Source organism: Pseudonaja textilis, chromosome 3 (genome assembly GCF_049901715.1).
Source record: "Pseudonaja textilis isolate UNSWEBS1 chromosome 3, rPseTex1.2, whole genome shotgun sequence".
Lineage (NCBI taxonomy): Eukaryota > Metazoa > Chordata > Lepidosauria > Squamata > Elapidae > Pseudonaja > Pseudonaja textilis.
Genome location: NC_141992.1, coordinates 155,848,239 through 155,949,858, shown reverse-complemented (window position 1 = coordinate 155,949,858; position 101,620 = coordinate 155,848,239). Strand labels below are relative to the sequence as shown.

General features: G+C 37.8%; 1 protein-coding gene across 1 annotated transcript; it reads right to left on the bottom strand.

Moving 5' to 3' along the window:
- Positions 1 to 13,348: 13,348 nt before the first annotated feature.
- TAF4B (TATA-box binding protein associated factor 4b) lies at positions 13,349 to 70,257 on the bottom strand. Its single transcript, XM_087931187.1, has 16 exons — positions 69,442 to 70,257; positions 61,163 to 61,311; positions 59,995 to 60,099; positions 57,852 to 58,010; positions 57,645 to 57,767; positions 55,545 to 55,634; positions 53,614 to 54,288; positions 51,019 to 51,136; positions 49,928 to 50,033; positions 42,399 to 42,568; positions 39,243 to 39,373; positions 37,519 to 37,644; positions 35,411 to 35,467; positions 27,550 to 27,669; positions 14,245 to 15,091; positions 13,349 to 13,996 (listed from the first exon to the last, which is right to left on the bottom strand). Exons 1-15 carry the CDS (start codon positions 70,094 to 70,096, stop codon positions 14,948 to 14,950), a joined length of 2,928 nt encoding a protein of 975 aa, XP_087787313.1. The 5' UTR covers positions 70,097 to 70,257; the 3' UTR covers positions 13,349 to 13,996; positions 14,245 to 14,947.
- Positions 70,258 to 101,620: the final 31,363 nt, after the last annotated feature.

Below are 101,620 nucleotides of genomic sequence, written 5' to 3'. Positions count from 1 at the left end.
GAATAATGACATTGTAGTCATTGTCTTGGTTAAATTGTGAGAGTGTGAAAAAAGGACATTACTGGTGCTTTTGTGATATTAGAGAGAAGGGAGGAAGGAGATTTGTTTGCGCATTGGGAATGTGTTTGGAATGGTTATGTATCCATAAAGCTGTCCTATTTTCCTGATATGTGATCAAAAGAGAAAATAATTTGAGCTCTGGAGCTGGGATAGTTGTATTTGGATCAATCAAGTGAAAATTGTTTATTTTTTTAAAAAATCCCGCAAAATAAAATGTGATGGGAGAGAGGGAGAAATGATCCATTTTCCACTTGAACTTCTTCCATTGACACAATCTTGATAGGGCACAGGAACAGGAAACTCTTAGACTAGGCTTGCTCTGCTTCCAGTTTTCTTCTTAAGTAGGTTTTGATTGGAGAATAGAGCAATCAGGTCTTAAATAAGTTGAAATATTGGGGATAAATGAAGAGTGGTGGTAGAAAAAAGGAGCATTATTACTTTGCTCGCAGGAGCAATAAAAAGCAATCATTATTTTACTTTCCTGAATGCTGTTCTTTGTACTTACACTTTTTAGTGTATTTTCAGCTAAGGAATATAGGAAGTACAGCATCCATTTCCGTTCGTTGAAGGAAAGAGATTTCATTTCCATTTCCCCCTTTCCATTAACACCTGTCATTTACAATTTCAGTATTAATCCATTTTTCTAAAAATAATGGCCACCTCAACACAGCATTAATGAGTTTCCATTAGTTAGTTCATCATTCTTGAAGCCTTCCCCAGGCAAACAGCGACAGTGCTTTCTCTCATCTATGGATTTCCATTTTGGGTTTTTTTTCTTTTTCTTTTTAAGGAGAGAACACAGGTTTAGGACAGTAAACGCATAGATGCTAAACTAAAGATGAGAGATCAAGCCAAAAGGGGCTGCTAATTTTTGGTCAGTCTTTACCAAAGGACCTAATTCTAATCCGTACCCTTTGCTGTGTTTTAATTCATGGAAGGAAAGGATATTGTGTGTCTTCTTATGTCTCTTGCTCTAATAGAAGTATTAACCAAATGGAAACTGTCTAATGTTAGCATCAACTAAAAGTTTCAATAATTTTTTAAATTTGTGAAACTTGGAGAAGAAAGCAAGAGTGGAATGCTAACTAAAATGCCTATTAGGAGTTACTGTATGGTTTACTGTATGGAGTTACTACTGGTTTCAGCAGAACTCGGCAGAACTCTTTAAGTTTTTTCAAGACAAATACTGACAGGAAAAGATACTTTATACGAGAATCAGGCTTTCTCTAAATAATTTAAGAACAAAACTCTGACTGGTTTTCTGGAATCTTAGGCAAAAATTGTTTATATTAACTGCCGGGTATCAAATCTTCAACCTTTGGGATCAAGGTTTGTATCTGTGCTCTCAGTGAATTGTGTTATTTCCACCATCCAAGTATCCCAAGTTATAAAAAAGGTGGGGGGAAACAAATTTTGCCAGTTAGCTTCATCTTCCAAAAGAAGAACATGGTTGTCATTTGCAAATACATCATAAGATGTGTGTTTGTATGTGCCTATGTATCTTCTTAAAAGAAAGTTCCATATAGAGTCTTTGAGAATAGTAAAGTTTAAAATGGTTCATTCCACCAAGTGTTTCCTTCCTTCAGAGTTTCTGGATTTCCACAGAAAAGTCAATATGCTTCTGGATACATTTTCATCTTAGCCTTATGTGCATCTCCAAGACACTCCATAAGTCTCTGCTCCACCCGCTCCTTCATTGCTGCAATGCTTTCTTCCCACTCTTGCCTTGAGCTCTTTTTCCCACACCGCTCCCTTTGCGTGGAAGGACCTGCTGTTCTGCTCTACAAAGCTTCCTTTCCTAAATCTCTCTGAAAGCGTCTCTCCCAGCCTTTTTTTCCCTTCCTAGGTTTGCGTCTGTAGAGAAGCATAGATTTTACAACAACCTCCTTGTTTAAATAATTTTTGTTTACTATATAAAATAGAATCCAGAATACTTGAATTCACTTTTCATCTTCAAAAGAGTTTGCAGATATAGTCCAGGCGTCATAGGTAGGGAATGAAGCAAAGAAAGATAATAGATTCACTAGTTTCTTTAAGCAATTCTTTCGCACTCTATACACAAATTAAGCACGGGTATAGGCAAGACTTCCCTTACCTTGAATATACGGACAGCTGTTCTGCCATTGTCTCCTCGCTCAAATAAGTGAAGTTGAGGTACATTCTGACTTTCCTACTCTAAGAAGTTACACACTTAAAAAGCTGAAAAAAGATAAAAGTGCTTCTCTTCATTGCATCTTGCCTTGGCTTTTTTCCCTTCTGTGAACAATAATTAACAGTAAAGCTCAAGGCCATTTATCTTTAGCATCTTGGGCTGAGATAAAATGGCCATCCTTTTTTTCTTCACATTTTTCATAGGAAATGAGAAAGGAGCAGCAGCAGCAGCAGCAGCAGCAAATGCTCAGTGCTTCTCCCTATTCAGTTGTGCCATTCAGTTTTTCCAATGGCTTGATTATTGTTATTAATGGAGAGTACATTTTTTAAAAAAAAAGTTGGGTCATTTGGGTAGAGGGAGAAGTACATTACATTTACAAAACGGTCAGGTACCCAGACCAAATTTTCAGTGTTTTAAGACCAAAATTGTCAGGTTTCCAGACCAGAAATCAGGCTCCACAAGAATACTGCAACTAAGATTGATTGAGAATGGCTATATTAAAAGAATCTTGCAGATCCGGTTGTAGTTTTCCTCCTCCCAACCCCGTTCCTTGTTCTTATACCTCAGTGAATGAGAGAAGTGCAGTTCAAGTCAGTCCCTAATCCTACCTCAAGGAGTGCTTCTGGGCTTTTTTCTTTTCTTTTCTAATGTTTTCTGAATATTTCCCTCAAAACCATCTCTATGGTTCTCCACAAAAAACAAAAAAACATACTATTTATAACAGAACATCGTAGCAATTAGGTAGAAACAGATCAGTATTAAAATTACTTACAAAACTATCTCTACAGCCCACTGAAGGAAGTTAAGAGAGGGTGTAAATTTTCTTCAACAAGTCTTGCATATTTAGAATATCGACATCCAATATTGTATTTTGTAGGATTGTATTTATGAGATTTATTACAAGAAGGTTGATATGGAAAGAGACAGGCTTTAGATATTCTGCTAAAATTATCTGGGTTGGATAGGTACTCTTTTTGGGAGAAATATGGATGAAAAAAGATAAGAAAGATCTGTAGGGTTGCCTAAATGTTTCTGTACAATGAAGATATACTGTATACTGAAAAAATATTTTAACGTTTCACTTTAGGTTTTCTTGCTTCTAGATTATTATAGATTATTCCATGCAAGCAGATCTAGTCCAAAATACTCAAATTCTGATTGACTCTATATCTGTGTTTTCTTGTTGAGCAGAAGAATATACCTGCCTTTTTGCATTCTTTTTTTGTGTACTATGAATCTTTCGAGTATACTTGATCATTTGCTACCTCACTAAAAATTGTTTACTTTCAATTTTTTCTTTTAAAGAAAATACCTAATAAAAATGTCTTACAGAACCTGAAATAGAAGAAACAATTGATCAAAGCAGCACAGAAACTTAAAGGAAGGTGGATGAAAGTTTTATATGTGTGTGTGAGTGTGTGTGTATGTGTGTGTGTGCATCCCTTTAATTTCATATTTTTACCTTACCCATTAAAAAGAGGATAAAAATATGGAACCACACAGGAGCACATAGATGAACCATTCAGGAATAGACGTGTGTACCAGTACAATAGCACAACCATATAAGATAAATTAGCAGCTTCTGATTTTTTTTAAGAAGGCAGGCTAAAAAAAAAATTCTGGGTGCTATTTGATGTGCCATTGGTCAGGATTTGGTTTCCACACCAATTATTGCAGCAGCTGCTTCAGGCTAGGCTGTTTAACAAGCTTTAGCTATTTTAAATGCTATCTGTTCTTCTTGAGGGTGCAGGAGATGGAAGCCCTTTCCGTTTCAGCTTTTAAAATTCTTCACAGTACATTTGAAATAATTCAGAACCCCAATTTTGTTACAAAGGTCCAACATGTCACTTTGTCTTCCTCTAATAGGACAGTCACAATTAAAGCAAACCAGCAGCTTGAAAATAAGGATCTGGGAGAAGAAAAAGAAAGAAACTATCAGCCAGACATAAGGAATCTGGGGCAGAAAAGCTGAATTTCAGCTGCTTGCACACACATCTGCCGGCTGAAACCGGTTTCCCTGGCAGTTGCCCAAGGACAAACGCCACAGGACTGCTGACTCTCGGATGCCCTTTGGTGGTATGCTTGAGTAAGCCAGATATTTTTTAAAAGGTGCTTGCCATGAAGAGAGATAATGCTGAGCACTTTATGCCAACTTCAGATCTTTGTGTTCTGCAAGCCTCAATTAAAAATGCCCAAGTCTTGTTTTCCTGGCTTGCCAGAGGATAGGGTGGAATTTGCTTTCTTTCTATCACTCCTTAGATTGCTTTTTATGAGACAAAAAGTTGGCATTTGCCTGCAGCATGGCAGCGCAAGAGAGAAAAGCACTCGGCTTTCAGGCTGTTTACCCCCTTGTGCCTCTCTTTGTACAATATTACAAAGAAATGAAGGTATTTGATGTCTTGGCTCAGAAGAGGCACTGAAAGAAGCTGTAGTTAATTTGCAGCATTTTTCAGTACCACTGCCTACTTCAGCAGGTTGCAGCACCTCACTCAGCTTGGCTGGTCTCTGACAGAGCAGAGTCGGCCCTTCGTAATATCTGGGAAGGAGAGGGCTGTTGGCAAAACCAGGGAGGGAAAACCGCCAGAGTAGCAAAACATTTCCATAAACCTGCCAGGAAAGCCACATTGATGGCACCAATGAGTGTAGCAAGGCTTCCCCTGAAACGGGCAGCTCTGGTCTTGCTGACCCTTTCAACTGTTGGCCCTTTAACCTGGCCTCAAAGTCACGTCTCATTAACCAGACAAAGCAGGTTGTATACTACTGTTACTCTACCCGTTTTGGCTGAGGTAAAAATGTTAGCCTATTCCATAAAGAAGTCAGAGTAACACACTCACTTTTGTTTGTATGAGGAATACCAAAATAATCCCCCGTGCACTTGTTCTTTATTAAAAGGGCGGCAAAGAATGCTTTAAAAAAGCTACATTTATCTTATGAGAAAAATGTTTTCTGGCCATATGTTGGCCCTATGCATTATATCATGTTATTAGGAGTTTAATTGAGCTGTCCAGGCCTCAGAACTGCTTCCTGTGAGAAAAATAAAACCATAGACTTTATAAAAAACAAACCTTATGTTACACTGGCAGAAAAGTCTATCCACATGCTTTTATCAAAAGTCCTTTAGACAGAACCACATACAAAAATCTACATTTACAGTCTTAAATCTCCTTTACTGCAGATAATGAGAACTGTACACATAAACCTGTTTCTGCGGGGCCATTATATCTTTCACATCTGAAAATATTTGCTAGGCAATATATAAATAATTGAATAAATAAAATTTAAAGCAGACTGAAGTGGAAGATACTCTCTTGTTGCTAGTATTAGTATGATTCAATTATCCATCAAGACCCTTTCTGTACAGTAGAGGAAAAGAAAGAACATGTCCTTTTGCTTAGATCCGTGATGGCGAACCTATGGCACATGTGCCACAGGTGACATGCAGAGCCATTTGTGTCGGCACGCAAGCTGCAGGCAAACTTACCTCACTGCGCATGTGCATACTTCACAGCTGATTTTGGCTGGTTTGAGGCCTTTTTGGCCTCCCAGATGCTTGAAAAAGCCTCTGCAGGCCGAAACGAGCCTATTCAGCCTGCAGAAGTTTTTTTTTTCAAGTCTCTGGGAGGCCAAAAAAAGGCCTTAAACCAGCCGAAAATCAGCTGTGAAGCACAGTGCAGATAAAGAGGGGGGCAGGGGGTATTGTGCGCGCATGCGCAGGAGCCGTGGGGGACGTGCATTGCCTTCTGGGTGCTGGCACGTGAGCGCGCCAGGACGCACACAGTTTTTGGCACAGGAGCCCAAAAAGGTTAGCCACCACTGGCTTAGATAGTAAAATATTTCTGGGAAGATGTGGATGGCTTCTACAGAACTAGACTGAATTCTGTTCTGACCAAGGCTTCCTGAGATCGTAATTAAGCACATGCTTAGTCCAAACAACTCTGGTTTTATTTCAGTGCTGGGAATTGTGTTCATTCCCAGCCCATAATGAGTCCCAAACAGTCCCTCGAGATAAGCACCCACCTTAGCTCCTTTGAATTGCTGCCAACAACTAAAGTGCCAAATTAACTAAAAAAACCAACAGAAGTAGAGTCCACACAGAGGACATGTCACACATTTCCATATGTACATCATATTCTGTGCAACATGTATATTACTCTAGTGTATGATCTTATAACATGGTATATACAGTATCTCACAGAAGTGAGTACACCTCCTCACATTTTGTAAATATCTAAGTATATGACACTTGGCTACAATGTAAAGTAGTGGGTATACAACTTGTATAACAGTGTAAATGTGCTGTTCCCTCAAAATAATGCAACACACAGCCGTTAATGTCTAAACCCCTCGCAACAAAAGTGAGTACACTCGCTAAGTGATAATGTCCAAATGGGGCCCAAGTAGCCAATTCCCCTCCCTGATGTCATGTGACTCCATAGTGTTACAAGGTTTCAGGTGTGAAGGGGGAGCAAATATGTTAAATTTGGTGTTATCGCTCTCACTCATACTGGTCACTGGAAGTTCAGCATGGCACCTCATGGCAATGAACTCTCTGAGGATCTGAAAAAATGAATTGTTGCTCTACATAAAGATGGCCTAGGCTATAAGATTGCCAAGACCCTGAAACTGAGCTGCAGCCAAGACCATACAGCGGTTTAACAGGAGCAGTTCCACTCGGAACAGGCCTTGCCATGGTTGACCAAAGAAGTTGAGTGTCCGTGCTGAATGTCATATGCAGAGGTTAGCTTTGAGAAATAGACATATGAGTGCTGCCAGCATTGCTGCAGAGGTCGAAGGGATGCGGGGGCGGGAGTCAGCCTGTCAGTGCTCAGACCATATGCCGCACGCTGCATCAAAGTGGCCTGCAGAGCTGTCGTCTCAGAAGGAAGCGTCTTCTAAAGATGATGCACAAATAGCCCACAAATGGTTTGCTGCAGGCAGGCAGACTAAGGACATGGATTTCTGGAACCATGTCCTGTGGTCCGCTGAGACCAAGACAAACTTATTTGGTTCAGATGGTATCAAGTGTGTGTGGTGGCAACCAGGTGAGGAGTACAAAAACAAGTGTATCTTGCCTACAGTCAAGCATGGTGGTGGGAATGTCATGATCTGGGGCTGCATGAGTGCTCCCAGCACTGGGGAGCTACAGCTCATTGAGGGAACCATGAATGCCAACATGTACTGTGACATACTGAAGCAGAGCATCATCTCCTCCCTTCGGAGGCTGGGCTGCAGGGCAGTATTCCAACGTGGTAATAACCCCAAACACACCTCCAAAATGACCATTGCCTTGCTAAAGAAGCTGAGGGTAAAGGTGATGGACTAGCCAAGCATGTCTCCAGATCTAAACCCTACTGAGCATCTGTGGGGCATCCTGAAGCAGAAGATCTAAAACCCTACTGAGCATCTGTGGGGCATCCTGAAACAGAAGATGGAGGTGTGCAAGGTCTCTTAACATCCACCAGCTCTGTGACATCGTCATGGAGGAGTGAAAGAGGACTCCAGTGGCAACCTGTGAAGCTCTGGTGAACTCTATGCCCAAGGCGGTTAAGGCAATGCTGGAAAATAAGGGCGGCCACAAAAAATACTGACACCTTGGGACCAATCTGGACATTATCACTTAGGGGTGTACTCACTTTTGTTGCCAGGGGTTTAGACATTAATGATTGTGCATTGCATATTTTGAGGGGACAACACATTTACAGTGTTATACAAGCTGTATACTCACTACTTTACATTGTAGCCAAGTGTCATTTCTTCAGTGTTGTCACATGAAAAGATATACTTAAAATATTTACAAAATGTGAGGGGGTGTACTCACTTCTGTAAGATACTGTATATATTACACTACACTGACACCAGTGAAATTCATTGTATTAATCTGTTTGTGGTGTTATTTTGTGTTTAGGAGTCTGACAGCCCATGGGTAAAAACTGTTTTTAAACCTGTTTGTTCGGCTGGCTATACTTCTGTGTCTTCTGCCCGATAATAAAAGTGAAAAGAGACACTCGCCAGGGTTACGGCTACATATTATGTTGAGGGAAAGAGAGGAAGACCACTTCATGTAACATCCTTTAGTTTGACTACAATGGCTTGGACTACTGAGTGTTGGTGTGGTTTTATATTCATGCTGACTTATAGTCTCAATTTAGCAATTTTCATTCCATCACAAATGGGACACAAAGCTGTATTCTAGAAGGTAAGATGGTGGTACTCTTCTAATCATCAACAGTTGGCAGCATCTAACCAACCTTGGTTGATCTCAGAACCCAGCAGAACTAGTCCTGGTTAACAGTTGAATGGGGAGCTGCTTGAAAATTCCAAAGCTAGAAGACTAGACCTGAAAGGTTGAAAAAAAAAATTCAGAAGTTAACAATAACAGCTTTTTAGCCTACACTGGAGCTTCTACACAAGCTGAGCTCAACTTGAGGTCAAATCATCCTATTAGGATGACATCAGGGGTGGGATTCTACCGGTTCTGTCCGGCTCTGAACAACCGGTAGCTCTGAAGAGCAGCAGACATAGAACTGGTTATGTCTGCTGCTGTTTTGGCCGGTCCCACCCACCTGACCTTTATTTCCTGGTTTTTCAACCTCAGCTGTTTTGCGCGGCACAGCTGCAGTTGAAAAAGCAGGAAAAAAGTGCTTTTACAACCACTGCACACCCACGTGCAGTGCTGCTCAGCTGTACAAGTAGCAAGCTGATGATGATTCACACGTGTGCGCAGTGCAAATCGTAAATCATCAAACTGGTAGTTACACCAGTTGGATCCCATCCCTGGATGACATCCCATCCTTAGTCCATTATCAAGACACCATTTTATAATATGAATAGCATTGTCTTATAGCAAATTCCTCAGCATGAACTCACCATACACAAAACATATATAACATTTAATGTCACTCCTTATAAGAAATACTAATTTTAAAAAATAACTGATAAGTAGACTAGCAATCATGTTGACTTTTACAGGTTGAGGAAAGTACTTACAGAATTTGGTGACTTTTATTACAAAAATAATTTGACTTAGTCAATTGTTATATAATGATGTTATGGGCACCACATTATGTCTCTGAATTAATGAATGTTTCTGAAGTTGAATTTAATATAGTATATTAAGTTGGTAACTCATACCAACTCATAGTCCATATCCAACACAAATCACAAATTCTTCCCTGACTATAGCTGGGATACAGAAGTTACAAGTATAATACTTGAATATCGACAAAACTGCAATTCTTCCCTACATAGATCTGCAGAATCAGAGACTTTGTCAAAATAAAAAAAAAGTGTGTGTGGCATTGTGAATCAAGTTGTAGTACTTTGGTATATTTGTACAACATCACAAATGATGTACAACATCACAACATAGACAAGAATGCATTGTAATGATGCAACACCACTTTAGTCATTTGACCTTTCTTGATCTCCCTTTGCAGAAACCTCTGCCTTTCTGGGTTTTAGGAAGTACCCACAACCAGATACATCTACTTCTCTGAAACAGGGCAAATGCCATTTCCACTAAATTAGAAAAAAATATCTATTGTACTTGAAAATTTCATGCCACTGTGTTGAAAAACTATAAAGAAATAATGAAATATTTTAAAATTAATTTAAATTAATTAAATTTTAAATTAAATAATTAAATAATGTTAAATAAATTTAATTTAAAGCTAAAATTAAAGTTGTTTTTATATTAAGTTAATGAATTATCAGTAATTAAAATTCATTAATTTTAAATCAAAAATTGAATTTAAACAATTAAATAAATAAGTGCATGGACTACCCAACTCCAGATGACTCTGGCAGGTGTTTACAATTTTGAGAAGCCTGAATCCTATTTCATTCACACATTCATTCAGATTCATTGAGTAAAATGTGGCCTCTAATATATTCCAAAATATTCTAAACAAAATATACTGGGTCTCTATCACATACCTCTTTCTAGCACATTAGGACATCTAGATGTGAATACTAGATTGTACACTGAAAATATAGAAGAAATTATTACAATGAGTAAAATATTACTCAGTTTTTTCAACTTGCTTACCAGCAACTGGATATTTGTTTGTACATGTATTTATTTCAGTATGCCTTTTACATCTCCAAATAAGCAGGTAGCATTTTCTTGATTGCTTACTATCATAGGCCAGAGTATGGCTCATTTTACAGAAGGTTAGTTCTGTAAAATGACAGCACTGGCTTTCAAAACCATTGATGAGTGTCAGTTATCTATCCAGATACAACAGCTGAGCAATTTAATTCCAGTTAAATTTGATTGGGGAGGTAGAACCCCTCAAAGCTTTCTTCGCTTCTAAAGAACACACAATGCACCAATTAGAAAATGTTTTCACAGAATAATCATTAACTTAGCGTTGTTGGTGACCTGAGGGAGAAAGGAAAAGAATTTAGCCAGTGGCGAAGTTTCCAGCAGTAGTTAATGAATGTATAAAAAGTGCTTTGCATATATAGTACCTTTTATCAGAAGATCTCCACTTACATTTATCTTGAAGGTCCCAGGCCAGCTTTGTGTACAAGTGATAAGTCAAGGTAGCAGTAGTTTTAAATTTTGATTATACTTTATATTATATGTAAAATACATTTGATCTTTTATCTGGATCTATATTTAATTAGATAAAAAATGTTTACTGGAGAAGTGGAAGGAAAAACACTAATGTTCAGGGCAGAAGGAATAATAGCAGCCAGAATGGTACTGAAATTTTGGTTGCGACAGCACTTATACTTGTATACCACTTCAGGGTGCTTTGCAGCCCTCTCTACGTGGTTTATAGAGTAAGCATATTGCCCCCCACAATCTGGGTCCTTATTTTACTGATCTCAGAAGGATAGAAGGCTGATTCAACCTTGAGCTGGTGAGAATCGAACTCTGGCAGTCAGCAGAATTAGCCTGCAATACCGTATTCTAACCACTGCACCACCACAGCTATTTGAGCATGCACCCTACACAACCCACATGGCACTTCGTCACATCCACATGCGTCCTCCCTGGCCCACATTTCTTCGCCAACCTACACAGCATCTCTTATACACCCATTGCTGACCTGCATCTCTATATATCCCCTATCTCCCTCCCTCCCACAGTAGCAGCCACTTAGCCTGCAGGCTTTGGACTTGCAATTTCCTGCTGGCATCCTCACTTTCTCTCTGCAAACTTTCCACAAGCAAAGCAAATGGGAAAACTGGCAGGAATTCAAGGGAGGGACGGAGGGAAGAAAGGAAGAAAAAGGAAATATGATTTTCTACAAGGAAACTCAATGAGGAAGCCAGCAGGAAGATGGAAGTCGCTTTGGCTCTTACTGCTGTTTTGACTACCTATGGTCATTCCGTTTCTATTTAGATAAATATTCTCAAATGATGACCCCCACGGGGCACAGGTTGTCTAGATCAGGGGTCGCCAACCTTTTGGACCTCAGGGACTACCAAACTCATAATTTTAAATCCTGCGGATCACTAATATGAATTTTGACTGATAGTGGCTTGCTGACGTTGGTGGGAAAGTTGGTCCCATATTCCAGAGCTGCAGTAGTCATCCCGGAGCTTTTGGGGGGATTTTCCCAGGGTCTGTGCAGAAAAAGCAGAAGCAGCAGAGAACTGGGGAAATCCCCAAAAAAGTCTTCAGGAAAATTCCCCACCCCATTTTCCTACCGATCGATCATTCTTTATTTGGGATCGCAGGATATCGTCTCCAGCTCTGTTCTCGGGGGAGAGAGAGAGAGACTTTTGGCTTCATGCAAGGAAGCAGCAAAAGTGTCTTTCTCCCCCAAAGTCCGCTAGAATGGCACAGCCTCTTGGAGCAGGATGCCTTGCAGGATTCCAAAGACTCGTTTCTGGCCGAGTTTGGGGGAGAGAAAGAAAGACTTCTGCTGCTTTCCTTGTGTGCAGCCAAAAGCAAAGAAAGAAGCAGAAAGAAGCAGCCCGGTGGCCAGGGTAGGTGTGTGGGGTAAGTGGGGCAAGTTCCCCCCTCCATCCTTTCCTCACTCCCCTCACATGTTGTTCACAATGCAAGTGACGCAAGCCTTGTGTTCCTGCGGGCCATGTGGGCGACGCAGCCTTGTGTTCCCATGCAGCCTGGATTAATTGCTTTGGGGGGGGGGTGACATTTCTCTGTAAACCACCAAAATTTTCTCACAGACCACCAGTGGTCTGCAGCCCACCGGTTGGTGACCACTGGTCTAGAGAGCCATTAAGTTAGGGCAAAAACTTTTGGCTCTTGACCTAAGCTGCTGTAATAGACTAAAACTATATTGGCCTATAAGGCCCAAAAAGTGATTTTGTGATCTGGAGAGCTGAACTCATCTAAGTTAATTTCTCTGTTAGCCTATCCTTGTCTACCCTAAGCTCTTATTCCCCCAGCGACATAGTGATCACTAGCTAGGGTTCCATTTCCTGTTTGTGAGAAGACAGGCACAAAACAATAGTTCTGCTTGCTCAGCATCACTCATTACCACTTCACCATTTTCTCTTTACAACAGATCTCCAATCTCTTTGGCCTTTTTTGTTCTGACATACCCAAAGACTTTTCTTGGTTGTTTTCCGTTTTCCTTGCAAACCTCAGCTCATTTTGAGCTCCAGCCTTTCTGACAAAATCCTTTAGTTTCTGAAGTCTACCATACTGTACATTCTTCTTTGCTTATGTTTCCCTTCTTCCGTTTCCTGCATAAAAAACGTGCATCTTCCAGGGCTAATTTTAAAGGTCAGAAGAGAAGCCACAGGCATCTCCAGAGTCCTGGGGGGACAACTGCATGAAATTGTCTTTTTCTTCTTCCTAGAATAAGGTTTGGGGAATTTTCTTATTTTTATGGTAAGATAATACAATCAGGTCAGCTTCCACCTAAGTGCAAGTCAGCTGAGAATGTGGTAGTATTGAAGTGGCAGGTATAAATTATAGAGAACTGAGTTTGTCCAGGACTGGAAAAGGGAGAGTTTGAGAACTAAATGTGTGGCACCGATGTATATTCAGTTAGGGAAATTTAACACTCTGACTTCAGCCTTTGTTCATCCTGTCTTGATTTGTGAGAATATTAGCTGTAATATCCCAACTGTTAGGATTTCATGACTACTGAAATTTCAATGAAGCAATGCCATATTTATAGTTTGATGTACAAATTAGTCTTCGAATTAATAAAATATTTACTTTAATAAGAGTATTTAAAATAAATTTGAAACGTTTGTCACTTAAGCTAAATACACAAAACAGGAAAAATATGTTGCATTTTAAATAAAGTTAAACATTTACTATACAAAACATATTTGCCTTGAACCATCAAAGCGCTATTTTTTCTTATCCAAGAGTGCCCACTTTATAAATATGCGTAAAGACACAAATAATTTACCATATTGGTTCAACTACTTCAGTTCACCATTTTTCTAACAAGGAAACCATGACTTGAATAGAAACTCAATAACTTCAGTAGTGCTTCTTATCAAGGGTTTCCCCCATCCATATATTCTCCATTTCATAATATTTAGAGAAACTATAAAGATTATTCTTATTTATAATAAAGACTTCAGTTTCAAAGGCTTTCAGTCGCTGTCTTCCCAGTTTTCATTATGTACATCCATGTCATACGTGGTATTGTTTCATGGCCACAATAAAGTAATGTTCATAAGCAAGTGCAAAAAACGATAGCAGGTAGATCTATCATCACAATCATTTTCCTCATCTATTCAAAAAGGATTAATAGTTAGATTCAACATTATGGCACCCTGGAGAGTTTTGTGCTGTTCTGCAAATGCCCTGGCAAAATTTACATGTATGGTATTCAGCTTTGTTCGGGTATTTTCCCACATCATTATAGTTGTGCTTTTAAAGTTGTAGCAACGTTTCGGCAGAATCTCATCTGCCATCATCAGGCTTCTGTATTGTGTTTGTCAGATAAACACAATACAGAAGCCTGATGAGGGCAAATGACATTCTGCCGAAACATTGCTACAACTTTAAAAGCACAACTATAATGATGTGGGAAAATACCCAAACAAAGCTGAATACCATACATGTAAGTACCCGTGAAAACTTAAGAAGACAAATATATATATATATATATATATGAGATGAAATCACTTCATATTCTAAAGAAAGCAATGGGACATCTTGAACTGTGTAGAATACTTTAAAAACACACAAATACATTTGCAAATGAAGTCATCTTATGGTGAAAATGGATCGGCCGTTGTCCTATGAAGTGTCCCACAAAATTACTTTGACTTTTCAAGTGTTGCTTTCTTCAACTCTTACAACTGTAGTTTGCTTACAGATCTGTCTGGTAGGACTGGTAACACAAAAAAATGCCAGTAGGGATTCTTTCTTCTCCATCTTTTTTTTTGAGACAGGAAATTATAGCCTGCATTTTGACACTTTTTAGTTGGCTCCCAGGTGGTTTCTCTAGGACACACAGAAAGGCGGAATCCTGCAGGCTATGCACTAGCAAACTGCTCGTTTGTCATTAAATACATTCATCACGTCATTCTTCACTAACTGCAATGTTAGAAGGCACACGCTTCGTGGAATAATATTGCAGATTTATATACCAATACAGTACCTCACATGGAATTTAGCAGGCAACCAAAGCCTTTTCTCTTCCACATGTCCAGGCAGCATTGCCTACATTCAACAATGACTTTACAAACAATTTCTTGTAATATATGACTTCAGGATAGTGCAAACAAATTATTCTTTGGCAATGTATGATAAGGTGAAATGCAGAATTCCATTAGCCACTATTTCAGAAGAGCTTGATATAAGATTAGAGAATGCTTTGTTTCTTTCTCTTGTTCCAGACAAAAGATCAAGTCCCTGAGACAAATTCGGGTTATTCTTGGCCAAAGGTATGGTTTCACAAGACCAGATGATCTGTTGAAGCCCTGGATGGGAGGAAAAAAAGAAAGGCATTGATTGCTGAGCCAAAATAGACTTTTGTTTAACACCCAAGAATCACTACATTTATTTACATTGCTTTTTAAATTAATAACAAAAAAGAAGAGCAACAGAAAAGTGATAGTGACACATAATCAAAGAGAAAAAAGGATAAAAAGTGCTATAACAAAAAAGTGGAAAAATGTGACAACCCCCCAAGTAATAATAATAAAAGTTACAATACTCAAGACATATACAGTACATTTCGGATAGTCATACACTACGTTTTTACTGAGAATATTCATTGTAAAAAAACCTCATATTTCATTATACTTATCCATACATCTGTAGGCAATCTGCCCATGGATGGCAAGTGCAATCAGATCTTGAATCAATGGGTTGAAAGAGGCCAGCTAAGTATCACTACCCAATATTTGTTCTGTACAATCTCTTGATGTCTGCTCCCACTATGACCCTCTTCCTTATTCACACAACCTATTGAGTTTTTCTAATAAATCAGCTTGTTGCCTGTATTAATACCCATATCATACTAGTGCACAGTACACAGTGATTAAAAAGGGAGAACCTGCTTGCCATCAGAAGAATGTTTTACCATATTTATCACTTGTATTTGCAAAGGACTTCAAGTTAAACCACTATAAGGATTTGGCTTGCTCAGATTTATAGCAAATAAAACAGGCAACAGTTTGAGGAAAGTGTCTGCCTTTGAATCCTTGCAGTTTCTTTTTCCTCCAAAGCTGGTCAATACTTGCCTTGCTGCTTCAGTTACAATTGAGTCACAAACTTCAATGAATTTGGAATCCACTGAATTTAACAATTATACTTAAAGCTAATGACAGTCTGAAATATATTCATTATAAGACCATCATACTCACACATTGTGATTTCATAAAGTTTATCAATTTTACATTGATTTAAAAAACCCAGTAAGATAAAAAGTACAAAACAAATAATACTTACAATAAACACACAGCCAAAGCTGGGTATAACATTCTCATAATATAGTCAACTCATTTAACAACCTGGTTAAAGTGCCCACTTCTCAAATCATTGCTTATTTTTACTTTCACCATTTCCCTCTCCCTCCATCAGCAGATGCATATTGTCTTTTCCTAGAAATATAAAACTCATTTAGTAAGTTGTTGGCCTTTCAGAGGCCACCAGAATATTTGTTAGAAGGCCTGCAAAGGATTTACACTTTACAGTCACTACAGTGAAAAAATGTAGTCATTCAGTTGACGACAAATGAATGTGGTAAACACAGTGAACCTTGACTTTAACATGTTCTACGAAATAGAATACATTCTTCTATGATATTCTATGAAGTGTCTCATGAGATTCTGATGGAGAATAGTAGAAAGTGAGGTGAATTATGATACTTTTGGTATGAGCTAAATGCTAAAATGGACTGAGCAATCATACACCACTAATATCCATTAACTATTCCACATTAAGATGGAAGGAAGTGTTATCCAGAAGGATCATGAACAGGTGGAACATTTGCAGAAATCAGCAAAATGTATTTCAGAAAATACAAACTACAAGTCCTACCTTTGAGTAGGAAAAATCAAAGATATGAGTACTAGATGTGAGGTATCATCACAGACAACAATAACATACAAAAAGGAACTTGGTGTTTTGGCCAATTGTGAATTAAAATATATGCCCACAGTATAATGTGGTTGCAAAAAAAGCAATTTTTAGGTTGTATCGACATAGGTAGAACACCATGCACAAGAAATCATAATCCCTTTTACTTTTTTTTGCATTGGTCAGACGGCATCTAGATAATTGTGTTAAATTCTGGGCACCACATTTTACAAAGAATACAGTAATAACCAAGTGTAAGAAAGAGTTCAGAGGAAAACAATCAAAAATACAAGAATTCTGAAGTGAAAACATTGTAAGGAATATACAGAAGCTGAATCTGAAGAAGCTACTTGGATAAGCAGTGAAACATTTTGAACAAGAAGAAAAAAAAGCCCAGTTGCCTTGATTCAATTCCAGGCAACTTTACTTGGATCACTGAGAATCTTGACATATTTATAAGGAATAATTGGTGGAGTTCATTATCTTTAGGCTGGATGAAACTCTGGAGACACACAACAGCAGTAAATAGAGCCTACATGGTTACAGATCTCAACCAATGTATAGCAGTTATACCTATTTTAAAATTTCACTATTTTTTAAAAAATTACTCAGTTCTTAACAGCTATATGCATATGTAAAATTAATTAAATATTAGGAACAAATTCCTAACAATAGAACCTGTTTGACAGGGTCAACTAGCAGAGTTAATAGCTCTCTTTCACTGAACGTGTTCCTGTAAAATATGGACAGCTGAGATATTTGTTTGGATTCTGGCAGTGATTAAAGGAGTTAAACTCAGGGCCTAAGTGACCTCTTCCAACTCTTGGATTTGGATTATTTTCACAGTATTATACTGATTGTCTGGACATGTTCTACAAATGCCTATGTTTCAATAACGGTAGTAGTTGCTAGTTCTCCATTTCTGTTCTGGGAAGGTCACTTGACCATGGTCCTTATCCCTGTTAGTCAGCTCATTTTAAGTATGTAATGAACACAATACTAGTCTTCATATAGCCTGTACCCAATGTCAAAAGTAAACATAGCACTTTTAACATTATATTGCAAATTGCTTCAAGGGAAAATGTTTTGGATAGGAAGTGGAGTAAGAAAACATTTTTATCTGAGACATTTTAATTATATTGCACTTAAATTAACTTCAACCTCTGCTTATAAGCATGGCTGAAACAATTTAAGTCCAAGCACTTTGAAGTTTGATAAGTGATGTAAAAAGCAATTTAAGTAAAATATAAACATGGTATAAAAAAGTCTACTATCAGCAATTTAATTAAGCCACTCTGAACAGTTGATATAATCTACTTTTTGGGATAGTATATTTTCCCTGCTAATATCAGGAAACATAACTGACTGATTTAATCCAAAATAATAAAAATACTATTGGTTGAAACTTCCTATTTCTTCAGAAATTTGGAATAGGCATGGAAGGGAGATTGGTGCCATTGGATAAGGGACATTCCTTCTTGTATGATACAATAAGAGTCAGACCTCAACATAAGATAACATTTCAAGGAAAAATAGGGTGAGAAAAAGAAAATCAAACCCCTGGGGATTCTCAACCCTCCAAGTGATGTCCTTCAGAAGTCAAAGACCTATAAGGAAGTAGAAAGATTTACTTTGCTCTGAGATGTCTTCTTGAGCATTCATACTGAAATTCACCCATTTCGTTGTGATTAATAGTATATAAGGACTACAATTCCAGGAAGAAATCTCTTTCTTGAGAAAGAATTTTTCAAATAACTGCAGTCCTTGAAATATTTTGTCAGCTCTTCCCAATATGGGGGCTGCCAGATGATATACAATCCTATTCCTGTAATCCCAGCAAACTAACTAGGGGTTATAGGAGCTGTAATCAAACACATCCTGATGGTAAATGTTGAAGACAACTTATTTGATTAACATTGGTATACTGTATCTTTATTATCACAAGATTTTATTACCATTACTATAATAAATATTTGTTCCTATCTTTTCAGAGTAATATTTTTTGGATTAAAATTTTTATTGCTCACATTAAAAACATTGTCAAGTTCGGTGGGTCTTCAACACATGCATAGATCAAAATTTGAATATAAAGCACTACAATTTCTTGAGTTAAAAACTACATGAATTCAAACATACACAATCATAGATTAATTGAATTGAAGACCATGACATATAGATTCTTCTTTGGCAACATCAGAGAGATACCAAGTAAGGGGGGAGGGGAGGGATGTGATCTAGATATTTTCATCATTCATTCCAATATTGAATTGATCATTTGGCAACTATGCATAACATCATTCAATTATTGCTTTACTTAAGACTGAGTTCAGGATGGTTTTCTGAATCTTCCCCCTGGAGGCTTTCAGGTTTTTCAAGTAGTGCAAGGATTCTTCACAAACTCAAAAGAAGCCAATTAGAGGGAGAAAATAATATATATGCTTTAAAATGTTTGCCACTTAAGGGTGAGGCAGAGAATAGATGGGGTAGGCCCAGTCAGAGGTGGTATTTGCTGGTTCTCTGAACTACTCAAAATTTCTGCTACCGGTTCTCCAGAACTGGTCAGAACCTGCTGAAAACCACCCCTGTTTTGCATGCAATTGAGCATTCCAGTGGCTTGCTGGACATGCTTGGTTCTTGATGGGCTATTTTGGTGTAGCCACTGTACAGTTACTTCAGAGTGCTTGTTCTTTTGAAAACTATGATACTCCTGCCTGATGCTGTCAGTATATAATATGGGTTTTGGCAACAACTTAAAGGTTTCAATGTAAAATTTTAGGAAAAGAGTAAATGGTGTACATATTGTTTTATTATATGATGTCCAGAGCCATTGTAGAGTTGGGCAGCCTTATACATTCTTAAATTAAACTAATGTACATGGATTTATTCTAGAAAACACCCCAACCTTCTGGACCAAATGATGGACATGTGTAGCCCCTGAAGGCATATTGTGCTGCTTTACTTGTAAGTTAGAGATAAGAAAGCCTGCAATGTTAACAGACCTTTGGCTCCAAAGTTCACTTACCCATTCAAAGTGATTATGTTGTATTATGTTTCAATCAATAGTTTGATTAGGACTCAGAAGTGGCCCTTAATCCAGAATCGTAGAGTAGAATGAAACTTTTTCTTTTAGGGAGATATTTTGATGTTGAAGACACTTACAAGGGAATTTCTTTTCTGCTTTCTTTTCCTTTTTCTATTTCTGTTCACTTTTCTTCTTTAATATTTTTCTTTTTCTTAGTTTTTTTATAAGTTATTTATCTTTGTACTTATAAACTCTAATACAATTATCACAAAAAAGGAAATGGCTTCCTATGGTTTCAGTTTGAGTGCATACAGTATTACAACAATAATCTATAGCTACTACATATAGCTGTATCATTAAACTTCATAAGAAGCTATTTTGTTTACAGCGTTGCTTGCATATCTAGTAAAGGATGGTGAATTTTAAAAATAAAAGAATAACGTTTATGGAAACAAATCATGCTACAATCTGAAAAGTATTTGAATACTGAAATACATTAAACAATTTAGGAATAAATGTGTACATTAAGGATCTTTTTTCTTCAGTTCAGTTGGAAATGAGTTAAAACTGTCAAGATTTAGAAAAAAAACTGGTATTAATATTCAGCTGTACAACATTCTGCCCCATTTCCTCTGTGACATTTCTACAAATTGGTTCAAGTGTAACCAGCAGAATGTTTTACATATTGAGACAAATTACTGCAAATATGGAGACAGCTTATTCTCCACCATGCTAAGATTCATATATGCATGTCACTTTCTGTGGCTACATCAGATCTTTAATCTGTACCTGGGGGTAACAAATACAGTACAAAATATGTCATGTTACCTTAATAGACAATTATTAAACTGAAGTATTTTGACTTTTTGCCAGATCATTTAAGCACTATAATCAAAATTATCAGTCTCTTGACCTTGCAGATGCCATCAACATTTATGTTATCAATATGTTTAGCCCTAAGCTACAATACAATTAGTCATTTAAATTGCAGAGATCTTTCACACAAAATAATTAAGCTCCATTTCTGAATAGCAGGAATATTCTGCCTGTGAGTTACATTGCTCAAACCTTTGAATTGCAGCCTGGAATAGCTCTATTTACTATACAGGCATAGCTTTTATGTCAACAAATGTAGCCTAAACCCAAAGCTGCTACAAAGCTTAACACCATCTGAATTCCACTTGCCTCCAATAAAAAGTACATTAGTTCTTCCAATTACATTCAACTATGATATTTGTTGTTTTCTAGCAATTTTAATGAAATGCATCTCAATTAGACATGAATGATGAGTATGAGAAGCTCAAGATGCATCTAACACAAAGGGGAATTTCATAGCTAATTTAAATGATTCACATGTTAATATGCTTCTTGCTCCCCAGAGAAACAGATTTTCTGCAACAGTTAATCTCTGTATTCTTTCAGAATAACTAGATTATAACTGAGTAGATTTCAGGCTTTATGGATCTATTTTTGTTTTTAGGTTTTTTTTATAAGACCAAGTTTCCCACAAGGGTCATGCAAAATAGTTTTTAAAATTAGTTAATTAATTAGTTATTATACCAACTTTATTATTTTTTTTATAAATAATTCAAAGTGGCAAACATACCTAATGTTCCCCATCCTATTTTCCCTACAATAACAACCCTGTGAAGTGAGTTAGGCTACCATCTGAGTTATTACAAACCAGGGATTTTTTTCAAAAAAGAAAGAAAATTCAATAGTAAAGTGGCACAAAGGCATGTAGGCTTATTTTACAGATAAAAAATAAAAACAAAGAATGGGAAAGCACTTAATATAAGGTCAACTGAAACTTTTAAACCTGAAATTTGCTAAACTACAATCAAACATCTTATGCAAGATCAACAAATGCATCTGTCAGTAGATGTTAATTTATCCCTTCCTCCTCTACTTTATATTAAAAAAAATCAGGGCCACAAAAAAGAAAAACTTTATTTTAGTTTGTCATGCTGACATATTTTCATCCAGACTAACCAAAATAATTTGTCAATATGCATGTCAGAATGTTGTAGTATTATCATCCTTCAATAAAGCACTCCTGATCAAGGCTGCACTTATAGATTTTGACAGCTATTGGAGGCTGAAATGAGATCATTGAATATGAAATGCCAATAACCACCATGGTATTTATTATTTTCCATGAACTGCACTATTAACAGAAACCAATGCTAAAGTCCAAATTTCATCACTTTTGAAAAATAAAAATAAGTGACAGGATAAACTACTCTTAAAGGATCATGTATTATAATTTTCAGAAATATAGGAAGTAGGATCATTGTTCTAGTCTACAAATATGCATTCTCCAGCATAACAAGGAGAAAAAGGAAAGATTAAAGGATGCAAGATTCAAGTTGCCTCTTGAAATGAAAACTCCTGAAGTCTCAAAAAACTGAGGGAGGATTGCACTGGTTTTGGCAGTTCAAAATGTATATCCACATTATGAAGCAATTACCAACTTACCTATATATAACAGGGATTTGGCTAATTAAATTTATTGATTAAATTTATTTGCCACCTACCTTGCCATGATACTGAAGGCAGTTTACAATAATGAAAAATAAGAAAAATGGAAAAAAAAGTATAAAGAGAAGTGATAGAACAATAAATAAACAACAACAAAGGAAAATAATGAGAATAATAGATCAATATGATAAGCAAAACGATGGATGGGAGGGACAGCAGAGAGCACGAGGGGGCGGACGGGGGGAGATGGAGTCTACAATCAATCTAGCAGTTATCTCTAGAATGGAACTTCCCCATCTGATTCCCAGGCCAACTGAAAATAAATAAGGAAATGCATGCATACATAAACACATACATACGTATCCATGAAGTATGTAGATGAATTTTTAACATATGCTATGCTACGTGATAAATAACATCTGTCAGATGTAATTCAATAGCAATATTTACAGTAAAATTTGTTTAGACTAGCAGCATTTTCAACTTCTAAGACACCAGAGATACTGAAACAATTGGTTAAATCCTTTACAATTAAAAACCTACTATTTGTTTTTATAGACATTTGTTATCAATAAATCATTTTGATAACCACTGAGAAATAAGTAGAATATAAAATTAGAGGTTCCTATATTTCCCAGACAATGGAAGAGTGACTTAACTTCCATAGCAAGAATGACAACAGACCTTAAACTATGATTATGTAACAAAAAAAAATACTTAAAATGTATTGGACACATTTCTATAGGAAAGGACATTTGTTGGTGATGTAATAAGGATAATGCTTCTTTAAAACACAAGTTTTTACAATGTCCTAATCATGAATCCCCAAATTTGCATTAATTCAGTTGCGCTAATTTTCATGGGTGGGTTTGGGGAGGGGGATGAAGTCCTATAAGCTGCTATATTTAAACTAGTCAAAGTAAGCTAGTGACATATATAAAGCTTCAGAGTTTCATTCTTAGCATATAACTTAAATGTTTCCTTGAAGCTAATGAACTCTTAAACCAGTTCTGCTAGAGAAAGAGACAATTTTATCTTTTGATTATTATTATTATTATTATTTTTTGCTCATGTCCAAACCTTTTTATAGGTCTCTGAGAGGTATACTGGCTAAAGAAGAAATGACATCTTCCACTCAAGCCCAGAGAGCTATCTGCTGCATGTACCCACTGCACAGGAACAAAAGATGCTTCATTACACTCTGAACTATATATTATAAAATTCAAAACACAATTTGGGGAAATTAGCACTGCCTTATTCCCTACTGATAAGATCAGTAACTAGAGTTGAGACACATGTGTGCGAAACTAATTTATTCCTGACATTTATCTGCTTTAGAAAATGCATCCTTGCATTCAAATTATTCAGTTCTACATATTTAAGTTAGCCAACTTTTCTGAAAATATGCAATTAGTGCATATAGATCCTCAAGCCATATTTTACTTCAAGGCCCTCCTTTCTTTGCCGAACAGAACAAAATATTGTTTACATATCAGGATGTTTTGTCTTCCTTGTTATTATGCCTGCAATGCAAGTATCCTGCTTCAAGATTTCCAAATTACCTGGTAATTATGAAATATTCTTAGTTACACTTGTCTGTACATAACCTTATATTCATTTGCAACATACCAGCATCATTTTAAAATATGTCCGAAGATGAATACTTTCATGAAACAGTTCTAATATATTCCTGGCAAGCAATGAATACTTAAGCTGCAGTATCTCATGGCGAGAAAGAATGGTAGACAATACATGAAACAAGTTTCCAGTATTTCAAGATGTTTTTATGAATATTGATGGCAAGTGGATGGGATAAATGCCATTGGCTCTTTAAGACCTCTAGATCTGACAAGCTAAGGTGGATTCCATAGAAAATCATAGCACCGATCCAACCACTCATCTACTTTTGTTTCTAAATAGACTCTTCAGAGAAATGCTTACAACTAATGAAATCACTAACTTGCAATTGCTGTATTTCCTAGGCATCTTATAAATATGCAAAGTACACGTACAGTATGCCTAAATGTACTCCTGCTCATGTAGCACAAAATTTTGAATTCTATTGTTCTGATGCGTGACTCCATTGCCATGGGCATTTTCATCAATAGTGTTATATAGGATTACACCAGGAGCGTTTAATAAGAAAGAAGTCAAAGCAGCGACAGCAAGAATATGTCCAAGGGGCACCCATTGCAAACCCTCTAGCATTATACAAAAGGAAAAACTAGAAATAATTACTACTTTGCTCTTATGCAGCTTCTTCCTGCTTAATAGTAAACATAATGATTTACCTAATGAAAAGTTTAATTGTGATGGGAGGGACCTGGGAAAGCTGTTACACCAAGCTCATGATTTCAAATCTTTCAGCAGTAATTAAGAGAGATAAAAGCTCATTCTATACACATAAAGATAGCTGCTAATTTATTAAAATTATACACCCAAGCTCAAAGGCAAGTTAATATTTCCCACTGGTGTGTTAATTTGCTTTTGTGGGCTAGCTGGGTTGGTCTTCTGCTCCTATGTCTCCTCTGTATGCTTTAACCTTCTGGACATCCTATTTCACAATTTTTCAATATTCCACCTTTTATCTGCATAGGTATTCTTAAAGCAACCACAATCCAGAAATCTACTGCATAGTTCACAGGAGTAGCGAGAGAAAGGACAATTAGCCTACCAATGATTTTTTTTTTATCATTGTCATTGATTACTACTGCCATTGTCAATTCATTTTTAAAGCTCTGCTTCTTCCAATAGAAGACTCTTTAGTCTATCTGGCACATTGAAGCCAAGCAGGATTAATATATGAAGTATATTTCGTATTGCTGTTGAGAACTGTAGAAACTTACACATTGATAGAGTCATGCAATAATGCTAGAGGACAGCTGGTTTCTATTAGGATTGCAGCTGTCTATTTACCTACAGTATATACTTTTTTCTCCTTTTCTAGCAAGCACAACCAACAATTCATGTTAAATTTTCCTCATCTAGAAGTACCATAAATGTCCAATTTTGAGAGTGGGATGTACGTCATTCTTTAAAGTCTGGGATTCTGTTCTGATTTCCATAGACTACTCTCATTCTAGTCAGAAAGAATATTTTATGAAGTTTCTATATGAACTTATTCACTTATCAAGACTGTTATTGCATATCCATTTATTTATTATCTTTTTCCCTATTTTGTCTCAGGTTTTCAATCACAGACGGTCACTATCCTTCCAACCCTCTTTCAGTTCGACCCTCTCAGTCATCATTCTGCACAATATCATATGCAAGATAATATAATGTAATGATATAAGATAATATAATATGAATATAATGAAATGAATTGTATGTTCTCAGATTTACTAAAACTCAGTTTTTCTTGATAAGAATTATGTGAATTTGTAGTTGAATCTAATAATGTTATAATAATAATTCAATTTAATATGTATTGTTGATTTATGTAACATGAATGTATGTTTCTTTAAAACACAAGTTGAAGACTGTTTTATGTTGATGTTCTATGTTTGTGTTTGTCTTTAAAAAATAAAAATCTTTTTAAAAAACCATTCTGCACAATATCCACTGGCTGTTCTGAAGATTCTCTTTCCTCTCAAACCAGGTTTTCTTTCTCCCTCTAATTTTGGGGGGAGTTTCTGCAAATCATGCGGTTCCTCCCTCTGTTGTTTCATGGCCACTCTTGCTACATAATCACAATTGCGGTATTGAAATATTGAATGAGAGAAAGTGGTGATTGCAATTCCTTAACCTTAAACGACTCTTAGCAAAAAAACAAAACTATTCAGAAAAAGACTGTTAAGTCCTGAGATTCAGTGATGGCAGATTGCCCAATTGGTTTCTGCAAAGGAAATAACCTAATCTAGAGATCTACCAAGTCTGATTATTCAGAAGCTAGGATAACCACCAAGTGGCAGTGGGATTCCAGACAATCAAAAGCGCCCGGAGGAAAGGAGGATGGTGGGCTTAAAACCAGTGCTGGGAATCAAAAATAATTTTTGTAAAAATTGATCGGGAACCTGCCTCAGAACACAGCAAACTCTTAAGAGTGATTCTCCAATACAACATGGGAAGTTTTTGGTGGCCATGAATCAGGAAAAATCAGGGGAAAGAATTTAGAGCAAAATAAATAAATATAAACATAAAATAAATTATATTAAATAAAGAATACAATTATTCAGTGTAGTTTCCTCTGTCAACTTAAACATTATCTTTAGTGACAGAAGTCCCCATGCAAGGCTGTGGGACATGTTTTGAGCATCTGAAGCTGTGGGAATATAAAGACACAGATTCCCTACCCAGAAATAGAGCATATGTGATTAGAAGAATGTAATTTTCTAAAGCTAAGCTCAGAATGTAAGTGCTATGTTTGTTAAGCAATGGACAGAAAACAATACATTTGAAGGCACATCCACACTAAACACATGACAGATGCACCTACAATCATGTGAACCTGCCATTTCTAGTCTTCCTTTCCCTTGCTTATCTGAGTCCACCTCAATCAAAAGTATTAAAAAATAGTGACAACAATTAAAGAGGCACTGTGAGAAAACATTTTAATTTGCTTTGACTGGGATGTGTTTTTAACAGGCGGAAGCAAAAAGATTTCTAGAATTTTTTTTGTTATTTTTAAATCTATTTAAACCGGTTGATACCAAAATGTATTTGGAACACAGCCAAAATTATTAGGAAGATTTACTACTGAAAAATTTCTAAGACCATTCCTAGGGAGGGTAGATGGGCTTTCAATGGGAATAATGGGTGTTCTTCTATATTATTGGACCATTCCAACTTTTTTTCACACTGGGAAACCAATAGTACAACATCCCATAAGAATTTTATAGGAAGATTCTAGATAAACATTTTTATAAGCTTTGTTTATGTGCATGTTCCTTAACAGTATGTTTTGCTGCAGTATTACCGGTATTAGAATAGTTCCTTCACAGAACACCACACAATCAAGTCCAGCTCACTGGATGCCAAATAAAGGTCTGATTCTTATTTTAAACACCACCTCCCTTTTTACAACCCTATAATCCCTTAATTCAGGGTAGAGTCGGGGTGACTGGATGAAGTTGACCATTTATTGGCTGGATGCTCTTCCTGACACCATGTGGAATTCGCAGCAGATGTCAGAGAAACATCTGACACTATCTAAGATTGAGCTCTCCACCTTCCAATGGAAGGCGAGTGTCTTCGCCACCAGGCCAGCACATCCCTCAGAGGGCCGATTCCTAGGAAAATGATGAACTATTCCACTATAAAACAATTCCGTGAGCAGACCTTACAAAAAACAGACAAGGTTCAGCTGGTGAAGATAATGCAGCAGAGGGGGGAAAGCATAATGTTACAAACCTCAAGTCCAGAAAAAGAAATAGACGAATCCAGTGGTCTCTTTTTTCTTGGCCCAAGAGCTTCCAGGGCTGCACGATTAGCCTCCCTTTGCTGCATTTGTGCAAATTCTAGTTGTTGCATCTAAGAGTAAGAGAAAGTTATGGAAAATTAACTCTGAGTATAGTGAAAACTATGCTTTATTAGCTTTTTCCCCACGTTGACCTGCTCTTTAAATAGCAGAGAAGTGTTATTGGTCCTAAACATACATATAAACAAACAATGGTTGGAATTCACACTTGGACAGCACTGTTCACAAGGTCCCTCTTTATTATACGTTAAATTATTCCAGTAGGATTTTTATCATATAGATAAATGTGGTCAAAAGATAGAAATAAATACAGAAATGTGGTCCAAAGCTCTTAAGTGCATTCAGATCAATCATGGTAGTGTTTTAAAATAGATATTTTATGCACTAGGTTTTACACTAATTTTTGGTTTTGCTACAGGTATTTTAGCTTCCTTCTTGCAGAGGGCAGCTTTGAAATATAAATAATTACTTAGATTCCATTCTGGGGACTGCTTATAAAAAGCTCAAATAGCTATACTAGCATATATACTAGCATATATGCTATATATGCTTTTGTAGGCTATGACAACGTTGTACATGTGAGCCAGACATATGTCCCTTTATCTACTGACAGAATTAACAATGATAAGCATCAGTTACTGAGGAATACGGGGGAAGATGTGCATTCTTAAACTAAATAAAGCAAGTCTGCACAAAGCCAGCTGATTCTTCTAGCTTCATCCTTATATATATTCACTCAAAAAAGGCAATCAGAAGCCATAGAGAAAGCGTTTCAAAACCATTTCCCCTCTTCGATTTTTCCATCAGCTCCAAGTACAAAGATTTTTTTTTAACCTGTGTAAAGATCAAATTGCCATGAAAACATTGCAGAAATGGTAAAACGGTCTTTGTTGCTCCTGGCCTTTTTAATAATAATATATAGGGTTTTTAAAGTCTAGTCTTGAAGCAATCAAGTAGTTTCTAGGTGACACAATAACCATTTTGGTTAATCTGACCTGAAGCACAAATAAAGTAGAGGTATATTTTTAAAGCCCTTCTCAATAGTTAGATGGCATATGCAGCCAAGCTACAGCCACACAAAGGAATTTAAAAAGGAAACTCCTGTCTGCTCTGTTCAGCATTAAGGGGAAAAAATCTACCTTGCACAAATTAAAATTTTCACATTTATAAAAGTTCACTGCATCACCTTCACTTCCCTCCACTTTTTCCACAAATAAGGTATCTACCTGTTATTTAAAGACCTGTACTAGTTTAAAATGTCCATATAAACCAAGGTTTGTTACCAGGTCAACTGAAACATGATTTTATTTACCTTCAAGATAACTTTCCCCCAAACCAGTGCATTGCAGATGTATTTGGATTACAACTGACAAAACACTAGGCTGGAAACTGGAAGTTGAAATCCTGAACTATCTGCAGAAGACCAACTTAAAGAAAGATGCATTAGAATTTAACTGAATATTAAAACATTATCTTACATATCTTACATTTATCTTGTGCAAGAATACAGAAGACCCTAAAATGTTCAGTAAAGCTTGAACGATCTTCTTTATTATTTTTCACTCACAAGCCTAATGCTGAACAAGCAAAATGATTAGTCCATCTGTCCTCATCTCAACTCATTTTCACCTATCACCATCACGTATTCATCCATTTTCCATGCAGAATTAGCAATAATGGCATATGTCAAATAGGTAGAATCCCTAGTAACCCTACTACAACCCAAAACCATACTACTCTTGTCTTTCAATGAGATTTTCCATGGCCAGCTGCTAAACTCTCTCCCTAAACTCAGTTTATTTATCTTCAGTTTTATAACATTTTCTTCTTATCTTACAAATGTATCTAATAGTATTCTTTGTCCTTCTACAGAATCCTCCCCAGATGTAGCTTGCTTACATCCCCTAATACTTAAACTATATTTCTAAAGCTACCCCAGTTAAATAGGTACAAAGCACTAAAGAGTAAAACTTTAAAGCAACATTTTTACTTAAATTTACTTGTGATTGATACAGATAGATTAAAATAGATATAAAAATAAAAATTATTTTTTGATTTTAATTGTATATTTAATTATATATTTGCAAACATACTAGCTGTTTTAGGGAACACCTAAATTTATTTTCAGACTATCATTCAGAGACATTGCATATAATAAAGGAAAGTATGAATTTGATGTTACTGAATCATCAGGGGAAGAATTTTGCAGATCGTTAGAGAGCAGGATATTCATAGGGGCTCAAAGGGAGGCAATAAACATCCATATTGTAGGAGTAATCTTTTTTTTTAATGTCATTTAACACATGCGTTAACATTTTAGCTTCACAGCACAAAGGTTTGTTATGCTTTAATGCAAGTAAGGTATGGAGCCACACAGATTAAGAAAACTAGTTCAAGCAAATGAAAGGCCAGTGCCATCTGATGGAGACTTGAAAAAAAAAAAGGTGCTGCTTGCTATCATTAAAAAAGTGTACCATTTTTCCATTATCCAAAGTTGAGCTAAAAACACATTCATTTTTTTCCTGAAGTACAAGAAATATGTAATCATCAACTCCTGATAATTGGTTACTGCTACTATTAAAAATTTATTGTCTGGGAAAGCTTCTGCAAGGATCTCACCCTTTTGCAACAACCAGTGTTCTCTTAGCACTGAAACGCTGTACAGATAATCCTCGACTTACGATCACAATTGAGCCCAAAATTTTGGTTGTTGAGTGAGACATTTGTTAAGTGAATTTTACAACCTTTCTTGCTTCAGTTGTTAAGTGAAATCACTGCACTGATAAATGAGTAACCCGGTTGTTAAGTGAATCTGGCTTCCCCATTGACTTTCTTTGTTAGAAGGTTGCAAAAGGTGATCACATGACCTTGAGACACAGCAACAGTCCTAAATATGAGTCAGTTGCCAAGCAGCTAAATTTTGATCACATGATCATGGGGATGCTGCAAAGGTCATAACTGTGAAAAACATTCATAAGTCACTTTTTTCAGTGTCGTAACTTTGAATGGTCACTAAATAAACTGTTGTAAGTCAAGGACTACCTGTAAAGTCTTCTTTCTATAATGGGCCTGAAATAACTATTAAAAAAGGGTATATCAAGTAACTTAGAGTTTTAAAAAAAGGGGGGGGCATTCATGGTTTACAGGAGAGAAACATGGTAGAGAATGTATATTCCACATGTCCCTCCCAGTGGCTAAAAACACAACTAAAATCACAAGACGCTTTAAGCCAAAAAGGTAGAGCAGCAATAAAAGCCAAACATTAACAACTAATAGAAGCAACAGATGGACAATGTCAATCTTCCTATTTCCTTTGATATCCAAAATGCTTAAATATCATACATGACTTCTTGATCCTGTTTCTCTTAAAAATATTAATGTATTTCCACTTTCAGTTCTTTTCCTCGTGTCAATTTGTATTAGTTTTCCCAGAAAATTTATTCATTTGTATGTAATTTTTTAAAGGTAATTTTTTCATCATTAACTTGATGACATTAGTATTGACATATCTTAGCATTCCTGGATTAGTTAATCATCCTTCTAATTTGTGACATGTATTTTTTTTAAATTCCCTATTGTAGAGGCTTTTAATAAAACTTGCAGATTCCCTACATGTGTGGGAGCTGTGATAGCGCAATGGTTGGAATGCAGTATTGCAGGCTGCCTCTAACCACTGCCAGGAGTTCAGTCTCACCAGGTTCAAGGTTGACTCAGCCTTCCAGCCTTCCACTATGAAATAAGTCTATTGCTAAGTGTTATTACTACATGCAACTTTGTATGCAAAACTTTCTGCATGTATGAAGTATGAACAACTTTCACTTCTTTATAATTAAAATTATTTTATTTAAAAATTTCTTACACTTCGAAATGCGGGATGTGCATATTGAACCTTCTAGGCACCTTTCCAATTACATTAAAGTTAAAGCTCAGTGTTAATGCAAGTATTACTCCCAAATGGTTTAGCTATATTTATATCTTGAACTAGATTTTTGATTTTTTTCTGGTATTAAAATCATGTTCAATGCTCTTATATCAGCTCCATCCTAAATAATTCTGTCTTAGAGCAGTTAATTGCAACTGGAAATAGTGTTCTTGATACAGTCTTCCCCAACCTGGTATCTTCAGATGTACAGGATCACAATTCTCTATTGGAATCCCCTCTGACAATTCTATATGGGAATTCTGTGTTCCAATGTATCTGAAAGCATTCAGTTGAGAAACACTACATAGATTACATTCTGTAAATTCAGCCTGCATGAAGCAAACTGAAATCCCTCACTGTAAGTGTTTCACCATGTCTTTTGCCATTTCAGGATGCTATCACAGCTAAATCAAGAGACAAATATTTGGCCATACATAAATGCTATAAGAACAGCCTTTAAGAGCTAGAAATGGAATTTATTTCTGATTAGATGCTTCACTTTTGGAACAAGAGGCATGATAAGTAACATCACAAATGTGAGTGACACCAATATTTCCAGCTCTTTTCTGCAATTTGAAGGGCAGGAAAGATAAAAGGACAAAGGATTTTTTGAATCATTTGAAAGACCCTCAAGATACCCACACTGAATTTTCAATTCCCAAAGAGAAAATGAGCCCATGGAGAGTTTAAGGGTCTAAGCCTCTACTAAGAATAAAGGTATTTATGTTGCCCTTTAAACTTCCTCCTAGAAATCTGAGCTTACAAATATTTACACTATTTGTAAATAGTGATGTTTGCAGAGTTGCAGAATGTAAATGTAGGGAGATAACATTGTTTATTTTTTGTTATCGAGAATCACAGAATAACCAAGGAGAGTCCATTCTACCCAAAATAGTGTTTCTCTATCAAGCATAATAAAGACAATATAAATCCGACATTTTTTTTCTTTGCACAAGCTGACTGAGACTGTTTATTCTGTGAGAGACCTAGTTTTCTACTTCAAAAATAGCACAACTACTACCACTATTGCGACTACATTTACACCCAGCTTTCCTAAGTGGGTTCAAGTGACCTAAAACACTTTCTTGTTATCTTACCCAAGCAAGTTAGTGAAATAATTAGCAAAGTCACATACTAAGCACTACAATCAGAGAATTTGAATGGATCTTACCTTAACCACTATTAACATACTGACTCAGCTAATGAAATTAATATAAACACTGACTTAGATGTATTTCCTAAATAGGAATGTGACAGTCTTTCAATTATGGCTGCCCAATAATCCTGCCTCTGAATACAGTAATGAAAAAAACAGGATAATTATGTCGCATCTTAATGTAGATAACAACATATTGTATAATAGAGGTCAGCTATTTTTATGACCTTAAACATTCTTCATAATATCAAAATCTTGGTATCTGTCACATTTCTTGTTTGAACCATGGTTAAATACACTAAACTTGTCAGGTGGAAAGCTGACAGCCAAGGTTTGAGACCCGAGTGCCACGTGACAGGATGAACTCCTGTTCTTGCCCCAGCTCCTGCCTACTTAGCAGTTTAAAAACATGCAAATGCAAGCAGATAAATAGGTACCACTATGGTAGGAAAGTAACAGTGTTCTCTATGCCTCGGCATATAGAAATGCTGATCACGTGCCCACAGAAGTGCCTTCAGCTAAGAAACGGAGATGAGCATCACCCCCTAAAGTCAGACATGAATGGACAGGGGAAACCTTTCCTTTAATTTCATTCAACATTTTTATCCTGGAGGAAAGGGGTGCTACACTGGTGCTCTCTGGCTTATGTGCATTTTATCAACTACATAAGCAATATCTGCCACTATAGGATCATTTTCTTTCTTCAAATATCCCACAATCCTCTTCAGCAAGATGTCATTTTCAAATAAATTAGTTTAACCTGTTCTGTGCTCAGTTCCCCATTCTAGCCTTTGATTAATCCCCCTAGTATTTATGCCATGATAGTTACTGATGCTTAGATACAAATACATCATGCACCCATGCCTCCCCCTCCTGATTTCCCTTATCATGGATTCTATACTGTAAACTCATAAAAGTAGAGAGGTGTATTTTTGTACACAACAGTACACTGATCCAGAAATCCTCATCACGCTAGCTTATCATATAAAGCAGGGGATCTCCAACCTGGCTGGCTGAGGAACTCTGGGAGTTGAAGTCCACAAGTCTTAAAGTTGCCAAGTTTTGAGATCCCTGACATAAGTTTACTATAATAAAGTACACTGCCAGGAATATTTTTAAGGGGGACTGATATGAACAAGCATACAAGGTGTTGCAATTATATGGCAACATGCACATGCTCTATAGTGGCATGATATGGCCTGAGAACTCTGTTTTTTTAATCCTGAAATGCCCTACATCATCTAATTCTAGCCTACTGACTTCCAGCACTTCACAAACCATCCCTTAGAATGCTTAGATTGACTTGTTCGGAAAGAAACAAATGTTGCCCCCACAGAATACTTTGCAAGTCGTAATGGAGACCAATGAGACCCAAAGAACAGGTCATTTTTGTTAAATTTGGCAACATGCAGAAACCCATTTGACATCAAAACTCATCTGAAAGAATGGCATGCACTTTTATTTCTTTTCTCCTTCTCATCTTTGGCTGGAAACTGGTGGATTGATTTTCCGACCATTTTACTGGATTGCTATTTATTTTGCCTCACCTCTTACATTAATCCAAGCAATAAGGGCTTTTAAAGCATTCATAAATAACCCACTGCTGCTTCTATTGGCATCTAGAAGCCAACCGTAGCAATGTTAAGCAACAACAAATTTCATAGTTCAAGAGGCACAGTTAAGAAAAAGGTTGCTCAGAAAAATCACTCATTTACTACAAAGATCTTTTTTTTAATGGCACAGAATCACTCAAGTAACTATAGAAACCAATTTCTTAAGCTCAGTATCACACATCTCCCACCTCAATTGTCTTTATTATTGTTTTCTGTCAGATCCTTAATCAGAAATGTGAACAGGCTTGATTTATTCAGTGAGGGAAAAGAATCTGTAGGTCAAGTTAAAAAAAAAATCTCACTCACACCGTTTTCAACCTTAGGTATTTTCATTTAATTCTGTTCCCAGTAGCTCTGGGGGCAACTCCAGCGAGATCCAATATTAAGGCTCAATTAAAATAAGCTCCAATTAGTGGAGCTTTTTTCTCTCCGGCTAAAAAAGTCAGGAAATGGATATTGGGAAATGTAAAAAGTCAGCTACTGAGAGGAGGCTGCAGCAGACATAAATGAACTTATTTGTTGATTTCTGCAGTTGCTATGCACAGGCCTCTGGGAGTAACAGCTTAACCAGTCTAAGCTATAAACTAAAACCCCTGCAGCTAAACATGAACTGTGTGAAACAAGGGCTCCATTCCAGAACAGAAAACTGCTGGGCCCAGAAAATTAAAAGCCAGAGGCGTTTTCCATTTAAAACTAAATCCCAGTACCACCTCCCAGCCAAAGAATTATAAGCAGTATCAGATTTACAAAACGAACAATTACCCTGGAAAAATGTAGGCTATTGTACAGTCCCAGATGCTAAATTTTAAAGTGTCTTTTCCCCTCCCCTCATAATCCCACATTATATTCCTATCCAGCGCATTGCTGTAGTTGAGCTCTGCTTAGAAATAGTTATTTGTGAACTATGAAAGTGAAGTGTTAAGAGCTGATAATTCACTGGCCTCATTTGAAGCGTTGCCCTTGCCTGCAGCAGTTCCTGTCCTTCCCCAAGGCCTCCACAAATGGTATGTAACAGCAAAATAAACCCTGACCTAATTGCCAGGGGAGGCCTGACAACCTCTCCTCCTAACACGAAGCCAAACCTGGTAACTTGAAAGTCGTACCTCTTTTGCTTTCTGCTTTAATTGCAGCTGCTCTACATCTTCTTTATTGCAATGGCTCTGTTTAAAAAAAAAAAAAAAAGGAAAGGGAGAGAGGCAGAGAAAGAAATGTAATGGAAGTTACCCAAAATACATTCTCCTTAAATATTTAATCAGCTACATTTTTTTTTTGTTCTGATTGGAAATCTTAGCTCTAGGGGCTTCACGCCGCAAGCCAGACTGGCTTGGTTCCCCCCCCACCCCTTTCTGTGCCCAAACATCCTTTCATCAGGGATAGTTGCCTTGCTTGTAGCCCAGAGGAAGCTTGAACTAAAAATGATGCTAACGTTGTCAGTCAGGTCCAGTGTAGGCATGATGATGTTCATGTCAGGAGCAGACACTTGGGGAGAGAAAAGGAAAAGAAAGGCAGAAGGGGAGAAAAGAGTGTTCTAACCCCCATGTTCTGCTGGAATAATACAGTAGGCTTGCCTTAGGGGGTCTAATTTTAAACTCCCTTATTTCAGAATGAGGTAGATTTAAAAATAGAGCCATTTGTACGGCTTGTGATAATAGGTTAAAATGTATCTGTCACAAGGTCAATATAGATGATCAGCCAGCAGATGTTCTTAGTAAGTCTGCAAAAGCTGGCTAAAGGCCAGATAGCCCCTGACACCTGTAAAATGGGAATACCACTCTGACCTTTTTTAGGGAAGGAAGTGGGACCATGATCCTGTGCAGAAGGGAATCCACCCCGTTGGCTAACTGGAAGCTGTTAATTTCAACTTATGCTTCTTGGTACCATGAGTTCCATCCAGCATCCAACCCAACGCTTTCAGAACTAGGATGCAGCCCTTGTGGTTCATTGGGCTTTAACAACCTGGAGGCATTTGTTGGAGGGGACTCAAGTCCCTTTTGAGGTGTGGGCTTGAAGCACTACAGTCGCCACAGAAATTGTCCCCTAAACAGGTACGTTGGGCATTGTATTTCTATCGTTTTAATTTTATATTGCAATATATACCTGCGGGGAAAAACTTTATGGCAGATGCAATTTCAAGACTACCTCAATATAACAGTAGGAAGAATGAGGTGGTACAACCTCTCCTTCCAGTACAAGGTTCCATATACTCCTTGAGGTCCCAACTGACAACGGATTTGTGTGAAGCGATACGGCATGATAAACGGTTGATCCTACGTTGTGTGAAATCCAAGATGGCATGGCATGGAAGGGCACAAAGCTATATATACCGAAAATACTACGGACCAGAGTCTTAAAACAATGTCATGACACTAAGCCAGCTGAACACTATGGGTTTTTAAAAATGTTACAAACTTGTTAGAATAAGTTTACCAATAATAATTTGTCCACTTCCTGAGATTTCACTCCCCCCCCCACTCTATTAACATATTCTTGCCTATTTTTAGATAAGCTAACTTCAGTTTTCTTGTAAGGTAGGCAGCTCAACTTATGACCACAATTGAGCCCCAAATTTATGTTGCCCAGTGATATTTGGTGAGTGAGCTTTGACCCATTTTACAGCCTTTCTTGCCACAGTGGTTAAGTGAGACATTGCAATTGTTAAGTTAGTAACATAGTTGATAAGTGAGTCTGGTTTATCCATTGTCTTTGCTTGTCAGGTTGCAAAAGATGATCACATGATCCCAAGACACTACAACTGTCATAAATGAGTCAGTTGCCAAGAGCCTGAGTTTTGATCACATGACCATGGGAATGCTGCAATGGTTATAAGTGTGAAAAATGGTCATAAGTCACTTTTTTTCAAAAATGTTATAACTTTGAATGGTCACTAAATGAATTGCCATAAGTCGAGGATTATCTGTATAGTTTATCTTTTATCATTAATAAGGAAGTCTTAAGGAGACTCTACTTTATTTCATGGGGAACTCCAGAAATTACTCCTACTTGGCGACAGGAGAAGGAGAGCAATTTTTCCACCTGCCTAGTTATTGGCATTTACTACATGGAACAGGCTCAATATATCATTCTTTCTGCAGCAAGTTTTACAAATTATTTCCTTTAAGATAGACAGATAAAGAGGTAAAATAGTCCTAACAATGAAAATAAAGAGAAAATAGATTTCTGCTGCAGTTCCTTGCCTTCTAAAGTCTCTCACCTTGGCTGCTCGGAGCAACTGTTCTTTTTCTTCTTCATCTTTCCTCCGTTTTTCAACCTGATCCAACTGTTCAAGAAACTGAAGCTGAGACCGCGTGTCATTAGATAAAATGTACTTGTCATCCCCCTTGAAGAAAAAAAAAGCAAATGCATAATTCGTTACATTCACCACAAAATTCTGATCTCAACAACAAGGCTCTTTTTAATTACAAACCAACACAGAATATAGTAATTTGTTAACCATAGAAAACAAGAACCTTTTAGAGATAAACACCTACATATTTGACAAGTCACTTAATATAATTAACATGTTTCTTTTCTGGAAGCATTTAAAGTACAAATGCCCTTTACTCATAATGAATTCAACTTTTTATTCACTTGCATATCCCTTTGTGTCACTCAAATATAACTTGTCTTTCATTTGCAAGTAGAGCCATTCCTGGGAAAATCCCTGGCAGAAACTTCAAAAACATCTCTGTAGTCTCATTGTTCTAACTGCTCATTGGATTTTTAAATAAAGGCAGCTGCAGTTAATACCAAAAAAAATTGTTTTCTAATGAAGTTTACATTAATTGGGGGGGGGGGGGGTTGGTTCTCTGAAAAAGCATTCATGTGATAGTATGCTTCCTGATACTAAAAATTCCCAAACACATGATTTCTACTGTCCAACTTCAAAATAAGTCAAATGTAAAAATGCAGAGGTGAATTCTTTAGGAAAAAGTTATGGAACTCATTAATTATGAGTGTGTCATAATCTATTTAAATATATAAAATATAGGGAGCCTTTCACTTATGAGTACAATTGGTTCAGAATTTCAGTTGCTAAGCAAAGCAGTTAAGTAAGTCATGTCTAATATTCCAACCTTCTTTTTTGCCATGGTTCTGAACTGAATTACTGAAGTTGTTAAGTAAATAATGCTCAACATTAAGTGAATCCAGTTTATCACATTAACTTTGCTTGTCTGAAGCCAGTTAGGAAAAATGCCAATGTTGATCATATGACCACAGAATGCTGCAAACATCATAAATACATGCCAGTTGCCAGGTGCACAAATTTTGACCACATGATCGTGGGGATGCTACAATGGTAATAAGAGCGAGGACTGGTTTTCCAGTGCCATTGTAACTTAGAATGGTTGCTAAATGAATGGCTATATGTGGCTATCTGTACCTTTCTCTGTTAAAGGGAAAGGACAGAGTAGATTTTGTTAGAGATTTTAATCTATTGCAAATGAGATTTAAAATTAGGCTATTTGTTTAAATTTATTGGTGCCCAACTCCTATGAATTCTGAAGGTTGCAGGTGGCTTATCTTTATTAACTTAATCAAAAATTCCCAAATAACTGTATGGAATAATACTGAAACGAAAATGGATGCTTTACTTAATCAAAGGGGGGAAATCTGTTAACATATTTAAACTTCCATGTGACTATGCTCAATTGGTATATTGCCAGATCTTATCCAAGCAAAACATGCCATCCTTAGGGATTACAATGGTTCATGCACTTTTCTCCCCCTACAAATAAAAACAAAAGAATCAGGATTCTACAGAGAGCTTTTGCTCCTTCCCATCAATGAATACAGTTTGTTTTATCAAAATTTTACAGTGTGTATATGATCCAGGTCCTGTGAGCATAAATTCTTAAGGATAAATTAAGATGAATCATTCCAGGGTACCAATTATTTTAAAAGGACAAACTGAAACTTGGCAATCATTATTTTTACCTTGTAGGTCCTTATACGATGTTGAGCAATTAAAGTTAGTTTTTCTAGAAGTCCTCTTAATCTCTCCTGTGTAGCATGGGAGATCAAGTTCAGAACATCCGAATTAACTTCCATAATGTCATGCCTTTTACCTGTTGAGGCAGAGAAAATCCATTACGTATTTTAGTACTAGCTGATAATTGAAATAATTAGCACAGCAGGCATTCTGTTCCCCCTGGAAGTCATACCCATTATGAATAAAGGTTTGGGAGATTGTGATTTTCCTGGTAAAGTCACAACTTCAAAGATCTTAGACATTACATTAATAAAACCTAGCCTACAGCTTCAGAAAATAGACATTGTTTCCCTTAGCCTCTAGAATCACTCTCCTTGCAAGGTCATTTATAGGATAAAGTTAATAGGAATGCAGAAATCAGGCCTTCTGGTTTGGAAAAGGAGAGAAGCTGAAACTGTAGAAGTTCGTGCCATATTCTGTTAATTTCAGTAATTAAAAATACAGAAATAGTTTTTGTCCTGTTTGACATTGTACTTATTAAATCCTGATGTGTTAATATTTAGAGGTGTCTTTTGCATCCTATTGCAGGCATATATGTACTATTTGTGCCCCAAGCAAAATAACCTATAGCACCTTGACCCTCCTTTCTTAGGGAATAACTTGCAGGACAGCTCACTCAGTTAAGATCCAAAACCATTCTCTTTCTGTTTCTATCATAACTGCAACTTGTCCAAAGTTTGCTTTTTCTGCACTGCCACTGTCCTCATTCCCTTGACTAATGTTCCCTGGAGCAACAGGAATGCTGTTTTTTTCAAGTGAAACTGCCTGAACAATGTTCTAAGAGGAAGCATCACCTCTGTCGTGCCCTTAAGTTGCACATATATTAATTCAGGGCTCTTTGTCTGGTTGACAACTGACCTCCATCAGTGCAGGCTTAGGAAAGTACTATGAGTACCTGGGCAATTCAACGCTTCGGAAGCAAACAACTTCAAAAAACACACACCCAAAGGCATTTTCTTGCATCTCTTCCTCAGAGGTGTCATAACTGAAAACACCAACTGTAGTGATGTAGAAAAGGCATCTTATTTTATGCCTAGTGTAAAATGTGCTCTCAAAATAGATGCATACAAGCTCCTGGCTTCTAAGGCAAGAGAAGAAGAAATACCACTATGGAAAATTAAACAGTCACTTTGTCTTGTATATTGTTATCAACAAATACATGCCAGATTTAGAGATAAATTTTGGCACTGCAAAAAAAGGTTCACTCTAGTAACTCAGATGCTGAGATCCAGTAAGCAAAGGACTTGGATTTGTTTAAAACATGAATAGCTTAATTTGCACACTTGAGACTAGGTGTTCTACATCTTAATCCTAAATCTTTTAGAGCAACTCACTCAAATAGAGCACCTCACTTTTCTCAGAATGAAAATATAGATATACAAGGCTTACTCTCCAAGAAAATATAGGATGCAATGGCTGCAGCTATCTAGGCCAAGAAGTATATTGTTTCTATATGTCTATAGTATATTGTATTACTGTTATTGCTGTTATTATTGGAAACTGATTACCTTGAGCTACACGTATACATTGAAGTTCTTGAAGACTCACTAGAGTTAGCTTTTAAGGAAAGGAAGGAGCAAGCCAATCTATTTCTTATTCTAGATATTTTGTCTGCTCAGCAGAGGTGGTATTCAGCCAGTTCCGACAGGTTCTAGAGAACCGGTAGTGGAAATTTTGAGTAGTTCAGAGAACCGGTAAATACCTCGAGTTGGCCCCACCACCATCTATTTGCTACCTCCTGAGTTCCAGCTGATTGGAGTCCCAGCTGATTGGCTGGGTTTTCTTTTGTTGCCCTCCATAGGAGAACAGAGTTGGAAAGCAGGTTAGTGGGGTGGGGAGGGAATGGGGATTTTACAGTATCCTTCCCCTGGAGTGGGGTGGGAATGGAGATTTTGCAGTATCCTTCCCCTGCCACGTCCACCAAGCCACGTCACACACCACTACGCCCACCAAGCCACGCCTACAGAACCGGTAGTAAAGAAATTTGAATGCCACCACTGCTGCTCAGTAGAAAAGGCACAACTGTTGCGAGCCTATGCTCATTCAAGGTCCTCAGAAGCAATATTATTTTAAAAAATCAGCACACAATAACTACTTCCAAATGAAAAGAAACTGTGATCAGGTCATTGATATGCCCATGAAAGCAAATCAGGCAAATCAAATCAGACTCATTCCTTTGATTTGGAAAATCAGTTCAAATTGGATTTCAAAACCCATTTCTGTATATGCACAAAAGCGTCTAAATACTACGGAGATCTTGTGGCTCACTTTAGGTTTTTTTGCCTGCTGACGTTTCACCACCCAACTAGTTAACAATGAGTGGGATTTTTCCCTATTTATAGACATTAACGTGCTCTGCCAGTATTGGTGGGGTGCACTTTTCTCCTTGGTAATTCCTTAAGATAGCGTTTTCTGCTTGTTTGTTTGTCTGGTGCTAATCCCTACATATATACGTAGATATTGGCATAGATGTTGGCTATTGGATAGGATTGCTTCTGTTTTCTATTTACTTCTTAACTTTTTTATTGTCCATTCAGATTAGTTCTTCCCTTGTGAATTTTATTCCTTTGAAGATGCTGTTGATTCATTGTTATGTTCTCTTTGTTCCTTTATTTTGGCAAAGGTGTCTTATACATCAGATCTGTATTTTGGTTGTATGGGTGGGAGTGCTATACTTTCTAGACACTGCATTACTGTTTCTGATATGAGTCCTGAGATCTATGGATGTCCCTTTGATTTGTTGATATATTTGTCCATCAAACTAAAAATGGATAGTGAGGCAGAGGTTGATGAGGTCTAGGATTCTGGATGTTTCCACTCTACTGTATTTGGTTAAGTTGAGTATATTATCTGATACTGCTGCCATAGATTCTTTTGCTAATTCTGGGTCTATGGTGCTAAGAGTGCTGGGATGTCAAATAAAATCATAATTACTTCTTCTATTTTTAGACCTTAGTCTTGCTGGAGGCACTTAAATTCTCTTCTATTGGGGCATGTAAATAATCCAAACAGATTCAGATCCTGTTTTACAATTTCAATTTGACACTTTGGTTTCCTTCTTTAAACAAACAGTTTGAAGAGTTATTCTCCCAACTTCTCACCTTTTTTTAAGATCCTCTTTTGCAATTCCTCTGAAGAGAGGAGGAGTTTCTCTGGACAAGAGCACAAAACAGTACCGATTGCTTCAGAATTTGTTGCTAATATGCACTCATGCTCTTCATTCAAGTTAACCCCAGCCATAGAAGCCACATCATTAATGTCATCTTCTTCCCTAAAAGCAAGCATATATTTTGGATTGTGTAATGCAAGGAAATAAAACTGTTCCATTAAATAAATGTGATATTTATCTTTAGAAAACAATTGAATTACTTCACTTATGTGGCAAACAGTACTAAAATTTAGCATAAAAATGCTAATGGCTTTGTATTGTTTCATTTACATTAAGAAACCAATTTAGGCAGTCAGAGTGTGAAACATTAAGAAATGAACTGTGATCAGGCCTTCAAAGACAAGTGAGACAGCCTAAAAACACATGAAATGTGAAGATCAGTATTTACTCCCATAATTCTTAAAATCTTAACTTCTGAACAAGCCAATCTAATTCACACCATGCTCATCCATAACAGGTAAGTATACAAGTCATTCTAAGTCACGTTCCATTTATAGAACTGGGCCAACATACATTTCTATAGCATAAAAGTCAGCATTTAACATCCAGTTTTATCCAGAATATCTAATGGAAATCCACAAATAAATAGTAACACGCAAAACAGCCCTTATATTCTTGTTGAACATAAGCCAGAAGAAAGAAATTACAGAAGGGGAGGAAGATACAAGTTTTTGCATCGAACATCTAAATCAGGGGTGTCAAACTCAAGGCCCGCTTAGGTCTGGCCAGCAGGACCACCCTGGAATCAGTGAAGGACCGGCTTGCGGTGCCTCTGCCAGAGAAAATGGAACTTGGAAGGGCCGCATGTGGCCCTCCCAAGCTCTGTTTTCGCTGGCAGAGGGTTACAGGAGGCAGTCACAGCCAAAAACAGAGCTTGGGAGCCTGTTTTTGCTGGCGGAATGCTCAGGCCACCACAGGTGCCCCCGACACAAGTGACGAGCTGGCCACGCCCACCCCGGCCACGCCCACCCTGACCTCCTGAGGTCAAACACAATGCTGATGCAGCCTGCAATGAAATCGAGTTTGACACCCCAGTTCTAAATGAAATGAAGAATACTGAAAAGAATATTCTAACATGGGGAGTTGGAAAGAGTTAACAAATCTGCTCAAGAAGATTTATTTTCACTGCTGCTAAACATTTGACAAGTTATCAAAGAATGATATTCTTTTTGGTTCTTAGAAACAGTATTGGTATTATACGATTACAAGATAAACAGTAGAATTTTGTCTTGTTCAGATTTCTATGCATTAAACAATAAGAATTAGGTTAATGAAGTCTGGCTTCAATAATTTTAGTGAATTCTGCTCTGAATCATATTTCAAAATAATCCCAAAGTTTCATATTTTTTGACTAACCCAGGGAAAAATCAAAAACACTGTATTCAATGATTTTTCAAGCAACAGGATCAAATCTGGAAGCAAATGATGCTTGTCAAATTTCTGGTGTACAATTGGAAAAAGCTTTTTGTAACTCTATAGATTTGGAACATTGTTTTAAAATACCTATTATAATTTTTGCAAAGTGTTAAAATGAAAATGGCACATATCAAAAAGAAATCTTGGTTAAATGATTTGAAATATTTAAGACAGGTGTAGGAATTAAACTTAAAATGAGCAAAACTAAGATTGATATTCCATTAATCCTCTACTTTACTGTCACTAATTACTAAGCTATTTTGCCTACATCTCGCTAAACAGAGAGAAAATCTCATACATTAAGTAGTAATTAAAGGAAAAGAGCTGTAGCGAAGTCATATCCTGACCAGAATACACATTTAATTGTTGGAACTCATCATCATCTTCTCTGGTATTTCCTTACGTGGAATGGTTGGAAGAAAAATATAAAAATACTTAACAAAAGTTAGACAAGGATTGTACACACTCCACTGCTTCACTGGACACCCATTCTCTTTGGATACTTTATACTGAATTACTTCAAAGAGGACCATTTCAGTTTGACCACTCCTTTCATCAAAGAACAGGACACTTCAATCCTTTCATATTAAAAGCATGGGTGGTCCTAATAAAAGTCTACCAAAGGATAGCATTAAAAGTTTGGGGATTTTAATGAGGCATATTTCACCACTGAAAAACATGAGTGTATGTTTTCATCATCTACAATTTTGCAAGCTGTTATTTTTGGGGCCAAATACTTAGGATTACACAAATGGGAAACAAATGTCCACCTTCCAAGGCAAAATTTCTTAAATCTTTTGTTTTCAGGAAACTTTGTCCACCACACTTTTAAAAATAATAAAAGAGTTTGTATGATATTAACTGTATTAAAAATGAATACTGACACATTTGTAGAATATTTATTAAATCAGGTAAAAATAACATTAAACCATTAGATATGAACATAAGTAAATTTCTCATGGAAATTTATTTATTTTTAACAAATAAAAATAATGAGAATGACATTGTTTTAAATTTTTGCAAATATGTTCAAAATTTGGCAAATAATTTTGATTTTGCAATCACTAAGGGAGTCTTGAGGGACACCCAGAGATCCTCAGATCACACTTTAAGAAATATTCAAAGGTATTTGTGAACCATTTATCCAGAGTGATATTAAATTATTCCACCTATTACAGAAGCCTACTCTCTCTACTTATGCTACTGATAACATATCTGTCTTCTGTTTTTGCTATATTCAGTTATTCGAAATTACTGAAAACCCTTTCTGGGTCTCATTTAATAAATTTGCAAGTGGCAAAACTTCCAGGAACTGATCAAGCAAGTCTTTACCACCCTCTGCTGTTCAAATAGTGACATGCACTTTTAATATTTAATTACTCCCTTGTTCTAAATATAGGGACAGGCTTAATGAACCAGGCAAGAGAGTTATAATGTGAATCTTGATGGAATAATTTAGATTTAATCTAGGACCAGGCAATAGTACTATCAGATTTTAAATAGATACCTATCTCATTCAAAATAGTCAATAATTTTCATTTTTTCTTCTTGGAAGGAACTGACAGATGGATTAAGCCTCTTGATACTAAGAAACAGTCACAAAAATAAGGCATGTGCCTTTGTTCTCCACTGTGAACATGACATTGCTCATGCAAGAAGCTATTTCAGACTATATCAAAAGAAGAGTTTATAAAAAGAAAATTATCCTTACATATTTGGACTTCTGATACTTTCCTACACAATGAGAATGGAGATTGAGGAAACCAACTTCAGTTTGTTTGTTGGTTGGTTTGTAGAAACTATGAGGACATGCAAACACTGTCACAAAATTGGTCTGCCCCTCCCCTCAAGGGAGATCCCTTTTTCTGTGCTTATGTAATATCTCAATGGCCCCAAACCTTTCAGGCACCAGGGACTGGTTCTGTGGAGAGTGTTTTTTCCATAGACCGGAAAGGGCGTGGTTTCGCATGTCTGTATTCCGCGGATGGGGCTTCGTTTGTTTGTGTGGCTCGGTTTCTGGCATGCCACTATCTGGTTCCAATACATCCACAGTTTCAGGAAAATACAAGTAGTCCTCACTTACCAACTGCCTCGCTTAGCAAGTATTTGCAGTTACAACAGCATAAAAAAAAACAGCTTTGTAACCAGTCCTTACATTTATGACCATCACAGTATCCCTCAGTCCACGATCACCATTCAGGTTTTTCACAATTGACACACATTTATAACTACTGTAAGTGACCCACAGTCATGACACTGCCACTTATGGGCTTCTCAAACAGCTCGCAACAAGCAGAGTTAATGAAGAATGAAGAAGTAAAACCACAAGTTATGGTCATGTGTTATCTCACTTAATGACTATGTAAGTTACTTTACAATCAAATAGGAAGTAATGTCTGTTGTGTGATTTTTTTTGCTTAGTGGCCTGTCCAGTTGTAGTCACTAAGGGACGTCTACTTTTACCCTTTTAAGCTAAGGAGCTGGTAATAGGGTATGATGACATGTTCTTCATCGCTGTCTCGTTAAGTCAAACATGTACTTTCCTAAAACTGCAGTTATTGCACAAATCCAGAAGACAAAGGTCTCTAAGGTAGAGAGCAACAGGATGCTCATGTCCTTGCCAAATCATTGCTTATATTTGGGATCCAAACAGATTCACTCATGACTTTCCTTTCAGCAGACAATTAGAGCTTCTCTGCAATCTATTAATAAAGATGTATGCTTTAATTAAATCTCTTTTCTTCTTCCACTTTTTTAAACAAATTTTATTCAGTTTTTCACATAGAAAACTAAAAGCTCTTTTTAGTGGACAACATATTTCCGGGTCATCACTTTTACATACAAATATGACAATAGTTATACATTCATATATGCATACTTAATTCTATTATTACCTTTTCCATTCCTAACTTTCAGAAAGGAGAGAAACAAGCAAATTAATCCTAGTCTCTTACATTAATCTCAATCCAAACATCCTTTCATTTCATTTCAATTATTTCAAATATATTCCTTTGATATTTATTTTAAAAACAAAAAATAACAATATATGCTTGCCTAATAAAAAAAAAGTTACCAATGTCTCTCCTTCCTTTTAATAGTCTGTATTAGCTTATTAATTTAAATAGTTCTTTAATCTGTCATATTTTCTTCCCATCACACATTCTTTCTATAAATTCTACATTAATACAAGTTTTAACACAAAAGAAAAAAGCATAGGTTTCCACCGTTTTATTGCTTTGAGTGTGACACCTCAGTGGTTAAAATATACCTTTATTCCCTCGTCTTAATTCCCAATAAACCTTTATTTTTAAGTAGTTACAATAATAATCATGATATCTTTTCATTTGGGTTCCACAATATACTTTCCCCCCTTAATTTTATTTCTAATTTCAAAAAGATAAAAGGGAAAGATTGACTATTTAATTCCTGGTCACTGATATTGACTTCATTTTTAAACATCTTCACATTCATTTCAATTATTACAATTTCTTCAATAAACCTTAACTTTCCTTTTAAAGATAAAAATAGAAATATATATTTATCTAATGAGAGTTATCAGTATCTATCCCTCCATTAATAATCTATATTACCCTCTTTTCTAAGTATTTTTTAACTGCAAATATATTCTTGTTACCCCTTGCACCCTGCAGAATCCCCCTTTTAATTCATCAACCATTATCTCTGAAAAAAACATTTCTTTTCGTCATTTTAATATTTTAATATTTCTTTATTTCCTGCACCTGTTTCTTACTGCCTCTCCTCCCCCTCTTTTTCCCATATCTTTTCTCATTCCGGTTTATATCCCTCTCTTTCTTGATATCTTCCTTTCCCCTTTTCTGCTGTGCCTTTCTACCTCTCCTGATTTCACATGTATTCCCCTTTTTGATTGTCTTCTTAAATCTCAACTTTTTAGCCTTCCTTCTTTCCCCAATTATTTGTAGTGTTCTTTGTGTTAATTGTCTATTTAAGATGGCTTCTCCTCAAATCAACTCCTCCTCCTCTGAAGTTCTTTCTTTTTGTTCTTCAATCCCCATTTCCATTTCTTTTAACACAGAGCAAAGTGATTCGCCTCTTTCCTGTAGTAATTCTCTCATATTTTTAAGTTCCATTCTTAATTCCCGAAGAGATATCATTATTACACACACTTTTATTTTATAATCATTGAAGTCCACAAAAAACATTTTTACTTTCCTTCTTTCTTCTTCAAGTTTTCTAAAATTCTCAATTGTTCCAACCCAGGGTCTATACCAAAAATATCAATCAATCCCACAGGCAGTCTTTCCTTGCTTCTTTCTTTATTCTGGTTCCGCTTTCACTTTCTAAAATTCTTACTTTGTCTCAATATTTCTTGAACATTATATCGACATAAGTTCATACAGAAACAGGATTATTTCCCTTTTGTTTGAGTTTAAGTTATTTGTCAGAAGATGGCACTCTCCGTTATACAAAGTCTTCACCTTTTCCCCCTATTTTATTATTTAGGGTTTTTCAAACCTCAATATTCCAGCACAATCCAGTCTCCAATTTGTAAATTTTATTATCATTATTTTTTGACAATCTTAAGTCCAGCTTTATTTTATGCCTTTTTATTGCCAAAATATTTTAGTCCAATTTAATTAAGTCTTTAGTTCTGGCTTTTTCCTTTCCGGTTCGAAGCCTCGCTTAGCTGTCAAAATTATTTTCTTATTTTTTTCCTGTGCCTTTGTATTTCCACCGTTCACTTTTCTTTTCTTAAAAGTTCGATGTTATCTTAATTCCAGGGTACTTTTGTTTAGTTGTTTCGCCCAATTGTCCCAGCGCCCAATTGTCCCAGCTCAGATGTTTTCCACCTCTTTCTTCACTCCTGCACAAATCTTAGTCCAGCTGGGTTCTCCTCTTCAGGGTGGCCATTTTGGACCACCTCTTCGGTTGTCTTCGGGGGAAAAAGACCAAGCCCAGGAGGGGAGATGCGGCTCCCCTCAACCTGGCTTGCGGCTTCCCCTTACTCCACTGCCCCTCCAAGGCAGCTTCAGCCCCTAATCACAATGATCGGGGCTCTCCAACGAAAGAACGAATAGCCATGGACAGTCGCGATCTACAGTCTGTCAGCGAGGAGGACTCAACCCAGAAGCCTCTTTTTTTCTTCCATTTAACTGTGCCACTTCTCAGAGGCTGTCTGGACAAGTCCCTGCAGTTTCCTTGGCAAGGTTTTTCAGAAGTAGTTGAACTATTGCCTTCTTCCTCGGGCTGAGAGAAAGTGACTGGCTCAAGGTCACCCAGCTGGCTTTCTGCTTAAGGAAGTCTAGAACTCACAGTCTCCTGGTTTCTATGTTGATGCCTTAATCACTATATCAAATTGTCTCTCAAAAATCCCATGTATCACTCAGTAAATGTTTTGTTCTGCTCTCTACCAGAAAGGTAAGCCTGCAGATAATCTGACACTGGCCAGCTGCACAAACATATGTAGTATTTATTGAAAGACTTCATCATACATTGCTCTGCTTCCCCAAATTTCTAATCAATTTTTAGTTGATTATATACTATATGTTTTGAATATATTACCATATTCAAAACTAATATGCAATTAATTTGCCTCAAACTTTAATGGCTTAAAACCTTTCAAGCAATTATACTACACAGAAAATATTCCCAGATTTTATCATTCAAATTCAAATAAAAATATTAATAATTGTGAGTTCTCAGGCTTTATAAACTGGTTTCTTTAACACCCAAGGACACCCGCATGGGTATTTTTCATTTGATTTAATATATTTTCAACAGTAAGCAATCAGTTTTGTTTATTGCATCAACATATGTAACATAAACTTATCAGTAAACCAAGCGAAAGCTTGGGCTTTATGCTCCTGGAATCCAATGGAGCTTCAAAGTTTATCTAAAACAGCTGTAGGACAAAATCTTTGAGTCCCCTGCCCCCTCCCGCTCTAAATCTTTGAAGCAAGGAAGTGAGGACAGTTATCAGAAATCTTAAATATTTACACCCACATGCCCGCATAGGCACAACTCAGGTTTCCCTGTAGCCAAATAAACTTCTGCTTATTTTTTTACCTGAAAGATGTTGTTCCACTGTCTCTTATTTTATTTCTCTGAACAGGAGATGCTTCAAGCGACAGAAATTTGTTTCCTGCCAAGGTAATTTGTTTCACAATGGAGTCTAAAAAAGATAAACAATCCAGAACAGAAAGCAAAATCCAAAATGACATTCAGCAAATGCACAGAAAACTAAAGGCTATATCCAATTCTGAAGTGAAAACTTATACATATGTCAAGGTCAAAAATCTATTGTATTTGTATTATCTCTATAGTTATTCTACTAGGACATGGACAAGAGCAATATTCTTGATAGACATGGAGGCTTCACTAAAGTCTATGCTGTAAGTCACCTTCAAGTACAGATAATGAAATAACTATTTGATGAGGAGGCGGCAATTGCTCAAATAAAGAGTCAATTTTAAATAGCCTATCCTCTCTTATAGACAAACTGCTGATTTTTTTTCTAATGCAACTGAATAATTACACTGTTCATTTGTTGATAAAGTATTGTGACAATGCGCCTACTCCTGGGCTATCACAATACTTTTCTATTAAGGAAAACTATTTCCAACATGATACATTTCAGCTGTAGGAATGCTGAGAGCTGCATTCCTAAGCATCCTAGCTGTATTATCTACTCTACAAGCACCAAAAGGATTGAACCACAGCACTTATTAAATTGTATTTTTTTAATCTGCCCTTTAGCAGCCGTATCAGAATTTATTTATAACCTTGTCAAGATTTATGAATATTAGTTACTTCCATTTCAGCAACACAAGGCACAGCAACAGATCGTAGCTACAGTACATTTCTGCAACAATTCTGTATCTATTATTCAGAAATTTAATATGAGGCTAATAGAAACTGCTAGGATAAAAGGCAACCTCCAAAGGATTCATCTTTTAGAAAAACCACAAAATGAGTCCTATTCTCAATATGCCAACTTCTCAGCTTAAATTCAAACACTATCCTAGCAACATATTTCATTTTAAAAGCCTCAGTCAGACCTATTGCCAAAGCTAGAACCTAGAAGTGCTGTCCATTTGATTCAAGGGCAAGTCACTTTCAACACAATGTTAGAACCGTATCTGCAGGAAGACGCCTACCTTGGATAAAAGCATTCAATGGTCTTTTTTCACATAAGTTGTTTACATTAGGTAGAGTAGAAACCTGCTGATGCTTCATCACATTTCTTAAGACACTTTTAGAGGATTGCTGGACTGCCTAAGAATGGGGAGGAGAAGTGTTGTTTTTTATATATATAATTAAAGCTGAATTACGTTAAGTCTATATTACATTACATAAAGCAGAAATGTGGATATAGATTGCAACAGAGGCATCTAAAGTCAAGTATCTTAATTATGACTCTATCCAGTATTTCTGTAAAATCTAGGGATTCCAATGTTTCTGGCCCAAGAAGCACATTTGCAATTTTAAATGTAGGTTCACATAAAATAACTGTTATGCAAGACTGCTATATCCAAAATGATTTCTACAATGGATATGACCAATCATAAATATCCATTCACCAGAAGCCAAACTCTGTGGAATTGCTTCAAAACCCAAAACCCCGAATGCTCCTCCTCTCTCCCAATTTTATTTTCCTTTTCCAGACAGATAAGAAGACATCTAAAAGGATCTAGTCTGGGTTAGTTACTGGGATTGGATGTTTTGTCTTCAGAGTTTTCGAACTTGTGCTGGATCCCATCCTCGGGGAACTTCTCGATGTCAGAGGATGGGCTCCAGCAGGAATCCAAAAGCTCGGAAGATAAAATCTGGGTCAGTCCCAGTGACTGACCCAGATTGGATCCTGCAACATTATCCTGGGACATGTATATCGCCTTCATTCGTGGGACACCTAAACAAAACACCAAGTTGCCAATTCACCATTTTCTACAACATGCCTGCTTTTTGATAATCAAAGTTGTTGTTTTTTAAAGGCAGAATAGGCAGGATGTATAGAAGGTGCTTTAATGACATTTTCTTACATCTTACATTTTTTATCAGAACATTGCTGAATATTTTCTGCCTTGAAATGACCAAAGCTAATTCCAATCAAGCCAGTATATCTCAACTAAAAGTCAGGATTGGGACTTTATTGCTTTTACATGCACAGCAGATGCTCTGCCATTGAGCTGATTACCTGGATATTAATCTTGCTTCTTTTAGGGCTTAGATGCCTACTCAAGGGTTGTTATTTTAATATGTATCTGACATCTGTTAAGTTTTCTTCATTCGATTCTGAAAGGCTTTGGCTTAATGAAGTGTGTATGAGCTTAACCTGTTCCTGTAAGCTTTCATTCCAAATGAGCCAGTGCATTCGTTTCTCTTGGGCCCAACAATTAAAAGCAAACTGAAGTAATAAAAGCAAAAGATAGCTACCCTCAGCAGCTTATATATGTATCTAGCCTTGATGAAGAGAATCTATTCAGTGAAAGGTTTCACATGGCTCCTAGCTATATTCTGTTTCTGACTATCCTAATATATCTGCTGCTTCGATTCATCCTTAATGCTGTAGAGCTCAGGTAACACCAAAAAGGACATGACAGCCTTTTCCTAAATGATTTCACAACTGCTTATTTGTTGGGTCTTTGTAACACAACAATATATTGAAGTTCTCATTTCAGGCTCCTCATATGCTAAACATTCTCACTATTTCTCTGCTTAAGGACCAAAGTCTCTTATCTGATTGTCAGTCTTTTTAAAAAGGATAATTTTGCTATATATTGTACATGAAGAAGATCTTGTCTACTATCTAAACCCTACATTATAAGAGAGGAGATCCAAAATTCAGAAGCCAGGAGTTTAGCAGGAGTGTCCTTTGTCAGGTTGAGCATCAAAACTACATCTGCCACAATTCACACACTGTCTGGCTACACACTTATTAAATAAACCATAGTTTAGTGCAAAATCAAAATGAAACAAACTTCATTCTGATCTAGTGAGACACATATTCTGATGTATCCCAAGGCTGATTTGTTGCTCAGTATTAATAGCTTCTTTTATACACAGGTAATCCTTACTGAGCAACTGTAATTGGGAACTCTGTCACTAAGTAACAGTCATAAAGCGCAACTCCACATGATCACCATTTGTGACCTGCTGCCGACTTCCCCATTGACTTTGCTTGTTGGAAGTCAGACAAATGATCACGTGACTATGGGATGCTGCAGCCATTGTAATTGCAAGCTGGTTGCCAAGTTCCTGAATGGCAATCAGACAACTTGCAGGGACATTGCTACAGGTGCAACTTTGTGGAGCAGTTTAAGTGTCTTCCTTCACTATTGTCTCTGAATAAATGGCCATTAACTGAAGACTACCTGCGTGCCACATGGGTATCACCCAGGTTAAGGCACATTTATTTATTAAATTTATATCCCACCACAATCACAAGACTTTCAGCAGCTAACAAGTACATAATTGCCATAAATGTTCATAAATTTCACTGAAGAAGGAAAGAATTCATAAACTCCCCCAGGGTGGGTAGACTGACGAAACTACTTATATACTTTTGTTAGGACACTAATACATGGGGGCAGCCTGCATGTCATCATTATTTTCACCATGGTGGCTTGTTGCAGATGCCTATGTGAATTGCTGGCTGAATTGTACTGCTGAGTATAAGTCAATGCAAAAGGCCCAGATTCTGCAATACATATTTCAGAACATTGTAGATGAAGTATCAAGCAAAGTTGTCTTACCGACTGTTTTACTTTTACAGCCTGAGAAGTCCAAATTGGCTGGGGAAGGGTAGACTTTGGATTGGCAACCCTTACAGCTGTTGGTGCCTCAGTGATAGTCAGGACAGGTTGGGGAGTTGTGATTACTGATGTAGCAGAGGTTGCTGTAGTAGTCAAGGACAGTTTTGCCACTTCAAGTGATGTCATTCCAGCTGATGTGGTTGACTTCATAGAACTAGTAGTAACAGTAGTTGAAGGTAATGTTGGGTTACAGTCAGGCTTTGCTACCGGAAGAGAAACTGTTCCCGTCTCCTCTGTAGTGGAAGTTGTCTGTATGGCCTTCATGGTACTGATTCCTCCAATCAGTTGAGTGGACAAGATGGACTTGTCATCTTGGTAAGAGAGTGCTCCTGCAGCCAAGGCACAAGCTGGCTCAACAAGTGGAAGGCACACAGAATCACTTGTTGTAGTCGTGCAGGGTACCGAAACAGATGTCTGTGGAGAAGATATTTGAAGTGGAGAGCTGGGGATTGATGTTGCAGATTGAGAGGTGGCCAAAGAGCCATCAGCAACTGTGGAAGAAGTTGATGATTCAGTGGGGTAAGTAGAAGAAGCTGTTTGAGGGGCAGATTGCTGAAGACATTGTTCTATAAAGGTCTCTGTATTGGGCATTAATTGCCGTAAGGCGAGTAAACTCTTCTAGGCAAGAAAGATGACAAAAAAAAAAAATCAGACCTAGTATTTTGCTGTCCCCAAACCACACTACATCTCTTTCAGAAGCAAATATTTTCCAAAATCATCAATAGCTAAATTGGAAAGGATTATAAAAGGCCTGCTTAATCTATGAAGTTTATGTTAAATGATGTTCAAAAGAGCTTGCCAAGAATCAAACTATAGTATTTGCCTTTGCATCTCTACAGTCATTCATACATTGTGGCAGAAGTTTTAGGTACACTGGTTAACACTTAACCTTTCTCAAGAAAATGTTTTGTAAGTCTGAGCATAAACAGAACAAGTGCTGCCAATGATCTGATGGAAATGTTTACAACTAATCCTGTAGTCCCATATATCAATAATACCTAATATTAATGAGTTGTAACTGTCTTTTTATTATAGAATATGCTAAAGTAATTTGAAATAATATATCTTGTCAGAATTTTTGAAGAAAACTTTACAAACTTTAAGTTACGCATACATATTAGAAATTCAAAGCAGCAGTTGTTTTCTCAAGCCAAATATTCTTTGACTCCCTCATACATAAGAGCAAATGTTTGAGATAAATAGGATTTTTGGAAAATCACTTGTAACTACAATTGAAGTCAATTACATAAGCTTCAGTCTAGATTAAGGATTGTTGTCATCTGTGCAAGAAGGTGGAAATGTGATCTTTGTCTTACATATAATTTACTCAAAAGAGATTAATATCAGTTTTAGAATATATATTTGACAGGGAGAAGTATATGGTGTCAAAAACATGCTAAATGTTAAGCAGCACTAAATTTAATAACTAGGCAAAAGGATTCGGCTAAGCATTGCATCTTATCTCCAGATTCATGGATAGAACCATTCATGTTGAAATGCACTCATCTGAAAGGAATATAACTGAAAGGAAATTATTTATAAAGTAGTCTGTCTTTACCTGGCTTTCTTGCAACACCTAAGTGAACAGTGTGTCTCTTTGAATTATTCAGTGATAATTTGGTTTTGGATTAGCCCAGTGTTTCTCAAACTTGGACACTTTTGAGATGTGTGGACTTCAACTCCCAGAATTCCCCATACCAATTCCCTTAACCCAGCAATGACGTAACAGAGAAGGGAAGGGAGGAATTTCATTAGCAAGGACTTTCCAAATTTGTTGTCCATAAAAGTGCTTTTAGATATCCCAACTCCAAATGACATATTCATCATCATAGTATTTGATAACTGAAACAAGAATATTCATTAAGACTTACCTTGAGAAAGGGAACAAGATTTGGCTGGGGAGACGACTTTAATTCCACATATAGTTCTTTGGTAAATTCTTCTGGCTCAATTTTAGCTTCCTAGGTAGAAAAAGAAATTGTAGCACAAATGTAAACTGTAAACATTCCTACAAGTAGGAAACCTCAATTCCTTTGCATTCTAGTACTAATTATTCCCATAATATGCACATTTTCAACACACTTTTTCAATATAACACCTTTCTTATATTGAAGGCCTTCTCCTTCAAACCAATTTTTACTTAATAACAATGAACAATGTTACCTAAAGAAGAAAATTTTCCTAACTAGTTTCAAAAAACTGGAAAATTTAAGGAAGCTGTAAAACATGTTTATAAGAAAAGCACCTTGAAAAAGACTGTCTAGAGTACTGTCACTTGACTAAACACGAATATACCAGATATGGGCAACCTGGTACTCTGCAGAGATTTTCAATTTTACCGTCCATTCGGTCCAGTGTGCCTAAGGGTGCAGAAGTACGGGTGCTGTAGTGCCAATTATAGCAAAAACAACTGATTGCCTACTCTAGTCATGCAGTACACTTACTATGAGTTTGAAATATAAGAATTACAGGCAGTCCTCACTTAGCGACTATTAAAAATCATTACAGACCCACTAAAAGCTACTTATAAAAAAGCTACTTTAGTTCTCGAGTTCCAACCACTGTACGAAGACCAGCAGTCACATGGCCACATTTCAGCACTTGGCAACCAGCTCACTTTTACAGCCAGTTACAGAATTCTGCGATAAGGTGATCGTGATTTACTATGATTTTGCTGGTTTCCAGCCTTTCCAGCCAATTTCTGGAACAAAAACACCGATAGAAATTTGCTTAATGACCATGGCATTCTGGTTTCCATTATGGTCATAAATCAAGGACTATCTATATAGCTTTGTATCCTTGCATCTATTTGCATGATATTCATTCCTTTTTTCTTCCCTCCCATATTTAAAATCATACTATGAATTATAGCAAGCTGGATGACTTTGGGTCAATCACTCTCTCTTAGTCCAATTCACTCCATAGGGTTACAGTTGTGTGGAAAATATGATGAGGTATTAGGTATGTTTGCTCCTTTGAATTTATAAAAATAAAGATGGGCTAAAATATGTAAATAAAATTATAACAGATTACTATAACTAAAAGTCAGTATTTAATCTGGCTCACTATAATAGAGTAAAAATGTGTTATTTCACACAGTGTCTCCATTCTGGAATCATCTTACAAAATGACACAAAATTATAGCAGACAGGCTTTAAGCTATTATATTACTCCAAGCTTATTGAACATACTTGCAAGTGTAAGAATGAGTTTTCATATTTAAGGTAAATTCTTTTTTTATCATGCAGCAAATCTAATGTTGGATATAGCAAAAACACGGATTCCTTCCCCACCCCTCCAGAAAGCAACACTGCTAAGTTTTAGTATGATTTGACTTCTACAAGCAGAAGTAAAAGTCAACCACAGAAATGGCACTCAAAGACAATTAGTATATAGATGCAAAACCACCCCTTCTAATAATTTGATGTTGTTAGCTTCCCAGAGTTATCTATAAAATTAGTTTCCCTATAAATGTTCACAAAAAATAAATACATAACATACTCGTGTAAGCTTTCACAGCTGGTACCACTTGAGAAGTACTGAGCTGCAAAGTTACTGACCAGTTGCTGTTTGATCAGTGACTCAACACTGCCCAAATAAAGAAGTGATTTTCTGTGTTGAAATGACAACATATGGCACCATTATATGAATGGTACAAATGATGCAGCATTCAATTGTAATCAATTTCATTTGTGTGACAACAGTATGATTAAATACAACATTATGTAATGTCTCTGTGGCTTCTCCTAGAGGCCATGAAGATGCCAACAGGGCTACAATTATATAGCTCTATTTGATACTGCACATGTAAGGACTAGAAGATACGGGTATGTTAAGATGGGTAGGAAGTTTGGAAGTTCCAACCAAGCAGCTTCAAACTGCAACCTTCTACACAGATGAAGTCCCACCGGAAACATTCCTGAGCAAAGACATTCAGAATCAGGACAAAGTACTTGCAGAGGAGCTTTTACCAACAGACTTTGAACCAGATGCTTCACATTCTGTCCCATCTGAGGTGCTTGAGATCCACTGGAGGCCAGCTTTATTAGTGTTGCAAGGAAGTTTTTGCACTTTTTCACATTTTCCAGCATTTCCTGACAAGGAAACAGAAGATTGTGACTTAGATCAAACACTTAGAAAATTACTATTTCTGCAGCGCTAGCCTATTTTGTACTTACTGCGTAACTGATAGACCGGGTGACTCTGGGGTCATCTGTATCAGGAACTGGTTTTGAAGTGAAAACCAACATGCTAGAGTCAGAAACAGGAGGCTTTGCTGATGATCCAGCAACTGATGACTTTGTTGTGGAGTCTATAATATTTGGTGATGCTCCAGACTGAAAAACATTCAAGTTCAACATACAAGTTACTTGCAACATTCCTGGCAGGATCCACACAGATGTTGCTGCATAACAAAACTTATTTCCGTGAGAGTGAATTTTCCTTTGACTGATGCATAACCTCTTAAAGAACTGTATATTAAATTAGTATTTGAGGCAGGGTTTACAGGTAGTCTTCAACTTACAATAACTCGTTTAGTGATCATTCAAGCTTACAATGGCACTGTAATAAAGTCAATAAAGGTGACTTATAACTGTTTTTCACACTTACGACCGTTCCTCATGGTCACATAAATCAAAATTCAGATGTTTGACATGTGACTCATATTTGTAACAGTTGCAGTCTCCTGGGCTTTTGTAACCTTCAGACAAGCAAAGTCAATGGGGAAGTCAGATTCACTTAACAACCATGTTACTAACTTAACTGCAATGATTCATTTAACAACTGTGACAAGAAAGGTTGTAAAATGGGGCAAAAATCATAAAGCGAGGACCACTTATATTTGGTTTGCCAGTCACCTAGCCACGCCTACCCCAGTCACATGATCACCTAGCCATGCCCACCTCAATTGTCTTGTTTGGCAACAGAAGTTTTGGGTTCAACTGTTGAGGACTATCTGTACTTTACAAGAGTAACCAAGCTTTGTTATTACCCTGGGAAAGATTCAGAAGACTACTTCTTTCTGCATTTAGCAATGGTCACAGCCACACTAATTCTGACACATTAATTAAAACTAAATTGAGGATGCTAGATTGATTTTTAAGGCAGTCTTTTTACAGGGCTAATTTATGTTATTTGGACTGTAATATTGTTTTTTATTTTATTACATGATATTTTGTTTTCAAAATTATTGGATGAATTCTAAAAGATATGGAAGAGAACAACTAGCGTTCACTTTTCTTTTCTACATCCAAGTTTCTCTGCCCTACCTTTTTTTCCTTTGGTCAATTCCTTTTCCAAGATTTCATACAGGCACCTCATTTGCATGGCATGATCTGGTTAGGGGAAGTACAATTACCTAAAAGTAGCCCATGGGTTAAACTGAATTTAACTAGAAATTTTTGCCACAATCTATACCCATGCTTTATTATATTTTTATTTGTCTAAATCAGAACACTATGCGTTATACAAGCCCAAATAGGGAAATAATTGGTGATTAATGTCTCACATCTTGGCCTTTGTATGTAAGAGACAGAAGGCAGGATTGGCTGCCAAATGACTTATAGGCACAATCATATCACCATAGGATAGTCGAGCTAATAAAAGAAAAGTTTTGCTTTTCTTTTTCAATTCACAAAATTATTAATAGTAGCAGGGCAGCCACTGCAAAGGCACCTGGGATAATGGTTCACACTGAAGGCCAGTGAGAAACCATAGCTAGCCATGACTTAGTGGCTGATTGTGCTACTGATCTGCTCCCTCCCTTTCTTATTTGATTCAATGCTCACATAGCATCTGTATCATGCTAAATGCTTACTTTATTGTTTTAGAAGGAGGTTTGCTAGCAGTGTGATGGCTTGTAAAGGGACTGAAGACTGAAGAAAGCAAGGGCCTTCTTACTTCTGGCTTGTCTAATTCTTATAGCAAGCAAGAAGAGCCAGTTTCATTTTGCTCAAATCAAAGACAAATATAAAGACAAAACACCTAAAGCTATGACTACTACAAGCACAGGTATATCTACAAAAAAAAAATGTTACAAATTTCATTAGCTCTGAGAAGCAGAGAATCTATAACACCTGATGAGGCTGATCATCGTATTGCTGCATATGTCATTAGAAACTTAGAATTGCTACTCCCTATAGACAATATTGATCAGAAATAATTTATATAGGCTATGTGCAGTGGAGAAAGACACATAGGTCTAAAATATCTGGAACTGCATATTTTAAAACCACAGTTTTTTCTTTAGATTTGTGAACTACTCTAATACAAATGTTAAGTTGGGAAACTAAAAATCAGAAAACAGAATGCAAATCATACCTGAGTTACAGCAGGCTTCTTAACAGTAGAAGTAATAGAACGAGTTGCCCAAGACAGCGTTTTAACAGGAGACGTTAGTACTTTAAGTACCTGAGTTCCAGAAGTCTTTCAATAAAATAAAGAAACAAAGGTAATGGAAAAAAAGAAATCACTTTCCAGCTATTAGTCAATGAAAGTTCCTTACCAACTGGAAATAAATTATCTGCTTTGGCATATAAATAGTAGATTCCCCCTATACACACTTTTTTCTATTTTTGTGTAAGTTGTAAACTTCTTTGACTGTTATTACAAATGTTATAGCACTCAGGATAATAAAAAAGGTTAGAGTAGAGTTAAGTTGCATTTATGACATTATCCAAATACACATTCATGCTGCCTTGTATACAAGAAAATATTTTTAAAACTGCAAATATTTATCACATGAAAACAATAACAGCAGCAGTAACTGTGGAAAAAATGCTTTCTTACTTATAGACAAATTGTACTAGAAAAAGCAAAAGAAATCCTACGTCAGATTAATTCTAAGGGCCTTGCAATTCCATATGCACAAAGTTGCATTATAATAGCAAAGAAGCCAGCAATTTGTGGGGAAGAGGAACATATTTTGAAAGCATTCTAGGAGCAGTGTCTCAAACTAGCTGCTAAGGAGGATGTAGGCAGTCACAACACACCAATTTACCACAGTTCAAGCTGGGAAAATTGATTCCCATCATCTGTTCTAACACACTGGTACGCTATGCCACCACTGCTTAATCACATTTAGAACTGTAGGTCAATTTTCAAATATAGCAATTTATGGGTGCAGTATAAGGTCTAAAACAAGGATCTTCAAACTTGGCAAGTTTAAGACTTGTAAACTTCAACTCCCAGAATTCCTGAACTAACATGACTAGATGAGGAATTCTGGGAGTTGAAGTCCACATGACTTAAAGCTGTCAAGTTTGGTCTAAAACATTCCTGTAAAGGTCAATAATGACAAAAACTGATACTTGTCATTTTCTCATTTTTCAAGGAATGCATAAAAAGTCAGAATACTGGAAGACTGGTTGGACACTGTTAGGAATTATACTGATGCCTTGGTTTTCATGAAGCCTATACTCACACTATCTAATTCTTACAGGAACCAAGAACAGCAAGAACATTTAAGGAATTCATGTTATGGAATTACCTGTATAGGCTGAATTTTGATGGTAGGTGCAGTTGGAGGCATTGAGCATCTTACACTGGTATTATTTGAGGTCTGACTCTGAGCTTGTAATAATGCTTGTTGAGATATCAACATTAATTGACCAGTATTACTTCTGACCAGAATCATTCCTGTGTGAGAAAATAATTTAAGATTTCCCATTATTCATCCTTACCAAATAACAAATATATTACTTGGAGCATAGGAAAATATAAAGTGAAAGAAATACAATCTTTTACTGTATTTAGGCCAGAAGTTATGTTAAGATAGGAAATACTGCAATATTTTAGTACTTCTGTGCAATAGTGCAGCATATTTCTCCAGGAGCCTTTTAAAATTATAGATGACTACACTTTTTGCAGTTTCGCAGCTAGTTACAATAAATGTGCCTAATATTTTCACTTCACAAAAAAAAAAAACCATCAAGCATATTTCAGCAACAAGCAAATTCAGAATTAATTTGCTCACAGTTCTTCACAGTTAGAAAAGTCCCAAGAGCCTTATACAGTACTTTTAAGTATTATCAAGCTTGTCAGCTCAGGTTATTTCTAATTTTAATGCAAAGTAAAGATGGTTCACATGTGAATGCTAGCCTTTATTGACACTAAGAGAACAGATTAAAAAAAGATAGTCTTTGCTATATTCAAAACACACAATTGCTTTTACATTAATTTACATTAATAGTTTACTGAATAGTATAGATCAATTGGGATATTCCAATGGGGGGAGGATAGTGGAAATGAAATCTTATTTCTCCATGTCAAACATAATTTCACATACTGTATACTAAGTGAAAAAAAAAACTAATGCTATTTTAAGAGTATGGTATATAGATAAGCCCAGGTTAGGCTCAAAAATACCTTAATGGTTTGAGCACAAGAAGCATTTTATAAAAAAGAAACAATGGAAAAAGACAAATGGTTAACATATTAGTAATTGTTAGTACAAGAAGATGGACAACTTATGATGAAATCAAGAGAACAACTGACTGCAGGAAGATTTAATTTTCAATGGTTTTCATGTAAATAATTAAGAGGCATTTAATATAAGTAAAAAGGAAACTGGGATTGAACATAAAACAGAATTTGAAATTGTATTACTGGTATGTACAAATGATGAACAAGTTCTTGTTAAAATGCATAAACTTTTGCAGCGATTTCAAACAGAGTAAGTGATGGGATGCATGATTAAATGAGTTATAATTTTTGGTTATAACATAAAAATGGGAGATAATGTGGATTAAAACACTGAAATTCACATTGCATTTCAATTTAAGAAGGAATATGTATGAAATGATTGCACATAAGCAGATATTATCAAAGGCATTATCGAAGATATATAAAAGTACTTCTAATCACTACTGAAAATGAGTTATAGTGGGGGCTTGCAAAAAAGCAAAGTATTGGATTCAAATGTATATCATTATACAAAGAATTTTAAAGACCAATATTCAGATGATACAATAACTGTTCTTATTGGGGTTTATGGGTAGCCAATTAGAGTAAATGTATTGAAGACCAATATTGTATGTGGTAACTGCAGCAATATTATTACTGATATAAGCACAAAGGTGGAAAAATGCTGAATATCCATAACAGAGTAATAGATCATGAAGATGGCAGAATATGCAGTAATGGTGAAAAATGACCTGTTATTCAGTGATAGGAATTACTTTTATAAAAGACTGGAAACCTCTTCTGGGCTTTATGCTGAAAATGGAAAAACATGCATTTGATGATTTTCAGATTTGCTAAATAAAACAAGTTGAGTATGAGAAAAAGAAAAGCAAGTTGTAACTTTAAAGAGGAAGGACAGATAATGAATTTGTTTGTAACTGCTATAAAGAAGATTGAAAATAGCTTAATATCTCTTTCTTTCTACCAGCACTCTCTTCTACTTCTATTATCTTTTCTGTCTTTTTTCTTTCAGTACATATAGTTTCATATATATTTTGTAGTTATGTGAAAATATTTAATGAAAACTATTAACAAATAAGAAACTCTGAAGAAAATCCTATTGCCTACTAATAATTTTGTTCAAATGCTTTGATTATAATAAACTCAGAAACAAGCTGTACTCTGTAAATGTGGTATAGTGAGTTTGTAATTATGTTATACCAGGGTTGTAATTTTGTATTAAATGTTAGAAATATATTCATAAAGAATGCAAACTTTATGCAAGATTGAGAATAACTTTTAACATTGTGTATCAAATTGTAGATTATAGAACACTGCCACCTACTGGTATAAATAAAATACAACATTCAAGTATTTCAAGAGTTTAAGTTTGTTAGCTCTATCCTACTATATCACTGGAGAAAATTTTGTTTGGTTTACAAATACAAAATATACATTATAATTAAGCTGCTGTTTAGTATTTGTATTATTTTTACAAGATATGTTTCCTTTAAGAAAAATGGGGTTGGGCGGGCAGAAAAGAAGATCAGAACAGGCTTTAGGGCTTTTAGAGCTTTATATGTAAGGTAGTCCTTCTTTAATGACCACTTGTTCAGCAACAGTGACCGTTCAAAGTTAAGGTGGCACTGAACAAGATTTATAACTGAGAGTTGTGGTGGTGGCCATTGCAACTTTCCCACTGTCATGTGACCACAATCTGGATGTCTGCTTACAATACAACTTATAATTTTGACAGCTGCAATTCCCACAATCCCATGATCATTATTTGTGTCCTTCACTGCTGGCTTCCAATGAATAAAAGTCACTGGGGAAGCCTACAGGAAGATGCAAAGTGTGAAATTATGCCTAACAACCATTTGCTTAACCAATTTGCTCCTGTTCTCCCAAGGAGTGAGGTTGGATTCCACTCTCCTGACTTTCCCCAAGGGCTTGAAGACCTGGCTCTGCCAGTTGGCCTGGGGCTCCAAAGGCAATATTGGAGGTGGTTGACAGGTTAATAACAGATCCCACCTCACCCTTGCTTAGTCTATTCTGTCCTCCCCATCTTTTAATTTTATTTTTATGTTTATAGCATTTACTTTTGTTGTATACATACTGTTGCATTATTTTATTCATTTTAACACTATAAGCTACCCAGAGTCACCTTGTGGTTGAGATGGGAAGCAAATAAATTTAATAAATAAACAAACAATGGCAACTTGCTGTTGTAAGTTGGTCCAATCAAACGACATTGATTTTATGACCATATGGCTTAATGATGGAGTTGCCAGTCCCAATTATTGTTGTTAAGCACTGAGCTTCCCATGGCCTTGCTCTTCCCTCAAATTTTGGGTCAGAGAGAAGGCAGATTCTTTGTGTGGCATTTGGTCATTATATAGTTGCTTTCCACCAAAAGTTTTTCTTCTAAGGCAGGGCTGTCAAACTCGCGGCCCATGGGCCAGATGCATCACGCGCTAGCCATGCCCACACCCGGTTTAGTGAAGGGGAAAAAGTTGTGATATGTCATGTGATGATGTCATGATGATACAAGTTTGACACCCCTATTCTAAAGGATGCATAATTTGTTTTTATTGTTATATTTTATAAGCTGTAGGAGATGATGAGGCTGATCCTGAGGGAGGAGTGGAATGCATCATCAGTCACGAGTCCTTTCACACTCACAAGAGCTCTAAGTGCAGCCCACCTAGAATTCCTAATTAAGTTATATTCTTAACTTCCGCTAATTTCCCTTGACTATTAGTAGTTCAGATTCTTGTAGAGAGCTTAAGCTTACAATAGATCTTTATACACATTTGAACTGCCTGAATCTTCTGATTTCTCTGTTGCTGACATGCCCAAAGCTATGATAGATTTAAATAGCCTATAGATTTCATAAATAAATACAGTTATATCAACATAGCTCCTGAGATTGAGGACAAGATGCCCAGTGGACTGGTTTTAGTGACTGAATAGGGAAAGTGAGAAACAAGTATAAAAATCACAAAATAAGCTTCTGGTAAAAAAATACATTATGAAAAGTGCATTAAAATGGATGTCCTAGGAACAATGTGCTGATATTTTAAATGGATTGCTTAAAAACAAAATGAACATCAGATGGAATAAATAAATGGAATAAAGCGACAGATGAAAAATGACCATGTATAAATCAAATTCAACAGACTTGCAACAATTGTTATTCCTTTCTTTGGTTATCAAACCTAGAAATAAAGATTGCACCAAGGGCTGCTGGTTATCATATGGCAGAAAGAATATGCATATTGAGAAACAATGAAGTTAAAACTATTATTTCTGTTAAAAAATATTCCTGAGGCTGTTCCATCTGTGAAAATAGTACAGTGCAAGGAAAATTTGAGTTATTTAAGGATTTCTGCAGTGGAGATCCTGTAGTGTGCCTCAATAATGGAAAGACCAATAGTCAGGTATAAATCCAAAATGCACATATCAGAGACAGAAGAATATGGAAATGAACAGAGAGGAAGTTATGAAATTGACAGTATGAGTTTCACCAGTAACAGGTATGTTTCACAGAAAGATCCAAAATAAGTATTTTAGACAAGGAACCGTTTCTCAGCTATCTCCTGTATAATCAATGTTTACAGGTGAGAAAATTAGCATCCTAATTCCACAAGAACTTCACATCATTCTATGGTCTGCTGATACTGCTTAAACAGCACAAGGAGTATTACAATAATAACCAATTCCTCAAAATAGTGTGTTCTTACAATACACAACTAAAATGGGAGTTCTTTAGCCAAGGAGACACTGTGCTTCTTTATTATGATTGAGCATAATTTTCCAGAAGTCAATTCCTATAAATGCCATCTCCCTTCTTATGGTTCTAATTGTTTTTATTTGGAAGTGTTTTACCAATGACTAATCTTGCTGCCTGCTGATCTGCAGGTTTTCACTTAATTCCCATGAAAATAAAAGAGGAAAGACGGGAAACACAATCAAACTTGAAATATTCTACTACAGGCATTCTAATAAAAGTTTTAGACCTATACAACATTGGTTTCTTGATCTATTTGTAGGGCTGACATTCCAATTCTGCATTTGAGTTGGCTAAAACAATGCTATGCAAAGAAAAAGAAGAACATCCTTAGAATATCCTAAGTAAGCCAAAACACCCAGCAGCTCCAGAAGAAAAAATAGAAGTCATCTACAATATACAGTGAAAGGTATATAATAGCCACTGTGTAGCACAATCTATGTAGGCAGAAAACTAGCAGAACGTATCCATAAACACCAACTAGCAGTCAGAAGACAAGATAAAAATTCTTTAGTTTTACAACACATGGACAGACTTAACCATAGTTTCAACTGGAGACTATAATCATCCTAGACCAAGCCAAGTCTGAAAACACTAGAGAATACCAGGAAGTCTAGCATTCTGACAAATCGGCCATCAATAGGTACACAGACATAAACATCTACAACCGTTCAAAAGAGACAATGTACAAGCCAAAAAGGGTACAAAAAGAACTGCCAAACAAGCTAACAATAAACAGCCCAACCAAAAAACTACCAAGGCCACTTCTAGCAATGCTGACATGGCAAACTACTAGAATATAAACTGAGAGCAAACCCCACTTCCCATTACCACTGATGTTACCTAGTTTGTGTAATGAAAATGTCTGCATTAAACCAACCAAACTCGGAAGTACCAAGGAGACCTCAAAACAGATTTTAATTTTCAAATATAAAATACTGTTATGACATACAGTAGATATACCAACTTATTGCACCAGAATCTACTAATCATGATATAATGCAGGGGTCTCCAAGTGGTGGTCCATGGACCACTGATGGTCCACGAGAAAATTTTGGTGATCCCCAGAAAAATTATTTGCATTTTTTATATCGCACTAAATCAGGGTTCCTCAAACTATGGTCCCTGGTCCGGATACATGCAATGAACATTTGTTTTGCTGCAGAATCTCCCACTTCAGGGTTTTTTGTGTGAATCGAAGGGGGACAGAAATTCCAACTTGGGGTCTGCTTCAACCTCCTGGTGCGGGGCTTTGGGCAAAGGCTGGAGGGAAGGGCCACTGGTTTTGTTCCAGGGGGGCTGCATCATGGCCTGGAACTGGCTGACCATCTCAGCCTACTGAGCTTCCAGGTGCCGATACCTGGCCTTGCACTCCCATGGGTCTTCCCTCTGCTTGGAAAGTCTATGCCCGTAGTTCTCCGTGAGGTGCTTCTGCTGAGCCCCTTTCTTGGTCAGATCCAATTTGAACTGAGCCAGCTGTTTTGCCAACTCTTTCTCATGGGGGCTGCTTAGCTCCAACAACTGTTTCCTGTTCCCTAAGGAGCCCGGCCAGGCAAGTGAGGAATGGCTGGGAGGGGAGGGGTGAGTACAGGCCGGCGAGGTGCCCCTCAATGTGAGTGACATCGAGTTGGCCACACTTACCCAGTCACATGATCACCTAGCCACGCCCACCCAGCTAGTCATTAGGCAGATCCACAGGATTTAAAATTACGAATTTAATGGTCCCTGAGGTCGGAAAGGTTGGAGACCTCTGATATAATGGATTTTTATTTGGAAATTGTTAATTGTTACAATTATTACATATTTCAATTTAATAATTAAGATATTTTTTGACAATAAACCAAAAGATCAATTTATACTTCTTTACCAAAAAAAGACCAGTATACCAAAAAATTACACTTATCTCATATAAACTACTACAAATTGTAGATAGCTCTTAAAATCATGGGTGAACCTATTGGATGAACAGAAAACAACAGTTAAAATAAAGTTTGGAGAAACTGAAAGTTCAGAATTGAGACAGGAATAATGGCATCAAAGTAAGACTGCATACAGTCAGCTTTTTAAAATGTAACATCAAATTTATTCTAAGAAATGCTGGAATAGAAAAACAGAAATTGGCATTAAAAATCCTAGGAGAAACTTCAACAATTTCAAATATCCTGAAAATGCTACTGATTTGGCTAGAAGTAAAATATGTTACTGAAAGTGAAAGAACAGAATATGACAGCAATAATTTTAAAGCCTTGATTGGTTTAACAGGTAATACCAACTGAATGCAAAGAGACAGAAAAGAAATTAAAATAGGAACAGACTGTATTTTTCTAAGGTCACAGGAATGTTATATACTGCACTGCCCAACCTATGGCTTTACATGGCAGTAAAGCTAAGCTCTCAAAAAAGGGGAAAGCCTTTGGCGTGTTGAAAAAATGGTTGATACAGAGCAAAAGTAAATCATATAAGACTAGATGAAGTAAAACCAAGTTGCGCAATGGAAGGTAATAATAAATCTAATACCTGGTTATTTTGAACTGATAATATAAGGAAAGACCCTGATGTTTGGGAAAAAAATAAGTGGCAATAAAAAGAAGCCAACAGAAGACATATATGCATACCTTAAAAGTTACTTATTTCCTCAAAACTTTGGTTTTGCACATGAAAAATACTCTTGCAAATATTTGGAATGCTTGATAAACATATTCAGTAAATTTGTGTTTATTTCAGAGACTCGCACCCTAAAACATATAAATCTTATTCTAGATTTAAGAATTTAACTGCTAATTTTTCTTATTATTTTACATTAAACATTTCTAAACCTGGAAAATGAGGGAAAGAAATAACTGTGTCATTTAGTCATACAGAGTTTTTCTTAAGTTTCTAAAACTCTTAAATCCACACCTGGCCCTTCCTATTGTTTGGACTTTTAGGAATGAAAGACCATGGTTAAGACTATTTTGACACGCACTGAAAATCCTGACCCTTATTCCCAATATTTCACTGTATCACACACATTTCAAAGGTGACCACTGACCAAACAGTCGAAAGGTATGATGTGGATGTTTTTTGGAATGAACTGATATACAATATTCAGTACAATTAGAAAATGTTGAGAACTCAGTAAAACTGAGTTGTCCTACATTTGGGGTATTTCTGAAGATGGGCAAAAAGAAAGCCTCTGCCCAAGCAGCCCAAGTACAATTCGGAGAATTTGGATACACATTGGGTAATTTAGTGTGGTAGTTTGAATCAGATATACTGAGACATGTTAAATATCTGGACCCTTCTCTTCTCTATCCCCTCACATCTCAAAAGGCCTAATACTGTTCAAGAAATTGTGAATACAATTTTCCCAATATGAAATTAACCATGGAAGAACTTTATAGCTGCGCTACTCCACACATGGTTTTTATATATCCGGTTTTTAGAAAAAGGTTTCGACAGAGCAAAACTTCGCAGAACCCAGCATCATTCGAGTGCTTCAAAATTCACCGTAACTTTGACTCAGCCTATATAGGGAGGTGGCAGAAGAGCCATAATTAAGATCAAACGGACGGTCCAAAAAGGGAGCTGCTTACCTTGGGGGATCTGAAAATTAGCAGGCAATTGTATTGTCGTTTGTGCGGGTTTGGGTCCTCCCGAGGGAGGGGCTGGCTGCCTCACACCCATGTTGCTAGACTGCTGACCCGGAGTCGAGGGGGTTAGTTTGATTCCTATGGGAGCAGCGGGCAGCGCTTGGGGTTGAACGGCAAAGGGTGGGACGACACTTAGGGGCAGCCTAGCGCCCACAGGATTCAGGACAAACCTGGCAGGGCTGCCAGTGGGTATCGCCCGACAGGAGGGAGAAGAAACCGTTCTCTGAGCGGGCAGCACTTCCCGGGGCTCCTGCTTCCCGCTAGCCGCGCTCACGGGGGGATCGGCTGCCAAAGCAGCATGCTCAGGAGGCCCAGGGGCCATGACTCTCCCCAGGACGGTTGCCGCCACCGGCGAAGGAGCAGTCATGAAGGAAGGAAAAGGCACCGGAGGGCACAGGACTAGAGCTTGAGGTGCAGCCTGAGTTATTCCACAGCATAGCAGCCGCCAAAGGTGCTCGGAAGCTGAGCAAAAGCCCCGCAGTTGGCGGTGCAGCAAAACCAGCAGGAGAGTCCCCAGCTCGCAGGCAAACAACCACACGGTCACGCATCCGCCGCTGACCCTTTTCTTCTTCTTCTTCTTCTTCTTCTTCGCAGGCATGCACGTGGGGATTCCCGCGCCACCAACCAGAAGCGTAAGGGAGGAAACAAGGGGCACGTGCCGCTGCGGGTGGTGCTACACCTAAGAGCGGCGGCGGGCCCCTGCTAAGCCTTCCACGGCTTACATCCCATCCCCGCCCCGCCAGAAAGTAAGAACGCTCTTATTTATGTAGCATCGCAGAGCGCAGGCGTAAACTGCACGCCTCTGGCTCTCTATCTAGCACGTGCACCCAGTCGTTAGATAGGGCGGCCTTCGTGGGACGTCACGGAAAGGAAACGTTCCTTCCCCCCGAAATGGCTGTTCTAGGCGGGAAAGTCGGTGGTAAGCTGTGTAGCTCACTTTTACTTTCGGCTGTGTTGTGCTTCAGGGTCCCTTAAAGTTATTCATTGTTTCATAACTTCGCTTAATTGGTAATGGTAAATGAAACGAGGAAAACATTTGCCAAGAAGTGTTGACTCATGAGAAAGGGAATAGGGACGTTCACATTATTTCGTTCTGTATCTAAGAGTAAATAAACAGGTTCTCCCTTCTCTTAATTTCAGCCGTGCTCTGCTTTTGAATGAGCGCATGTTTTAATTTTTTACAATACCAAATACCACAAATCAAGTAGCCATAACAATTTGTCAAAAATATAAGTTAGATGTGCTCTAGGTAATTTTGCCTGCATATAGTTGCCCACTAATAGCTGAACATCCAAGGGCTTTTGTCACATTGCAGGGTCTCCATGAAGAGCAATGAAGACGAGCAATGCCACGTGGGTCTTCAGACTCATACAACTACATAAATCCATGGTATTTACATACGAGATCACAATACATTGTGCCTTCTAGAGGAAACGAACTCATCCTGGATCACAAAGGGAAGGTTTTGCAAAAGCAGTGCAACCATAAAAGCTTAGTTCATCCTACTAGTGATGTCACATTTTCCCAATTTGATTGTGATATATATTGCAAATGTGTAATTTAGTATGTTAAATTTAATTGATAGATTTGGTAACTTTACAGATAAGCCCACTGAGTTTACTTGACAATTTTGGAGATGATTTTCACCTGCGTTCCAGGGACAGACCCAAGGTCACTTAGCTACTTGGCTTTGTGCCCAAGACCAAACTAAAACTTAAGATTTTTCTACTTCAGTGCTTCAACTGCTAGGCTAAACTGGCTTTTATATATTAACTTTACTTGCTATAAAATTTCAGTTCAATCTTTTCTTTCCAACCTTTTTTGCATTTTATTTCTGTAGTACTTGCAAATGTCCTGCAAGTATACAAAAATATTGTGTTTTTCAGAGGCTCACACAAAAATGTTTAAATCTGTTTCTACACCTAATTCAGTTGCTAATTTCTTTTTAAATTATATTACATCACTTGTACTCATTACCAGTTCAGCTTATGAAATAATTACACATTTAACTGTGGAAAAAAATGTGAATTTTATTTCTTCAGATATTTGTGCCCATATCATATATTTCCTACTCAGATATTTTTCTGAATCATCATAAAAATCATTTTATATATCTACTACTGTAGGTTACAACTGATCATTTGCACAGTAAAAGCAACAGCAAAACTAGAGGACTCGACTTTTTTATTGATGCATGTATTTAACACATTTGGAGAGGCTGATAATGTTCAGTGGCTGATAATTTGCAATGAGTAGACCATACAAAAATGATGACACAAATGGAATTTGAGTATACTGAATGTTTTTAATGGTACGGAGAGCATTTTACACCATACTGTAGCTTTGGGGGAACCTCAAAATGACAGCAAATCAAGTTTAATGTATCAAAGAATTCTGGAGAAATACATTGCCTACTACAGACATAGGTCAAAAGTGACATCATAAAGAGGAAAGCAAGTTATTTAGATGTACAGTGCATTTTCCAACTTTCTAAAAAATTGTAAATCCTCATCTTGATCATATACACATTTGCAAACAAGACTTTGGAGTATTTCAAAACTGTTCATTTGGTCTTTTAGGAAAGAGCATGGTAAAATTTTGATTGAGATTTTATCGGTTCTGATATATCATATTCATTTCAAAATCAAAAAACAAGTCTCAGAAGAGTACATTCTTGCTTCCACATCTGAGAAAGCAGTGTTACATATGCATAACCACTATGTTTGTGTATGTATGGAAGAAGGTGGGATATGGGAAAAGGAAAATAAGACACAAATATAGACTTTAGGGTTGTGTAACAGTTCAGACTTGATTCCAAAAAGGGGTTTCTGAAAGTGTTGAATTCACAGTGCTGATGTCACTTAACAAAGACACAATACTTTTTCAATTTTTTATTGTTGTAAATAAAAAGTGCTCCTTACCACCAGCAGACCTACTTTGGCCTTTACTTTCCACAGCCTCTCTAGTTCCTCCTTCAGACCCTTGTACTTCTCCAGCTTCTCATATTCCTTCCTGATGTTGCTGTGACATGGTCCACAATGTCTGGTCGATTGGCTAGTACCTGCCTCTCTGGATATCCCACAGGATCTTAGCCCTGGTATTCTTAACAACTTTTTGTGGGATCTTCATCTGGACTTGGGATGTTGTGGCTTTGTCACAGGCTCCAAGTCAATGGCTTCAACACACAAATGAGCCAATACCACAATGCAGGACAACACATATGCACAAGCCTTCAGTCATTACTCACCAGAACTTCAGTCTTCCCCACTGCTACTACAACTCCTACTACAGCTCCTTCAATTAGTATTTCTTATAAGTCTTATTGTTGGAGAAAAGTATCTCTTTTTAACCACTTTACATGCTTCAAGCTGCTTGATCTTCACATACACACAACTCTCACCACAGCACCAAACCCAGCTGTCTCTTAGCACAGCTTTTATAGCCACCGTCGCTGTGCTGACTGGGATGAGGACCTAAAGGGGTAGGGTAACAGCAGCACAGTTGCTGGCTGTTTTTTATGCAGCCTGCTCTCTAACAGCTATTCAGTGTATACTGTTCTTGCCTGCATCTTACACCCTGCCACTAAGCCGGTTTGGTTTAAGGCCTCAGGGTAGAAAGCAGGAGCCTTTGAATTCAAGCCCTGCCTTGGATATGAAAGCCAACTGGGTGACTTTGAATTAGTCACTCTTTCTCAGCCAACCTGTCCCCACATAGTTGTTGGGAAAATAGGAGGAGGAAGGTGTGTTGGATACGTTTACCACCTTGAATTATTTGTAAAAAATAATAAAGGTGGGATATAAAATAAATATGCTGGACTGTCTCTCCGCATAATCTACACCTTGGGTCCTGTCTACATAGTAGATCCTTCTATGGATCTGGTGATTAGGGCCTGTTCTTGTGCTGCTATGATCAGTACCTTACTGCTGTCTTTGTCCAGCTCTTTTCAGCCATGATACTTGCCCAGTGTTTGCCATCTGAGCTATCTGTTGATGGTATATCTCTTGCAGGGTCTTGCTTGCCATAATACTTTCTCAGCTTGATCTTCCTCCTATGTCTGCTGCTGCCTCAGGCATTCTCTCAGTAGCTCATCTTTGGGTGCCATCTTACTGAGGCACTCTTGGATGCTGTGGGTTTCATCCAGGGCAGTGGTTAGACACTCACCAAACTCCATCCACCCTCTTTCCAACTGATGAGTTGACTTCCAGCGTTGTCTTTCAACTCCCACTGAGTTCTTGAGGAAGTTTCTTAGTCACCTGTTGCCTTTGTGTAGCAGCAGGCATTCACAGTTCCATGTGTATGGCATTGTAGGCTTTCCTGTAGTAAATCCAGCATATATTCAGATTGATGAAGGCTAACAGAATGAGACTCGAAATCACCAACAAGATAGAAAAACGCCCATACAGCATGAATAAACGAGATGATACCTCCCGCCTACCAGCCATTTGGAAACCCGCCCTCATTAACAAATGAGTACCGAACATGAAGAATGACACCAGACCCACACCCACGAGGGCCACACAAGATGCTACCACCACACTTCCACATACAAAGCAGACTCACACCCACACAGAAGATGAGACACGACCACGGACCAGAAGCCGTACCACAGCTGCATCACTACCCACTTCAAACCCCTCCGACCCATACATGAAGTGAACGGACGTCCACCATGAAGATGTGGCATGACCACGAATGCGAAGCCAAACAACAGGATCACAGCTCACCAGCTCAAATCCCACGGCAACTAAGACTAACCTGAGCACAACCAAGCCCCCACCTGAACAGAACACACTCCCAGCCAATCAGAACACAGCCAACTCCCCCCAGCCAATCAGAACACAGCCAAGCCCCCACCCAATCAAGTCCCACTCCCACTGGCAGTTGGAAGGAAGAAGCAGCTGCAATCTCACATCACTCCGAGAAGCAAGAGCCGAAGACAGAGGCCTGATGATGATGAATGAGACTTCATCGAAACGTTGCCCAGATACTTTGAATCTTACGCGGGAGAAAACCCGAACAACCAAAGATCCACATACAAATACCTGCGAGAACCTCAGAAAACATATATATATATGCATATACATATACATACGTACGTATGTACGTACGTACGTATGTATGTATGTAAAGCACAACTACAATGATGTGGGAAAATACCCCACGTCATTGTAGTTGTGCTTTTAAAGTTGTAGCAACGTTTCGGCAGAATCTCATCTGCCATCGTCAGGCTTCTGTATAGTATTCGTCTGTGAGTCAGACTTTCACAGCTGTTTTTGTTTTAAATTTGGTGCTAGCCTACGCTGTGCCAGAATGGATTTTTCTTCATCCTGATTGGTTGGGAGTCTTGGTCTGTGTTTCTTGGTCTTGGAGTTTGCTGTGTTCTGCTTGATTGGTTTTTCTAATATCTTCTGTCTGTTTTGTAGCTTTTTTTTTTTAGCTTCCTAATAAATGATAGCCATCCATTTACTCGGAGCCAAGCCGCACTAAAAGCCTCCAATACAGGAAACATAATGTTGCCAGCCAATCAAGAGGAAAAAAGACGGACACAACACAATAAAAAAAGACAGACACAATGATGATGGCAGATGAGATTCTGCTGAAACGTTGCTACAACTTTAAAAGCACAACTACAATGACATGGGAAAATACCCGAACAAAGCTGAATACCATACACACACACATACACATACACACACACATATTCCACAAAAATATTTTGGAGATTCCAAATAATTGTGAATGTGTTCTGAAGCCTGACAAATTTCTCAATAACTTAATTATAGGAAAAAATAAATTGAAGGAACTATTTTAAAAATTATATCTTATCCTTGCTACCAGGAGAGAGCTGTTGGTTATTTTCACTTTAAAACTGAATTTTGAGTTTAAAAAGAACCATAAGACTTCCTTGTATAGTTTTCTTACTGGCATAAATATATAATTATTAAAATGCGGTTTGTGCAGAGGATTTAGTAAAGCTACTTTTGCTATTACATAAAGGTAGTAGTATGATTTAATCATGGTTTATTGAATAAATATTGGCTAAGTCTGTGAAACATGTTAAGGTGTAAAACAAAGCACAGGCACTGGCTTTTCACAGACACTATGGGAAAATTATCTGAGGATTATTTGAGAGAACATCTCTTGCCGGTCACATCTATCCGACCCATTAGAGTGAGGAGTCAGGTAATGTTGCGGGTCCCATCCCTGAGGGATGTACTTTATTCATTTATTTGATTCTTTTTGTTAGTTTTTATTGTTTTTTATGTTTATTTTTATTCTTTGTTTTAAATATGGTTTTACATTGTGTAAGCTGCCTTGAGTCGCCATGGGTGAATAGGCAGCAATATAAATTAAATAAATAATAAATGAATAAATGAATAAACAAAATGCAAGGAATAGCACTACATTTGTTTTAAGCTGAAATGTCACACAGGTTTGTATACGTTTAGTAAAGATTCTTCAATGCATTCATTAACCTTGTTTTCCTGATATACTAACATTGGAAATGTAAGTGCTTTGTGCAAACTGTAAATCAGCTAAATGACCCAGTCAGCTAATCCCGAGGGAGTCACGAAACCAACTCATTGAGTCAGTTGTATCATTCCAGCTGCTTCCCAGGATAGACATTCATCCATGAACATGGAGAAAGGTGCCTGAGCAAGTGAGAAAACTTGCATCATGATACCAAATGTGGTATCTACATGAGCTGCAATCTCAGTTTGCTGCAGATGCCATACATGTTCACAGAGAAGACAAGGCTGGGCAAGGTGTATGCCACCCAGTGTCACTTTCTTGTGAGATTGGCAGCTATATAAGTGTGATCGACAAATAAACAATGAAGTTTGCATCAGAATACAAATCACATGATTTACATATTTGTGTCTGATATCAAGAAGCAATTACAAAAAAATGTTTCTGTTATGATGTTGCAGTGCATGTTTTGCCATTTTTGTGTCCTCACTATTTGTACCAGATACCCAGGTGAATGTCTGTGCATTCATTCTTTCCCTGTCTGAGAGACAAGGTGCTAGAACAACCCTATGAACATTTTAATGTCACACATCAAGACGTTTTAAATAAAATATTCATTTTTATATTTTGATTTCTTTTAAAAGTGCTACTTAAAAGGTCTGAGGTAAATTATGCTGTAGTTGTGTTTACACAACATGCTAAGTCAGAATATAGTATGTTTGGTGTCCCCTTACATCTTTATTGAAGATGTTATAACATTATTATTTATTGAAGAAACCCAAATAGTTGGCTTTGCCTACTATCCTAAGCAAATGCCAGTCAAACCATGTTACTGTTTAGCATATTGTGTGCACAAGTCTGTATATCAGTCTTTTCCAACATGCTGCCTCCAAACATAACTGTCATAACTTGTAACCACAATAAATATGTTTTCTAAGAATTATAAGAGTTCTAATATGTTTAGAAGGCACCAGACTGTATCAGTATCAGCAAGAACTTTTACTGTTATTGTTACATCATTTACTATTATTAGGTTCAGAATGATTTACTCCCAGTTAAGTATGTAAAAGATTACAGTTTTAATTAGCAGTTGCATTTGTGACCTAACACAAAAATACTCATCTTTTATCCTAAAATTAATTTTTAGACAATTTAATTAAAAAATGAATATATATGTGTGTGTGTGCGCACGCGCATGCGTGCAGTATCCTCAGTGAATCACTTGTATTCTCACAGACTGAGAATCATTTATGGAGAGCAGTGAAAATGCATGCCATGTGAAAGAAGCAAAGGGGTTACTGTGTTTTCTCTGCAACAATTGGTGTCAAAAGAGGATCACATTTGCCTTACCTTCTTCATACCTCATCTAAAAGCAGACATTTATTTGAAAATGCCCCATATCCAAATTTATTTACATTACATAGTATGTTCCTAAGAATATATGGTTGCTCCACATTTACACATAGCTGAATGACTGGTTCACACTTAATTTTGTCTGCTTTAGAAATATTTGTCATTTGGTTTTCAGAGTGAAAACTATCAGGCAGCCTAGGTATAAGTTGCCTCTTCATTAGCTGCTACAACAACTAAAGTAGCACCTTATCATAATAAGCAAGCAGAGCTGTGTAGCAGTTCAAAGCCATAAGGAAATTAATTTCTTTCTCGGTGTCTGGACAATGTGTTAATTAACATATCAAATAAGAATATTAGGAGTCTTGTTTATTTGCTGAAAATGTTGTCACTGTCATTCATACTATATCTCAAAAAGGTGCTGTTTTCTTGATTAAGGTCTTTTTATCTAGTTCTGCAAGGATTTGCAGTTAAACCAGGAATAGACATACATCACACTTGATATCTTAGGAAAGCTATGATTTTGGCAAAAGTACATGCAATGGAAATACACAATCCTTCTTGATATGCTTCTTGATCAGACCCTTATCAGAATAGGTGTAATCTCACATTAAAGAATCTATTGTGTTTTATGGCCCATGAGGTAATGAATTGGACTTCATGAAGCACTCTTGATTCTTTGAATTTGAGAGCTCTGCATTATAGCTATAGCTTTTTGTAAACAACTGATCTTGCCTTTTAGTAGCAGTCCTGAACTTCCTGCTTTATCTCCTTCATCCAGGAGTGGTCCTAGATTTAGGCAATTTAGAACAGAATAGAAACTATTGATTTAGTCATTTGACCATATAGAAGTATAAAACCAGTACAAATATATAAGTAGATCTAAAGAAAATAGAGCAAGTTTATAGTAAACTCTAATCTATATTGTCCTCTTCAAAATGGTCTTTAATATAAAGAGCAAAGTCTTACTAGTGTTATACAGATTCATTCACCGCAAACGTTAAGACAATTTATCCTGGGTGTGCCAGCATGTTTTAGTTTTTAAATAAGAATGTAAGTATGCACCTCTTTCTGCAGAGTAAAGTCAAAAAAAATATGCCCAATGTCTTCAAAGACTGGTGCTCCACAAATACACAATCTTTCTTCAAATGGCACTCCATGAAACTTTCTGCATCTTATCATGGTCTAGTTCAGAGGTGGTACTCAGCAGGTTCTGACCAGTTCTGGAGAACCGGTAGCAGAAATTTTGAGTAGTTTGAGAACCAGCAATTACCACCTCTGACTGGAGATTTTATAGTATCCTTCCGATGCCACATCCACCAAGCCACGCCCACAGTACTGGTAGTAAAAAAAAAATTGAATCCCACCACTGGTCTTGTTGTTCAAAATGAGCTCTAGAAAATGCTCTTCCAAGATGTTGAGGCATATAAATTAAATATTTTTCTAACTAGGAGGCTAATCTGTGTTCAACCAGCCACTTCAAGGACTTAATATGTTTAAGTGCTGCAATATCATCTTCGGCAGTCACATCAATGACTTTTTGTTTAAGAGTTTTCTAGGTCTTCAGATCTGGATTTGCCTGAGAAATGTGGAAAATCCACATTGTGAGATGGTGTTTGAAAGTTGGGTAGAGTTTTATATTAACATTCTCCAAATCCTGAGTTCTGATTGGTCCACACGGACCACAACCCGATTGGTCAACTAAACAACTGTGATTGGTGCGCTAAGAATCTACCGCGATTGGCCGAGCCGATCGCGGGAAATTCAAAGCGCTGCCATTGGCCGCCGAGCCACCGGCCGGCTGAATAAAGCCAAGCGGCTCGCAGATCCTGGACCCAACTGTATATTCAATAAAGAGCTGAATGTGCACTTTGAGTCTTGCCTCTCTATGCAACCCGATCTACCCGGGACCGATCTCCCGGACTTAACAGGTAGCCCAAACACAAGGAGGCATGTTATGCAACTGCTCTTTGAAGACAGCTTGGATAATCAATTGAGTCTAGACAATTTGTAAAGGCCGTGACTAGAAAGAAATCAGGATTAGAAACTGCACAAGAACTGAAGTCATATTAGCAGATTTGCTAGAAGAATTCTGTTCAATTATATTGTATATCTTTATTATATGTAACTGTATACATTTATCTGGAAAATAATATTTCAGGGGGGCTACATATAAATAGCATAGTGATGTTTTTGTGCAGGACTTTGCCATAATTTGTCCTAAATTGTTTCCTATATAATACAGTTGGTTGCCAAGAGATTATTTTAATATTTGCTACCTTCTTCCCAATGAATGAGCAGAAACCTCTTTGAATTATATATAAATGCAATTTTTCCCACCAACTTTAGATATCCTATAAAATAACTGCTCAGTTATTGTATCCAGGTGATAATGTTTAACCTGTTTAGTCCCACAGATCTGAAATTTAGTAGCAATTTGCTTTCTATCTGCAGTGCTCAAGAACTACAAATTCAATTGCAGTAATATAAATCCCTTTATCTGAGCTACTGAAGAAAATCAATTACAATATAATTGTTTATATTTTTCTTCTCCACTGGTACAGTACATCAAAATATTTCATAATGAGAAAAAATAAGATGTACATATTTTTTTTGCAGCTCTGGGACACAGTAAGCATGTCACAATTGCTACCTGACTACTGGAACTGAAATTGGATTCAAATAGCAGGTTCGCAGAAGTGTAAATAAACCATATTAGCAATATAAGAGTTGCTTTCTGAACTTGTGTAAGAAATAAGATATTTGTAGTTAGAATTTATGATTTTTATTGAATATAAATGCAAGAATGATACTAAATGACTGCTCTTTTGAAAACACACATAAAAACACACATTTAGTCATTTTTTCTGTTATGAATCCTGTTCAGTTTTTCTGGAAAGACTGAAGATATATAATGTCCATTCAACTCTGAAGATGTAGAGGTTTCATCTGGTCCATCAGCTGTTTTCCTGCTGCTGGTTAGCTAGACCTGACCTTGGACCCAAACTTTTTCACTCTGTCTTTGACATTAAGTAGCCAGAGAATTTGTTGCCTATGAATCTCAAAATGACAGAAGGAATAATTGGCTGACTGCATAACAAAACACAGTTAGCTGGGTTAAGGCAACACAATAAGAATGCTTTGCTCATTCATGTCGGGTTTATTTGTTGGATGAAGGTGAGTGTCTTGCCCAGAGTTAAGATTAATTTGTTTGTAAATTATAATACAAACATGATCTTACATAGCTTAGGGGCTGGTTACTTGAGGAGCCACCTGTCTCCTGTAGAATCTGCCTTGTTGATCTGATCTAGCAGCATAGACACACTCCAGGGAGCCCATCAATTAAACAAAACATATCAGGACTCTTGAAGTACACCTTATAGTGGTACCTACCTTCTGGAAAGAGGTTCCAGAAGATTCAAATAACCCCCAAAACTGGTGTTTTGAAGACCCTTGAAGATGTGGCTGTTCACCTAGGGAAAGATGATTGAACTCCTTTTTCTTTGTTCCCATTCAGTTTTGTTATATCTGCCATTTTTATTCATTTTTTTTATGTTTCCTTGCTTTGAAATTGTTTTAATAATATGTTACTTGCCCCAAATCTCTAGGTATCAGGCAGAAAATACATTTAATACATCATTATCATCATCATTTCCTTTGTAAGTTATGATAGAAATGTAATACTTGTGTTATTAATCCTCATATCTTAACAGATGCTACATTAACACATTGTGACCAAACTTAATGAGTTTTGTTTAATTTTAGTTGGAAAATGTGAATTAGAATAAACTATACTTACATTATATATCATATGCCATACTAAATAAAGATTAAATAATCATCATCAGGTAAGATTGCATAAAATGGTAAATTATAAGCTATATTTACAAACCAATGGTTAAGTTCTATCAAGACTGTAAACCAAAACAATGTTATGGTTTTAGTATAGCGTATAAAGCCATCAAGCAAGTAGCTGTAATTATCAATCATAAACTGACAGGATCTCTCTGACAAGGGTCTTTTGTATATTTTCAACAATTTGATGACAAAAAAAAAAACGTGTTTTTTTTTTGTTTCAAGAGTATAGGAAAAACATGACCTTAAATTCTCAGTGGCATGTATTTATTAGAAACTCACGAGATACTTCTAAGAAGTTAAGGGGGAAAAAAATCTTATAACCTGGACATAGAACTTTTACAGTTTGCTACCAGACTGTGAGAGAAATAATGTAGCACAATAAACAGCTGAAGGCAGAGTGCTCAACAATGTATTATTGTGATGTGAAGGTTTGCCAAGTTGTCTATGATGCTTTATCTTTACAAATTCAATATACTAAAGTTCTAGCTTAGCATTAGATTGTAGGAAAATTACATAAAGCTAATTAATTAACTGATTCTGAAGCATAAATATCTTTGAATATATTTCTATGCGTCTATTCTGGATTTCTCATAGGATAAAATACTGATGGAAAAATAGTGGTTGGATCCTCTTTTAAAAAACATCCCTTTTAAATATACATAGATCCAAAATAAGAAAAAGAAAGACAATTTGTGGAAAACCCAATCTATGAAACAAAACAATTAGAGGTGACATATCTCATTTATGAAAAATTGCCAAAAGGTTTCCCTTTTATATTGTTTGTTTACAGCATAGTTACATTAACAGACTAGGGTTAAATATTAAAACTCTAGTTTCATTGACTAGGCAGAAAACTATTGGTTATTGGCAGATTTGAACGTGCAGTGAAAAAACATTTTAAGTTACCTTTGGATTTATTGGTTCAGAAGGATGATATAAATGTTTTAAATGTCTTAAATAAAGCAATAGGAAACCAGCCACCAAAAGTAAATCATTAAACAGGAATAGAAATAAACAAACATCACCTGTATGGAATTGATATAAATTATTCTAACTAGCAACAGTGCTTTTCAACTGAAAATTCATGAAGTGCACAAAGTGTCCCCTAGCATCTGGTGGTACAACATTATGTGGCTTCTGTTATCTTTGTCTCTAGACTGACAATGCTGTGAGCTATAGTAATTGATGCTAATTTATAATATACTGTAAGAAGCCCCATATTGAGAACATTACGGGTATGAAAGAGTTCTGGGAAAGCATATGAAAACATAATTTTGTGCATTATTTAGGGAGAAATTACCATTATAATTTCCACAGTGTGACAATCAGTTTTGTTAACATACAATTCTGCAGAATAGATTTTACAATTAATATTTCAGGGAAAACATACCACAGCTATCGTGATTGCTTCTGTGCATCTGCCACAGTGGGAAAGATATATTCATGACATTAAAAAATTAAATAGAAAATATGGCCCATACATGAATTTTTAGGAGGGGGGAGCCATTCCTTCACTTGAATGCTGAATGCCATAAGGTACTATGCAAATGTACTTTCTTTTTTTGAAAATTTTATTGATTTTAAAAACAAACAAAACATAAAACATAAACACATAAAACATCTTTTTTGAAAGCAGCTTGATCCCGGGTTACATCTCTTCGTACAGACACAAATTCAAGTTCATGCTCATTTTTATATACCATTCCATATCTCATTACCATTCTACATTTTCTATATAGCTTCTCCCCTCTTTTAACTTTCTTAATTTTATTTTATTTCATCTCGATTCAAATCATTATACTTATATTCTTTGTCTGTCCTGTTTCAGCTGTCTATTATCTTTTCTCATTAAACAAAATTTCTCCTGTAATCACTGATTGGCGTATGACGCCTTTATATCTTTCCCCTAAAATTATAACAATGTAATACATAACTTCCGTTCGGATTCTGCTTGGTACATTCTAAAACTATTGTATTTTAAAAAAAGAAAAAATTATAAATATATAATATAATTAAAACAACAATCCATACCAATTCAATTCTATCATTAATATTAATATTCATTTAACTCTTAAACATTTTACACATTTCTTTTCAAATAGGTATCATACTTCTATGGGAACACATAAACTTTTCATAGTTACTTCCCCCCCACTTCACTTATATTTTATAAAACATTGATTAATTAAAATGTTCCCATTCCTTCCTAATTCAATTCTCTCATTTATTTCATTTCATTTATTTTGTTCACAAAAGTTTCACTGAATTACACTGACTATTTTATCCCACTTTTTAATCATATGTTGCTTCCAATTTTCTAACATTATTTCTAATACAAATATAACAATACAATCTTATGTACCTTTGCAGAATCACTTTTTCAGTTAAATTTTCACCCATTATCTCTGAATAAGTCCTGTTTCTTTACATCTTGCTTCAAACCTTTGTAACTTCTCTTCCCTTCCTTCCTCCCTTGCTTCTCTCTCCCTTTTTACCCCCTTGTCTCTCCACCTCCATTTCCCTCTTCTGTACTCCCCTTTTCTGTTGCTTTCTAACATTATATCCACTTTTCACATTTATTTTTCCCTTTTTTGGCTGTTTTTTTAGGTCTTAAATTCTCCACTCTCTTTCCCCCCTTTCCCCTTTCTTCCCCAGATAAAGCTACTTGTTCATCAAAGATGGCTTCTTCTTTGTCCCAATCTTCTGGTTGCGCAATCTTTTCTTGTAGCTTCTCGTAGGTACAGATCGCCATTTCTAAAAATTGAAAGACGGAACCAAGAGAGCCCTTCACTTCTTGTTCCTCTTCTTTATATTTTTTAAATTCCATTTTCAGTTCATCCACAAGTGATGTCATTGTAGAATTTTTTTTAAACAACCACCCAATTGTTTTTAGTCATTCAAATATAATTTCCAGAAGTCCCAAAGTCACCAAGCAATCCAAATACACACAAGCTGTTTCTTTTAACACTTTCTTCTTTTTTCACTTTCTCTTCCTAGGGTCACTATTTAGTTGCAAAGTTCCAGTTAAAATGTATTTTTTAGAAGTCTTGTTTAGATTTAACTTTAGATTCTTTTGAATTCCAGGCAGGCTCCTCCTTCCAAATCCTGCTCTTATTCCTTTCCTCTCCCTTCCCACTTATAGCAAAAAAAGGATTTTTTAATATTCAGAAATCTTTATTGTCCCCTTGGCATTTAATTATATTTCCAGTTTAATTACCTATTGGTGCAAAAGCGGGTTTTTCCAATTTCTCATTCATCTCTCTTCGCTGTCACCATAAGGAAGGAGAGTGAAAAAAAAAAACCTTTCCCCTTTCACTTTCATTTGCTGCTTCCGAATCTTCTTTGGGAGCGATGTATCTTTTATAAAATTTAAATTCCAGGATACCGTAGTTGTTGCTTCTTATCCTGGTCAGCCAAAACTTTCACTTCTTAACTTCCTCCTGCACTTCCTTTTCTGGATGAGTGCTTCTTTGAGGCGGCCATTTCTGACCGCCGCTCTACTGCCTTCGGGAAAGGGAGTTTAGCCAGCTGGGGAGGAAAGATGCGGCTTTCCTTGACCCTGCTTGGATCTCCCCCCTCTTCACCACCTCTACGGGGTGGCTTAGCCCCAAAGCCAAACTGGCTCAGGGCACTCCAGCGGCGAGCCCAGGCAGAAACCGCGCACAATCACGGATTCCTGCCTGCTGCCGAAGCCCTGCAAACCAGAAGTTTCTGCAAATGTACTTTCTTTTTAATGCTGCATTTTTTCTTCTTTATAACTTGAAATCAAGTCAGCTATTGATTTATGCCAGGATATAAGAAACTATAGCCTCTGCTCTATATGTAGTCCTGAAATCATTTTGGTAATAAAGATGGCATGCTTTAGGCCCATTTATTAAATAATATAATCTTGTGAGACATTTCTGTCCCTTGTCTCTGAAACAGTAATCCACCTCTGTCCCATCTCTGTAATCCATATCCTGCCTGTCAAGTTGGCTCTGAAGACCTGACTCTTTCCAAAGTCACTAGATTAGAAGGACATATATACCTATCCACAAGGCTGAGCTGGGTTATAAATTGTGATGATTTTCTTCCTTGATATAGTCACCCTATTCCAACTTACAAAACTAATAATATTGCTTTTAACCTTTATTAACTAATCAGAGTCAGTGTTGGGATTCAGCTGGTTCATACCGGCTCAGCAAAATCAATACCTAAATTTTGTTGAGTTCAGTGAACCAGTTATGATAAATCTTTTCCAAAACACGTCTGGTTTTTATTCAACTTCTTTCCAGGCAGGGAAAATAAAATCCTTCCCCAAAAGTCTGAGAGAGGAGTGACAGAAACCAAACAAAGACACGACGCGTTCAATCACATCACTCAGGTGAAAACTACCGTGTTTTCCCAAAATAAGACCGGGTCTTTTCAAAAGACCCATTAGGTCTTATTTTCAGGGGATGTCACAGCAAATACTGGTAGGGCAGGGCCTGCGCAAAAGGTGGCAGCCTAAGGACAAAGCTCCAGCAGAGCACCAGAGGGTCGGGGAGGGTGCTGAAGCGAGCAGGCATCCTTCCTGCAGTGCCCATGCTGGCTGCTTCTTCCCGGCCAGAGTTGGAATGCCGATGCATTTAAGTATTGGTAGAAAAATCTCACAAAATTTGAATTTATTGATTGAACTTTTTTTTGTAATTCCACAAATTTTTGTTTCCATGCACACAACATGGAGAAACGTGACAAAGGTGGAAATCAGGTTAGCAAAGAAATGCTTGGGGGAAGCGAGAGCCTCTAGGCGGTGGTGGGTGGGGAAAGCTCTGCACCATAGCACTGTGTTGCAATGGAGAAATGGGAAACGGAGTGGCCGGTGCAAAGGAAGGAGGAGGAGCAGGGAGAAGAAAGGGAAAGCAGCAGAGACTGGTTGTTAAATTATTTGAATTCCACCACTGCCCAGAATTGCACAAAAGCAGGCAGCCACGAAAAATTGGTACCATTGACATTTATTGCTGGGATATTGTGACCTTGGTTTCATCGTATGCCAACCAGAGTTGAATTTCTGTGAGGTGGGAACCAGTAGAAATAGTTAAATAAATAAATGAAGTGGTCATACAGTCCTGTTGCATTTTGATCCTTCCTGTTTATTCTGTGAATTTGAACTGTGGAAGTCTTATTCTGACAGTATACTGATAGCAAAAATGTAAGAAAGAACAATATATATCAGCATGATACTCATGGAGGAATGCAAATGTGATTAATAAATAAGACTGTTTAGAAAAATGCAAGCTAGTCTTAGTAGCCTTTTAGTCTTGAAGGGGTTAGGTAAGAAAGATAATTTTATTTATCAGTGCATTTGTTTGTATGAGATTCCTTTCAAAAAATAAAGTCAGATTCTTGACTAGGGTTGTGCCACTTGCTCCCATTAGTGTGGGCTGCTTAACATGACATGTATTTTTTATTCCAAAAATATCTATTTGTAAACTAACATGACACAGAGCAGAATCAAAATTTAATATTGCTGTGACTGCCTTTTGCTTCATTATTACCTCCTCAGAAAATCTCTGAGGCATGAATATCTTTGCAAATGTGCACTGTTGCTTGGTAGTTTATTTTTTATATTAGGATATTGAGGCTCATATTTCAAGTGCTGCTCTTTAAATATTCCACCCAATATCCAGTGCAAATCATAAATATCAAATCTGAAAAATCCAGCCATGACAAAACAAACCCGTAAATGGAATAAAGTCATGGCAACTTTCCTTGTTGATATCCCTTATATGCAATAAAATATGGTGAAAAGGAAAGCTATAGCGCATGCCCCCACGCAACTGCTTTCTTGAATAAGAAGACATTCATAACCTCTTACGCCAGAGACAATGCAATCTACGGCAAGTTGGGCAGCTTTAAATCCTTTGTATTGTACATTGCACACTCCAAATCTCATACTTCCTTAGAAATAAAGGACCGTTGAAAATTGCAATGTTTAGGGCTTTATACAGATTTTAAGTTTTCTTTCTTTCTTTGGAAGGATCCCAATTTGTGCAATTATTAAAAATAATTTGGTTTTGTTTTTTAGTTTAGTTCAGTTTATTGTCATTACACCTTGTACAACTAAATTAAATGCCATCTTCAGTGTACATCATACATAAAAATAAATAAATAAAAGCACGCATTTAAAGAGATGGTATGGTGTGGGTGTGGGTGTGTGGGTGTGTGTGTGGGGGAGGGAATTGTGTTCATTTCAAATTGCAAGTTCCTGGTTGGACTTTTGAGACAGTGCTGAAATAGAAATAATAAGTATAGTCAGCTCTTAATTTAACATTTAATATATGTGTTGGAGGTGTTTGTTAAAGCCAAATGCCTATTAATGACAGATAGAATTTGCTGAGTCCAAAAACAGAGCTCAAGCTGCAGCTGAGGGCTAGAGGCAGCATAGGCTGAGGCATTTGTATGTCATGACTGCAATCAAAGGCAACTCAGTGGCAGGGCCATGAGGCTACTCTGCACACACTGACAAAGCTGTCCTGCTAAAGGCAATCCTCGCAGCTGAGAGGCCTGGTGGTGGCTTAGGATCAGACTGTAGGAATATCGGAGCCTTTAAAACTGGCATTGAAACATATAAACAAAATCCAGTTTTTAACAGAGGCAATCAACAGTATATCCACTCAGTGGTGGGATTCAAAAAATTTTTACTACCGGTTCTGTGGGCGTGGCTTGGTGGGCTGGAATGGTTTTGTGGGTGTGGCAGGGGAAGGATACTGTAAAATCTCCATTCCCTCCCCACTCCTGGGGGAAGGTTATTGCAAAATCTCCATTCCCTTCCCACCCCACTAACCTGCTTTCCAGCTCCATTCTCCAGTGCAGGGCAACAAAAGAAGACCCAGCTGATCAGTTGGGGCTCGGGAGGCAGAGAATAGATGGGGGTGGGGCCAGTCTGAGGTGGTATTTGCCAGTTCTCCGAACCACTCAAAATTTCCACTACCGGTTCTCCAGAACTGATCAGAACCTGCTGAATACCACCTCTGGCACAGACTCATCCCTCTGGAAAGCTCTAACGCTGGAAAGGTGAAAGGAAAGAGAAGAGGATAACCAGCAAAAAGTGGATGGGACTCAATTACAGTGGTGATGAATGCACCATTAAAAGACATGAAAGACCTAATTTTATATATACTTAACAGCAGCAAGAATTGTGTTGGCACCACAATGGAAAAATGAAGAGATCCCTACAGATGAAAATGTTATAAAAAATATTAGAATGTGCTGTGGCTTTTCACTGCCTGCCTCCTGGCGACGACAGGGCCCTGGGCCTCTCATGGTAAATAAATAAACACACGGCACACAGTGTTTACTCGGGATGAAAGAACTTTTAATAATGGTGGGTACTCCTTTTATAGGCTACATGCATACGTCATAGCAGAACAAAGAAGCTTTCTATATAATTGTGCTAATGCAAAAACTATGCCATAGCTGGTGCCTTATCACTCCTGCTTTTTAGCTCTGTCACTTTTTATCTCCCATATAACTTTTGTTGCCAGCATTTTCCACACAGTCAGCGCTTCATCATATGGCAACATTAGATTGTCCATCCATCACTTTTACAAGGTTGACCATAGCAACGTTTAGTGTAGTACATTGCAACAGTTGACCATTGCAACATTTAACAGTACATTGCAACATCTCCTCTGTTTTTATTTATTTTGGAAAGTGATATTAACACTACCTAATGGTGATTCTTGCTCGCCCCCTCCTCTTCTGAGTCTGAGGCTTGCAAATGCATTAGGATGCATGTTTTATCCTTACCAACACTCTTGATGATTTCATCTTTGTCTGAGTCCGAGGAGAATGATAACAAAGGTTGCTTTTCTTGTGTATGGGATATGAGAGTATTTACCTGTTTCTGAGTTCGTGACAGGTTGGAATCCAACTGGCTTAATCTGCGTTTTAAGAAGGCCAAAACTTTGCCCAAAATACAAGGGCCAATGGTACAGAGCACAAGTAGGAGAATAAGAGGACCAGCAACGGCAGATACTAAGGTGGTTAACCATGGGGAGAAGTTGAACTGACCCTGATACCATGTGTGTTGAGCCTCTTGTTCTCTTTGCCTTTCTTTTAGTCTCGTATCTAACTCTTTCATAGAATCTAAAACCACTCCTGAACTATCTGCATAAAAACAACATTCTTCTTTCAGTGCTGCACATAACCCACCCTGCTTGAGGAACAACAAATCTAAACCTCTTCTATTCTGTAAGACAACTTCAGATAGGGAAGTGAGGGAGTTCTGCAAAGCAACTATAGATTGTTCAATGCGGCGTAAGTCTGCATCTATGGTAGCGCTTAAATGGCGAAAATGCTGATCAGAAGTAACAAGGCCAGCTATACCTGTGGCCGTCCCAGAAGCCCCCAACCCCAGCAGTACAGCTAAGGTCAAAGCAGTTACTACTTCTCTTTTTGCCCTAAGGTTATATTGTCTAGGTTCTAGTAAAGAAACAAAATCTTCTGAGTTATATACATCAATTTTTGGCAGTAATTGGACCTGAATACAAAAGGAATTTTGTTTGATTAAAGTATCCCCACTGGCACAGGCTGTCAGTCCCATAGAGCATGCCCACATTGAGGCATCTCCAGGAATGAAGTATTGACCCTGGAGGCATTTGCTGATATTGCCTCCGGAGGTGGTAAATGCCTGGGCCCATCCTCCTGTTTTATGGTTGAGTCGGTGAGCCAGTATGTACATGTCACATAAGTGCTTTCCCGTGGTGGCATTTAAACAGAATTGTGAGTAATTCTCAGGTATGTGGCCCAAACAGCAGCCTTGTCCTATTATGGAAGTGATAGTGATGGTGGTACTATCGTGCCATCTACATTGGGAGTCCGAGGTGTCATTTCTTATGGCCTGTGAGGATCCAACTGCTTCATAAAATGGCGGAGTGGGAGACAAGCATAACCAACAATGTTTAGATATGAAAGTGTTGGAAGCATTCAGGACATTATAGGAAGATCGGAGAAGTGGCAGGAGGGGATTAGTTGTTGTTGGTAAAGGTTGTAGAAAGGAAGATTTAATTTCCTTGGCACTTGGTCCCACAGGATCAGAGGTGGGTATGTGTACGTGTCGTTGTATGTAAAAAATGTTGCCAGAATCATACCCCACGGTGTCATACACTCTTCCCCCCCACTTTACTCCAGTGTCCCATAATGTAGATGCTTTCCCCCTTGCAGTGAATTCCACAGTGACCATGTTACAGCGGACTATCTTTGGCCCTGCACAAGATCTATCCCTCTTTGAACGGGAAAGGGTGATTAAGTCATTTTTGTAGGGAGGGCTCCACCAGATGTGACCGGTGGATACACAGCTCCAGGATTTGCAAAAGTAGTCCGGTAGGCCACCGCAAGTGTATAGATGGTCTGGAGAGGTGTCATGACCTGGGCAGACATAAAGGTGGAGTTTTTTCACTGTGGTTGGGCTTGGTTGTGGAGTCTCAAATCCTGTCTTTGTATATGCTGTTTTGCCCACGATCATTTCAGCGAAATCAAATTGTAAGTGTGGGAAATAAGTGTCAATTTTGGCATAGTTGCGTGTTGAACTCAATACCTGCCCATATACGTCCTTGATGACCCATGTGATGTTGTATGGTTTGTGGGCGTTAAGGCTGGTGGATGTCCCATCAGTCCAGCGAAACGAACAGCCAAGCAGGAAGAAGAGTGCTGTCATCTTTTTCGGATGATGGCTCCGCTGGTTGTGGGCGGTGATATGGGCAGACACACCTTGCAGGAAGAGAGTTCTGTCAGGAAGCTGGACTGCTGCGTAGCCTCGACCCCAGGTGATCAATTCGGCAGGTCCTTTCCACGCAGGATCAGGTAACTGTCTATAATAGACAAGTGGTCTCGAAGTGGGAACAGGTGGTTTAGTAAAGTGTCAAGACGCAGCAGACAGGGGAGGGGTGCCAGTGAGATTGAGGAAGTTAAGCGTATACAGACAAACATTTAACACATTTTGTAATACTGGGAGGCTAGGGGGGCCCTTAAGGCCATTTGACCCCATGTATCGTTGTAATGCCAATTTTAAGGTTTGGTGAGCTCTTTCAACAATAGCTTGCCCCTGGCTATTGTAGGCGATCCCAAACTTGTGGATAATGGACCAGTGATGGCAGAACTCAGAAAATTGAGAGCTGATATAGGCTGGTGCATTATCTGTTTTTAGATTTTTTGGCGGTCCCAGTACTACAAAGGTCCAAATACAATGATTGATAACGTGCTTTGACGTTTCTCCCCTTTGAGGGGTGGCCATGATGAACCCTGAATAGGTGTCAATAGACACGTGAAGGTATTTCCAAGGGGCAAAAGGTGAGAATTGAGTGACATCCATTTGCCATGTCTCACAAGCCTCTATGCCCCTGGGATTAATCCCTTGAGGAAGAGTTTTTGCTTGCAAACTGCAAGTGGGGCATTGTTGTATGATTGCAGTTGCTTCTTCCAGAGAAATGCCAAATTGTTTAACCAGAGCCTTTTTGTTTTGATGAAAATAACTATGACTTTCCCCTGCTAATAGAGGGGAAGGTTGAGGCATCTTAATACTGATGGGAAGTACTTTACAAGCAGTATCAGCTACCTGGTTCCCTTCTGAAAGGAAACCTGGGAGATGTTGATGACTTTGTATGTGGGCTACAAATAGAGGATGGGTCCTAGATTGAATGAGCATTTGCAGCTGAAGCAACAGTGTCATTAATGATGGTTGTATAGAAGGAGATAGATATGCCTCAAAAATATGTAAGACCAATTGGGAGACATATAGACTATCCGTTATGATGTTAATTGGTTGTCCAGGAAATGTCTTCAAAGCTAAGTTAAAAGCAGCTAATTCAGCTTGCTGTGCCGATGATTGGGGCTTTGTCAGTTGCTTGTGCCAGTTACCTTGATCATACCAGACACAAGCACCATGAGTTTTAGAGCCATCAGTGAAAACTGTGATGGCTTGAGTTAATGGAAAAGCAACTACTGGAGAGGAAGAGGTAATAGGTATCGTTTTAATTAGCTGCAAACGGGGGTCAGAAGGGAGATGGCAGGAGATGGGACCAATCCAATTTTCCAGAGCATCCTGTAATACATCTGACGTCTGAAAAAGGGGTTCCCATTGAGAGAGTTTGAAAGGAATGTGTATAGCTTGAAGATCGTGAGCGAGCAAAGCCTTTGCTCGGTGACATCCCTTGATACAAAGCAGAGCGAGCTGAAGGGCTCTAGAGGTGACAGTTGCTCTAGGAGTGTGAGGGAGGTGAAGCCATTCGATGATGTATAGCTTTTTTGTCTTGGGATCAATTTGGAAAAGAATGGCTGTGAAGAGGGCTGGTGTGGGCAAGACAGCCAAGGAGAGCAGACAGTTAGGGATGATGCGATCCACCCAGACGCGCTTTAAAGCGTTATTGACTTGGGCTAGTGCCTCCAAGTGCCGGCTTGTAAGATGAACCACATCTGAAGGATGTTTCAAGCCCGTGAGGGCATGGAATAGAGGGGAAAGGGTTGCAGTAGTGATAGAAAGATAAGGCCGTGCCCAATTGAGCGTGCCGAGATATTGTTGAAGTTGTACAAGGGTCGGAGAGGAAGGGAGAGTCAGAGAAGGCAAGGCAGGAGTGGCAGCAGAAGACAGGAGTTTGTGACCAAGATATTGAAAAGGATAGTGAGATTGTATTTTTTCAGGAGCTATGTGTAGACCAGCAGCAGTCAAAAGTCTAGTGAGAATGGGAAGGGCTGTCGCAACTGTACCTTTGGGGCCATCAGCTGCGACTAAGATATCATCCATGTAATGATACACAAGAAAGGAGGGATATAGATTGCGATATGGCTGGAGAGCCGTGTCAATATAATGTTGACACATGGTGGGAGAATTTAACATTCCTTGAGGAAGGACTTTCCACTGATACCTTTTGGTGGGTCTGGAATTATTCAGTTCCGGGACAGTGAAAGCAAATAGAAGCCTATCTTGGGGTTGAAGAGGGATGGAAAAGAAGCAATCCTTAAGGTCAATAACTAGAAGGTCAAAATGCTGTGGGATAAGGTTTGGGTTGGGAAGTCCACATTGCAAAGCACCCATTGGCTGAATGATTGTGTTCAAAATCCTGAGATCCTGCAGGAGGCGCCATTTCCCAGATTTCTTTTTTATGACAAAAACAGGGGTATTATATGGACTAGTAGATGGTTCAATGTGGCCAGCGCTCAATTGTTCAGAGACCAAAGTGTTTAGAGCGCGCAGTTTTTCTTGAGTGAGTGGCCACTGATCTACCCATACAGGAATAGAGGACTTAAGAGTAAGTGGAAGAGAGGCAGGCATAGTGATATTCACGGAATATGAAAGGTAGCTCCAAGCTGTCCTAAAAGATCCCGACCCCACAGATTGAAAGCAAGGGGAAGGATATAAGGTTTGATGAAAGCAGAAGCAGAAGCATCAGGGGTAGTGGCTGTGAGCCAATTAGAGCTGACCTGAGCACTTTGAGCTCCACCAACGCCGTGGACAGAAGGTGATTGTTCAAGGGGCCATTGTGGGGGCCATTCAGTCCTTGAAATAACCTAGGTGTCTGCTCCAGTGTCCACCAGTCCTGTAAAAGGACGACCATTAAGAGACACTGTTAACAGAGGTTTAGAAGCTTCTATAGGGCAGTCAATAGCCATCAGGGAGGGAGGAGAGGAGGGGGGGGAGGAGGGAAGAATAATAAGAGTGGCCACTATAGTGTTAACAGGCAAGTGAAAAGGTCTATCACCTACGCCTGCAAGAGAGAGGCAATTAAGAGCGGATGAGTCATAAAGAAAGGGGGCAGCGACCACCCCTTCCATGATCAAAGAGGAGTTTGGGATGAGTAAGATAGGCGTGTGAGGTGAAAGCGGGCGGGGGAGCGTAACGGTCAAAGGAAGAGAAAAAACAGATCCAGGATCCTCATAGATGAAAGCAGTGGAAAGCAGAACAGGAAAAGCTGTTTGTGTGGAGGGGGGTGCAGCCTTGGGGGTGGGGCTAGCTGCAGGCCCCGAAATTAGTTTTCCGAAGGTTCGGGTTGAGACAAAGGGGAAGGATTGGAACGACATTGACTGGCCCAGTGATAGCCGTTGCGGCACCTAGGGCAGATTGTTTTTGGTCTTGCAGTGGGAGCGGGGGGGCTTCGTCCCTTTGGTGCCCCGCCGCCCCCTCGTGAGCGGCACTGGGAGCGAAAATGACCAGGTTTTCCACAGTTGTAGCAATTACCAGAGTGAGGGGCAGTCATAGCAAAAGAAGAGGTTAAAGCTGAAGCAAGAGCAGATGCACGGTGAGCTTCAGTCCCTACATTTTGACAGGCTGTGATATAGTCAGCGATAGTCTGATGGGGAATGGATTGAAGAGGTTTCAGAACTTGCTGACAGTCTGCGTTAGCACTAGAAACAGCCAGTTTGGCAAGAAGTTCAGCTTGAGCTTGGGGGTTGTCTATTTGGTGGTTAAGCCCTTCTGATAAGCGATCAATGAAAGAAGTGTATGGCTCAGAAGGGCCTTGAAGAATTTTGTTGAAAGACAAAGAAGGTTGAGAAGGATCAGGGACCCTGCGAAAGGCATTTAAAGCAGCATTTCTCATGATGGGATAACCCTCTGCTCCCATCTGAATCTCGTCCTGTAGGGTACGGACGGCTCCCTGACAAAGAAGGTGGTCTAGGGTAACGGCCTGAGGGAGACCAGCTGCTGCTGCACATTGAACAGCTAAACAATAGTCATTGTGCCAAGCAGCAAGTTGGGAAGATGTTAAAAGCAGAGAAGCCATCATTTGCCATTCAGAGAAAAGAATATTATGATTATTAGAAATGTTTTCTAACAAGGCTCTAACATAGGGTGACTTAAGGCCATATTTGGCAGAGGCGGATTTGAGTTCTTTCATGAGATCCCACTCCATAGGGACATATTGAGGTGCAGGATTTGCATTTCCACCACCTGCCGGGGCTTGGAGGACCATGGGAAAACAAGAGAGGTCCTCTGGATCTATTTTTCCTTGAATCAGGGCTTCCTGAAAGGTATTACGAACAGGCAAGGAAGCAGGAAGATCATCGGAGTGGATAGGGTTAACAGCAGAAACAAGAGAGGGATAATAGGGAGGAGGACAAGGAGGAGGCGGGAGTGGGGGATCAGGAGGTGGAGAAGTTTTTTCCGGAGAAGACAGGGAATTTTTAGGAGATGGAGGCATGGGTTTTTTAGAAGGTGGAGGCTGATCCGAATTTTGATCAAGAATTGGATCAGGAATTAAGTCAGAGGGAGGATAAAGAATATTAATAGCATTCATAAGAGCTCTCCAGGCATAAAGGATTTCGGGGGGGCTCGCGGAGGCTTGTGGATGTATTTTCCTATTTCTTCCCAAATAGATTGTTTAAGAGTGCCACCTTCTGGATAAGCGGGGCAATTTTTTTTAAGAAACACAAGAAACTTAATGATGGCTTTTTTAGATATAGGATATATGGTTGTACCGTTAACTTTCTGCGATTGGTTCGCCTTCCTGACTAAAAAATGAAGCTCTTCCACATGCTTGGACAGAGCCTTTGAAATTGGGGAGCCCATACTTACGACGCGCTTGCTGATCCTCCAGTGCAATAAGATGGGAGTCAGGGCAACACACTTCTTCTTCTTGAAAGTCGTGTTGTGAAGTAGTTGTGGCTTTTCCACGTTGTGAAGATGCAGCCAGATGCAGCTTTGCTATGGGAGAATATCTTCTTTGCTGAAAATTCCTGGGGAGGGACCCGTAACACCAAACGGCATCCCTGGGCTGCAGCTGGCTCGTCCTGCTGGATCACGTCGGGGTCACCAGTTGTGGCTTTTCACTGCCTGCCTCCTGGCGACGACAGGGTCTGAACTCAGAGCCCTGGGCCTCTCATGGTAAATAAATAAACACACGGCACACAGTGTTTACTCGGGATGAAAGAACTTTTAATAATGGTGGGTACTCCTTTTATAGGCTACATGCATACGTCATAGCAGAACAAAGAAGCTTTCTATATAATTGTGCTAATGCAAAAACTATGCCATAGCTGGTGCCTTATCACTCCTGCTTTTTAGCTCTGTCACTTTTTATCTCCCATATAACTTTTGTTGCCAGCATTTTCCACACAGTCAGCACTTCATCATATGGCAACATTAGATTGTCCATCCATCACTTTTACAAGGTTGACCATAGCAACGTTTAGCGTAGTACATTGCAACAGTTGACCATTGCAACATTTAACAGTACATTGCAACAATGTGCTGAAATGGATAGATTAAAAAATGGATAGTTAAAATAAATGACAAGGAAGAAACAGAGTATTTCTTAACATGGGACTTGTTTTATCAAAGGTTATCTAATAGAATCAGAGATTAGAAATTAATAAAATCTAAAAGATATATTTTTTTGTATTGAGGGTTTTGTAAGATGGATAAACTAAGTATTATTGTTTTAAAACTATTACTGATATGGTTATTATGCTTACTATTATGATTTATGTTAATTAACATTGTATTTCTACTTAAAACCAATTATGTCTAGAAAACACACTGTTCAAAGATCAGTGGTGGGATTCAGATAACAGATAATCAGAGTTGGAAGGGACCTTATAGGTCCTCTAGTCCACCCCCACCCAAGCGGGAGACCCTACACTATTTCTGACAAATGGCAGTCCAATCTCTTTTTGAAAGTCTCAAGTGATGATGCTCCCACAACCTCTGAAGGCAAGCTGTTCCATTAGTTGACCATTCTCACTAAGTTCCTCCTTATTTCCAGGTTAAATCTCTCCTTGTTCAGTTTCCATCCATTATTCCTTGTCTGGTCTACAGGCACTTTAGAAAATAGCTCGACCCCTTCCTCCCTGTGGCAGCCCCTCAAATATTGGAAGACTGCTATCATGTCTCCATTAGTCCTCTTCACTAGACTCACCATTCCCAATTCTTGTAACCATTCTTCATTATGTTTTAGTGTACAGTCCCCTAATCATCCTGGTTGCTCTTCTCTGCTCCTCTGTACTTTTTCAAATTCTTTTACTACCAGTTCTGTGGGGGTGGCTTGGTGGGCATGGCAGAGGAAGATACTGTAAAATCTCCAGTCAGAAGTGGTAGTATCTTCGAACTACTCAAAATTTCTGCTACCAGTTCTCCAGAACTGCTCAGAATCTGCTGAATACCACCTCTGTATTCACTTCACCTTCATTCTTAGAAAGATGTGACACATCATATCCCCATGAACAAAGGGTTATATGACTTCCACCCGCTTTCATGGAGGGGGAGGGAAATCGGAGGAGGGAAAATATCTGATTCTCCATATGGCCATCTCAATATTTCAATACTGAATTGTGTCTTCCTCTCCATTTTTATAAGACATAGATTTTAATCCATTTTTGTATCATTCGGTTGTCTGTGCTTGGCTTATATCCCCAAATTATCGAATCTCCAGGAACCTTACTTTGCACCTTCTCTGATCCAGGCCTTGTGATTTGCATAGCATTTATGACTTTCTTTTCATTTGGTTTCCCCTCCCGCCTTTTGTGTACTAACATTTTATTTGTGTCATTTCTACTCTTCAACATATCACAGTCTCTAAAATACTCCTTTCAGGAACTTTTTGCTTCAGCTTGCATCCAAATCATTTCATTGGTTTTAATTCCACTCACTCTGCTGGGAGTTTCTTCTTCAGCCTTTGTCCCCCTTCTAAAACTATTTATTTCTATTAAAACCACACTGTATTTTTTTCAGTGTGTTTTAATCTTAACTGTTACTTGCTTTCATTGATTCCATTCTTTACGTCTATCTTTTTCTTTTTATATGTACAATAAATCTTTGCATTTTCCTTCCATTTGCAGTATAATTTCTCTTCTATGCCTAGATTTTCTTCCACAGCCACTCTACCATACTACCAATCATCTTCTTTCATATCTCCAGTTAGCACACCTTCTGCAGCAGTGGTGGTATTCAAAACTTTTTACTACCAGTTCTGTAGGTGTGGCATGGTGGGTGTGGCCATGTGACTGGGTAGGTGTGGCTTTTTTTGCTTTTTCTGCAGCTACACTCCACCCGTTTTTTGGGCCTTCTGGGCCTCAGGCTAGCCTCCGGGGGGGGGGCATTTTTGCTCTCAGAAGGCTCCCCTGGGGCTCAGGAAGAAAAAAAATGGAGCCTGGAGGGAGCGCACAGCACCCTCTTGTTCTGTTTTGGGGTCTTCTGGGCTCAGGGGAGCCTCCTTTGGGGGGATTGCTCCCAGAAGTCTCCCCTGGGCTCAGGCTGTGCCCCTCCCTCCACTTTTTGCCTTCCTCAGGGAATCCTCCTGGGCGCAGCAGTAAGACAAGCTAGGGGAATCCTGGCACAGCTGATCATATGAACAGCTGATTGTTGGGAGGGACAAAAAGAAATACCTTAAGGAGCAAGCGTCAGGCGGGTGGGGTGAGCAAGCATCGGGTGGGTGGGACAAGCGAGCCAGTGGTGACTGGGCGATCGGGTTAGGGGCGTGGCCAGCCAGAACGTACTACCGGTTCAGCGACCCACGCCAAATCCTTGCTACTGGTTCACCCGAAGCGGTGCGAACTAGCTGAATACCACCACGGTCTATTCTCTTCATACTTGTTTGAAGGAGTTTCTGTATTTTTTTTTATGCCTATCTCCCATTAACCTCACTGGGAGATTATCTTCAAAATACTCTTTATACAGGACTTGTACTTTTTCTCCCTGAAGTTCCTTCAACTTCTTTCCTTTTCTTCCATTAATATTTTTTTTCCAAGACCTATGACATAATCATGGATATGGGTAAAATCCTTCTACATGTTGCCAGCTTAGTATGGCAGTTCCAGTTCCACTGACACCAAGATTCCATCTCCATGGTAAAAGTTGTGTGCATATGATACACTAACATATATCTATGCAAACATGGACTAGTGGCAAGTTCAGGTTCAGAAAAAAGAAATTATTTATTAAATGACTATATCATTAACTATAATTAGAGATATGGAGGGGGGGAAAATAAACCTGAAACAAACCATTGCATTCCAGAGGTTCTGCCAAACTGTTTCCAGTTAGGCATGGTTAATTAAAGCACAGAACACTCTGGTTTTCTGAAATAACATAGTTAATATCAATGGGCAAGTAGGGCAAAGCTGGTGAAGATTACCCTTTCTCTTCCTGTTATAATTCCCAAGATGCATTAACACACTGGCTAGCCACCCACTAATCCTCCCAATATCTTCCTTCTTCCCCATCTTCTCTTGGTTGTTTCTGTCTTTGGTCTTTTTCTCCATTTCACATGCCACGACCACTACTTGGATTGAGGGGAGGAGGCATTTATGAAGCAAAACAACCCCAATGTGTAAATCATAACACACAAAATAGGTGTTTTGGTTTGGGTACAGACCCAGAAAATAGCTATTCTGCACCCAGAATGGTTCATACAATGGAATGCACCCCTAATTAAGATTAATGATTATATAAATACCCCACTTCTAAAATTGATCCTAATCTGCATTCATCAACATTCTGTCATACAAGTAAGCACACAGAAAGAGACACAAATTACTATCTTCAATGAGATAGCAAAAAAATGGAGTTGGGGCAAGAAAAGGAAGAAACAAAACTTCAACTGCCCAGAAAATAAGAAAAAGCTAAGCTCTGTTTGGTCATCAAAGGGCTAAAAATTCATTTGTAGTACAGATCCTTATCCCCCCCAAATCTCTGTCTGGCAGATAGTTTTGAAAGACATTTTCAGCATGGATATCTATAACTGTTTTCATGTCAACTGAGTTTTTTGCTCTCAATAAATGCAATATCCTGCTCCCACTGGCTCAGCCCTATTTTGTAGGTAATTATTTGGGGGGAGGGAACTGCCTTTCTGTCTGATAGGTAGAGTATACAACTTTTATAAAATGATATTTTCCTAACCTGATAAAACATTTCCGTTAGTTTATTGTGGTTCATGTAAATCAGCTTTCAATTGTTACTAAGCTCCCAATATAAAAAGAACATTTTGCTGCTGACTAAAACTACTTTCAGAGACACCAGCTCAATTGTCATCGAAAGAAGCTGAGTCAAAGCTGGGGACACTCCCACAGGCTGCTCCTTTTATACAGGACAGACTCAGCTTGATGATGTCATCAGGAGGAGCCTAACCCATCCTGGGCTCTTGCAGCAGCATGGAGGAGAAAGAACATTTTCCTTATTAAGCCAATACTATCCCACTTAATGTCATCCAGTTTGGTACACTATAATGGTTAGGACACCAGACTAGAAACTGGGAGACTGAGAGTTCTAGTCCTGACAGTCACTCTCTCAACTATAGGAAGGCAAACCACTTATGAAATATTGTCAAGAAAACAGCAGGGACTAGCCCAGGTGGTCAGCAAGAATTGACACAATTCAAAGGCATCCAAAGCAGCAGCAAGAACACCCACATAAAACTTAAAAGTTTGTCACCCGTTAGATCTGCTCAAAGGAATTTGTGGAGGCACACTTCCTGTTTGTCACCATCAGCTGCAGCCATTACTCTTGCAGCATTTGCCTCTCTATTTTATTACCTCTCTATTTTTCTGAATTTCTTTCACATTCAACATCACCCCCATCCCCCTTATAACTCCAGACTGCCAACCCCATTAAGGAGAGAAGAGCAGATCTCTGCTAATTAATTTAGAAAGAAAGGAAGCATGCTCATACAATTCTGTTGTAACAGTGTTATGAAATGACCAGGCTAGTCTTATTGCATATAGAGAATAAAAAGGGGCTACTTTAGCACGACTCTGCTTTAATAATATTCTGAATTGGTATCAGCGGGTATCTTTATCTTAAAATGCAGCTGCCTCTCTTTTCCTCGTTGCAATGTCCAGAAAATAATGAGGATTTTTGTGGCTTGGAATCATAAAGTGGAAAGGGGCCTTTCTAGGCCATTGAGCCCAATTCCCTGCTTAGTGCAGGAATCCAAATTAAAGCATCCCAGGCAGATGGTTATATCCTTCATTTAAAGACATGCAACAAAGGGAAGTCTACTCCCTTTCTGATCAGAGTTCTTACATTAGGAAGTTTCAGAATATGCTTGCTGTAATTTATATTCATTTTCCCTGCATCCTGCATTGTAGAATGAGGAAACTGGTGTTGACTTTTTTATCTGCAACAACCTTCCAGATTTTTAAAGAGTGTTTTGTGTCTTTCTTCAGTTATCTTTTCTCAAATACCGTGTGCCTTTGTTCTCTTTCTATATAATTTTCTAGTCTTCTGACCATTCGCACTGCCTTTCTCCTAACCTATTACAAGTTACTATGAAGCCTTCAAATGTGGTGCTACTACACACACTCAGTACACACACTGATCAGGCAACCCCAGATACAGCAATCATCATAAATACAAGCCAGATGCCAAGCACCTGAATTTTTATCATGGTACTGTGGAGATGCTGAGATGATTGCAAGCATCAGGATTGGTTGTAATTCTGTGGTATCAAAATTAAAAGGGGATGTTTCATATCTTTCTACTCAAAGGCTGGAAATA

Excerpts from the sequence above, each read along its gene's own strand:
- TAF4B (XM_087931187.1), bottom strand. The coding sequence starts at position 70,096 with ATGCCTGCGAAGAAGAAGAAGAAGAAGAAGAAGAAAAGGGTCAGCGGC. Across the intron at positions 42,569-49,927 it reads AGTGGAACAACATCTTTCAG|GGAAGAAGATGACATTAATG; the intron begins GTAAAAAAATAA and ends GCTTGCTTTTAG. Across the intron at positions 39,374-42,398 it reads AAAGAGGATCTTAAAAAAAG|GTAAAAGGCATGACATTATG; the intron begins GTGAGAAGTTGG and ends CTGCCTCAACAG.